Below are 132395 nucleotides of genomic sequence, written 5' to 3'. Positions count from 1 at the left end.
TTTGTTCTCCCCATTTGAAGGGAGTCCTGCCCTTTACAAACCCTTGTGCCCTTGCCCTCTGCCTAACTAATGCTACGTCTCGACATCTGCCTGACAAGAAAGGGATTTGTGTTTGTGCCTGGATCTCCTTCTTCCATTTTGAGAAAACAAACTGACAGACTGATGCACGAGGCCCACCCGGCGGTCACCTGTGCGTCCCCAGGTCCTCCCTGGTCCTTAACAAGAAAAGTCACATGGCCTGAGCAGGTGCCCCACCCATGAGGAGAAACCCTCATCCATCACCCGTACATCTTGGGGTACCCTGGACACTGCTGTTCCTTCTACTGGCCACGTCGTCCAAGGGTTGCCTCCTCTGAAATCTCTCATTTGTGTCCCAGCCCTTTCGCTTGTCTCTTCCCTCTTTGTTCATAGGCCTCTGCGGGGGAGCACGGGCCGCTTTTGTTCTTATTTCCCCAAATATACTCTGCACAGGCCCTGGGGGCTCAGAGGCTTTCACTGAACTTTAGAGGCAACAGAAACTTAGAGAATCCGACCCAACACAGAGGTCTCTGCTGACCGTCCTGCAAGCTATTGGCCTGCTCCTGATTGTAGGAAATCTGTAGATTTTAATTGGGATTTCCTCTTCGACAAGGATTTGTGGGTCACTGGTTTCCTTGGAGGATGGCCCCGGAAAGCAGTGGTTAGCGAGTGGGTAGTGAGAAGGGAGGACCGCTGAAGGAAGGAGATTGACTGGGGTGATTATTGTGCTTGGTGACGGGGGCTCAGGGAGGCTGACTGTGCTCCGAGAGCATGGGGGACACATTCTGCGTAGTCCTTCCAGGGGTGAGGACGTGGGGCGTCTTTCCACCGATTCTGTCCTTCCATGAGTGAAGCCTGGCTCCAGCAGCTTTGGCAGCCAACCCTGTAGCCCCACTGAACATGCTCTGGAGGCAGGGCTCAAGGTCAGGTGCAGAGTGCCTGGTAGAGGAGGGTACCCTGGGGGGCCAGCAGCATCCTTCTGTGTAGGGACCGGGGCAGATCACAGCTGGCCTGGGCCGTACTTCCCTCTTCTCTGTGGCTCTCCTTCGACCTCTCTTCTGGCCTGTCCCTCTTTCTCTACTCAGAACTCTCCCTTCATCAGACCCCTGCATTATTTGGCATTAGTTGGCTCCAACAGAATTCTTTTCATTTTCTTAGAGAGTCATTGGACTTTCCACCTACGACTGGACTCCTGGCTTATAGATGGCTTTTGTTACGTGCAGTCTCACCAAATATTTACTACACCTGCCTGAAAAACAACTTGATTACAATTTATAAATAAGTTAAAAATCCATTATGGCAAATGTCCAGTTTTCCCTATTGGTTTAGGGTGTGAGGGTGCACCATGAGCCCCAAGGCTGCCTCAGGCATTTTCTCAGGGGTAGAACATCAGCTACTGGTCATTTAAATTAGTGGGCATTTAATTTTTTATTTTATTTTATTATATATTTATTTTGACAGAGAGAGAGCACAAGCAGGAGTGATGGGCAGAAAGAGATGTGGGGTCCCAGCTGAGCAGCCCCAATATGGGGCTCATGACCTGAGCTGAAGGTAGACATTTAACCTACTGAGCCACCCAGGCACCTCTCGTGTGCATCTTAAATATTATTTTCCACTTTATTTACTGAAAATATGATCCATGAACATAGAGAAGCCTGCTAAGTTTCTAGGTGAGACTGAAAGACACAGAAAAGCCTTATCAGAAGAATTTATAAGGAGGAATTTGTTCAGTTGGATGCTCACTGATGCTTTGGGGATGAGCAAGGGCAAGAGCCTGAATAATTTTATACCACACATTAAAAATAGATTTTAGGACATACAGAAAAATAGTTGCCTTTGCCTTATCAGGAGGTGGGCAGACGTATCACAGAAAAACAAAAATGAAAACAAAACTGGATTCTCAACATGGTCTCCTGTTAGCAGGAGCTTTATAACTGTAAACAAAGGAATACCAAACAGATGGCCATTCTATTCTATTCTATTCTATTTCATTTCATTTTTGTTTTACACATCACTCTTTATTTTGATAGCATCACTGGAAGTTCCCACTAACAAAAGTAGTTGCCCATATTATATGTCAGGCACGGATTTAAGTCCCTTATACATAGTTTTCTCACCTAATCCTTGTAATGATCCTAAGAGATTAGAATGATTAGTCCCCTGAAAACAGCGAGGGAACCAGAAAAGCTCAGGGGGTTAATGAGATGCACGATGGAGGGTGGGAAGGACATTGATGCGAGAATCCGAGAATCCATTTCTTCCCCAGGAGTCCACTCACAGTTCACGCCTTTCCTTCTGGCTCTAGAACTGTCTGGACACAGACAAACTGATGTGAATCGTTGCATTCATCCCCCTCAGCCTCACTGAGGAGCCCCGGGGCAGCAGGGGCTCTTTGTCCTCCAGCATGAATCTGGTTGGGTACGTGGGGAATCTACTCATCATCCCAGCCGTCCTCTTGGACCCTCCCCTCCACAGCCTCATGTACTTCTTCCTTGGCAACACGTCTCTTCTTGATATTTTTTTTTTACCCCCACCACCATCCCCAAGATGCTGGGGACCACCCTGGACAGGCACACCAACAGATGCCCATTCTATGTACCAAGCTTCCTGCCATGGTGCTTCCTATGAACTTCCAAGGTCTGCATGGTCCGGAAAAGAGGATGTTAATGTTCCTTAGGGTTAGGTATGGGTAACTATCTGCCTCATGGAGTTGCTTTTGTGGATCTTCCCTCACCTCCTCCCCCTAGTGAAAGTGTCAACACCCTCCTCATCTCCCTCTTGTTGCCACCAAGCCTCACTCAGAAGTCTTCGATCATTAAACAACAATTTTTAAACACACCACTGCTCCTTTTCTTTGGTAAGTGCCATTTGAATTAGTTTTATATCTTAAACAAGGTCGTCCACTCTTCACTTACATTAGAATAAACATTTGGGTGGGGGAAAGAATGGAAACCTAATTTACATTTTGTATTGTATCATATTGCATTCTGCTTGCAAAAACTCATTCTTGAGTTCAGTGAGTGTTAGATAATTAGATAATTGATATTTTAAATGCATTATACACTCAGAATACTTGTTGAATCGTTCCATATGTGCTCAAACTGTTTTTACGAATATTTGAGAAATTGAGCCGAGCAGTGAGACAGAGGAGGGAAGGCAGCCAATAAAGGGATGCATTGTCAAGTCACAGACCTCTGTGGGTGACTTGAACCCATAGAGACACTATGAAGGATGTCAAAGACATACCAGAGAGTTATCTTACTCAAAGAGCAAGGGAGCTGGGGTATTGATACACTAACTTCTACGGATATTCAGGATATTAAGGTCTGCAACTGGGAAGTGTTAATTACCTAGTATTTTTGATCTGCTGTCATGTTGTTAGAATAACCTTCAGCAGTTTTTGAAAAAGCCTGGGCAAACAAAGCTGATACTGACCATCTCGAAGTTGTCCCAGAGTGTGCAGTAGAGCCCGGATGATATCAACAGGAACTTGGCAGTGTCTGCTTCACACTTCAGTATGAGTGGGGGTTCTCACGCTCTCACATCTGTACACTGGTTTTCCTGCTTTGCTTTTGCTTCTTGGCTTCACGTTCTCCACTTTTTGGTTTATTTCCTCTATTTCTTAGAGAACATCCTCAATGGGCTGCCTAGGAAATGATTATCTAGAAAGCAAAACATGAGCTTCTGTATATTTGAAACTGTCTTTTAGAAATTTTCTTGAGTATAGTTTTCTCTGTAATTTTCTCATCTTTATTTTTTTCTTCCTCTTTATGGATATTCTACTGATCACATGTTGGACCTCGTTGTCAATCCTATAACTTTCTTGTATTTTTGTTTGTTTGTTTCCTATGCCATCATCTCTGTTTTGACCCTCCTGCATGTTCTTTGGGAATATTTCCTTGCTTTTGTATTTTAATTGTCTTATACATTTTACAAAATCTTCACAGCATTTTTTTATAAAAAGTGTTCTGTTCTTAATGGATATAGTGACTATTCACATACAGAATATTAATAATAGTTTCTTTGGAATTTCTAGTCTCTGGAAACATCTGTTGTTGATGATTCTAGGCTACATGTTTATTTGTTTTTGTTTTTATTTTTGTTTTAGGATTTTATTTATTTATTTGACAGAAAGAGAGAGACAACACAAGCAGAAGGAGTGGCAAGAAGAGGGAGAGGGAAAAGCCCAACACAGGGCTCCTGGGACGCTGGGATCATGACCTGAGCTAAAGACACATGTTTAACACACTGAGCCACCCAGGTGTCCTTTATACGTTCATTCTTAAGGACAAGACCCACAGAAGCTAATCTAAGTTATATGTATTTGGGGAGACTAATCAGTAAGCTATTTTTTCTTTTGGGGAGCTACAGAGGGGCTGCTAATTGTTTCCGGGTATCCATTTTCAGGATTTACCTCCTTTAAGTAATAGAACTGCACTCACCCCTTTAAATATCAGCAGGGCACATGTGGAGCAACTGCCTAATGGGTGCAACCTCCTACTCAACTTTCTTGAAAAGGAAGCTGCTTACCTTCACTTCCTCTTTCACACTGAAATGCTGACAGGGTGCTGGCCAGCCAGTTTCCACTGTGGTGATGAGGGCAACGCCCCGGGGGATGTTAGAGGAGCAAAGAGGGAAGGGACCCTATCCCTGGATGACCTCATTGGGCAGAGCAGATAACCAACCCGAATATGCCTCTACTTCAGAATTGTAGCATAAGAGAGATATAAACTTCTGCCTCTGTTTTAGCAATCTACTGATAGCCCTACACATTCAGAGGATTTCCCAAATAGCAGTGTTTGTCGGTGTCTTCTCTATTGCTGTTCAGTTTCTTCTGAAGAAGATTCTCCAGTTTCCTGCCTGCTTCTTTACTAACTCGAATGCTTACCATGCAAAATGAGACTACTGCCTCTCTTCTTCTCCCTAAACCCCTCGGCCTTTTCCTAATGCAACATTCACCCTGTCAGCATTGATAACCTTTACTTTCCTTCTTGAAATGATTTCTCCCATCCCTAGAAAGTTGGGGAGAGGGCAGTTGGTAGATCAGAGATTTCAGATGAAAATTTATGTATAAAAAAGAGAATAGGGGCACCTGGGTGGCTCAGTGGGTTAAGCCTCTGCCTTCAGCTCAGGTCACGATCCCAGGGTCCTGGGATCAAGCCCCACATCAGGCTCTCTGCTCAGCAGGGAGCCTGCTTCCTCGTCTCTCTCTGCCTGCCTCTCTGCCTGCTTGTGATTTCTCTCTCTCTGTGTCAAATAAATAAATCAAATTTTTAAAAAAGAGAGAGAAAGAATATATATGAATGGTAACTATGGATTAAGCTGCCATTTTCTTTTCTTTTCTAAGATTTATTTACTTATTTTAGAGAGACAAGAGAGAGTGTGCATATGACAGGGAGGGGATACAGAGAGGGAGAAAGAATCTCAAGCAGATTCCATGCTGAGTTAGCAGCTTGACCCTGGGGCTGGATTTCAGGATGCTGAGATCCACGATATCAGACCCGATGAAATCAATAGTCAGATGCTTAATGACTGAGCCACACAGGTGCCCTAAGCTGCTGTTTTCTAATGACGGATGCAAATGGTCAGAAAAGGAACACTGTTTTCCAAAAATCTCTGATTTACAAATAGTCCTGTAAAGAGCTCTTAATCCTGTACTTGCATCATTTTAACAGATCAGCAACTGATGCCAATATTTTTAGGCTTAAAAATAAGATTATCTTCCATTATGAATATTTACACTTAAATGATGCAAATTTATATAACTGAAAATTTTTCTTGCTTAAGAGTTTTCTTAAGGAGTTTTTTTTCCCTTTATGTTTAGCTCAGGAACCAGGAGAAACGCAATAATTAAAATTTAGAATATAGCAGTTTATAGTAGATATGCATCATTTAAACTTGCTAAAATACAAATAAAAATTAAGACCAAGAGAGGTAGAAGTTAATTTTCTAAAATTTAATTTATATAGTAATTTATTTTTTATTTTCAGTCAAACTAAAATGGATCAAATATTTACATTGGTAAAACCAAATCTTAGTTCTACAGAAGCTTTTTTTCTGTTATGAAAATAGACTGTGGAATACATAGAGAAATAAATAAATACTGTCTCTTTTAAACTAGTAGTTCCCAAATTGGCTAGTTTTACATTTATACCTATGATACATTTTGAGTTAATTTTTGCACATGGTAAAGGGTGAGAGTTGTCAGTTTTTCTTTCTTTCTTTTCTTTTTGTTGAAAAGACTGTCTTTTTTCCACTTAATTACCTTGGCACCTCTGTCTAAAATGAACTGTATGTGTGTTAGTGTATTTCTGGACTTTATTTTTTCCATGGATCCGTAAGTCCATTCCTATGCCAATACCACAATGTGTTGATCATGTAGTTTCATAACAAGTCAGGAAATCAGGAAGTATGAGTCTTAATTTTATTCTGCAAAGTTTGTTTTGGCTATTTTAGGGCCTTGGATTATTCATATTCCTCTTAGGAATAGTTCATCAGTTTCTACAAAACATCTGCCGGGATTTGGATTGGAATGCTTTGAATCTCTAGGTCAATTTGAGGAGAACAGATATCTTAATAATATTGAGTCTTTCAATTCAATTCATGAACACAATACATCACTCCATTTAATCAGGCTTTCTCTGCTTTCTTTCATGAATGCTTCAGAGTTTCCAGCTACCAGGTACCATATAGAGTTGTGTCATTTTAAAAACTTTTCATTTTGAAATAATTATGGATTCACAGAAAATCACAAGGTCCAATGTGCCGTTGACCTAGTTTCTCCTGATGGTTATATCTTAGAGAACTAGAATGATATTGATAATAGCCGGACATTGACATTAGCTCAATGTGTGTGGAAACTCTACACTATTTACATATTCTTTTTATTCTTTCATCATAAGGATTCTCCTTGAACCACCCCTCTATATTTATATTCACACTCTTCTCCTGGCCCACCATTCCCATGAGGATAACCACTAATTTCTTCTCCATTACTATCATTTTGTCACTTTGACAAAGTTTTACAGAATGGAAATTATACAGTATGTGATCTTTTGAAAACGGTTTTTGTCACCTAGCAAATTGCCCTTGAGATAGTAGTACTTTCTACATTTTGATTTCCAAGTTTTTATTGCTATTGCTAGTATATAGAAATACAACTGAGTTTTGTTTGTTTGTTTGTTTTTGTTTGTTTGTTTGAATTTTTTATTTTTTATAAACATATATTTTTATCCCCAGGGGTACAGGTCTGTGAATCGCCAGGTTTACACACTTCACAGCACTCACCAAAGAACATACCCTCCCCAATCTCCATAACCCCACTCCCCTTCTCCCAACCCCCCTCCCCCCAGCAACCCTCAGTTTGTTTTGTGAGATTAAGAGTCACTTATGGTATGTCTCCCTCCCAATCCCATCTTGTTTCATTGATTCTTCTCCTACCCACTTAAGCCCCCATGTTGCATCACCACTTCCTCATATCAGGGAGATCATATGATAGTTGTCTTTCTCCTACTGACTTATTTCACTAAGCATGATACACTCTAGTTCCATCTACGTTGTCACAAATGGCAAGATTTCATTTCTTTTGATGGCTGCATAGTATTCCATTGTGTATATATACCACATCTTCTTGATCCATTCATCTGTTGATGGACATCTAGGTTCTTTCCATAGTTTGGCTATTGTAGACATTGCTGCTATAAACATTCGGGTGCATGTGCCCCTTCAGATCACTACGTTTGTATCTTTAGGGTAAATACCCAGTAGTGCAATTGCTGGGTCATAGGGCAGTTCTATTTTCAACATTTTGAGGAACCTCCATGCTGTTTTCCAGAATGGCTGCACCAGCTTGCATTCCCACCAACAGTGTAGGAGGGTTCCCCTTTCTCCGCATCCTCGCCAGCATCTGTCATTTCCTGACTTGTTGATTTTAGCACAACTGAGTTTTATATATTGGCCATCTGTTGTGACCTTATGAAATTCTTTCATAGGTACGAGAAGGTTTTCTATACATTCTATGGCATTTACCAAATAAACAATCATGTCTGAAAATAAACACAATTTTGTTTCTGCCTTTCCAAACTGAGTGCCCTTTATTTATCTGTCTTACCTTACTGCACTAGCTAGGACCTCCAATACATTGCTGAATACGAATGATGAGGGTAGATATCCTTGCTTTGATTCCTAATCTTAAGGGAAAATCATGCAGTGTTTCAGTATTAATATCATTTGTAGATCTTTTTACATGGGTTTTCTTACATTGATAGTTCTTATTTCAAAGGTCAGAGAACTAATGTAAAGGTCCTACAAACTGCCACAAACTGTGTACACTTGAGAGCCACAGAAATGACTGCTTTGTGGGTCCATGAACTCAATGAATCATGGTGAGATAAACATGAACTAGGGATCATTTTATTGCCTGACTCCTGTAGCTCCTATTTTAACTGGGGTCGTGGTGGTTCATTTTGTTCCCAGGCATCACAGACAGCTCAGATCCAACACATCTCTAGAGGTCCTAGTGCACATTCACTAAAGCAAATCACCGAAGTTTCCTTTGGTAAAGGATTGAAGAAATGTTAGTGTATATACTTGCTATCGTGTTACATGGTCCTTCTGCAAAGGAATCTGTCTTTATGTTTGAGAATGGGTGAGAAAATTGCCAAGTTAAAAAAAAGCATAATTGGGCAAAATATCATGACTTTCATTGGAGCAGCTTATCTCAGTCTTTGGATCACTCGTTCTTGAACTTTTTTGATTACGTATCATGCAATGCCTATGTTGGCCAATCCTTACCCTCAGGAACACCATATTCTATTAACCTCTTCAGAGATTTCTATAGGTCAGGAAGTTCTCTCCCCTGGCTGCCTTCCAATCTTGCAACCGTATATGCCTCACCATTAAAGAGGCACTCATTTTGAGGGTTTGTACCTGCACAACCCTGAGAATGAGCATCTTCCTTGATTTTGCATCCCAGGCATATTCTTACATAACTCAGTCATGGCCCTCAACTACTTTTTATCCAGTCCACTTCTGGAGGTAGAGTGCTGTTACTTAGCCTTGCTATCCTGGGGTTCTCTAATCCCCACTCCTATTAGACAGTCACATTTGATAATATCTACTGCCAAAAATGCAACCTACAGTTAGCTAGCCAGAATAGAGTTTCTCTATAATCTTGGTCCTTGTTGCTGGGACGTTCCTTATTGTCCTGGTAAATGGTCATCCTCAGGGTTCTCATGAAGAAAATAGCAGGTAGGTCTTCTGGTTTTAATAAAATAAATAATTCTTTTATTTTTATTTGAGAGAGAGAGAGAGCACGAGCAGAAGAGAGAGCCAAGGGAGAAGTAGACTGCCCACAGAGCAGGGAGCCCAGTGCAGGGCTGGATCCCAGAACCTTGGGATTATGACTTGAGCCAAAAGCAGACACTTAACCAACTGAGCTACCTAGGTGCCCCTAAAATAGATCATTCTAACATGTCTAGCTCTCTGAGTCTTTAATCATTTCCTATTTAGTCTGCCTTAGCAGTTCTGGCATCTTTATACCATTTTGGACCATCATTTTCCCCGAGCTTCCAAAAGCATCCCAGAAGCACACGAGAGCTGATTCCCAGGGCACTTGAGTTGTTATCTTGTGTCATGGAACAGTGTCCCAAGCCTGACAAACTCTCCCTTGTCCAGCTTTATGGTCCCCTCCAAGGCATACTCTCCCAGCAGCTCCTACATGCTAAGTCTTGCAGATCCTGCATATGATTCCTCTCCTCTCTTAGTAGGTCCAGCATGTCCTTAGCCAGTTCATACTGAGGTTTGATTTCAGCTCTTGGCCTGGAGGTGAGATGGGGCAGATCTTGAGGAAAGCAGTTATGACCTTAGAAGATACCCAGTGTATCTGATTCCTCTGCTGGTCTTCAAGCAGCGGGGGCACTATCTTATAACAAGGGAAACTGGGCCAATTCTATAAGCTCTTTGGGTTTAGGTAAATCTGGAGTTTGAAGTTCTGTAGTGCATCTACCTGCATATCCTAACGCCAAGTCTAAGGGTGTCCCTCCCTCCATTAGGGTCCTAACTTTAAGTAGAGACTTGCCAAGGCTAAGAATTTATTTTTTTCTGAAGTTTTACTATTGTTTTATGATTAAATCCTGACCCTGGTCCTTAGCACAGTCTCCAAGCTAGCTGACATAAGAGTTTCTTTAAATACTAATGGGGGCAGAGAGGGGCTCCTGGACTTCACAGTTGGATTTGAATTGTGATGGAGTGCCTTGAACTTTTACTTTCAGCTAAGAGGTTGCTGAGCTTGCATCAATAGTCCTCAGCCACCCAATTTCACAGTCCTATTTCCACGCAACGCTCAAATGTTAGAGGTATTTCACTGGCCAATGTGTTTTTCTCCATCTATGCTTCATGGCAGCTTACCAGGTGAAAATGTTCATAGTTGCAATGCTACAATAAGCCAGGGCTACTGATACTTCACCCCTCTCCAGTGAGGGAGTCTTGATTGTCAGTTGGCTAGTGGGTGATCCAATTCTAGAATCCCGTTCTTAGAGCTTGCTTCCTAGATCCACTTGTGGTATAAACTGTCTTCAGTCAATGTCTCTAGAAGGGATTCAGATGCATATGAACTTTTGATAGTGTGATTTTGGGGGTGGGGCGGGGAAGGAACTATAAGGGAATGAAACAACAAGACGGAAAAGAACTGAGCAAAAACTGACTGTCAGGTTAAGTGTAACCTTCATCGGATCCACAGTGGGCTCTAGGGCATCAACTGTATCACAGAGTTGTCCAGATTTGAATCAAGGAATCAGGGCTTTGGTATCCCAAGCTCAGCCAGGCATTGGTTGCTCCTGAGGGAGCAGGGTATAACTTTCTATATCAGGAGTCAGGCGGCTCCTATCATCACAGTACATGCTTTGGAGGTCATGGGTCTAAGCCATTAGTTGCAGCTCCATCAGCATCTGGAGGGTGGGTGTACCATTGGGTAAAAGCCAAGAATGTTGATATACTCCCATATGGCTGAATCAGTGTCCTGACAGGAAATCATTACTGGCCCCCCAAAATACAAATTATTTTGGTTTAAAGAAAAAGCTTGGATTTTAATTATCAGTCTTGGGTCAACATTTGGCTTAGCCACTAATTATCTGCAGAGTTTGGGGGACAATTTGCTTAATTTATCTGAACCTGTTTCCTCATCTATGCAACAAGGTAGGCAAGAGCCATGTCACAGGAGTTTTTCAGAACTCATTATAATAATTTTTGTAAAGTTCTGTTACAGACCTTATAGATTAAAGGCAAGTTAACAAAACATATGATTAATCATTTAAATTACACAAATCTCTTTATTGTAGTTCCTCTTTTTATTTTTATTTTTTATTTATTTTTTTCAAAGATTTTATTTATTTGACAGAGATCACAAGTAGACAGAGAGGCAGGCAGGACGGGGTGGGGGGAAGCAGGCTCCCTGCTGAGCAGAGAGCCAGATGCAGGGCTCGATCCCAGGACCCTGAGATCATGACCCGAGCTGAAGGCGGAGGCTTAACCCACTGAGCCATCCAGGTGTCCCTGTGGTTCCTCTTTGTAAAGGAAGCAACTATTCAGTGAATTTACTTGCTTTCTTTTGTTGAATTTTAATTGTGCTTACCTTAATATTCCAAAGAATTTTGTTCAGCTATATTTGGTAACTCTTATTTCTGAGAGAGAAGCATTTTGGCTATTATTGGTATGTAGCAATCATTCCAGTTCAGCTGAGTAGTGAAGATCACTTGAGGACAATTTTCAGAATTTGCTCCTTTGCTTAGACAACCATCTTTGTCTCTTCAAGGAATAGATATTCCCAGTTGGTGGGCAAGATATAGAATTCAGGTTGATAGTTTCATCCATCCCACTTAACTCTTTAAGTTGAAGTTCCCAACGTTTAAGTTCCTAAATTTAGGAAGTAATCTGGATGAATAACCAGGCAATCCCAGATGGTTATGGGACACTTAGTCTAGAGGTTACCAGTCTAAGAAGAATAACAAATGTGCCTTCCATCCAGCTGTGTTTACTGCTTAGAAGCAAAATGCTAGGTTCTCCAGGGTCCAGAATCATTCAGCTATTCTGAGAGTCATAATAAATCTTCCTTTCTCCTTAATTAATCATCTTCAACCACTTAACTTTCAATGTGTCCTTTTCTGTATTGCAAACTCAGGCTAGAATAGCTTCTACACTAAAACAGTCAGTTTTACGGAGTGAATCATTTGATGTTTTATGTACATTAAAAACCCCAGGAATTAGGGAAAAGACGTTTCCCTTGAAGTAGTATAATAATTGTAATTGTAATTATAATTGTAATTGTGTGGACTGCATTCTTGAGATTTTCCACACCTAGAGACTCATACTGCTCTGTTCTGCCTAGCCTATGTGCTATCTAGAAAGAAATTTAATTTTCAAGCTTAAAAAAAAATCCATTCTTCTATGGGCAAGTTACACCTACTTCTCATCACAGAAACCACTTCTCAAACAGGCACCCTTTGGCAGACATTCTATTTTCTCTCATGCTATGGGTTCAAATTCCTGCAGAACCCACCACACACACTGAGCGTCATGGGCTGCACTCCCCTGTGCTTTTTTGCTCTTGTTTACTCAGAGGAATCATGGATGTATCCAGAAAGGAACTCACCACGTGTCCCATCTGAACAGCAAGGGAGTTTTAGGATAACAACAATAACTACACACAGAATCCCAGAGGGCTCTCCTAACAACCTCCAGACTCTTCTCTCCAAGAATGGGGCCTTAGCAGCTGACCCTTGTTAGAGCTGTGCTCAGCACCTGGTCTTCTTGTCACTCCCCCTGTCCCTCCCCTTTAGTGACACACAACTGAGACTTTGCCAAGGCTGGTTACCCTGGCTCAGGCACCATTTCAATTGTTACTGAGAATTCTTTTCTTCAGATTAATTCAAGGGTCTGAGAACACTGAGCCCCAGTATGGCACCTCTGAGACCCATGGCCTCCAAGTTGCAGAGCAGTTTCCCAGCACTGTACGTCTTTGGAGTCTTGACCCTACTGCTGTGCCCTTCTGGCTTGTGTGGTGAGTACAGTAGTTATAGGGAAAGGAGGGTAGTTTCTCTAAGATATGCAGGACAAATACCCAATTAAGAATTAACTGAATATAATCAAATAGTGGTAATTCATAATCTTTTTGAGAGAGTATAGTGAACTATGTATTAATAAAAATGAAGAATTTTAGAATAAAAAGGAAATAGTTTTAATTCAGGTAGAAGCTATTATTATATATAGAATAAAAATGTGTTGATATGCAAAATTCCTCATGAGGCGGCTTTAGCAAAAAATAATCATGAATTTTCAAATTAGTTTCTTATATTTCAATGCTCCAAGATGCATAGAACAAATTTACTTTCCAAATAGGTTAATTATACCATCCATAACCTTAGTTATTTATTGATTAGGAATAATTTCCATCTGAAAAGCAAAACTATTTTCTGTTGTCAGATGGAGCTAGAGAGGATAATACTAAGTCAAGTAAGTCAGTCAGAGAGAGACAAGTGTCATATGATTTCACTCATATGTGGAATTTAAGAAGCAAAACAATGAAAGAAAGAAAAAAGAGACAAACCAAGAAAGAGATTCTTCACTATAGAGAACAAACTGATGGTTACAGGAGGGTAGGTGGGCAGCGAGACGGGTGAAGTAGGTGATGGGGATTAAGGAGTGGCCTTCTGGTGATGAGACCAGGTTTTGTATGGACATATTGAAACTACTATTGCAATGTATGTTAACTATACTGGGATTAAAAACTAATGAGAAATAAAAATTCTAAAATACATTTTCTGTTATCAAATACTGAGTAAATTCTCTGAGGTAAAATTATAGAGTACTTTATGAATTGTAAACCATTATATAAATGTAAGACATTGTTATTGAAACAGAGGGAAATTTTTGTCAGAATGAGAAACAAAAGTATCTGAGAAAAGTTACCAGAACCACCTGAAGGCCTGCCGCTGTGGAAATTTATTTGTTGTTCTGTTATTTAAATGGAAATGTCCTTTGACCAAAGTTATATTGTGTTCTTTTCTTAGCTGACATTATTTTTTATCTGAGAGAATTAATTTTCATACCTAAAAATATTTATTAACATATTCTCTGAAACAGCTATCATGGCATAAAAGTTGAGGATTTGAGATAGTTTAGAGGGGAAAACCCCAACCCTAAAATAATAACTGACTGCTCCTAGGTGAGCTGGCCTGTTGATTTAAAAACGTGGAAGCCATGCTTTCTTCAACACTGAGAGTGGTCAGGGGAAAGCATGGGTTAATTAAGGAAGCAATGTTTAGAAAAAGATTTTTCTCATCAGATGCATGAATGTTAATTTATTATTGAGTGGCAGGATAAAGGACTTCATGCTCAGGAGACTTTTCTCAACTTCATCTCTGAGTTCCCCTCTCACACAATCTGGGGTGATAGAGGAAGACCTAATCAAATTTGTCATGTCTTTCAATTATTTCTTTATGATCCTATTTCCCTTCTCCTTTTTCCTTCTCTTCCTTCATCTCTTCCCATTGTCCATGGCCCCAACCCTCTGAAATGATACTTAATGTCTGTGTGCTCTGATCTGAAGGTCCTTTCCCTCACCATAAGGGCTTCTGATGCCAGACTTTTCTCATGGCCCCAGTATTGCTCGGCCTCACCTATCTTACCAACCACTCAACTTCCACCCATCCTTTGAGATCTGTTTTCATCTTACTCCTGGAGACCTTCCCTCCATCCTTCCAACACCTTCTCCTATAGAACTAATTTCCTGACTTAATCTGGCACTAGAGTGGACTGATACAGAGTTGTAGTACAACTATGTATGTGGCTGATGTGGGAAACCAAGGCAGAAGAAAAATCATTAAGTTTCCTTACTATCTACAGACCACTGACAAGTCCTTAAGATAGGCAGAGTGAGACTTCTCTAGGGACTCAGCTGCCTTGATGTTGACACTTTGCCATGGGGAAAAGGTAATCCTAGACTGACACCCCCCCACGCCCTGATCCTGTAAGCCTACTTTAACATATAAAAATTCTTTTGGACACTTCCTTAATCTCCAAACCTCCCAAGATACATGTTGGCACTCATCCCCTAAGCATATGGGCCACCGATATACATATGAAGAGTCTCATAACTAAGGTTTTATTAGACAGTAATAAATGACATTTCCCAACAATAGCCACCCCCCTCAAGGTCCTGGGAACCCTGCTTCCATATTCCTTAGAGTCTTATATTATTCCTAACCCCTTCCAACTTGGAAGTATAAAATTAGTCACTCCTCATGACCCCAATGCAGCTCTTTCTGCCCATTGGTTCTGTCCCCATGCTTGCATAAAACCACTTTTTTGCACCAAATACACCACAAAAACTCTTCCTTGGCCATTGACTTTAAACCCTAACGTCTCTCCTACACTAGGGCTACATCTTATCTTTTTAAGTACCTTGCAATTATGCCTCCTTGATATTGCCTGAGAAGCATAGTATAGAACTCTGCTGTGTGTTTGGTCATAAAAATTAAGAGCTTTTTTTTTTTTTTTTTGTATTTCTGTGGAGGGGCCTAATCTGCAGTTTAAGAAATGCTATATGGAAGCTGTTGACTCATGCACAGGTGAATTCCTTTTCCTTGATACTAAAGCAGAACTTATTTTGGGATTATTGTTCTTATGCCTTCTGGATCCTTCAGAGTTAAAGCTTTGGGAGAAGCAGAGATAAGGGAAATAGTGCTTGACCTGAGCTGATTCTTTGCATCAAGAGTGTTTCAAGCTTGCTTTCTCTCTTGTGTTTTGTTGTTGTTGGTTGTTGCTGTTTTTTGATGGGTCCTTCCTCATCACTGAGAAACTAATTGCAATTCCCTGGTCTGCTAGATCCTAGGATCCATCTCTGATTCTGGATGATCTCTTTCTCTTTCCTATCTCCTAAAGACCTAGGGACTCCTAGGGATTTATTTTCACTGAAGCTTTCTTCCAGCCTCAGGAGGTCCTTTTGCACAGGTCTGAAGAGAAACCACCAGGCCTGTCTTTTTCATGCATCCCGTTTCCAACTCACTGGAAGTACTCACTCATCCTTTGTTCCAGATAATGTCAGGAGTACGGGCCAATCTCAAAGCAGCAGACCTATGTCCTTCACCCTCAGCAACAGAGCCACTAGACAGCCCCTGTTTGCATTTTGGATTTCCCAGGCAGGAGCTCGATATTAGGCCACTGTGTCTAATATCCCTGCAAAGTGAAAAGGGATATATTGGCCTTTCTCAGTGAGCTCCTTAGAGCCCCTCTGTCAGTCTGAAGGAGAAATGCATCCACATATTTGCCTCACCTGGGACTAATTTGAATTTAAAAGTTAGATTCCTAACCTTTTAGTGCCTTTGATTTGGGCGAAAGAGATAGGAGTTTTCTAAGGGATTCTGAGCTGCCTACTTCATCAATTCTGGGATGTTACTTGACTGTGCAAGAATACTGTTCTTCAACCAAAACTTCCATTGTATGGCCTTCAGATATCTATTGATGCCTCTATAAAGTAAGCATCCAATGATCACTACAGACTGCAGAAAATAGCAGGATTCCAGAAAGTACCAGTTGATTTTGATACACACGTGAGCTTAATCCCTGAGGTTGATTCATGTTACTGACACCTCCTAGCTGTGACCTTATGTGCAACATCTGACCCCTCTAAGGTTGTTTCCTTTTCTTTAGCATGGGAGTGATAATCGTACTGCCTCGAAGAGTTATTGTGAGGATTAATTGATTTAACATATCTAAAACGATTAACAAACACAGTGCCTAGCAAGTAGCTAAGTTCTTAGTAAACCATTCCTATTGATTTTGTTAAGGAATTGAAATATACCTCTGCAGTGTAATTTAATTACTTCATTCAACAAAATAAGAAGAGTCCCTCACTCTGAATTGTTAATTAAATTAGACCCTAGCTCATTGTCCCCACCCTTCTCTTTTACCATTCAAGATTGCAGAATATTTCCGAGCATTGCCCATGGATCCCATAAAGACGTGAGTTCATTTTTCTCCTATACTACTGTCGTGAAATATGAATGTGATGAAGGATATGTTCTGGTTGGAGAGTCTAAAATCACCTGCAGGAACTCCCACTGGTCGCTTCCAGCCCCTCAATGTAAAGGTAATTTCAACCTCACTGATGACCTTGATTGGAAATGTAGAGCCTCTGTGATGGTTCTGACTCTAGTCTCTTTCCAGCCAGGAGAAACACTTAAAAAAATTTTGTTGTACTATTTATTCATTTCGTGTAGTTAACGCATGCATATGGTATACTATTTTCAAAGTTTGAACCATTACCTAGCTTCTCAGTCTTGAAAGTAACCGTTGTTACCAGCGTGTATGTTTTCAGAGGTAATCTAGAGGACCACTTTTTGCTTTTTTTTTTTTAATAAAAGTTTTAATTCAAATGTAACATACTGCAAAACAGTGTACAAATCTTAAGGGTGAAGGTCAACAATTATCACAATGTGAACCTCCCCTTGAAGCATCTCATGTCTTCCCACAGTTACTCCCGACTCTCCTCCCCAAAGAAGGTCATTCTACCAACACCATGTGTAGGAGCGCTGAAAATACTGGCTCCATCTTTGGCCCTCCATCTTGTTCATGTATGCTTGATGACCTCTTTTGTGGTTATGTGCTCCAGACCCACAGGAGAGTAACATACGTACCTCAGAAACGCCCACCAAGGCAGGTCGGTGTAGGGGAAGGTTCGCTTTGGCCTCGCATGAATCTGAGATAAAATAGTCCTCCCTCTTTCTGAGGTAGAGATGGCACCACAAGATCTAAATAAAGGTCAGCTGTCAATTAGGTGCACGTGAGCCCCTAGATATCCCTGCAGTGTCCTGAAATACAGTGTCCCCTCGCTCTAAAAAATCTGTGGACTGAAATCCAGACTTTTTGGAGAAGAGCTGTACAGGGCCTGGGTCCTTGTCGGCCTGACTCTCCCCCTTCCCCCCATCAGTAAGTTACTCTGAAGAAAACTCTGTAAACTGCATGGTGTGGCCCTGCTTTTGTTTTTTGGTCTCAAAATGCCTTTTCAGTTTTGGGGGGGGGGGTACCTTATTGTCCCTCTTCTACCTTCCAATACCATGGATAAGTTTTGCCCACTTTTTAACTTTGTATCAAGGAAGTCATGCTTGCTCTCTGTGCCTGGCTTCTTTCTTCTTCTATGTCCTTGCACATTTTGATAGTTCCTTCATTTTCATGGTTTTATAATATTCTTCTGGATAAATAGACCACATTTTATGTATTTCATAAGAGTTCACGTTTTTCGTGTTTCAGGCTATTATGAATAATGCTTTTATGAACACTTGTGTGTAGGTCTCTTGCTAATCATGTGCGAGCATTTGTGTTAGGAATAAGCTCAGGAGTAGAACTGTACTGCAGACTGTACACATTGTCATCTTTCGTAGATGATGCCAAATTTTGTTCAAAAGTGGTCATAACAGGGGCGCCTGAGTGGCTCAGTGGGTTAAAGCCTCTGCCTTTGGCTCATGTCATGATCCTAGAGTCCTGGGATCGAACCCCGCATCGTGCTCTCTGCTCAGCAGGGAGCCTGCTTCCTCCTCTCTCTCTGCCTGCCTCTCTGCCTACTTGTGATCTCTGAGTGTAAATAAATAAATAAAATCTTAAAAAAAAAAGTGGTCATAACAACGAATTCTGTTTTTACAAGTAGAATATGAGTGTTCTAGTTTTATTTATTTTTTAAGATTTTACTTATTTATTTCACAGAGAGAGATCACAAGTCAGGCAGAGAGAGAGGGGGAAGCAGGATCCCCACTGAGCTGAGAGCCCAATGTGGGGCTCAGTTCCAGGACCCTGAGATCATGACCTGAGCTGAAGGCAGAGGCTTTAATCCACTGAACCATCCAGGCAACCCAAGTGTTCTAGTTTTGACAAACATAAGTTCTAAATTCCAATTTATTTCAAATTACTAATATTGTCCTTGATGTTGGAAACTGTTTTGTCTTGTTTCAGAAATATTTGCCTACTGCAAGGCAGTATTCTATGCAACAACAAACATGTTCTCCTATGTTTCTTATAGAGCTTTATTGTTTTACCTTTTACAATGATATTGCCAACCCACTTGAAATTCCTTTGTATGTATGGTAGAAAGTAGGGGTCAATGTTTGGTTTTCCCCAGTGGACAATCAACTAATTGTGTACCACTTACTAAATGGGCTGTAGTTCCCACTGCTTCCTTTGGCACAATTGGAGTGCCCATGTATGTATGGTTCTGTTTCTACACAAAGATAGCAATCTTTGAGACTGTCAGCGAGGGTTTAGCAACATTTTAGTAAGCACCTGCTTCATTTTAAATGACTGCAGTTATGGATAAATTCCAAATCTCCTTGAGGTATCTGACATCTCCATTAGAGCCACATGCATACCATTCATCTTCTCATGATGAAGTAGCCCTAATAAAAGATTTCTGGTTGACCACCAAGATTAGGTGTGCCTTTTTATAATCATAGTTGCTATCAACTCAAGAGGTTAATTTCCCATCATTAACTCCACTTAACACAGGAAGATGTTAAGGGTATGTGAATAAAAATTATATACTTAGGATCATAGAAAGAGTGAGGTTTTGAAATATAGCAGTTTTAAAAACTTGGATTCTAGGACTACAATCCTTAGGTTAATATTATAATCATGTCACCTAAAAGTTATGCATCCTAAGACAAGTCACATAAACCATCTGTACCTCATATTTCTCTCTAGCCAAATGGAGATAATTATAGCGTTTTATGGAGTGCTGGGGTGGCTCAGTTGCTTAAGCATTCAACTCTTAGTTTCAGTAGGTCATGATCTCAGGGTCATGATATCAAGCCTTGTCTCAGGGTCCATGATCAGTGCAGAGTCTGCTTGAAATTCTCTCTCCCTCCCCCCTGACCTTTCCCCTGCTTGTGCTCTTTCTCTAAAATAAATAAATAGATAGATAAATAAATAAATAAAATCTCTGGAAAAATAATAGTGTTTTCTCTTGAGAATAGTATGAAAAATAACATTACTGTTATTAATGTTATCGTTATGATCATACAATCAATGGAGGTAGAGAACAGCTCTCAGCATGCAGATATAATCTATTATCAGTGTTTCTCATCCCCTCAGGATTCTTCACTTTTGTAAGATTTTATTCTGAGAATCACAGCATGATCAAAACTGCGTTTCCATTACAGCTCTGTGTCAGAAACCAGAGATCAAAAATGGAGATCTGTCTGTGGATAAGGACCAGTATGTTGAGCCTGAGAGTGTTACTGTCCAATGTGATGATGGTTATGGTGTGATTGGCTCTCAAAAAATCACCTGCTCAGAGAACGGCATCTGGTTCCCAGTGGTGCCCAAGTGTAAGTGGGTAAGTGCCACACATTTCATGATGTCCCGTCATGTTCTAAAAATTGTAGCTGGTATCAGAGCCCTGTCAATGAACATTGATGAAATCAGACTTGTATCAGGACCCATGCACGAGTTGTTTAAATCACGTTGGAAATTGGCCTCAAAGCACTTGGTGAGCTCTTTTATTATTTTGTTAAGATTTTATTTATTTATTTGACAGAGAGATCACAAACAGGCAGAGAGGCAGGCAGAGAGAGGAGGAAGCAGGCTCCCTGTTGAACAGAGGGCCCGATACGGAGCTCGATCCCAGGACCCCGAGATCATGACCTGAGCTGAAGGCAGAGGCTTTAACCCACTGAGCCACCCAAGCTCCCCACACTTAGTGAGCTCTTTAAAGCGAGTTCTAATTCACTCATTTTATACTAAGATGAACCAAGCCTCTAGAGAGGAGGGCTCCCTAGATCTAGGTGACCTGGCCCCTGGCCCTGTGTTTTCTACCATATGCACTATGCTTTTGCACAGCCGTCAGAACTGTTCCTTCGCATAAGAACCCCCTGGGTGTCTTCTGCAGCCTTCCTCCTTCCCTGTTTCCATGTGATCCGCTGCAGGTGAGGAGTGCTGGTGTTGCACTGGGCACGCTGCTGACACAGAGTATCTTTGGGTTTCCTCCACCAGTCCTGAGGATGGGCAGGATCCTCTAATTTTCCTGTCATAGCTGAGGCATCCTGAAGACACCCTATACTTTCACAGCTGGAGAGGTCTCTACCTCTATCCTTTTATGTCTTGTAGGAATTCCAGATGGGCTGTGAGCAAGTGTTAGCTGGCAGTAAATTCTTCCAGTGTCTCCCTTACCCAGACGATGTGAAAAAGGCCCTGGAGATCTATAAGTTGTCTCTGGAGATTGGACAACTGAGCAAGAGTGAAGAGAACACCATTTCGAAACCAGCACATCTACCCTCCCCACCTCTGCAAAAATAGAGAATTCGGTACATTTCTCTCATTAACAACTCTACTAATCCTTTCTTGAGTACTGTTTATTGGAAAAAAAAAATACCCGTGTTAGGAGAATCTGTTGATACCCTTAGTGCCACCGATACTGTGGAGCTGTTGATTTGTACCTTTGCTCTGCCTGTGCTTCTGCTGCCCTGGCCTTGGTGCGATGACAGAAATAAACAATGACAAAAATCCAGTGTCTTAGGAAGCCTGCTTCCCTTCCTCTCTCTCTGCCTGCCTCTCTGCCTACTTGTGATCTCTGTCTATCAAATAAATAAATGAAATCTTTAAAAACAAAAATCCAGTGTCTTTGTCTTCACTTTGATGCCTGTATAATGAAAAACTAGGGCCTTATACCAGTCACGTCCTAATGTTTCTTTAATTAACTTCTTTTTCTATTTTACTGTATCACAAGGTGAATGTAGTTCTCGCAAATGTATACTTGTGCCTTGTTTAAGGTGTCTTTACCCCACATCTTCACGTCCTACCTGTCTTTCACTGCCATGGCCAAATATCACATCTTCCTCCAAGTCTCTTGCTTGCTTGTTTTTTTTTTTTTTTCTTTTTAAAATGTTTTATTTATTTATTTGACAGAAAGAAAGAGACAGTGAGAGAAAGAACACAAGCAGGAGGAGTAGGAGAGGGAGAAGCAGGCCTCCCACTGAGCAGAGAGCCTGATGTGGGGCTTGATCCCAGGACCCTGGAATCAAGACCTGAGCCAGAGGCAGACACTTAACTGACTGAGCCACCTAGGCACCCCTCCTGCTTTCTTTCTCTATTTGATCACCAGTATTTCTCTGGAACAACTTCTTGCTTCCTTACATTTGGTTTTGCCCGATATCCCTTCCACCCAATATTAACTACATCAAAAGTCTTTGAAAGCCTAATCTTTGTGTCACCCAACCCTTAAGTATGGCCAAGGCCTCTAATTCTTTTCTTCATATTTCAATTAAAATGACTTTAGTGTCTCTCTTAGACCAGATTCTCCAGAAGCAGACCCTGAGGAAAGGGTTCATGTGCAAGTAATTTATTAAAGAAGTGTTCTGGGGCACCTGGGTGTCTCAGTGGGTTAAGCCTCTGCCTTCAGCTCAGGTCACGATCTCAGGGTCCTGGGATCAAGCCCCACATCGGGCTCCCCGCTCAGTGGAGAGCCTGCTTTCCCCCCTCTCTCTGCCTGCCTCTCTGCCTACTTGTGATCCCTCTCTCTGTCAAATAAATAAATATTAAAACAACAACAACAAAATAATAAAAAGAAGTGTTCTAAAGAGAAACAGGAAAAGGAGTGTGGTGAGAGGGCAGGACAGGGAAGGAGCCCAGGACTGTGATGGGGCCAAGTCCTACAGGAAGTGGCTTAGCCTTGTCCCCAAAGGGAACTTTGGACTCTGAATTTGCTTACATTTTGTCCCAATTCCAGGTAAAGGAACTGGGTGAAAAGCTACCCAGGGGGAGGGACACACAAGTTCCTAGGGCATCCAGCTCTCTCGGGGGGGCCAAACTGTCTAGCAGCCTGAGAAGACTAGACCAACAGAAGGGAAGGTAGGATTATGAGAAACCAGAACCATGGAAACTGGCGGAGGAACACACAAAAATGGTAGAAGGGACTGAGGGGCTGGGTGGGGCTCCTCAGGGCTTATCCCTCATGTGTCCCTCTTATAGCTCTGGATAGTCTTGGAAAACTTGTCTTTCTGACAGTCACCTCTTCTTCTAAACCTTCACCTCCTCTGAAGTCTCATTTCTGTTCATGCTGACTTACACTGGCCTCTGCTTCTCCACTACATCCTGATCTATAATAAAGAAAATGGCCACTTCTCTTTGATTTCTTTAAAACAGTCATCATATGAGAAAGCTTCACAGCTGACTTATACTAAAGCTTTGGAGTTAACAGAGGGGTGATATGACTGGGTACACACGACAGGAATTCCACAGTGAATGTTCCAGAACTGTGATCTTAAAAGACCATTGCCTTGGGGTGCCTGGTTGACTCAGTGGGTTAAAGCCTCTGCCTTCAGCTCAGGTCATGATCCCAGGGTCCTGGGATTGAGCCCCACATGGGGCTCTCTGCTCAGCAGGAAGCCTGCCTCCCCCCCAATCCCTCTGCCTACTTGTGATCTCTCCCTCTGTCAAATAAATAAAAATAAAAATCTTAAAAAAAAAAACAAAACAAAAACAAAAACAAAAAAAGACCATTGCTTTTCCCTGGCACCAGGAATATCTTCTGGCTGACTTTCTTTGCATGACCTTGTCAGTCTCCAGGCTTTTCTGGTCTACCATTTTCCCTTCTCAAATCTTTCCTTGTCAGACTTCATCTGCTGTTGCTCCTGCTGCCCCAGAAACTCATTTCCCCTCACTTTATTAGAGAAGGCATTTTAACTCATCATCTTTCCCTCGTCTCGGGAATTTTATATCCAAAAATTCACGAATGTACTCAAAAAGCCAAACACCATCCATTACAGATCTAGACACCAAGCCATAGAGAAGATTCAGGAGACTCTCTGCAACATGAGTCTTTCCATATTTCCTGCTCTGCAGTTTCTGGAGGGCGGTGTGGAGACACTTTTGCACTGATGTGAATTATGCCACAATTTTTTATTTGTTAATTCCAGTTAATTACACATAATTATAATTATAGAAGTGATATATATGTATATATGAACAAGAATTCAAGACTTACAAAGGTATATATAAAAAAAGAAAATGAAATTCTTCTCTCCTTCTGCCTAAGTCCTATTGTTTTGAGTTTTTCTACTGGCTAGCTTAATCATTCTGAAGAGGAAGCACACACTACATCATTTGACTTCTTCTCTCTAAAGAATGTATTTTGATTTCCTGCTACACAATGACCAATCTCGCTCTTTTTCCCCACCTCTCTCTCCATCGGTCAGTCTCATGTAATTTTATTTTCTCTTATTGATGACTTATGTTTATGGCTTTATTTTTTTTATCTTTATGGCTTTAAATAACTTACTTAAATCTCTACTATTTATGCAACTCTAATTTTTAGTAATTTGATACTTTCCTAAAGTAATACAAGCAAATAATTTAAAAGAGTCAAATCATCCAAAAAGACTTGTAATGAAAACTCCAATAGTTTGACACACTCAATCCATCCCTTGGCCTTATGCTTCCAAAATAACCACTTTCAACTCTCTAAGGTCTTTCTTAGGATATTTATCTACAGATTTCCAAATGGTATTTTCACCCTTCTTATGTTTATTTATTATTTTTCAACATTATGTATCAACTTACTATCCAGAAAAAAATAGAGTTTGTGTCCTTTCCAGTACCATCTTTCCTCAGTGTCGTTGGTTCCCACTCTTGATTAAATGAACCTTCAGTGTTTACCTCTTTATGACTGAGCAAGTCGCAATCATTGCTAACAGTGATTACTAACACAGGAAGCCAAGTAACGACTTCTGAATCTATTTCCTTATAAGCGAAGGCTTTAATTTTTATGGCTTGAATATTTTATCTTGCTTTTAGCTTAGTTTCCTGCTCCTGTTGCTGACGCTTGCTACATGCCCCAGTAGATCTGGCAATATATTTCTGAATATGCTGAGACATGTCAGATACGATTTCAGTTCCACTCCTCCCTGTGCCGCTCCCCTCCTGGAGATTTCCTTTCCAGGCCCTCTAGTTAGTGGTTCTGAAATGAATTGTTGTTTACTTTTAAAATCTGAAGTCTTCCCTTGGCTGCGCTTTTCATTAATTTGGCTCCAAGTCTTCACGTATTTTATCTTATTTCTTCATCTTTTTTAGTGCTAAGAAAAGGTGCCTGGGAAGTAACATCTTTACATGTGTTAAAATATCTTTTTTTTTTTAATTTTTTTTTCTACCCTCACAGTTAATTGATAGATTACTTTTATGTAGAAGTCAGGGTTCTTTCAGAATTCTGAAGGTGTTTCTCCACGGTCCCTCGCCTTCCGGTGCTGTTATGCAACAGTCCATGACACTTCCATCCTTAATGCAGTGTTATTGACGCTCTTCCCACCCCCTCACTGGTTTTAGTGCCTTCTCTTTCTCTCGTGGTTTTACTGTAGGGTGCTTTTTATGCATTCACATAGGTGCCTTCTGGGATTTTTTTGATCTGGAAACACATGTGCTTCAGAATTTAGAAATTTTTTCCATTATTTTTTGGTTTCATTTTGTCTTGCCTTCTTTGTTTTCTTCCTTCCACCTCCTGCCCCTGGAACTCGCGTCAGTAAAATACTATTTTCACCTTTCCTACTTTACCTCCAGTATCTTTTTCTTTGTGTTCTACTTTCTGGGAGATTTTCTTGACTTGGTATCTTAAGACCTTTATTGATGTTGAAAATCTATTATTTCATTTTAATTTCCAATAGGCTGTAGTTGTCTCTACATGTTACTTTTTTTTTTTTTTAAGATTTTATTTACTTATCAGAGAGAGAGAGAGAGAGGGAGAGAGAGCAAGCACAGGCAGACAGAATGGCAGGCAGAGGCAGAGGGAGAAGCAGGCTCCCCGCTGAGCAAGAAGCCCGATGTGGGACTCGATCCCAGGACGCTGGGATCATGACCTGAGCCGAAGGCAGCTGCTTAACCAACTGAGCCACCCAGGCGTCCCTCTACACGTTATTTTTAAATGGTATCCTGTTCTTTCCTTACGGATACAAGACCATTTTTTCTGTCTCTGAAAGTATTACATATAGGGTAGAATTTTTTTATATTCTCTGCTTTCTGCCCCCAAGAAGGAATGGGACCCTAACATATTGGCTAGTGTTTCTGTATGGACGAGCAAGGTTTTTCTAATGGTGAATTTCTTTGTAGCAAGATGGGCAATAAGTTTTAACTATTTGTATGTTTGTTTTATTTTTAAATGAGACACGTCTTTTCTTTGGGGATGCTTAGTGTCTCCTGAAATTTCTGTGATCCCCTCTGGATTGATCTATCAAACTCTCTCTTTTCTCTTGAGTTTCTTTCTTTCTTTCTTTTTCTAAGATTTTATTTATCTGAGAGAGAGAGAGGGCGTGAGCAGAGGGGAGGCGTAGAGGGAGAGCGAGAAGGAGACCCCCTGCTGAGCAGGGAGCCCAATGTGGGACTTGATCCTAGGACCCTGGGATCATGACCTGAGGTAAAGGCAGACTCTTAATCGACAGAGTCTCCCAGGTGCCCTTGAGTTTCCACTACTTATGTATATCATGTAAAATAAATAAATGAGTGCTTCTAAGTTTGTATCCAATTGGATACAACTTCTATCTACATACTATTATTTTTATACTGCTCATTTATAGCTCATTGATTTTTTTAAACATCTTTGACCACTACCTACTGAAGACAGAACTAACTTTTGCCATATACACTTACTATTTCATTGTGGGCTTTGTTCACAGTAAGTGTCCAATAATCATTTCATACAAGGATGTTTGAAGTTCCATGATCTAAGACCTAGTACGAAAGATCAGTTCTAAAAATTTTCTGCTGAATGTAATTCCTTCTATGGGACCAAAAACAAGTGGTCTGTTTCTTTACTGGGTTTAATAGGGAAATCCAGAGCCATGAAAAGGCCAAGAATAGTTAAGATAAACAAAACAAACAAAACAAAGCTGGAAGACTAATACTGGTAGATTTCAAGACTGGTTATAAAACTAGATTAAGACAGTGTGGTGTTGGTACAAATAGAATCAAGTGAATTATGCAGTTGAATAAAAAAAATCAAAAAGTAAATATATCAAGGCGAATATAAATTATATATATTATTTAATATAATATTAAATTGTGACAAACTTGACCCTTCAGTGTGCTGAGAAAGGACTCTTTTCAACACAAATTTTCTAGGTCAGTTGGAAAGCTATATGGAAAAATTGTATCTTTTTTTTTTTTTTTTGAGAAGGAGCACGCTTTATTGGAGACAGAGCACTTCATGGGACCAACAGGTGAAGGCAGCCTGAAGGGCATCCTACATGCTCAAAAAAGTACACAAGGAGGTTCTGCTAGTAAGAAAGATCAACTGGAACATGGGTTCCTCTGGGCAACTTCCTCAACCTCATCCCTTCAAGGGGTCAGAACAACCCCGACCACTTCCTTGAAGGCAGCTGTGGTCTGCTAGAGAGGACAAAAAAAAGAAATATGAACCTCCTGTACCAACTCGGGTTGGTACTATATCCCTATAGTTTCAAGTTGGACTATATCCCTCAGGGGTGCCTTCCTGTTTTTTATAAAGAACATTTTCTTTAGATTTCTTGAAGTCTTCATTTGTTACTTTCATTCTGCGTTCTCTCAAGGCCATCAGACCAGCTTCTGTACAGATTGCCTTGATATCAGCATCCAAGAGGTCATCTTTAGCCATGATCAAGTCATCCAGGGTCACATCATTGGCCAGCGTCATCCTGCTTGTGTGAATTTGAAAGATGCGCTTCTTAGTCTTCTCTTCGGGCAGGGGGAACTCAATCTTCCTATCGATGCGACCTGGTCTGATAAGAGCTGGATCCAAAGTCTCTATTCGGTTTGTGGCCATGATAACTTTCTCGTCACCCCTCGAATCAAATCCATCCAACTGGTTCAGCAGCTCCAGCATTGTTCGCTGAATTTCTCTCTCACAACCAGAATTTGAGTCATACCTTTTTGTTCCAATGGCATCAATTTCATCAATAAACATGATGGATGGTGCGTGTTCTTCCGCAACTCGAAACAATTCCCGAATGAGTTTGGGCCCGTCACCTAGGTACTTCTGAATAAGTTACAAGCCAAACACTCTCAATAAAGTGGCTGAGGTTTGGTTTGCTACTGTTTTGGCTAATAAGGTTTTACCTGTGCCAGGTGGACCATAGAGAATGACCCCCTTCGGGGGCTTTATACCCATCTCTTCATAATACTCAGGATGAGTGAGAGGAAGCTCCACAGATTCCTTAATTTCCTGGATTTGGTTGTCCAACCCCCCAATATCAACATTGGTTTCCTGGGGCACCTTTTCTACCTTCATCACTGTGACCAAGGGATCTGTGTCGTCCATAAACACCCCTATGATGGGATGTACCTTCTGGTTGAGCAGGACGGAGCAGCCCGGTTCCAGCAGATCCTTGTCTACAAAGGAAAGAATGCTGAGGTATTGCTCAGAGCTCACAGATGTAGACACGATGGTGTGATTGTCATCAATGATCTCTTCCAAGGTTCCTACTGACATTGGGTTTCCTCTCAGGTCATCCATCTTAGACCTTTCCCCCTCTTGCTTTTCTTCTAAAGGCTTCATTTGTTCCTGACTCTAATGAATTCTTCCTCCATGAGAAGATAGTCTTTAATTCTCTCTAACTTCAATAATTTTAACTGGCCCTGAGTATGGGGTGTCACCAGTGGCAGCTTGCTGGCAGCATCTGGTCCCTTTGTTTTCTTCTTCTTTTTCCCCACCCGAGTTGGTACAGGAGGTTCATATTTCTTTTTCTTGTCCTTGTCATCCTTCTTGCCACCTCCAGGGCCATGACCACCGCTCTGACTCTGACCCATCTTGCTTCGGCCGCTCAAACCACCCTGGAAAAATTATATCTTGATCCTTATCTTACTGCTACCCAAAAGAAATCCAAAGTGCATTATAGATCTACATGTGAAAGGTAACATATAGAAGATGTGATCTTAAGTAGGCAAATACTTCTTATATACAGAAGTATAAAAAGCATTATGAAAAAAGTTATAAATTATCCAATATTAAAATAAGCATGTCTGTTAATTTAAAGACATCATTAAGGTTCTCTAAAGAAGACATAAAAATGGCAAAAAAAAAAAAACACATGAAAAGCTACTCAGCATCATTAGTCATTAGGGAAACACAAATCAAAACCACAATGACACCCCACTTCCCACCCTCTAGGATGACTTTCATACTTTGTTGGGAAGAATGGAAAATACTGTAGCTGATAGGAAAAAGGTTTGGCAGTTCCTCAAAAAAAATTAGAGTTAGTATATTCCCTTCTAACTGCAAACCCAAGAGAATTGAAAGCATATCTTCATACGAACATAAACACACCAACGTTCATAACAGCATTATTCATAATAATCAAAAAGTGGAAACAACTCATGATGAGTGGATAAAGAAAATGTGATCTATCCATGCACAGGAGTACTATTCAGCCATAAAAAGGAATGAAGTATCAACATCAGCTACAACACAGATGAACCTTGAAAACGTGGTGCTAAGTCAAAGGGGCCAGACACAAAGGTGACGATTCAATTTCTCTGAAATGTCCAAAACAGGTAAATCTACAGAAACAGAAGGGAGATTAGCTGTTACCAGGGACTGGGGGGAGAGAATGAAGAGGAACTACTAAGGGACCTGGGGTTTCTTCTTGGGGTGAAGAAAATGTTCTGGAATTAAATAGTCTTGATGGTCGCACAACCATATGAATTATACACTTTAAAATAGTGAATTTATGAAATGTTAATTTTATCTCAAAGAAAAAAACACAAAACAATGAATTGGGCTAAATTGTGTCCCCCATCCCCCCTGAGGGGGGATGTATATTCAGGCCTGAGTTACTCTAATACCTCAGAATGAAACTGTATGCAGAGAAAAGGTCTTTGAATAGGTGATTAAGACTGAGTATGGGGTATTAAGACCAAGCATATGGTGTCCTCATTAGAAGAGGAGATTTGGACCCATATACACAGAGCTTGGACATGTTTGCATGCAGACAGAGGACTATATTCTGGAACAGAATTCTCCCTCCTAGCTCTCATAAAAAACCAAACCTGCCCTCTATAATACCCACAACCTGGTACCCCAACCTCCCACCCCTCCGCCCCTTGAAACCCCTCAGATTATTATAGAGGGCACGGATTGCATGGAACACTGGGTGTGGTGCAAAAATAATGAATACTGTAATGCTGAAAATAAATAAAAAATAAAGTTAAAAAATAAAAAAAAGAAAGAAACTAAACCTGCTAACACTTTGATCTCAGACTTCTAGCCTTCAGAACTGTGAGAAAATAAGTCTCTGTTGTATAAGACACCCAATGTGTGACAGTCTGTTAGGGCAATACTAGCACATTGGTATAAATACCAAAAAGCAAGCCACAGAATGGCAAGTGGTATTTGTACCCATGTCCAACCAAGGGCTTACATCCAAAATATATAAAGAATTCTTACAAATCAATAAGAAAAATATACTAGAATGGAACCCACTAGAGGAATGGAAAAAAGATCTAAGCAGCCTCCACAACAAAGGATATTCTACTGGCCCATAGATATATAAAAAGATGATCAATTTCATTAATGATCAGGGAAATTACAATTGAAACAATAGTGTATGGTTGGGCTACCACTTGGATTATCTTGAGGCCATTAGCCCAAGTGAAATAAGTCAGACAGAGAAACACAAATACTGTATAATCTCTCTTATATGTGGAATCTAATATATATATAAGCTCATAGATGCAGAGAACAGTTTGATGATTGACAGAGGTAAAGGGTGGGCGTGAGAAATAGGTAAACTGGTTTTTTAAAAGTTTTAAACAACTTGAGTAAATTTTAAAAAATAAAAGTCCTTTAATATGAAAGCATGAACATCATAAACTGATGAAATATTTTCCCATAAATATGCATGTAATCAGCAAAAGAACAGTATTTCAATGTACTACAAGGCATAAGAATTCCAGAAAACAAATTAACTGTCTAGAAATGCATTTGCTTATTTGACTATGAACTTTAAGCGTAATATAACTTTGCAGAAGTAAAGAAGCTGCAGCCGAATTTTGTTTCTTGGTTTGGATGATTTAAGTGGTTGTTGATTTCCCTAAGATTTAAAGTTGGTAAGGAAACACACACACATACACACACACACACACACACACACACATCCTCCTCTCAAATACACTAGGGATCAGGCTTTTTCATAAGAACTTTCAAGTATAGATAAAGTGGTTGTGTACAGAGAAACAATAAAAGAGCAACTATATAAAACAAAACAACCCCCCCCCCCCCAAATAAGCCACAGAGCAATTTTAGGATATCCCTAGAAGAACTGCTAAAATGAGAAAACACCAAGTGTTAGCAGAAACATATGGTGACCCCAAATCTGGAAAAAGCTGTTGGTGAAAGTGCAAATTTGTCCAACTGCCTTGGAAAATTCTTTGGTTGCACTTATTAACATTGAACGTGAGCCCATTCTGTGATCTAGCATTCCACCCTTACCCACTGCCCTTCAGATGGGCATGCATCTGTTCAACAACACACAAGTGTTACAGTGTTTGTAGCAGCCCTATCTGTAACAGCTCAAAACTAACCACCAAAATGCTCACCTGCAGAAGAGGGGCTGAGTCAACTGTGGGACATCACATGATGAAATATACAACAATGGAATGAAAGGTTATATGGATGGATTTCAAAACATAAAATGTTTACGGAAAGATGCCAGACAGAGAATAGCACCTGCTGCTTTATTGAACTTATGTAATGTACAAAAGCAGGCAAAAGTAATCCATGGTGTTTGAAGTCAGAATAGAAATACCTCTGAGGAAGGGGACTTGAGGAGGGCCATGAAGATTCTGATAATGTTTTGGTGTTTCTTCACTGGGGTAGTGATACGTGGGTGTGACTCAGTGTATGAAAAGTTAACTAGCTCTATAAGATATTGCACTTTTTTTGCATGGAAAATATATTTCAATAGAAATTAAAGACTGAGAAGAGAGTGGATTTTCCCTACCCTAGTGATCTGGGAAGTAATGGCAGATTTTCCTATTTACTTAGAATATTCTTAATAGTGCATTCTGATACTGGAGAAATTGCCATTTTCCTCACAATGGAGTTCGTATTTTCAAAGTTTATTGGCTGCCATTCTTTGCCACTTTACAGCTACACCTGATATCCAAGGTTACTATGCCACCAGTTTTGTGGGAACCCCAAGTCTCAATATCCAGGAGTTTCATCTGTGCTGTTTTGGCTCCCCCTATTGGCTCATTGATTTTCACTAGTCCCGCGAACAATAGCCAGCATTTAGGTTTTGTTGTTAGTATTCTCCAGATTATTCCACCAGACCAGATTCTTAGGAGCTAAGTGTATAGTTTTTATGCCCTACTGGTAAGTTCTACCTCCCTTTAGACACCTCAAGACCTTAGGAATCTCAAACAATGGATGGTAAAATAATCTGGGTGCACAGTATTATACCACTTCATTGTCTCAACTTTTTTTTTTCATGGAGATTTTGACCTACTAGAGGTGACAACTCTGAATCACCCCTACTGTTACCACTGATCTACTCAGTGAGAGCATTTACAGTATTGTTAAGAGGAAGTCTAGATTGATAGGAAGGTCAAATGCTTAATCAAATCACGCGGTTATAGAAAAGATACAGAAATACAGAAGGAAGGCATCAAGATCAAGACATAGGGGAGAGAGGTCAGTTACATTTTCCAAGTCAGGCAGAGGTCAAGTTTCCAGACTTCAAAATCATCACGGTGAGTGTACTGTTGAGATCATTTCATCTGAGTAGGATCTCATGAGAATTTCTGAGGATGAGGAACATTCTAGAAATGTTCCTTTCTGAGCACAGCCTTATAACATTGGAACAGTTCTCCCCACCATGGCTGCTTTTATTATTTTTTAAAATATTCTATTTATTTATTTGTCAGAGAGCAAGAGTGAGAAAGTGAGTGATCATAAGCAGGGGGAGCAGCAGGCAGAGGGAGAAGCAGGCTCCTGGCTGAGCAGGGAGTCCAATCCAAGACTCGATCCCAGGACCCTGGGATCATGACCTGTGCTGAAGGCAGACACTTAACTGACTGAGCCACCCAGGCGTCCCTTCCCGACTTGATTTTAAGTTGAGGCATCTCTTCTCTCTCCAGTTTGGGATTGTTACACATTGTAGGTGGAAAGTCCCTGACTGAAGAAGGGTGGTGTGTTCCGTTGCTTTTCTTTTCTTTTTAAAATTATTATTATTTTTTTATTTTTAAATTTTTTAATAAACATATAATGTGTTTTTATCCCCAGAGGTACAGGTCTGTGACTCGCCAGGCTTACACATTTCACAGCACTCATCACAGCACATACCCTCCCCAATGTCCGTGGCTGCTTTTGATAAATGCTGAACCTGTTCATCTGGGCCAGGTGCGTCTCATCAGTATACAACCCGACTGCAGGTATAAAGACGGAGACAGCCTCCTTGACTAACAGAGCCCTGCCTAGAATATTCCTGGATGGGAACAAAGGTTACTTACTGAGACCTCTTGAAATCAAAGGAAGAGGCCATTAGGGCCTATCCTGATATTCTCTGCCGCCAAGTCATTATATTTCTCTTGTACAGTACCATTCTCTCCATGGCTAAAGATCACTGGTTGCTTGACTTCTTCTCTTATTCTAGCCCTCTACATCTCACCAGCCATGTGATTTGGTTCCTTCTTCCTTTGAACTGTTTTATGAGAAAATGGAAAAAAAAAAACTTACGTTAGGATTATGGGAATTTTTCTATAATATGGATTTATTGATTATTTGTTATTTGCTTATTTGACTCAGGTTTCATAGTTTCTTTATATATCAAGTAGTTTGGGATTGTATCCTGGACATTGGGAATGGATTCACTTACATCGCCCTAAAAGGAAGGGGTTTGTTTGTTTGTTTAAGCAAACAATGAACTTACTTGGATCCACACAGAAAATTCTGTATTAAACAGCAGCTCAAATCTGAGTTCTGTTCTTTTTCCTCAGCAGGGTTGTTTTCCGTCTGTCTTGCTAATGAGCAATTCAGAAAGCAGTGGACATTTGGGCAGAGTTCCTGAACAGTAGGGTCGCCACTCCACCCAGCCCTCCTCCCGCCCACCGCGTCTTTAATTTCCAGATGTCCCTTCATTCTGCAGAGGCTGTTGTTGTCCCAAACTCTGTTTCTGTTTCTTCAGGACAAAAAGACTGCCAGTCTTCCATTAAATTTTAGCTGTCCCCCACCACACCAAATAGACTCTTCTCTCAGGTTGGCAGCCATAACAAATGGGAAGCACACTCTGCTTTGGTCCACTCTCTGGTCCCTTCAGGTAGGCTCCCCCCTCACCTTCTATCTTTTCTAGAATTTGTAATAGTTATCTGTGAGAAGATAAAGCCACAGAAACCCACACTGCTATATTCTCCACACTCTTACACACACACACAATCTTTTTAAAAAATTATTTATTTATTTATTTATTTGACAGAGATCACAAGTAGGCAGAGAGGCATGCAGAGAGAGAGGAGGAAGCAGGCTCCTTGCTGAGCAGAGAGCCCGAAGCAGGGCTTGATCCCAGGACCCTGAGATCATGACCTGAGCCGAAGGCAGAGGCTTTAACCCACTGAACGACCCAGGCGCCCCCACACACATAGTCTTTTAAGCTTGCAAGACATGTTGTGTTCTCTTCAGGTAAAATTTTCCCCTAAATATTTGTATGGTTTGCTCCCGTATTAATTTAAGTCTTTGCTCAGATGGCAGTTATTCAGAGAAGTCTTCTTTGACCATGGTATTTCATATAGGCCTCCCATCCCACCTCACACATGACTGTCTACCACTTTCCATTATTTTCTTAGTATTTCTTTTTCTGACTTTACGGTACGTGTTAATTTATATTTTTGTTTAGATTTATCTTTCCCACTAGCCTATAAGCTCTTTGAGTACAGAAGTTTTTTGTCTGCTTGGGATCATGTTGCATCTTCAGCACCTAGAATTCTTGGCTCATAGTAGGAGCTCCATAAATACTCATTAAATTGGTAGCCCATGCTAGACAATTAAAAATAAATCTACACATATATATGTTCAACTGATTTTTGACAAATATAAAAGCAGATCAATGGAGAAAATTAGCTTTTTTGGACAAATAATGGTACAGCAACTGGATACTTAGGGGCAAAAACTAAACTTTGCTCTAAACATCACACCTCATATAAAAATTAACTCAAAATGAATCTTGGACTGAAATGTAAAACGTAAAAGAAAAGAAAAACTTTTAGAATAAAGCTCAGAAGAAATATTATGGAATCTAAAACTTAAATGGAAATTATAAAACTATAACAAATACTATTTTTAATTGTTTTTTATAAGATTTAATTTATTTATTTATTTATTTATTTGAGAGAGAAAGAATGAGCAGTGGGGAAGGACAGAGGGGTGAAAGAGAAAGAGAGAAGCAGACTCCCTGCTGAGCAGGGAGCCTGACACAAAGCTGGATCCCTGGGCTCAATCCCAGGGATTGATACCAGGGCCTGGAGATCATGACTTGAGCCGAAAGCAGAAGTTTAGCCAACTGAGCCACCCAAGCACCCCAAAACTATAACACTTTTAGAAAAAAAAACATAGTAGACGATCTTAGGATATATGGCTGAGGAAAGAGTTTTTAGACTTGACACCAAAAACACAATTCACAAATGGAAAAATTGATCAGTTGGACCCCATTAAAATGAAAACCTTTCTATCTGCAAAATACCATGTGAAAGGAGTAAAAGATAAGCTACAGTCTAGGAGAAAATATTCTCAAACCATATATCTGACTAAAGACTAATATGTAGAAAAGATAGAGAACTCTCAAAACTCAACAGTAAAAAAAAAAACAAAACAAATAATCCGATTAGAAAATGGGCAAAAATCATGAATGGACATCTCATTGAAGAGAATATATAAGTGGCAAATAAGCACATGAAAAGATGTCTCACATTATTAACCATCAAAGACATGCAAATGAAGACCCCAAGACACCACTACACACCTATCAGAATGGCTAAAATTAAAAATGGTGATGAAAGACCCTCGATCCGCACCCAAGAAGCAGACACCAAGCCTCCACTGGATGCAAGTTGCAAGAGGTTTATTGGTTACACAGGCGCCTGCGGACGCATCAGCCTTTGTGGGCTGAGCGTCCCGGGCTAAGTTGGGGAGCAGATTATATAGGGCAAGGTTGGGATGGCGGGAAGCGAGCTTACAGAAGCAGATGCTTGGTTACAGGGATCTGATTGGTTAACTTAAATCAAGCATTGTCAGGCACTGGGTTTAAGGCAAGGACACAACGGTTTGTTCTGGTGGGCCTTGGCTCAGCACTCTGGAAAGTCCCATGTACACTCTATTCCTCATTTGTCTTTTCTTTTGACAGACCAGGTGATCACAGACAATAGACATCCTGGTATGTGTTGCCATCCAGCTATGGGAACAATCAAGCCTTCAGCAAGGGGATAGGGGGTGCTGTGGGGACATCAGGTTACTTAAACAAGCCTTTAGCAAGGGGAGAGGGGGTCTTTCAGTGACAAGATCAAACGCTGGCAAGGATGTAGAGAAACTGGGTGATTTGCACATCTTGCTAGTAATGTAAAATGGTTCAGCCACTCTTGAAACAGTCCAACAGTCTCTTAAAAACATAAACATACAACTACCACATGACCCACCAATTGCATTTCTTTTATTTATCCCAGAGAAAAGAAGACTTATGTTCACTCCAAAACCTGTATATGAATGTTCTTATTATCTTTATTCCTATGAAACAGTCCAGATGTCCTTTAGTAGGTGAATGCTTAAACACACTGTGGTACATCCATACTGTGGAATACTACTCAGCAGTTAAAAGGAACAGATGATTGACCCATAAAATAACTTGAACCTAATCCCAAAAGATTATGTACTACATCCCTCTATTTCTGTACACATTTGAAATGACAAAATTTTAGAGAAGAAAACCAGGTTCATGGTTGCCCAGGGTTAGGGCTGGGGAGATGGCCAGGAGGCAAGTGGATGTGGTCATAAAAAGGCAACATGATGGACCTTTGTGGTCATGGAACCGTTCTGTCTCTTGACTGTGATGGTGGATACACAAACCTACACACGTGATAAAGCTGCACAGAAGAGAACACACTCCCACACTGAGTGTAAGACTTTGAACAGGATCCGTAGATTGTATCAGTGTCAACCTTGGTTCACTCAATAGCTCTTGATTAAGTCCTTTTGTGGTTTGGAGGAGGGAGAAAGTGTTTCTGTGTTCTGGATCTTAACTGCATTTTCTTATGTTCCTTATCTCTACCTTGTCTCTAAACAGTTACCTATTTTTTTTTTACCATAATTTATGTTATTTTAGAAGTACTAGGTTGTAGTGGAAAGCATGGATCCAGTTCAGATTCTGACTCAGCCACTTATTGTTTGTAAATTTTTTGTTCCTTAACCCTTTTTGAGAAAAGGATTTAAAAAATCCCAGGATTGAGGTACCTGGATGGCTCAGTCAGTTAATCATCTGACTCATAATCTCAGCTCAGGTGTTGCTCTGGGGGTGGTAGGTTCAAGCCTCACATTGGGGACATTGGGCGTGGGGCCTACTTAAAAAACAAACCCAGGATTGTTGTAAGATTAAATGAAAGCATTTATGGAAGATGCTTAGTACATAGTAGGTGCTTAACAGATAGAAGGAATAATTTAAAATAGTGTTCTGGTGCATATTTTTATTTGCTTGCTTTTTTCTTTTTTAAAGATTTTATTTATTTATTTGACAGGGATCACAAGTAGGCAGAGAGGCAGGCAGAGAGAGAGGAGGAAGCAGGCTCCCTGCTGAGCAGAGAGCCCCATGTGGGGCTCAATCCCAGGACCCTTCAACCCTGGGACCCTGGGCCCTGGGACCCTGGGACCCTGGGACCATGACCTGAGACAAAGACAGAGGCTTTAACCCACTGAGCCACCCAGGCGGCCCTGCTTGCTTTTTTCTAACTAATGTTTAGGATTGTCTTGGATTCTTTTGCTAATGAATCACCCTCTGGTGCTTCCCCCACTCTCTCTCTGCCTGCCTCTCTGCCTACTTGTGATCTCTGTCTGTCAAATAAATAAATAAAATCTTTAAAACAACAACAACTCATTGTCTTCTTTGAATACAGATGAGCCTATCTTCAAATCTTACTTCCCATGAAACATAAGGATTGTGCATGTAAACACTTGACATTTGCTGTTTTAGCCAGAGACGTGACACAAGACTGGGGGTATCCAGTCTCATGGAACTTTGCTCTTTTAATTCACCACTCCCAACCCCTTCAATGTCTGGGACTTGCTTTCTCAATACTTCAGACACCATGGTTCTTTTTTCTAACAGACAAGAAGGGCACCAGAGTATGATTCATTAGGTGTCTTAGGAAACTCAGGAATAACAAAAATGAATGTCCCACTCAAATATTGTCTGAGGAATTTTCTTCAGGCCCATCTGTATCTCTGATCCTTTTCTGACTTCTCTTTCCCCACTAGGCTTTTGAACTTGTATCAAAGATTTAACTTTCTCTAACATTTTTTGTTTTGTCTGTTTTTTAAAAAAATTTCATTCCGCTGTTGCCAGACCACTCTCCTCACCAAAGTGCCAACTTTTCCTAATAGGTAATGCTTCTCAGGAACAGCTTTCTCGCACACTCGTTTTCAGACTCCACTGGGCTCAGCACTCAGCTTTAGACTGCTCAAGTTCTGCTTTGAAGGTGGCTGAGGTTGCCCACTCTGAACCAAAGTGCTCTTTTACCGTCCACTGTTTGTTACACAGAAGTCAATTATTTACATTTCTAGATAGCAATTTCCCATTCATACCATGAAAAGAAAAGTTAGGGTCACCCTTTTAAATACTCTCATGTCGAGTTACACAAATCTGCTTGCACCTGGCATCCAACCACTGGCGCTGGAAGAGAGGTTTGGTTCCTGGAGCCCTAATTCCAGCCTCTTCTGCTCAGCTTCTCCCTAATCTAGAGCTCAGTCTTGGTTTGGACTTTTCCCTTGGGCTTTGCTGACCATGGCACAGCTCAACTCCAGTCTGGCACGTGTGGCTGCGAGTCAACTCTCCCAGAAATTTCCAGGTGAAATCTGAGACCTTTGAGCTTCTGCTGGTGCAGGGTCAGCAGGAACCATGAGGCCGCTCCCACGGAGCCACTCCCCAGCTCTGAGTCTCCTCAGGGTTCTGCAGGTGCTTGCCTGGGGAGTAAGGCTGTTAGGTGCTTAGGGCCCAAGGCAAACAAGAGAGAAGTGTTCAATCCGTGAAGAGAAAGTAGTTAGACCAATTCATTGCAAATGTATTCCTTACTGGGAATTCTAAAATTGTGATCAGACTGCGGTATGTCAGACTTTTTTTAATGTTGATGAATTTGTGAAAATTACTAACAAAACTGCAAAAAATAAAACCTCATTTACAAAATGTCTGATAGTTTACATAAGACTTTTACACACCTAACTCATGAATTTAGACTTTAGTGAATTTTCTAATGATTAGTGATAACTATAAGTTCACTTAGGCTTTATAGATGCTAAAAATATTATCAGCAATTAGAAACAAAGATATCTGGGATAAAAAATTTTTTTAAATAAAGGAACTTTAAAAATTTGTGAACTTATATTTGTAAAGGTGAAGTTACTTGCAATTTATTCTTATCTGTTTATAGGAGGAGAGCCCTAGGAATGTATACCAAAAAACTGTTTTCTTTGTTCATGGTAACAGCATATGCTTAAAATTATTAAAACCTTTAGAAACTATTTTGGAATTCAATCTTTCCATTAATAAAGTGGAAATTAATAAACAATATATTATACCATGGATAAAAAAATTTCATTGTTAATAAGAATTAACATTAATAAAACAAGTTATATCTCCCATAAAAAAGTTAATTTATTAATTAAGTTAAATTAATCAACATTAAAAATATTCATACCCATAGGACTCCATGAGGAAATATGGTGACTGGAATATTTCATTAAGTTTTATACAAATGATTATCTACACATTAAAGGTGATTTTTTAAAAGTTAGGCAATAACAACTACTTCCCTCCCCCCTAAAACATACAAAGCTCCATGTACTCATCATTTGACTTAAAAAATTATCAGCTTGTCAGCCTGGGTGGCTCAGTTGGTTGAGTGACTGATTCTTGACTTCACCTCAGGTCATGATCTTGGGGTCATGAGATAGAGCCCCTCCTCAGGCTCCTTGCTGAGTGTGGAGCCTGCTTGTGATTCTCTCTCTCCACCTTCCTCTGTCCCCCACAAAAGTATCAAATCATGGTCAATCTTCTTTTATCCATACCTACACCCACTTCGCCCATTCTAAGTTTATTCATTCATTTATTTATTTGTTTCTTTTTAACTTATTTATTTGACAGAGATCACAAGTAGGCAGAGAGAGAGGGAGAGAGGTGGGGGAAGCGGGCTTTCCGCTGAGCAGAGAGCCCGATGCAGGGCTCAGTCCCACAACCTGAGATCATGACCTGAGCTGAAGGCAGAGGCTTAATCCACAGAGCCACCCAGGTGCCCCCATTGTAAGTTATTTAAAAGGAAATCTTAGACACTGTAGTTCCGTTCTAAGTATTTTAATAAGTATCTCTAAAAGATAAGCATTTGTCTTTAAAAACATAACCACAAACCATTATCATACCTAAAGTTAAATAAAAATTCTATGAGATCAAATATCTATCATCAAATTTTTCTGATGGTCGCATAAAAATTTTTGTAACAGTTTATGTGTTCATATTAGAATCCAAATAGTGTCTGTACATGGCAATTGGTGGACACATCTCTTAAGTCCTTTTGAACTTATAAATCCCTCCCTTTCTTTATGTGATTTTTTGTGAGTTAATTTTTAACCTGAATTTAAAAATATTTATTCAAGAGATTCCCATACCAGCACTTATAACATTAAAATACAAGATATTAAATATGAGGGAAGATGAGCCTATTGATTTCTATGGGCCTGAAGAAATTAAAGTGCAACTGTCCTTTTTTAGACTTTTTGAAATGCCTTAATACCCTGGTGACATTGAGGCAGCTTTTTCTAAAAAGGGTATGGAGGCATCTTTCTTTTGAAAATTTCTTTTACAGCAAAAGATGAAAATTATCAAGAGAGGTTTGAAATGTAGGCAAAAGAGTCAATGTGAGATTGTGAATCTCTTCATGTTTATGGCTGAGAATTGAATCTGGAGATTTTTGACCAGGTTTAATAGGTAGTCAAATTCTCTTTCTTCTTTTTGCACGTGTGTGTGTGTGTGTGTGTGTTGTGATGTATTTATTCTATTAATCTTTCAAGTCTATTGTTTCTTATTCCATGCTGACTAAGTCAATGAAGGAAAGCCATACACCACTGGCCAGTAAGTCTTGTGAATTATTCCATTATCTTTTGAATAAATTCTTTTCTTTTCATTCCCTAAGAAATTCCTCCATTGTTTAGGGAATTATGTCTTTTACTCAGTGTGTTGTTCAAAACCTGCTGTACTCTGATCTCAACTTACCTCACTTCTGCCCCATATGGCTCTCTAGTCAAGTCCATCTTTTAATTCACCATGAATATTTCCATACATTTCATTCCTTCCCCCTCTTACTAATAATACTAAATCTCCCCTAATATAAAATGCCTTCCACCAATGCAGCTACCTATCCAATTCCAATTCCTGATACCAGGAGGCATTTTCCTGACCTATTTAACTCTTGAAATTCTTTCTCTCTTCCTGTATTACGTTTTGTCTGCTCTCTTTTGACATTTGTCAGACTCTGCCTGGTATTTTGACTAAACTATTCATGTGTTATGCTTTAGGATCCCAACAAGATGCAAGCATGGGCCTTAATATGTTCCATGAAGTTTATTGCAACAAGCTGTGTCCATTGTGTTAATAGAAATTTATTTTGTATGAAGCTCAGAAAATGCCATATTTCTGCTCTAGACTTCCTGTATAGGTAGTAATATTACCTTCACACAACTGCGTATTGGGGAACTACTCTTTTCAGAGAAACAGGTAAAGAGCCTGTGGCATGGGGAGGTATGAAATGTGCTCTTTGCTTTCAAAATGCAAAAATTTTAATAAAAATCTGTCCATTTATCTATCCATAGATAGATATATGGACATAGATGTCCATAGATGTATCCATAGACATAGATACATAAACACACACATACATCATAATATAATTGCCAAATCAGTGGAACAAAGAACAGAATCTGGTTAAGAGTGCAGATATGGAGGCAAATAGACCTCAATGGTACTCCATTCATGGAGTGACCTTGGGTGACTTATTTACTTAACTCTTTTTATTTATACTTTATTTATTCTGTTAATCTACAGAGTAAATCTACAATCTCATCTACAAAGGAGGATAATAATCATACTTAATAAGGTTGTTCTGAGGATTAAATGGAATATCGTAAGTGCTTAACACAGTGCTACCTACATAGATAAACAATCCTGTTTTTACTAACAAGCGATACGTAGTTCAGAGAAACCAAAGATTGTTGTGTGCCGAAAGCAGTCAAGGAGTTTACAGATGTGATATTGTGATTTATAAGAAAAACATGTATTTTGGTCATTTGGATGACCACTGTCCCTGACTCACAACTCAGCAAACCCTGGGAGTTACCCTAAGTGAGAATATCAAAGGCGTTGTTTGTTAAGTAATGATTTTTGTAAAGTACCTAGGGATAGTTGCCAGGGGAACCAGTCTTGTGATGAGAGGGTTGGAACTTTCTCAGGCCCACCCTCCTGACCTCCGGGGAAGGGAGAGGGGCTAGAGATGGAATCAATCTCAATGACCAATGATTTAATCAATCGTGCCTACACAATGGATCTGCCATAAAAACCCAACATGACAGAGTTCAGAGAGCTTCTGTGTTGGCAAACATATAGAGACGTGAAGAGTGGCATTCCTGGAGAGAGCATGGAAGCTTCTCCCCTTCCCACAGGCCTTGTCCATCTGGCTGTTCCTGAGTTATTTCTTTTTATAATTAACTGGTGATAAAGGAAGTGAAATATTTCTTTCAGTTCTGTGAGCTTCTCTAGCAAATTAATTAACCTGAGGAGGGGGTTTTGTGGACTGATTTATACCAGTCGGTCAGAAGAACAGGTGAGCCCCTGGGCTTGAGACTGGTGTCTATAAAGCTGGGGGCAGATGCAGTCTGGTAGGACGGAACCCTTCGCTTGTGGCTTCTGACACTATCTGTGGCCAGGCACCGGCTGCTGTCTGGAGGATTGCCTGCTGGAGGTATGGAGAATGGGCCCTCACCCCACCCCCTGCTGCTCCACATGCATGTTGAAATTGGGTCCAAGAACACCAAAAAGAACAGGGAAGGTGAGAATTAAATGAGTTGATGGGGAAAAGGATCAGGGAAATGGTAGGGAGAAAGGATTGCAGAAGTAAAGTTACAGAAGTAGGAACCCAGAGCGTGAGGGCAGAAGGCTGAGCATGCATTTTCAATGAGCAAAACCACGAAAAAGTTTTCCAAAAACCCCAGGATTGCTAAATGGTTTCAATATCTTATTTACATAAAATATACAATTATGAAAGCTTTCTCAATTCCAATACGACATCTTCCCTAAAACCTCTTTCTTTAAAAGTATCTGTGTTGGGGCGCCTGGGTGGCTCAGTGGGTTAAAGCCTCTGCCTTCGGCTCAGGTCATGATCCCAGGGTCCTGGGATTGAGCCCCGCATCGGGCTCTCTGCTCGGCAGGGAGCCTGCTTCCCCCCATCTCTCTGCCTGCCTCTCTGCCTACTTGTGATCTCTGTCAAATAAATAAATAAAATCTTAAAAAAAAAAAAGTATCTGTATTTACCAATGCACTAAAATATACTATTAAGGGCTCTAACAATGGTTTATGAAATTTTATACAATGTCTTTTCATATGAAGTAGTTCTGATTTCACCTCTCAAGCAATTAAGAAAAAAATTTCCCCTAAGATTCTTTTCTATAAAAGATTCCAAACCAGAGAGTATTGGTGGCGGTGATGGGGAGGAAGGGATGGATGTGGGGATTCTGGATGGACAATCCTTACCGGGACTCACAGAACAATATCTCCTTGTCACAGATGTTTCTTGAGTAACTCCAGTTTCAGAAAAAAAGGACTCCTCAGATGCTGACCCTAAGCCTGATGATCTCTCTGTCCCCAACAAGCTGTTCTCTCAGCTGAGACAGCATATTTGCCAAGAGCACGGGGCGAAAGGGCACCGTCTCTCCTCCTGCCTAGTCCACCTCTGTTTTCACTGTTTGTAAAATGGGGATAATGATAATTCTTGCCTCAAGGGTTGTTTGGGGGGATTAAATGAGTTAGCATTTGTTAAATGCTTAAAACGTACACACGATAGTAAACATGCACACATTTTGTTGAAGACTTAAATTTTTTCAAAAAATTTGCTTTGTACAAGGTGAGGAGTCCATCCCCTTTTCCCAGATCCCCATCCATGCATACATATACCCACTTAATTCACAACCTCATGGTAATATGACGCACCTCCCTGCTCTGTGAACGATTCCAAGTTCTCCGATGGGCAATAACATGGATTAGGAAGGATAAAAGTCTTCCAATAAATCCCCTTACTTCTGTGCTATTCTTTAATAAGTCAAAAAACAAACAACTCTCTTCCTCTGTCTCTCTAATCATCCAGGTTGCCGCACCACCCAGAATTCAACAAGGTCACTGTAAAGATAATAGTAGGTCACGATCACTCACTACCATGAGGGAGTACCGGTACAAGGGAGGATGCGTGTGCTCTGGTCCGATTGGCTACAACATCCTCTACATTTTCACAGTGGTCATCACAGGCACCTTGATGAAAAGATCCACACCCCGTGCACCGCGCCCCCCACCCCACGTGCTTGAGCCTGAGCTGGTCGATCGCCATTTAAGTCTAGATATCTAAGGAATAGCATCCTCAGCTTCTGTTGCATTCCAGAGCCTTTCATGAGAGAGCTGGCCTGTGGGGTCGACCTCCCTCTTCTCAAGCAGCTGCTATGGCAGCATATGGAAGATGTTCCTAAGCAGGTTATTTAGGTCATTTTACTCACAATGATTCCGAGAGCTGAGTCACTGTCATTGTTTTCGTTTTACACAGGGGAAAATCGAAGCGAGAAGATATGTCCTGTAGTGCCAAGGAGCTCAGAATCTGGAATTAATTAGCAATCCTACGTTCACACTCTGGCTCTGCCACTTAAAAGTTGCTGTGTGGTTTGGGACAAAGCATTTACGTTTCCTGTTTCTCAGTTTCCTAGTATTTACAATGGAATAACCCAGGGCCTTGCCTTCCTCATGGAGTCCCTGAAGGCTTTCACGAAATCATGCATGTAATGTGCAAAGAGCACCGTGCTCAGTAAATACCAGGCAGCCCTAGTGTTGGTAGAGGTGGTATTGTTTGGGGGAAGGAGTGGTGGATCAGTAGGGCAGGAAAAATAAAGTAGAAGCCAGCAATAGTTCTTACCCCTTTTATTATAATATCATCAGTATTAAAAAATGTGTTTTCTCTGAGATACTCAAGATGCTAAGAAAATGTGTTTTGATTAGATCTCTGTGCCTAAAGCCAGAAACATCAAATGGAAGTCTGTCTGTGGAGAAGGATCAGAAACTGTCACGATCCAGTGTGACCCTGGCTGTAGGATGGTTGACTGGCTCCCAGAGTGTCTTTTGCTCATGAGAACAAAACTTGGAGGCTGAGAGGGTGCCTTATACTCATTCAATGAATTTTATGTCCTATGACACATTGAGATAAATTACAGGAAAATAGGATGGTTCAGAAAATAGGAATAGTAATAATATGTCTTAAAGGACTATCTCTATTGTTGGGGTTAGTTGATAAGATGTTTACTGGCTCTTTCCATCATCATTATGATGAGTCTGTATTGGCCCCAAAGTTTATTGCACAGATCTTATCACAGGTCAGCCTGGGTCAGTGGACGGGAAAGTCTACTGACCAGATATCCTGGCCCTTAGTGTTTTTTCTGATTCTCCGTTTCTCCGATGTGCTTTTGTTCCATTTCTGGTTGGTCAAATGACATGCCGGTGGTTGTTTCAGCTATTTTCGAAGGGTTCTCTCACCCTCTCTGCTTGAGCTGATTCTGATTATTACCTAAGAACAGATACGACTTCAGCTCTTAGGGAAATATTTTACCAGGATCCAAAGTACTTTTCTGGAATTCCCTGCCCATAAATTCATTCTGAGATCATTTTTCATCTTCAGTCTTCCTCCTATCACAAGACTTGCTGAGGAAGCACAACCTTTTACAAGATGGAGAAATTTTGAGAAATCACTCTTTTGATTTTCCTTTTCAAGAAGCTTCTAAAGATGGTGAGATAGTCCTGAAAGGCAAAAACAAAAACAAAAACACCCCTATATATATGGCTATTTATAGTATATAAATATATATTTGTATGCTGGCTATTACAGGCTATATGTGCGTGTGTGTATGTGTATAAGCTATATTTATATTTATGTACTGGCTATTACTGGCTAACCAGTAAATAAATAACCAGACACTGTAAATATATATATATATATATATTATATTTATTTATATATTTTTATATTTATATATAAATTTATTTATATTTATTATAAATTTATTTATATTTAAATTTATTTAAATATATTTATTTATATTTTTATATATATTTTTATATATATAATATATTATATATTTACAGTGTCTGAATATTTATTTATTTCTATCTCAAGTCCTCAGCACTCAAGGTGGTCCTGGACTTACCTAAACTATCTATGGAGATTGTAAACCTGGAGCAAGAGAGAGAAAGTTATTTAAATCATACTATGCCTCTTTCCCCAAGAAGATGGAGAAAAGATTTGCTTTCATCTATGGCTCTAGAAAGAAAACCTTAGTTTATCAACTCTGTTGAAACATCATTGTTTATTGTAATATATAACTTTGGTAAAACTTGCTAATACACATAGGGATTGTGGAACTATGGATATTTTATACCACTCACTTAGATTTTTTTACTTTTTGGGATAATAAAATTACCTATAAAAATTAGTTTTTTCGGGCGCCTGGGTGGCTCAGTGGGTTAAGCCGCTGCCTTCAGCTCAGGTCATGATCTCAGGGTCCTGGGATCGAGCCCCACGTCAGGCTCTCTGCTCAGCGGGGAGCCTGCTTCCTCCTCTCTCTCTCTGCCTGCTTCTCTGCCTACTTGTGATCTCTGTCTGTCAAATAAATAAATAAAATCTTTAAAAAAAATTAGTTTTTTCTAATTCTCCTTTTTTTTTTTTTGCCTTAATTTTCATTTAGATAGCTATGTCATATAACGTAAGTGCCCTGCACAAGTCCACTCCCTAAAGTGAGTTGTTTTCTTTTTCATTTTATGATATCCCAATGGTTGTGAAGGGCAATGAGTTATATAGTAGTGTTCATGAAATTGTTTTTCTCTTTCTGGACACCAGGTACATTCCTTAGTTCATAAGACATTGTGATCTTAAAACAGTCTGTGCTCATTGTAAACATCCCTCTGTCTTTTCTTATCTCTTGGTTGCCATTTCCCATTTCCCACTCTCCACCTTCTAGGAACTCACTTTCATTTCATTTCATTTCATTTTAATTTAAATAGATGTCTTTAACTATGCATGCAGGTTTGGGATATGAATAAGTTCTTCAGGTTCTTCGCTTCTGAGTGCTGCAGAATATTCCATACCATGTATCTCCTACATTTGCCTTTCATTTCCTTTTTGGTGAACACATGGTTGCCTCCAACTCCCCTTTACCCCATACAACTCTGTAGTGAATATTTTTGTACACGTCTCTGATACCAGTTGAGACTTTCTCTTGGATATATGCTCAGCAAAGGAGTTGCAGGTCAGTGTACTTCACTGTGCGGGAGAGTGCCTTTCTGTCCACACTCACACAACATACAGAGTGTTGACTTTACTAATTTTCATAATAGTGATTTTCTTATCCTTTTATTAACTGCAGGATCTGTAGTGATGCTCATTCTTGATATAGATAATTCATAGCTTCTCTCTCTCTTTTTTCTTTCTGACCCGTCCGGCTGTAGGTTTATCAGTTTCACTGATCTCAAAAAACCAGCTTTTTGTTTCATTGCTTTATTCTTCTCTTTACCTTTTCATTGGTTTCTTCTTTGATCTTTATTTCTTCTGCTTATTTTGGGTTTAATTGTGTCTTCTAATTTCTTTTTTTTTTTTTTTAAGATTTTATCTTTAAGCAATCTCTGTGCCCAACATGAGGCTTGAACTTACAATGCCAAGATCAAGAGTTGCATGGTCTCTAAACTGAGGCAGCCAGAGACCCCATAATTGGGTCTTCTGATTCTAGTTTCTTAAGGTGGAAACTGAAATCATTGATGTAGATCTTTCTTCTTCTTCTTCTTCTGGAGAGAAACAGAGATGCGGGGACAGAGGGGGAGAGAGAATCTTAAGCAGAGTCCACACTCAGCACAGAGCCCAACATGGATCTTGATTTCATGACCCTGAGATCGTGACCTAAGCCAAAATTGAGAGTGGCACTTAACTGACTGAGCCACCCAGGTGCCCCTCTTCTTTTCTTTTTTCTTTTTTTTTTTTAAGATTTTATTTATTAATTTGACAGAGAGAAATCACAAGTAGACAGAGAGGCAGCCAGAGAGAGAGAGAGAGGGAAGCAGGCTCCCTGCTGAGCAGAGAGCCCGATGTGGGACTCGATCCCAGGACCCTGAGATCATGACCTGAGCCGAAGGCAGCGGTTTAACCCACTGATCCACTCAGGCGCCCCACCCCCTCTTCTTTTCTAATATAAGCAGTTAGTACTACACATTTCTCTATGAGGACCCCAGTACTGGCATTCCACAAATTTCAATACGTTGTGCTACAATTTGATTTAGTACAAAATACTTCCTAATTTCCTTTTCAAGCTCTTCTTTGATCCTTGGGTTATTTAGAAGTGTGTTATTTAATTTCCAAGTATTGGAAGGCCTTTTCCAAGTATACTTTTGTTGTGAATGTCTAACTTAATTCCAGTGTGAACCTGCTTCGTGTGATCTGAATGCTTTCAAAATGTATACATGTTTTGTAGCTCAGAATGTGGTATCTTGCTGAATGTTCCATGTACACTTGAAAAATACGTGTGTGTTTTGTTGCTATTGAGAGGCCATTTCCTATATATGTCAGTTAGGTCAAGTTGGCTGCTAGTATTGTTTCAGTCTTCTCTGGCCTTCTTAATTTTCTATCTACTTGTTCTATCAATTATTGATGGAGAGATACTAAAATTCCCAACTATAATTGTGGATTCATCTATTTCTCCATGCAGCTTTTGGTTTTTACTTCATGGACTCTGAAGCTCTATTATTAGGGGCATCAATGTTTAGAATTTGTATGGTTTCTTGATGAATTGACCCCCTATTATTCTGTAGTAATCTTTATCTTTGATAATGTTTTGTTCTCAAATCTAATTTGTCTGATATTAATATAAGCACTTCCCCCTTATTTTTCCTAGGTTGAATTCTAAAACAAATTCTGAGAACCAAAGTGAGCCACTTTGTATAATTTTTCAGCAGTTGCATTAAGAAAAGTGAAAATAAACAAGTGAAATTAATTTTAATAATATATTTTTTAACCCAAGATTTGAAAAATATTTTCATTTTGACATGTAATCAATATAAAAATTATTAGTGTGTTATTTAACATTCTTTTCTTCCTATCTTCAAAATTCAGTGTATTTTTTTTTTATTTTTAACATATCTAAATTTGAACTAGCCACATTTCGAGTATTCAATAGCCACATATGGCTAATGGCTGCTGTATTATATAATGCAATTCTAGGCTTTCTGCAATGTAAATGTTAACAAATATTAAAATATGTGTTAGTGTTTTCATATGTCTAGAGGTACACTTGACTTTTTTAAGTGCACCTTGGAATCTGGAAGACATAAAGGAGAAATGTGCAGAGAACATCATGCCAGGTAGAAGAGAGGAGGATATTTATCTACAAGTAGGATATGAAATATTACAGGAATGCCAGTACTCTAAGTGAAGAGGTAATAGAAATGAAAATTACTCACTGCTCTAATTCCTCCAAGCTCTTAAAAATGCACATAGTAATGATGAGTTACCAAAACTTTAAATATCAAATTCCTGATTCAGAATGTTGATAACTGTGAGTGACAGACTCTTACCCCAAGTCATACAGAACAGCTGTCTAGTGCTACGGACACCAGAGCAGATTTGTGGAAGTAGATATGAGGCAGGAGTGACTTAGGCCTCTGAAGGCTCGTCGTGGGAGTGGAATGAGTATATTGAGTGGGTTCACCATCTCGGATCAGGAAACTCTTCAGAGTAAGGCTGAGGCCTGAGTTGGAGGCCACCTTCTTACTGCAGATGGCAAACAACAACAACAGCAATGGCCATGGATGCTTTCTGTGCCTGTATTTACCTCCTTAATAATCCCTCCCATTAGAGGAAGGGTCTTTTTCATCCCTTGAGGGTTTGGGCTGCCTTTGATTCGATTTGGCCAATGGGACAAAAATAGCAAATAGGATGCAAGCATTCTCGCAAGTCATTGTGCATTAGGACTTGCCCTTCTGCTGCTCTGAGAACCCCACATTCTAAAAATTGTCTCTATCCACTGCTACTTCCCTTCAAAACGTTGTTACCTCAACAAATTTCTTACATTTCTCTTTCTCAGAGAAATTGAGAAAAGACAAAATATAATAGTTATTTTGAGGCTTCTTCTTCTCTCCCTCATTGCCCTTTCCCTGGACAATAGTTCTGCCAGGGGCACCGAACAGAACGTCTTAAAAACCCTTCATTTCCTACTCCTACACTTGGCCTGCTTTGTCACAACCACGGGGAAATCCACACTCGCCTGAGGAGCTCTTGTCATGCTCAGTACAGAGAGAAGCTTCTTGGTATCAGAGGTTCTGGAGCAGCACTTGGAGCACAGACGTTCCATCACACTTCCTTTCCATCCCCACCCACATCCCGAGGGCAGGTTTACCTCCCTGTGACTGGGAAGAATGTGTTGGGTGAGTTCCTCTTCAAGGTCTGTCAGTTTTGCCTGAGTCGTCTCCCACAAAGGCCACCCCAACCACCACCTCAACAAAACAATGAAAAGAAAATTATTTCATGGGTCAAAAGCCCCAATCAGTTACTTGTAAGCTGAATGTGTCCCATATTTAATGAGCCCCACGAGATGCCTGGGCTTCACACTTGATAACTGCCAAGTTGAGAACTGCAATCCTTTCTGTGCTTTTGCTTAACAAACTGCTAGCAAATGGCAAGGATATTTTGATGGGCCTTTGTGGAAAAGCAATCCTAAAATTTAGTTCCCTGAAACAACTCTTTATAAATAAGGATTCTTCTGGGTAGTCTTTCTGGTACGGCTCCGGCTCCACCAGTCTTGGTTAAACTAGCTCATGTGTCTGTGGTCAGTCGGTGACTTAGCAGGGGCTGCACTCACTAGTCTGGCAATTGGCAAGCTATCAGCTGAGTAAAGAAGGAGCACCTGTTTTTCTTCTCTGCAGGTTATCAATAGAGGACTGTTCTCAAATATGATGTGCTTATAAGCAGTGGAACTTATTCACTTATTCACCAATACTCATACAGTGCCTACTATGGGCTGTTCTAGTCACTGAAGATAGCATCATGAATATTAAAAAAAAATAAAATTTACTGCAGATATTAACAATAATGAGGTGTATTTATATGTACTGATGTGAAAAGAGATCTAAAATATGTAAAGAAAAAAAGCGTGTTGCAGAACAGCATGTGATATAATTCCATTCGTGTAAGAAATTCTTGTATTTATTTATCTATTTATTTATTCTAGAGAGAGAGAGTATGTGTGTGCACACATGTGCATACATGGGAGTTGATGGGGGGCAGAGGGAGACAATCTTCAAGCTGACTCCACTGGTCACAGAACCCAACATGGGCTTGATCCCAGGACCCATGAGATCATGACCTGAACCAAAACCAAGGATTGGATGCTCAACCAACTGAGCCACCCAAGCGTGCCCTGTGTAAGAAATTCTTATGAACCTATGTACATTGGTACATACATACACAATTTCCCAGTGATTATCTCTGGGATTTGTATTTAGGGGATGTCTAGGAAGAGAAAGTATTTATTTGGCATTTTATACTCATGTAATATGAGTGTGTTTTTATATCTAATAACTGTAATTTTATATATTTATAGAAAACACTAGTGTAATTTTAAAGACTAACAAAAATTGTATCTGGCTGCTAAAGAGAGCAAAGACAGAGGGCAGTAGCTGGAGTGGTACCTCAGGGTAAGGGGTAGGTTGGTTGCAGTAGATGGGGGGCGGGGGTAGCATAGAGGATATTGGCACGGGAGAGCCACCCTGGTTTCCTGATAAAGCCATAGTGGGTATGATTCCAAACTTAGCTGTGGGAAATGACCTCTGATGGAAGGATGGGCATCTCCACTTTACAGGGGAAAAGGAAAGAACAGGTATGGAGGCTGTTTGGTTGTATATCAGGTGTCTGTTCTGGCTTCTGTTTTCCCAGTTAAGTAGGAGGTAAGAACATATCCTCAGAGAGAGGGAAGAAGTAAAGAGGCCTGCATTTCAAGAAAGGAAAAGAAAGGTTGCAAATGTCACAGAAAGTCTTAAGAGCAACCAAGTCTAGGATGGCCATTGGAAAGGGTGCTGAGTGAGGAGAATGTCACTGGAGATATGGAGCTCAAGGAAATGAGAGGCCAGGCCTTAGCTGGAGTCATTTCCTGACCCTACACCTCCCTGTTAGGAAGCCAGGCCAGCAGAGCAGGGGAAGGGATAGAGTGATGATGGAGAAGTTGGAGTATATTTGAGAAAGCATAATTCAGGTATTCCTGAGTCCCTTGGGCGTAGGACTATTTATTGCCATCCAGATCCCCATGTGGTCTCTAATAATGACATCCCTGGCCCTCTGGAGATCAGGACTCTCTGCCTTCGCTTCTGCCTCCTGGGTCCTAAAATTCCATCACTGGCCTGGTTGATGAGTGCACCAGATCCTCCAAAGGGGGTGGAGGGACACTCAGATATTTTGCTGTAAATCTATGTTTCCTTTATCATGCCATTTACTAGGTTTTGTTTGTGGCCACATTCTATTCCCTGCCCCCACCCACCCACCCAAAATATGGTCCCAAGAGAGGATCAAGGCTACTGACTCCAAGAGGTAGCAACCCTTGAGGGCTAATTAGGCGAGGTTCTGCTAGAGATGTTTTCCCTCTCACGAGTCCTGTCTCTACAGTCTCCCAACCCTCCCAGGGTGGCCCCTATTCCAAATTTCAGAGTTTATAGGGGAGGGAAATCTAAAGTCATTGTAAAGGTTCTCATGCAATTTCTATCGTTTATGAGTAATACGGATTCTTGGAATGATTGGAAGAGATGGTATTTTTTTTTAAGATTTTATTTTTATTTATTTATTTAACAGACAGAGATCACAAGTAGGCAGAGAGGCAGGCAGAGAGAGAGAGGAGGAAGCAGGCTCCCTGCAGAGGAGAGAGCCTGATGCAGGGCTCGATCCCAGGACCCTCAGATCATGACCCGAGCCACAGGCAGAGGCTTTAACCCACTGAGCCACCCAGGCGCCCTGAAGAGATGGTACTTTCAGCATCCTGACGAAAGGGGAAAGTGCAAGAAATTAGTAGGAACCTAACATTCTGCTCCCAGATGTCACAGGTGGTTCTGAACAGCCCTTGGGCACATGACTGCTTACCTAGAACCTGTTAATTGATAAACCAAGCATTCAGGTTGCACTTCCAAAATGCCTAGCCGGGCGAAGTGGATCTCTGGTGATGTGCCTACAACTGACATCCTTCAATTTCATCACTACCAGTGACAATGCACATGGACCAAGAATGCTTGTACCTACCCTGCCCATGCATCTCAGAAAAATGATCACATTCGATCACCGATAGAGCAACCCCCCTCCAGCCCCATAATGCCATTTTCATAGTACAGAGACCAGAGATGCACCTAGTAGCCTCTGTATTTGACAATTTGCAATTCAGCTTTGTCCTGTGGAGGCCACATATCTTTATGCGTCTTACACCGGTGATTTCTGGCATCCTTCAAGGCCATATCTAATCACATCTAATCTGAGTCACAGTGATGGTAATGTATAAAAAGAATGTCATTGAAATGTATAGTCCCTACTGAACCTTCTCTTTTAAATATGGAGAGCAGGTATTCTAAATGCAACTCAGTGAAAAGTCTCCTTATGTGCTTTATACCAGGATTCCATCAGTCAGTTGAAGGATATATACTACACATGAATTATTACAAATATCCCTTATATGTATTACTGTGACAAATCACTGTTAAACCTATTGAGTGTATGTACAAAAAATATTTAAATATTTAAATAAATAGGGAAATCATTTGAGCATTCATATTAAATATTGACAGTGCATTATGAGGACAACTTGAGGGAAACCGTAACTCTTCAGCCAACAAACATCTAATAAATAATTGCACAAGGCAAAACAAGAGTTTACATCAAAGTGATACTATTCATGGAATTGCTTGATACGGTAGCACTCGTCATGTTAAACAAAATGATCTTGCATAGCTCTGTTGAGTTATTTTATTTCCTTTAGGCCACTATGTTTTTACACAAGTCCTTTAGGAACTCACCAAACCAGAACAGAAAGGAGAACATCAATGCTGCCACTTTGAATGTGACAAAAAGAGAAAAAAACTTCTAAATCATATGTGATATTCATGATGAAGTGTCATCAACCATAATGTGATAAATTATTATAAGACATACAAAAAAAGGAAGAAATGGTTAAGAAAAAATGTCATAGTTCCCAAGTATCTTGCTCTTCTAACATCCATGGAAAGGGAAGATCTGGGAAGTTCACAAAGAACCAATACAGTAACCATGGGAACAGCCTAGCGGCTGACAATGCTGAGAAATTCTTGATAAATTCTTGTTCCTGAATGAGAATAGAAACATTAAAAGTTCAACTATTAAATTTTCATAAACATTTGCAATAATTGTTCAATTCTCTTGGTTTATCCAAGATATCTAATTTTTCTCCCTCCAGCATCCAAATGTATTCCACAATCCTCATAATAAGCTTTGACCTCCATTTTAGTCAACCATTGTACTCTGATACTTGGCCTTTTGGCATCAGGACAAAATGGATATTTGATGCACCCTTGGAGATGCACTCTCCGGAGTGGTACGCTTCTAATCTTAAAGTCAAACTTCAAGCTTTCCCAGACCTGGCTCATTCCGCTTCCAGGGGCCACCTTACCATTTTGCATGACTTCATTTCCCAAGGCTCAACATTTATATGACGATCCCTTTCAAAAGCTCTCCTCAGGGCTCTGCACACCTGTGTTCCCTGAATAGGGTCAGACACAGTATATAAATTAGTGCTGGCATAATTCCTTGCAGTTACTAAGAAAGCAGACAATGATAACTGGGTTATGGATTTGCCAGCACAGTGGTTCTTTTCTACTGTGGGGTGGGAACCTTCAGCACCCCCCCCCACCCTGACCTCGGGGGAGAAGAGTGCAGTTAGAGACTGAGTTCAATTACCAGTGGTCAATGATCTAATCAATTGTGCCTCTGTAACGAAGCTGCCATAAAAACCAAACAGACAAACAAAGCACTGGTTTGAAGAGCATCCTAGGTGGTGAACATGGGGAGAAGCAGGGAGACTGGTGCCCGAGAAGTCACCGCCCCTCCTCACCCCGTCCTATGTACCTTCCATTTGGCTGTTTCTGACTTACATCCTTTGAAAATAAATGGGTAATCTCATAAGCAAAATGTTTTCCTGAGTTCTACACGCCAATCTAACAATTAATGGAACCCGAAGAGCTTGTGCTAGGAACTTCCAATTTATACCCCTCCATCAGAAAGGTGACAAGGTGGACTGGTGATTGGCATCTAAGTGGGGGTGGGGAGCAGTCTGGTAGGACTGACCCCTTGATGTGTGGGAGCTAAACAATCACCAGGTGGATAGCGTCAGGACTGAACTGGATCGTCCGGTGTCCAGCTGGTGTCGCAGAATGGCTTGGTGTATGGAAACACCACACATCGGGTGTCAGAAGTGAGTGATATCAGGGTGCGTGGGTGGCTCAGTGGGTTAAGCCTCTGCCTTTGGCTCAGGTCATGATCTCAGGGTCCTGGAATCGAGTGGGGCTCTCTGCTCAGCAGGGAGCCTGCTTTCCTTTTTTTTTTTTAAAGTGAATGGTGTCATGGTGAAATATTGAGAATAGAGGAGACACAGGAGGACTGTGCTTTTCTTTAGTAGAAAAAAAATGCATATTAGTTTCATCCCTGTGCACATATGCTGACGTCCTTTAGAAAAAATATGGACTCACCAGCCCTTGCTGGTTGTGTTGTGTCTCTGTGGAGCTACTCTGAGATGGGAAAGCAGGCTGCTGAAAGCCGTGACTCCAGCCATCAGAAAGAACCATCTGGCGGACAAGCCCTTGTATTTGGCAGTCAGCATTCTGAAACCACACACAGCATGACACTGTTGCCCGGAAGAAGTAATTCAGTTTATTATCTAAATTTAAACGCCCTAAATATACTTCCAAAGTAGTTTCCTGGGTTGGAAAATTACCACCACAACAGATACAAATAAAACCTAAAGAGAGAATATAAACAATGTCCTGGAAGGAAACACTTTTTAGAACATAAATACCCGAAATAAAGTCTCTTAAACCATATTTGATGTCTTCAAGAGTTTTCAAACAGTATTCAATGACTGTATCTGTAAAAGGGACTGCTAGCCTTTGTGAGCAAGACTGATGATAATTTTTAAAAGAAAGATAATTCCAAATAAATTGTTATGTTACTTGCCGTGTAATGTTAAGAAAGCAGACTCTGGAATCCACTGGTCATTCAAATTCTTGTCCTCCATCTCCCTGCTATATGTGTTAACCTCTTTGTGTCTCCATTTCCTTATTTGTAGAACAGGAATTTTAAAATATTATTTATTTCATAGAGCTTTGGCTACTTATGAAACAAATATTTGTAGAACACCTACTATGTACTTCTATAATCAGATAGAATTTTTTTTAAAAGTCTGATGCCTTGTGGAATTTATATTCTGCTAAGAAAAGACAGAAAAGGAGCAGTAGGCATAATAAACAGGTAAATAGAAGGCGAACGTTGCTGTGGAAAAGATGAAGTGTAGTAGGTTAGGGTGATTAGAAATAGCAGAAGTGGGTGAGGGTAGGACTGATGGAAGATGATAAAAGTAGAATTAAATACCTTGAGGAACAAATGAAATAATGGCGATAATGTAGTTATCATAGTATGGGATATATTGCAAACTGTATCAGCTGTGATGACAAGAATGCTGACGACGGTATCATGAATCCTGCTTTATAAGTTTTAACATACTGTAACATACATTTTTTATGACTAAAGGTCATCTTCTTTTCACTTGACCAAATAAGTAGCGAACCATAGTTTCAATCACATCAGCTGAAGGTGAGCCAATTACTAAAATACCCACATGCCACAGTCTGGTCCAGGATGTTCAGAGAACTCATGGCTCTGAGAAAGTTCTGGCTCTTCCCCTGGTCAGATCACATATAGTTGAAAAGCAGTGACCCAGCTGTCCATCCCCAGATATACTCGGTTCTTGCTGCGGTTATACTGGCATTTTCATGGCATGACGCACACGGTAGAAAATACTTATGCCTCCTAAAAAGTGAAAAGCAGGTTTCCTGGGTGTGTCTGTGGACATGTAGGGGAGGGGTTTGTCAATGACCCTGAAGATGGTGGGCTGAGGCAGGCACCTTGTATGTTTCTGTGGGTGGGCAGCAGTTTGGCATGGCTAGAACGAGAGCCATGGAAATTTGGGGGTGGGACATGTCAGAAAGTACAGTTAGAACGATGCCGTAATAGATTTCCAAGCATGGGAGCGGTTTGGAATTTACCCAATAGACTATAGAGAATCACGAAGCAATCCAAAAGTGGGAAATAATATAACCAGATATGCTATTTAGAAGGGTTATTCCAGCTCCTGGTGAGAAGAGGGATTCCTTGAGACCAAAAAATGGGAGAGCAAATGTCATCAGAAGAGTCATATGGACTGTGTTTACCCTCTGGAAGTAATTAAATCAAGGGTTGGAAAAACTTTTAGTGAAAATGGATTGATGGGCTTAAAGGCACAGCAGAATAGAAATTTCTCTTCTCGGGATGCCTGGGTGGCTCAGTTGGTTGGACGACTGCCTTCGGCTCAGGTCATGATCCCGGAGTCCCGGGATTGAGTCCCGCATCGGGCTCCCAGCTCCATGGGAAGTCTGCTTCTCCCTCTGACCTTCTCCTCGCTCATGCTCTCTCTCACTGTCTCTCTCTCAAATAAATAAATAAAATCTTAAAAAAAAAAAAAAAGAAATTTCTCTTCTATCACGAAATAAGTAGGAGTAGGCAATAGGGATTTCACAAGAGGAGGCAGCTGGGCATGAAGTACTATCAAGACAACTTGGTTTCTGTTGAGATAGGAGGGAAAAAAGAAACCTGTTCAACAGGCCAGTGTGGGGGTGGAGGCCTCGCTGAGAAGTCAGAGGGGGAACCGCAAGGATGGGGTCACTTGGATTATTTTGAAGGGAAAGCAGAGCTGATGGTTTGGTTTGTTTTCATTTTGTTTTATTTTGTTTGTTTTAGGCTGTAGGAGTAAATAACAGAGACGAAGGAAACAGAAGGCTTGAGTAGAGGCTGGGAACAAAATGCGGCACTAGGGTCCAAAAGAAGAAAAAGAGCAAATCCTATTGGTTAAAGGGGCTTGAGGCGGTTGGCAGGAAGATTTTAAGTTGATGGATTTATTCATCATTTATTGTATAGCTCATTTATTCAGAATTTATTCCAAGTAATCACTCCTGAATTTAATTAGATATTTATGAGTTGAGCAACAAATGTCTTCTAGAGCTATTTCCTTCTCCAACCAATAGAAAACAGTTTGTTATTGTCTGAATTCATGTTTATGAACTTGGTAGGATTAATAGGTCAGAAGCCCATATCCTGCTTTTCTCAGGCTTCAGAGGACAGAAGTGAGAAGCGGAGCTTTGTATTTCAACTCATTATCATTGTTTTTTAAAGAGCAGGAAGTTATGGGGTGTCTGGCTGGCTCAGTCAGTGGAAGGTGTGACTCTTGATCTCAGGATTGGGAGTTCAAGCCCCACATTGGGTGTAGAGATTACTTAAAAATAAAAACTTAAAAAAACACGTTAAAAAAAATAAAGAGGAGGAAGTTGTTGCCATAATTCAATAGGTTCCTTTTCCTACTCATTAGCTTTCAGACATTTGTCAGGCAGTTAGAATGGCTGAACTTAGAGTGACAAGCATACACCCTCAGTATGACCAAATATCTATTCTTCCATTTGGGGAATTTGTGTGTGTGTGTGGAGGGGGGGACCATGGGGAGTTTCTTCTACTCTTCTATGTTCTTCTAATTGTCTAACTGATCTAATAATCAAATTGACATGAGTCCTGATCATGGAGAGAGGCTAGGAAGACAGAGAGAAAGAGAGAGAGCAGCACACAGGGGCTCATCCAAGGTAAACATTTTCGACTAAGAAAACAAGAGGAGCTGATTATTGTGAGTATTTAGAACCAGCAGAGCTTGAAGACTGGAGTGTTAGAGGTCAGTGACTTGGCCAGTGTTGGCCCAGCAGTCACCACAGTTCTCCTGTGCAGAAAGAGGCCAGAGGCCCGGGAGTGGAGTGTGCAATCCGAGAATCCCCCAATATGGACTGGGAGACGTGGTTCTCCCTTCTTGGGGCGCATCTGGAACAATGAACATCCCCTGAGCACTCAGGGGACAAAAGAGCTGGCAGGTGCCCTTGCTCTGCCCCACTCCTTAGCACAGGGGCAGAGACAACTGCTGAGGGAGGTTAACCCGGACATCAGCTGTTTGTTGCACTGTACTATAAACTTTAAGCTCCTGCACATTGGTGCAACTGCTTTGGGACAAACCAGCACAAGCCCCAGTGAGGTGAGGATCCCCTCTTACCGCCCCCGCCCCCCGCCCCGACAAAGGATGAGCAAGGATCCACACCATGCCAGGTCCCTAAGTTTGGAAAATTCGCCCGGCCTGCCTGGGATAAAATGCAGGTGCACCGTGCTGCCGAGCAGGCAGGTGAAGGCAGATGGCACGGGCAGGGTGAAGGCAGGAATACGGGGTACACGAAGGAAGTTTGCCCCTTCCTCCAGGAAGGCTTCCCCAGACAGGGGATGGGGTGGCGCAATCTCCCCTCTCTGGGGATAACGGAGAGGGCTGGTGTCATTTTTCTCCCCTACCCATGGGCACAGGCTGACCTCAGTGAGCAGCACAATGCCAAAAGTGGAGGCCAGAGCCGCTTACACCAAGCCCCACCCCTCCGCACTCTGCAGGGGCTTCTTTCCTAGAGCAAGTGTGTCTGAGAGCAGCAGGCCCCTCCCCCAGCACACCAGACCATGTTTTTCCTGTCAGAACATAGGAGAAGGCTCTGTTGCGACTGGTGGGGAAGGGTAGTGGGAAGCCCGGGCGGCTCAGTGGAAATTTCTCTCCCTCTCTTGATCTGGACCACCATGAGGGCACAATGTCTAGGAGGAAACTGAGGATGCTCAAATGACTTCCCCCACCGGAAGTTGAGACGGACTTTGGAAGTCTGTTGATTTTCCGTTCTTTTCTCTCTTTTTCTTTTTTTGTTTTAATTACTATATTAGAAAAGCTTTTGTGAAAGTTCCAATCTGTCTTAGCTGTGCTAAGGTGAAAACAAAGAAATGAGTCTGTGACTGCGCTTGGGCCAAAATTAAAGGGCACCGAATTCAAATACACGTCAACGTCAGGTGGTAGAAACAACCAAAATGTGAGAGCAGGTTGGCTGGGAGAAGAGCCACCAGCTCGCAGTTGGGCCCGTTTTGAAGATTCTCATAGAAAATAAAAGCCTGGAAGAGATTTCTTTCCTTTTGCTAATAGATTTGGCTGTTCCTTTCTGGGCAAACCCAGACCTCTAAAGTGAAAATATCTTCACTGTCTCAGGAAAGAATCATCACTGACCTTTAGTTGTTTTTACTCCAGGATACCGGATCACCAAACAGCTGGGTGAGATGAACTCTCCTTTTAAAAATAAAATAACATTAAGTGATTTGTGCAGTGATATCTGACAATTTATTTCTGCCAGAGATGTTTATTACAGTTACAACCAGCCTCATTAATACTCGTTGTGAGTAGTTTCTTACTCTTAAATTAAAAACAACAACAACAACAACAACAACACATATTTCTTTAATCTGGAGTGGACTAATGCTTGAATTTCTATCATTATTTGTGTTAATGATCGCTGTTTCGCTGCATCTTTTTTAAAACATTTTTTTTTCTCACAAGGGAGATGTTAGCAAGTTCTGTATGTTTGTAACAGATTTTTTTTTAAGATTTTATTTATTTTATTTGACAGACAGAGATTACAAGTGGGCAGAGAGGCAGGCAGAGAGAGAGGGGGAGGAAGCAGGCTCCCTGCTGAGCAGAGAGCCCGATGCGGGGCTTGATCCCAGGACCCTGGGATTATGACCTGAGCCGAAAGCAGAGGCTTTAACCCACTGAGCCACCTAGGCGCCCCTGTAACAGATTTTTTAAAAAAGATTTTTTTAATTTATTTATTTGAGAGAAAGACAGAGCAGGAGTGGAGAGAGGAACAGGATCAGAGGGAGAAGCAGACTCCCTGCTGAACAGGAAGCCCAGCACCGGGCTGGATCCCAAGACTCTGGGATCATGACCGGAGTTGAAGGCAGATGCTTAACCAACTGAGCCACCCAGGTGACCTGTAACAGATTTTTTTTTTTTTTAAGACAGGAACAATAGTAGAGAACAGAACAATTCGTGACTGAGAAAGCCGTTGGTTTGGAGGCAGGATATGGAACAGTGGGTAGGGGGCACGCATAGGACCAACCTTACCTACATCCGGGCTGCTTAGAGTTGGTGATAGCTGTTTCTTTTCAGTTTCTCAACGGCAATGGGCCTTAGGATCACAATTCAAATGACACAGGAAGAGCATCACTTAACAAGGCTGGCCATTCCCCACATCAATCATAATTTAGGTGACTTCCCCATATTATCTGTTTTACTTTGCTGTCAATGACAGTGTCATTGGGAAATGTGACCTGTCCCCTCCCTTCCTCTGGAGGTTGTTGCCAGGGAGAAGAGTGAGACCTGCAAGGGCAAACTGAGGGTCTCACGTTGAGATGATCACTGGGTGGCTCTTCCCAGGTGATGCCTGTCTGATTTTGCTGCAGTCAGGAGGACTGTGGAGATGAACAGCAGAACCACAAAAGCAGTTTACCAGTCGGACTCTAGAGTGTCAAGTGTTGAGGGCATCAGGTTAGGGTGATGGGACTGATGGCAGAGAAGGGAGGAAGAATCATTCATTACTTAAGCAAGTATCTCACAAGCGCTTGATACAGGCTTATTGAAGCAGGTGTTGCTAGGAAATAAAAGCAAAAGTAAAACAAGGCACCCTCCCTCTAACAACCCAAAAATCCATGTGGGGACACAAAATGTCCGGAGCAAAATAAGTGAGTGGAAGGTCAGAGCTGTTTTCATGAGACCTCAGGGCCACGTACAGGAATTCGGGGCCAGGAGCGGGCGTTGTAGCTGAAAGGCATGTAGAGGAGGTGGGATTTTGGTCTCGAACTTTACACTTAACAGTTGTCTCTTTCCATTGAGCATGCCTGAAAATTTCAAATAATGTAATTTTTCAACACACTTGGGAGTCCGGTTAAGGACGTGACAGGATATTCCTCTGGGTCCACGGGACTGGTGGGAACAGGATTAACCATAGCAGACAGGATTAGCTTACATTTACAGAGTTCTGCTGATACTCCAACCTCAGAATAAAAACAGCTTTTTCCAGAACAAAGCAAAAACCCGTCTTTGCAACTCTGGGAACATATTCATGGACTGCTGGAGCTTTCCAGCCCTGCTTCATGCAGCTCTGCCTGGAGCTCAGCCAAAGGCTGAGCAGTGTCTCACTCCGTAGCTGGGGATTCAGAGCAGACGTTTCTCTCCATTCTTCACGGGAGCCTGTCCCCATGGGAAGCTGTCACAGACACAAGCCCGCCCAAACCATGCTCTTCGGCCGCCGGAAAGAAAGAAACAGAAAAGAAACATTCCAACTGTGTGAGATTTCAACATGTCATTAGCACAGGGAATGGGAATTCTAAGGATGTTGAGCACAGAAGGAACCTGAAAACACGGAATGATGACTTGTCCCACTGGGGATGCCTGAGAATTCTCTCTTACTCCTAGAGCATGATTTCAGTGGTGTCTTAGTTCTTCTCTATGCAGGAGTCTTCTATCGTCCTCTTTTGTTTCTCTCTCAGCTCTAATTAAAAACAAACAGGGAATGCAAGCTGGTGCAGCCACTCTGGAAAACAGCATGGAGGTTCCTCAAAATGTTGAAAATAGAACTGCCCTATGACGCAGCAATTGCACTACTGGGTATTTACCCTAAAGATACGAATGTAGTGATCCAAAGGGGCACGTGCACCCGAATGTTTATAGCAGCAATGTCCACAATAGCCAAACTATGGAAAGAACCCAGATGTCCATCAACAGATGAATGGATCAAGAAGATGTGGTATATATACACAATGGAATACTATGCAGCCATCAAAAGAAATGAAATCTTGCCATTTGCGACAACATGGATGGAACTAGAGCGTATCATGCTTAGCGAAATAAGTCAAGCAGAGAAAGACAACTATCATATGATCTCCCTGATATGAGGAAGTAGAGATGCAACATGGGGAGTTAAGGGGGTAGGAGAAGAATCAATGAAACAAGATGGGATTGGGAGGGAGACAAACCATAAGCGACTCTTAATCTCACAAAACAAACTGAGGGTTGCTGGGGGGAGGGGGGTTGGGAGAAGGGGGTGGGATTATGGACATTGGGGAGGGTATGTGCTTTGGTGAGTGCTGTGAAGTGTGTAAACCTGGTGATTCACAGACCTGTACCCCTGGGGATAAAAATATATGTTTATAAAAAATAAAATATTAAAAAATTAAATAAACAAACAAACAAACAAACAAACAGACAAGCAAAAAACAGAGAGAGGTTTGGGGTATCCAAAAGAGGGTCATATACATCCTGCCTGGTACACTCCGTGAGCACTTTCCCGGAAGCAATGGGGAGCTCTCGTCCTTCCTGCTCACCTTCCCCAGCATCTCATATTTTCCCTGGAAGATTATTGGCAAAGCCCCATAGGCACGAGTGAGTCCAGAATGCACTAGGTTTAGCATTCAACGAGCCACTGTGAGACCCCTGGTTTCAAAGGGTGTGGCTGTTTCTGCCTAGAATCTGGCCTCCCCAGATTTCTGCCCTTTAAACATCGTGGTAAGAGATTTCTCCGGACACACAGTGAGATGGTTCCACTGCAGGAAAGTGTTAACTGCATCGGTACAATAGAAGAATGTGGCCGTTGGTCAGTAGTTTCTTTGTGGCTCAGAGTCAATAGCGACCAGATTCTCAGCTTTCTTTGGCTCTAAGACTGCTGATTCCAGAGAATAGCTTCGTAAAGCATTTCTAACAGACACCATATGGGTGTGTGTGTGTCTTTCTTTAAGTTCCCTCCTACAGAGAGCTAGTTTTTCCTTACTCACCCTCTTCTGGATACTGCTGTATCTGTTTAAAGAACTATAAATAAAAAACCAAATCCTCCCCATAAATTAGCCATAAAAGTCAGAAATTTTTTTCTTTTTTCTTTTTTTTTCTTGGGAAAGATGTTTTTTTCCCAGAGACTTTTGTCTCATTTACAAATGACAAAGGACTTTCTCAGCATAATTGTCTTTGGGTAGGCTGGTCACAGTCAGGGATGCCAGAGACAAAGATATTATTTCTGCTCTGAAATATTTTGTATTTTTTCCATTTTTTAACAAATTTAATTCTGGTGTATTAGTTTCAGGGGCACAACGTAAGGATGCAACAATTTTATACATTATTCAGCGCTCAGCATGGCAAGTGTACTTTTAGCTTCCTTCACCTATTTCACTCACCTTGCTGGGCTATTGTAAATAATGCTGCTTAGACAGAAGGATCCATATATCTTTTCGAATTCATGTTTTAGTATTCTTTCACAAATACCCAATTGTGGAATTACTGGATCATAATGTAGCTCTATTTTTAATTTTTTGAGGAAACGTAATACTGTTTTCCATAAACATTTTGTGGAATTTCCACAAACATGCTACATTCCCACCAACAGTGCACGAGGGTTTCTTTTTCCCCCACATTCTCACCAACCCTTGTTTCTTGTGTTGTTGATTTTAGCCATTCTGACAGGTGTGAGATGATCTCTCATCATCATTCTGATTTGCATTTCTCTGATATGAGTGATGTTGACCATCTTTTCCGGTGTCTGTTGGCCATCTATGTAGTCCTTGGAGAAAGGACTACTGTATATGTCTTCTACTACTGTATATGTCTTCTCTCCATTTTAAATTGGATTATTTATTTTGTTGGTGTCAGTTTGTGTAAGTTCTTTACGTAGTTTGGATACTAACCCTTTATCAGATATGTCATTTACAAGTATCTTCTCCCATTCCGTAGGTTGTCTTTTAGTTTCGTTGATCGTTTCCTCTGTTGTGCACAAGCTTTTTATTTTGATGTAGTCCCAATGGTTCCTTTTTGCTTTTGTTTCCCTTTCCTCAGGAGACAGATCTACAAAAATGTCGCTCCGGCTGATGCTGGAGAAATTACCACCTGTGCTCTCGTCAAGGATATTTCTGGTTTCAGGTCTCACATTTAGGTCTTTCCTCCATTTTGGGTTAATCTTTGTATATGGTGTTGGAAAGCAGTCCCTTTTCATTCTTACGTGTGTGTAGCTGTCCAATTTTCTCAACACCGTTTGTTGAAGAGATTTTCTTTTTCCCATTGCATATTCTTACTTCCTTTGTCAAAGTTTAATTGACCATATAATCATGGGTTTAAGTCTGTATTTAGACCCTGCATCAGCTATGCTTAAATTCATAAGAAAATGAATGTTTTACTGTCTTTAGGGCCTGCAGTTTCTTTCCTGCTTTAAACTAATTAATGCTTCCAGATTTTGTAACAAAATTCATTTGCAAAGCAGAGACTCAGTTGTGGAATGGGGGAGAGGTTGCGAAGTCATTTGGCCATCACCTGCTGTTTGTATAAATTACATCTCTCTCCTTGATTAGGACTAGATGTATTTGCACAATTAGTGATGATTTCATCATCACATTATACCATTCTGTAGTCCTAGATCAATGAGTCATTTAACAGTGTTCCTTCTGTCCAGATGACACCCCCTCCCAAGAAAAAATAAGTTCGCTGCCAACTTTCCTGTCTTTCCAGGAATATTTGGGGACGGAGGGAATTTGATAAACTACAGAAGTTTATAGGCCTTGATTTATCCAAAGACTTTTTAGAAGACATTAGTTAGTACTGGAATTATATTTTCCAGTTGTCTATATTAGAGGTCATTAGATAAATGCATAATGCTGTGACTCAGGGGATGCTCAAGTGTGTATCACCATTTGCAACTGACATTTGGGCTCCAGGCCCTCTGGACACTCACACAGACACAGTACATTTGAGTTGATGGCAGGAGTTAGAATCCACATATAGGCTTAATGTTAACTGAAGACAAAAAAAAAAAAAAAACGCTTCTCTCCCCCTCAGGCTGCTGCTGAGCAACCTTGGAGCATCCCAGGGGCAGAAGCAGCCAGCTGGGTTAGGCACGCCATTTGGCACATAAACCATGGGGACTCTATAGAGCAGCAGAGCCTATAATTCCCAAAGTGAGAGTCCAAGAGGGAAAGGGGAAATAAATAGATCTCACCCGAAGTAAATTCTAACCAGTCACAACTCCCTTTGGAAGAAATCAGCTCAAAATGTCCCCAGGAGTTACTGAAGTTAAAATAGTCCAGCGATAACCCTGTAAAGATAGGCAGACGCCAAGGGAAGGCAAAATTTGGGTGAAACGCTCTTAACCTGGCCAAGGTCGTTGCCCAAATATGCAATTATCTGGGTGGGGGGGGGTAGTTTTGCAGCTGTGGTCTATGTGTAAATGGGGGATTTACAGTTCAGTTTTTAAAAAAATTGTTCCCAGCGGTGGCCATCTCCTGAGCCAGAATGAGGGTTACCAAGCAACAAGAGAAACAAAGGCAAGTTTCAAGAAGTTCATTAATCCTCACAGCTGCAGGGCTTTGGTTCACTGTTCTCCACCCTAGTGGAAGAGACATTTCCAGACAGAACTGATCCCTCTTCTCTCCATCTCCGCACCCACCACACCCTCATCTCCCACAGCACTCTGTTTACATTGTTTATTTTAGCACAGAATACAATTTGCCTTGATGCCATCCCTTTTAAAGTGGTCTATGGGTTTTCCAATTAGATCACCGGCCCCTTTAAGGCAGGGTGCATGTCCTTTTTTGTTTTACTGACTTGGGGCCCCAAACAGTATCTTCCTATACACATAAGAGTTTACAATATATTGAATGTTATGTATTAATTATTTTTGCCTATAATGTTCCAACCTTCCTTTAAGGCCTATCTCAATGGCTCCCTCTTGGAAGAACCCTCCTCTTATCTCCAGTGTGTTCTCATTTCTCTCTGAGTTGGTCCAGAATTCCTTTACCTCTTCAGTGAAGCTTATTTTGCCTTGTAATATAGTCATTCCAGTTTGGCCTTAACTGTTCTTCTTTGGGATAGAAGCAATGTCTTCCTTGGCCCAGTATCCTTGGATATGAACACTTGCGCAGACTTGCTCATTGACTTACTCATTCCTTCCTTCCATGAATATAACTGAGGAGCAACTGTACGGATTCTGTTCTAGGGCTGGAAGGATAAAGTGCATATAACAGACATGTCTCTCAGAGCTTAGTCTCAAGCGGAATTTTGACATGTAAAGAGAAAATTAAAGCTCAGTGCTTTGTTGCGATACAGAGACGATGAGATTACTTGACCCGATTCAGGGGACCAAAGGAGACTTACTGAGAGAGCGACATGCATGGTGAGATTAAGGTATGAAGGAAACATATATGCAGAGAACAGGAAGTGAGAGAGAGAGACAGGGATATTTAAGACATGGAGAAGGAAGTTTAAAAGTTCAAATTGGCTCAGATAGAGAATGTGTAAAATTTACATCATACGTTTCTCTGTAGAAAACGGAAACCGACAGGAGCAAGGCATAAAAAGGAGAAAGCTCGGTTCATATAGATGACTGAGCTAGCAAGAAATTCCGACTCCCAGATCAGTTCTCTCTCCTTTAAATATTTATATTTCTGCATTTGTTTCGAGACCAAGGCTCTTTTCCATCAGCACCCTCATGGAAATCTGTTGATGCAGAAAATAAATATATGTAAGCATTTGATGAAGCTGATGGTGCTTTAAGCCATTCTACCTTCTGGTTAAAAAGTGTTCGCTCTAATGATTCACCCTTAAAGTACAAGAATAGCTTGCAACAAGTAAGTTGGCAAGTAAGTACTTAGAAGTAAGAAAGTGAATACGTGGGAAACATTTTTACAGTCTGTGAGCACATCGACCTGAATGTGACCTGGCAAAGTTGGTTTCAGGAAACCAACATCTATAGGGTTTTTGTTCTGTGGATCTACAAAGTTTCAACAGGGAAAGAGGAAATGGAACTATAAATAGACAAGACCATTTAATTTATCATCCCAACTGGGATGATAAACACCTTCAGAGTCAAATGGAGAACACGAAACAACTATGTGTCAAGAAAATAGGGGCAAACTGGGACCACCCACATATACTAGGACATATAATCATTCTATCTATAAATAAAAAATTCCCAGATTTAGAAATCTTCATGAGCATGGTTTCTTTCTCCTTGCCTTTAGTCTAGACCACACTTTACATAGACACTCTGAAAATAGTTGATGTGTAAAGAATGTTCTTTTCTTAACTATATCCTAGAAAACAGGAGAATCACACTCCCTTCCCTCATCCATGGTAAATTGGGTCTTTCATCTCTAATTACAAAATCTCTCAAAATTGCCCGACTGCATCATCAATGTTCATGAGTTTGAAACAATAAGCAGTATATATATCGATCTCTTCCCAATTCCTGCCAATGGCTGGTCTTTGACTCCAATTCCTATCTCACAGAGCCCCCAAAACCCTTGTAATTTCCCGAGCAATGGGAACATCTGACACAGGGCTCCTCAACCCCTTGGAATTTCCCAGGTGATAGGAGTGTCTTGTGTTCTAATGAGGCAACTCTTGGTTGACTTTTGAATGGAGGCTGGTAACCAGAAAGACCAATCCATGATTAGAAGCTTGAAACTTTATCCCCACCCCACCCCTCATTCTCCAGAGAAGGGAGGGGGCTAAAAATTAAGTTACTAGTAGATCATGCCTACATGATGTAGCTTCCATAAAAATGCCCCAAGTATGGGGTTTGGGGAGCTTCCAGATTGGTGATTACATCCGCATGCAGGGAGAGTGGTGTACCCCAGCCCCACAGGACAGAAGTTCCTGTGCTTAGGAACCTAACAAACCTTGCCTTATGTATCTCTTCATCTGGCTTTTCATTTGTATCCTTTAAAATATCTTCTGTAATAAATCGGCAATCATAAGTAAATTGTTTTCTTGGGTTCTGTAGATCCCCCCTAGTAAATTACCAAACTTGAGGAGAAGGTTATAAGAACCTCAGATTTGTAGCCAAGTCAGATAGAAGATATGAGTAACCAGGGGAACCATTACTTACAATGGGTGTCTAAAGTGGGGGGCAGTCTGGTATGATTGCCCTTCACCTGTGGAGACTGTATTAACTCCATACAGCGTCAGAATAGCTTGGTGTGGAAAACATACACATCTAGCGTCAGAAGTGTTGTATGAGTAGAGGAAAACAGAATTTTTACCAAACAGTGAGCCTCCAGAACTACCTAACACTCTAGATCAGCATTGCCCGATAGAATTTTCTGCAATAATGGAATGTTTTCTATGTACACTTTCCAATAGAGTAGCCACTAACCACACGGACTATCGAGGAGTTGAAATATGGCTAGTATGATGGAGGAACTTCGTTTTAAATTTTAATTATCATTAATTGAAAAGTGAATTCAAACAACTAATGTGGCTAGCAGCTACCATATTACGTAATGCTTCTCTAGACTACTGGGAGTAAAAAGGATGACATGTGTATCGTAATAAGATAAAAACAAAACATTTTTCATTTTCTTGTCCGGTGTTCACACTACACCACCCAGGATCTTAAGAGGCCAAACTCTTAGCCTTTACTTTTGTCCGAGAATCAATTTCATCTCTACTAAATATAAGAAAAGAAAAAGAACTTAAAATATATAGATATCAAGAGTATTTGTGGAACTGAGAACTTATTTGTAGATCCATTGTAATTGAAACACTGTGGAAAGAGTTTATACTCCTGGAAAAGACGGTGAACATGGACAAGAACTTCCTCACCCCATCCTATACCATGTATTAAAGAAATGCAAAATTTCTCAAGAAAGCCGGATTTCTACCAGAGCTTTCTATAACAGTATCTTAAGGCTCCAAAGCCCTCCTTCTGGCATTTTGTTCTTCATAAAAGAGGACAAGTTTTAAAGCAATTGATATACGTAAGATTTCCCAATCTCATCAAATGTATTCCTCTCTTCTATCCTCTTAAGCTCTTTGAATCTCTTCAGTGGCTCTTACTAATTTCTGTTTTGTGTTGACTGCATAACTAATACAACTGCAAAGTGAACAAAGTGTAACTAAAACACTGCAAAGTGAATGCGGTGGAAGGCAGGTTCATCATGTTACCTCTCCCACTTGCGTAAGCACTTGAGGGCAAGCATTAGGTATTGTTCTTCATGCATAGTAAGTTTGTTACGAAATATTTGTTAGTTCATTTAGAATTTTTTTCTTTGTAGATAACTCACATTTTGTAAAAACTAAGTTTCTGGAATGAAATGGGATAAGGTAAGTTCTTGACTTTGACAGCAAGCCTACTGTCAGAGAGTCATAGGAACTCATGAGTCCCAATTGCAGAGCCTCTAGATCAGTAATGTGGATATCATAATTGAATATAAATTTTAGAGGGTGGTAAACTGATGTGTTTCTCATTTTATTGTATTTTATTTTATTTTATTTTATTTTTTGAGAGAGAGAGAGCATATGAGCTGGGGGGTTGGGGATGGGCAGAGGGAGAGACAATCCCAAGCACACTGCATGCTCAGTACCGAGCCCAACACAGGCCTTGATCTCATGACTCTGATATCATGATCCAGCCAAAATCAAGAGTTGGTCACTTAACTGACTGAGCTACCCAGGTGCCCTAGGACTGATGTTTTTCTCTTAAAATAATAAGCTGGTATCGGTCTTTTTTAAAGCAATATGGAAATTTCTACCAAAAGCCTTTGATATAATAATTTTGTATTTGAGACTCATTCTCTTTTTTTCTTATTTATCTTACATCAGGAATTTAGCATCTCTTTAAAAATTGAAGTATAATTAACATACAGTAATTATATTAGTTGCAGGTGTACAGTGTAATGATTCAACAATTCTATTCATTATTCAGTGTTCATCATGATAAATGTGCTCTTGGTTTCCTTTGCCTATTTCACCCATCTCCCTCTTCCGCTCTGGCAATTGCGAGTTTGTTCACTGTATTTTAAGAGTCAGCTTTTTTGTTTGTATCTTTTTTTTATTTGTTTACTTGTTTTGTTTCTTAAACAGATTCATTCTCAATGAAATAATTTTTAAATCACTTTACTGAAGTATGATTGATATACCAAAGCTATACATACCTAATATATGCCACTTGTTCAATTTGGAGATAAGTATACATCCATGAAATTATCACCCAATCTATGCCATAAACACCTCCATCATTACTAAACATCTCCTCCCATCTTTTTTGCTTACTATTAGTTTGCGTGTGTAATCAGATCACCCGCCATAAGATCCACCTCCTTACCAAATGTTCAACCATGCAACACAGTATTATTATTTACTATGCTGTGTAGTAGCTCTCTAAGACTCGTTCATCTTGCATCACTAAAACGTTGCTCCCTTTGATTACTACCTCCCTGTTTTCCTCTCCTCCCAGGCCTGGGCAATCACCATTCTACTCTCTATTTCTATGAGTTTATTTTTAGACCCCTCAAAAAAGTGCATTATTTGTCTTCTGCATTGGCTTATCTCACTTATAATGTCCTCAAGTTTCATCCTTATTGTTGCAAATGGCAGGATTTCCTTATTTTTTTAAGATCGAATAATATTCTATTGTATGTATATACTTCTTTATCCATTCATCTATCAAAGTAACCTTTAGGTTGCTTCCATGTCTTGGGTGTTGTGAAATATGCTGCAATGAACATGGAGACCAGATTGCTTCAAAATTATGATTTTTTTTTTTACAGATTTTATTTATTTGACAGAAATCAGAAGTAGGCAGAGAGGCAGGCAGAGAGAGAGGAGGAAGCAGGCACCCTGCTGAGCAGAGAGCCCAATGTGGAGCTTGATCCCAGGACCCTGGGATCATGACCTGAGCTGAAGGCAGAGGCTTAACCCATGAGCCACCCAGACGCCCCCAAGATTATAATTTCATTTCCTTTGTGTATAAACTCAGAAGCAGAATTGCTGGATCTTTTGGTAGCTATATTTTAAAACTTTTTTTTTTTTACAAGATTTTAAAAATCTATTTATTTGATGAGGGGGAAGGAGAGCAAAGAGGGAGAAACAGACTCCCCACTAAGCAGAGAGCCTGATGTGGGGCTTAATCCCAGGACCCTGAGATCATGACCTGAGCTGAAGGCAGAGGCCCAACCCACTGAACCACCCAGGCGCCCCCAGTAGATATATTTTTAATACTTGGGGAACTTCCATACTGTTTTCCAAGGTGACCATACAAATTTACATTCCCAGCAGAGCACAATGTCTCCCTTTTCTCACCACCCTCACCAACATATGTTATCTTTTGTTTTGTTGAGAATAGTCATTCTAACAGGGACAGGGTGATGTCTCATTGTGGTTTTGATTTGCATTTCTCTGACCACTACTAATGTGGACCATCTTTTCATATACATGTTGGCCATTTGTATGTCTTCTTTAGAGGGATTTCCATTTGGGTCCTTTGTTCATTTTAAAATTTGATTTATTTGTCTTTTTTGCTATTGAGTTATAGGAGTTCTTAATATATTTTGGGTATGAATCCTTTATCAGATTACAGTATACAAATATGTCCTTCCATTTCATATCTGGCCTTTTCATTCTGTTGTTTCCTTTACTTTGCAGAAGGGTTTAGTTTGATGTAATCCCACTTGTCTATTTTTGCTTGTCTTGCCTTTGCTTTTGGTGGCATAAACAGAAAAATCATTGCCAAGGCCAATGTCAAGAGGTTTTTCCCTGTGTTTTCTTCCAGTAGTTTTATGGTTTTAGGACTTATGTAATTAAGTCTTTAGTCCATTTTGAGTTGATTTTTGTGTATGGTATAAGGGTCCATCAATGAAATAATTTAAATACTGAGAAAATGTTTATATAGGATGCTCATTTCTGCCTTATTTGTAATGGTGAAAAAATCGCCTAAGCATTCAACAATAGGAAAGTGACTAATAAATTACCAACCAGTTACAGATGTGCCATTGTAAAACTATTTTAGAAGTTGTCATGGCACTGGAATGGTCACAATATAATATTAAGTAAAAATAATATAAGAAAAAAAGGGGGGGGAATTCACCAAGATACTGAGTAATCACTTCTTATGGGTTCACTTAGATGTTTACCCCCTTTAATTCTATATATTTTACTTAATGTCAATGATATTAAATATGTAGGAATGTGTAATATGTGATTTGACATTAAGTATTTCCTCTTTTTTAGAGATAATTCTGACTAACAGAGACTTAGGATAAGAAACTTACAGAAAGCCAAGTACTCAAAAATCATATGTTTTATTTGTTTGTTTCTTTTTTGCGGAGAGAGGAAGGTAGATAGCTTGCTGGGTTTTAATCCAGCATCTTGATTTTGAAAAGTAGGCTTAAATGCTTAATATTTTTGTGGTCAGATAAGTGAGAAATGGTCAGTAATGAGTTCCAAACTGAATAGTGACAAAAATATTAACACAAAAATGTATCTCAATTTTAATACAAACTGATTTTTTAAAAATGGGCTTTGTATGGGTGCCTGGGTGACTCAGTCGGTTAGTGTCTGATTCTTGATTTTGGCTCATGTCATGATCTCATGGTTGTGGGATCAAGCCCTGCATCAGGCTCTGCACTGTGCATGAAGCTTGCCTGATTCTCTCTCTCCCTCTCCCTCTGTCCTTCCCTTCCCCCCACCTCCCCTGCTCACAAGCTTTTCCTCTCTTAAAAAAAAAAAAAAAAGGTTTTGTAAAATAATAAATAAAAGAACAGCCCTCTTAGGAAAAACCAGTATAAACAATGGGACTATATGGTGGGTATATTTTTATCATAATGTAAAGCCTCGTCTTCCAGTGTAAGTCTTGCACCTTCATTACTCCCTGTGAAGAGTCTTGGGCTGCTTTCTGACCAGCAGATTTTTTTTTTTTTAAACGGTCAGTATTTGTGTAGGACATAGACTAAAAGAAAAAACAATGGCAAATGGGAGAGGAAAGTTTGGGGAAGTCCAGATGTAAGATTGTAGGTGATGTGGTAGATCTAGCAATCTCTTTGGGACCCTGAATGCCCATCAGTTGAAAGTTCACTGCAGAAGCTTTGCAGCGAATAGGCAATTAATACGTAGTAAATGAATTAAAAATGGGGGGGGAGTGTGGGTAACTGTGTTTCAACTGTTCCCCTGAATTTACCTAGATGTCTACCAAGCCACTGTGAACACCCACAAAATCAGCCTGAGATGTAAGATTTTATGTCTGAATCTCAATAGGGATCTCAGAGATTCTCAGGAATATCAACAGAGGATCATCAGTGAGAGGTATGAAGGACAGAGTTGTGAATAAGTGGACAAATGTCTGAGGATAAACAGAAGGGAATGGGGATCACCAGAAGGTAGCCACTGGAAAGTAATGCCCCGGTGTAAAAGCATCCTGCACCTGGGAATAAGCGATAGCTCGGAGACCAGTGGCAGCATGATGGGAAGGGACTGGTAACAGTGCTCAAAGAAAACACAGGGGCTTAAGGGGCAAATGTTGGGACCTGGTGGCTGCAGGCATGGACCTGAGCCCATGGACCCAGGGCCAGCTGCTTCTGGGGCCCTGGCGGGCCTAGACCTGGATTGCTGGTGGTTTGGGTGGCATGGGGTGCAGGGTGCAGGGACAAGTGGGGGCCAGGGTCCACCACTGAGAGGATCACTGGAGGCACACACCACCTGTGGGAGGCTGCTGTTTTCAGTGGTACTTAGAGAGGGGGAGACTGTGTGTTCCAGGGGATTCAGAGAGGAGCAGACTGTGGCTTCTCTCCTCTGAGGTGGAGGTCTGGGGTCTGGGTGCAGATATTTTCCTTTGCTCGACCCTCCTAAAAGGTGCAAAAAGCTGCCAGAGAATGAAAGCCCAGAAAACCAGTTTCCAAGAAGCCCAGCCCCTTGATAGGGGGAAGGGCAAATCCTCTAAAGCAGGATTGACTAGAAAACAATGTGGTATACCCCTCCCCCAGAAGACAAGCTGAAAGAAAAAGAGGACAACAACCCCAGGTCCCCATAAAACTATAAAACACCAACATCAGGGGAAAATAGTATATTAAGCTCCTGGTGTTGTCTGACAGCCCGTGATGCAGCCTGTGATACAACTTCTCTCTCTCTCTCTCTCTCTTTAAATTCTTTCTCATGTTTCTTCTATTTTTTTTAACCTACTTATCATTTCAACTACATGTTTAATACAACATATTCCATAGTTACTTTTTAACTTGAACTTTTTTTCATACATATGCTTTTTTCTTTTTCTTTATAGATAGATAGATAGATAGATAGATATAAGCTCCAATGTAGACCTTTTTTCCATACATATATACCAGTTTTAATTTCCCTGTATCTCTGGGAAGTAATGTTCTCTAACAAAGAGAACAAAATACAGGAAGACTTGAAATACCATTCTTCTCCCACATCAAGGGATTATAGCCACTTTCCCATCACCCTCTCTTTCATTTTCTTTTTTTGGGGGGGGGGCTGTGGGCATTTTTGTTTGTTTATATTTGCTTTTGTACTTTAAAAGTCTTATTCTTGGGTTTCATTTTGTCTGTTTTTTGTTTTGTTTTTTGTGTTTTTTTTTTGGTGGTGGTGGTTTCCAGTTATCTGAACTTTCCCAGTGTGCCTTGCCTGGATTGTGGTTGGTATTTTGGGCTGTATATCCCCTCAACCACAACTCAACAGAATGATTAGGAGGAGGAACTTCCAACAAAGAAAAGACCCCAAAACAATGGTCTATTCCACAGACCTAATGGATATGGCTATAAGAAAGATGTTAGAAAGACACTTCAGGATAACAGTTTTGAAAATAATAGCTAGGCCAGAGAAAACTGTTAATGGCTGCATAGATTATCTAAGGGCAGAAATGAGAGCTGGTCTGGCAGAACATAAAAATGCTGTCGGTGAGATCTAATCTAATCTAGATACTCTAACAGTTAGGGTAAATGAGGCAGAAGAATGAACTAGTGATCTAGAAGACAAACTGATAGGAAAGAAGGAACAGGAGGAGGCCTGGAACAAACAGCTTAAAATCCATGAAAACAGACTTAGAGAAATAAAAGAAACCATGAAATGTTCCAATGTCAGAATTATTGAGATCTCTGAGGTGGTGGATAGAGAGAGGGGTTAGAAGATATATTTGAGCAAGTCAGAGCCAAGAACTCCCCCAATCTGGGGAATAAAACAAGCATTCATGTCCTAGAGGCAGAGAGGACCCCTCTCAAGATCAAGGAGAACAAACCAACATCCCAGCAGGTAATAGTAAAACCTGCAAATCTTAGAACCAAGGAAAACATCTTAAGGGTAGTTAGGGGGAAGAGATTCCTTACGTACAGGGGAGGAACATGAGAATAATGTCAGACCTGTCCACAGAGACCTGGCAAGCCAGAAAGGGCTGGCGAGACATATTCAGAGTACTAAATGAGAATAACATGCAGCCAAGAATTCTTTATCTGGCAAGGCTGTCATTCAGAATGGATGGAGAAATAAGGAGCTTCCAGAACTGGCAGAAATCAAAAGCATATGTGACCACTAAGCCAGCCTGCAAGAAATATTAAAGTGGGCTTTAAAAAAGAAGAAAGACCCCAAGAGTGATATAGAACAGAAATATATGGAGACAATCTATAGAAACAAGGACTTCACAGACAACATGATGACAATAAAATCATATCTTTCAATAATCACTCTCAGTGTGAATGGCATAAGTTCCCCATGAAATGGCACAGGGTTGCAGATTGGATAAAAAGACAGGACCCATCTATACGCTGCCTACAAGAGACTCATTTTGAACCTAAAGATACATACAGACTGAAAGTAAAGTGATGGAGACCCATCTTTCATGCCAAAGGACCTCCAAAGAAAGCTGGGGTAGCAATTTTCATATAAGACAAATAACATTTTAATCTAAAGACTGTAGATTGTTAAAGACTGTTAGAGATACAGAAGGATACTATATCATTCTTAATGGGTATATCCAACAAAAGGATTTAACAATTGTAAAAATCTATGCCCCCAACATGGGAGCAGCCAACTATAAGCCATCTGTTAACCAAAATAAAGAGACATATTGATAATAACACAGTAATAGAAGGAGACCTCAACACTCCGCTCTTAGCAATAGACAAATCATCTAAGTAGGAAATCAACAAAAAACAAGAACTTTGAATAATACACTGGACCATATGGACCTCATAGATATATACAGAACATTCCACCCTAAAACAACAGAATACTCATTCTTCTTGAGTGCACATGGAACATTCTCCAAAATAGATCACATACTGGGTCACAAATCAAGTCTCAACCAATACCAAAAGATTGAGATTATTCCCTGCATATTCTCAGAACACAATAATCTGAAACTGGAACTCAATCACAAGAAAAAGTTTAGAAGAAATTCAAACACTTGGAAGCCAAAGACCATTCTGCTCAAGAATGTTTAGGTCAACCATGAAATCAAAGAAGACTTAAACAATTCATGGAAACCAATGAGAACAAAGACACATTGGTCCAAAATCTATAGGATTTGGCAAATGCAGTCCTAAGGGGGAAAATACATAGCCATCCAAGCTTTACTCAAAAAAAATAGAAAAATCCTGAATACACAAACTATCTTTACATCTTAAGGATCTGGAAAATCAACAACACAAGAAGGGAAATAATTAAGGGAATAATTAAGATAAGAGCAGAGATCAATGAATTAGAAACCAGAAATACAGTAGGAAACATCAATGAAACTAGAAGTTGGTTCTTTGAAAAAATAAGATCGATAAACCACTGGATAGACTTATCCAAAAGAAAAGAAAAAGATGCAAACTAATAAAATCATGAAGGAATGGGGAGAGATCACGACTAACACCAAGGAAATAAATAAAATATCGGAAATTATTATCAACATTATTCCAATAAATTAAGCAACCTAGAAGAAATTAATGCATTCCTAGAAATCTAGAAACCACCAAGATTGAAACAGGAAGAAATTGACAACTCGAATAGACCAATAACCCCTAAAGAGATTGAAGCAGTGATCAAAAACTTCCCCAAAACTAAAAGTCCAGGATCTAATGGATTCCCTGGGGAATTCTACCAAATATTCAAAGAAGAAATAATACCAATTCTTCTGAAGCTGTTTCAAAAAGTAGAAACAGAAGGAAAACTTACAGACTCATTTTATGAGGCCAGGATTACCTTCCTCATCAAAAAGGAGAATTTTAGACCACTAAGCGGGCCAAAATTTTCAAGATCTTAGCTAATGATACATTAAAAGGATTATTCACTATGACCAGGTGGGATTTATCCCTGAGATGCAAGGGTGGATCAACATTTGCAAATCAAAATGTGAAAGAACACATAAATAAGAGGAGCAAGAACCACCTGGTCCTCTCATCTGACACAGAAGAAGTATTTGACAAAATACAGCATCCTTTCCTGACTAAAACTCTTTAGAGTATAGGGATAGAAGGAGCATCTCACAATTTCATAAAATCCACCTATGAAAAACCCACAGCAAATATCATTCTCAATGGGGAGAAGCTGAGAGCTGAGAGAAATTGAGATTAAGACCATGACAAAGGACACTCACTCTCGCCACTATTGTTCAACATAGTACTAGAAGTCCTAGCAAAGAAATAAAAAGTACTCAAATTGACAAAGAAGAAGTCAAACTCTTTCTCTTCACAAATGACACAATACGTTATGTGGAAAACTCAAAAGACTCCACCCACAAATAATTAGAACTTATACAGCAATTCAGCAACGTGGCAAGATACAAAATCAATGCACAGAAATAAGTTGCTTTCGTATACACTAACAATGTAGCTGTAGAAAGAGAAATTAGAGAATCAATTCCATTTACAATAGCACCAAAAAACATAAGATAGCTTGGAATAAACCTAACTATAGAGGCAAAGGATCTATACTTAAGGAACTACAGAACACTCATGAAAGAAATTGAAGAAGACACAAAAAGAAGGAAAGACATTCCATGCTCATGGATTGGAAGAATAAACATTGTTAAAATGTCTATGCTGCCCAGAGCAATCTATACTTTCAATATCATTCTGATCAAAATACCATTGGCGTTTTCAAAGTGGTAGAACAAACAATCCTAAAATGTGTATGGAACCAGAAAAGGCCCTGAATTCCTGAGGAAATATTGAAAAAGAAAAAACAAAGTGGGGGGCACCATGTTACTTGATTTCAAGTTATATTACAAAGATGTGATCACCAGGACAGCATGGTACTGGCACAAAAACAGACACATAGACCAATGGAACAGAATGGAAAGTCCAGATATCTACTCCCAACTCTATGGTCAAATAATCTTCAACAAAGCAGGAAAATATAGCCAATGGAAAAAAGACAGTCTTTTCAATAAGTGGTGCTGGGAAAATTGGACAGCTATATACAGAAGAATGAAACTCAACCATTCTCTTACACCATACACACAAAGATAAACTCAAAATGGATGGAAGATATCAATGTGGGACAGGAATCCATCAAAATCCTAGAGGAGAACATAGGCAGTAACCTTTTGGATAACAGCCACAGCACCTTCTTTCAAGACACATCTCCAAAGGCAAAGGAAACAAAAGCAAAAATGAACTTTTGGGACTGCATCAAGATAAAAAGCTTCTGCACAACAAAGGAAACAATTAACAAAACAAAGAGGCAACCCACAGAATGGGAGAAGATATTTGCAAATGACACTACAGACAAAGGGCTGATATCCAAGATCTATAAAGAACTCCTCAAACTCAACACCCAAAAAACAAATAATCAAGTCAAAAAATGGGCAGAAGACATGAACAGATAATTCTCCAGAGAAGACATACAAATGGCTAACAGATACATGAAGAAATGTTCATCATCAGCAGCCATCAAGAAAACCAAATCAAAACCACATTGAGATACCACCTTATACCCGTTAGAATGGCAAAAATTGACAAGGCAGGAAACAACAAATGATGGAGAGGTTGTGGAGAAAGGGGAACCCTCCTACACTGTTAGTGGGAATGCAAGTTGGTGCAGCCACTTTGGAAAACAGTGTGGAGAGTCCTCAAAAAATTAAAAATAGAGCTACCCTATGACTCAGCAATTGCACTACTGGGTATTTACCCCAAAGATATAGATGTAGTGGAAAGAAGGGCCATCTGCACCTCAATGTTCATTGCAGCAATGTCCACAATAGCCAAACTGTGGAAAGAGCTGTTATACTCTTCAACAGATTAATAGATAAAGATGTGGTCCATATATACAATTGAAAATTACTCAGCCATCAGGAAGGATGAATAATTAACTTTTGCATCAACATGGATGGGACTGGAGGAGATTATGCTAAATGAAATAAGTCAAGCAGAGAAAGTCAATTATCATATGGTTTCACTTATTTGTGGAACATAAGGAATAGCCTGGAGGACATTAGGAGAAGGAATGGAAAACTGAAGGGGAGTTGAATTATGAGAGACAATGGGCTCTAAGAAGCTGAGGGTTTTAAAGGGGATGGGAGTGGGGGGATGGGTGGGCCTGGTGGTGGGTATTAAGGAGGGCATGTATGGCACAGAGCACTGAGTGTTGTTCACAAACAATGAATCATGGAACACCACATCAAAAATTAATGATGTACTGGGTGGTGACTAACATAACATAGTAAAAAAAAACAAAACATATTTTTTCACATGTGAGTTCATATTTCACCTATTTGGGCCACTAGTTCTTTAGAGTTTTCTTCTGGTGAAATTTGTCTTTTTCTAACAAGGTGTAATTTAAAGAGTAGGGGCTAAAAAAGAGTTAAAAATTGTAGAAAAATCTGAGAAAGGTATAAACACAGTCTTTTCCTGGAGGATTTGCCATTTAAAACTGCAGCTGTTTTTAATGCTAGGTATCCTTGGTGGCCAGTGCCTCATGAAAGCATAGAAGCTGCAGAGAACAGGGTTCAAGTGCTCCCTGAGGGCATGGCTTGTAGCTTTCCACTCATTATGGAATCCAGCCTTGAGAACCGGTGCCCCTACTGAGCCCATTGCATTGTCCCACCAGAGAGAGAGAAGAGGTAAGAAGATTTGAAGAATCTGAAATGGAAGACATTTGGACAGTGATTAAATTTAAGGGATATAAAAATTTTTAAGTCATCCTTCATTTGGGTATGCAAAAAAGGAGCCAGAGAACATATATTGTAGGCTGGTAGCTAGGCTGAACGAAGGGATAGAAGATAAGGTTGAATGAAATTTCTTGTTCAGTATCCTTGGGGGTATGAGATGGATGAATAGTTTTCCAGTTCTCTGACTTTTGGTTTCAATAATATCAAAGGATCTTTTTTTTTTTTTCTTTACTTCCTCCCCTGATTTTTCCTACCTTTATCTCCTTGGTCCTGAGGGAGATTGAAGGGTTGTCATAATTATGCCTAACATTTCAAAATCATATTTAATTTAATCAAGCCAATTTGCATGGACAGACATAAAGGCTTAGAGCCAGAGAGATTGAATCTGGTCCCTCCTCCACTACTTCCTAATTGTGTGTTCTTGGGCAGCCACTTAACCTCTCTGGTTCTTAGTCTCCTTGCATGGAAAAGGAAGATCAATGCTACCCACTTCTAAGGATTTGTTGTGTGTAGTAGCCCAGAGCCTGGTGCATTGTAACTACATAGTAGATTTCCGTTGTTAGTATATGCTCAACAAATCTGTTTCAGGCTCTCTATTTAATATATAACTCCTCACCTTCAGAATCAAGGTAAGATCAAAGATAGACAAATGTAGTATAAGGAATAAGACGAGGCCATTAGAAAAAGGAAGGAAGGAGAGAAGGGAAGGAGGCAGGGAGGGTGGGAGCATGGGCATCACAGTAACTAATACAGGAGTCCAGGGAAGAAAGAGATCACAGGGATGAGTCACTCTCATACCGAGCTCATCCGACCCTCACCACAATTCTGTGATGGAGGTATGAGAATGATGAAAGCATTTGACAGGGTGGAAAAACCAAGTGCAGAAAGGTCCCAGCGCCACTTCCACCGCTAGAAAATAAAGTCATGTATTAAGAAAATTCTGAAGTTTCTTTCTAGGCTGTAATTCCATTATTCTTTGACTTTCCCAAAGTAAGCCTACTTGTTACTCTGAGACTTGATACTAGAACTCACATTTCTTGATTCTCAGCCCAAGACTTTGTGCCGAAGCCAGAAGTGCTTGGGAACTAGGAGAATCTTGCTTTAGAGGAAAATGAAAATTTCAGCTGTGCAGAAATATCCCCCTTTCTTTTCTCCTGGCACCATTTTCACACAGGCTTAAAAATTGTCAGGATCATGGCCCTAACAATGTGTCTCCAAATGTGCTCATGCCTCAGGGATGAATTCCAACTTCAGATGTCAAAGTCCTCTCACTGTGTTGTAACTACACCCAGTTCTTACATGCTTCTGGGGTTTGCTCAGTTCTCTGTCAGACTTCTCCACTCAGGCTTCCCTCCATGCCAGGAGAAACAAATCTTTTTACCTCTTGGTCTTATTTCCTTTCTTTTTAGTTGTTTATTCTATCAAAAAAAGTCAATCTTGCTTTCCAGAATAAATATTTAAAATTGAAGCTCTACTCTTCTCTCAAAAGACAAAAGAGGCAACCCAACAGAAGACTCTGTCACACACTTTGAAGGGTCACAGAAGAGACCAGGCATTTATACTTGTGGGTGCGTCAGTGCAAATGTGACTATACACTCTGCCTGTGGTGTACTTTATGGTTGGCTTCTTTAGACTCCAATTTGATCTGCAGTCCAAAGTGGCCTCCGCTCCCCAAAGACCTTAGGGCCTTATTTTGTTCCAAGAGACAATGCCATAGCAATGTCATGTTTGCCTGGTTACAAAGACTTCCACAGAGGCCAGCATATTCCTGGCAAGGTTTAGCAGGCACTGAATTTGAAATAACTATTAGATCTCTGTAATTTGGTTTCGACTGCTTTTATTCAATGGATCCGTTAATAAGGATGCATGTAGTAAATCCTTATTATGTGGAGAAGGGGAAATATACTTGACAAACTTTTTTAAGTTGAGAAGTTACATTTGTATTGAAGGTAAAAATATTACTTTTGGGTGTGCTTAGTCATGTTTAAAAAACCATTACTTTTACTTATTCGATGATGTGTTCTTACTGCCCTCAACCAGCACCTAAAATAGACAAATGCTACACCATGTGTGATCCGCATACACGCTAAGAGCAACAGGACATAGGTGTCATAGCAGATACGATGCAGTGCAAAAACTAGAGGCCTTAGACATGCATTTGGCATCTTCTAACTAAAATCTTTACATCCTGACCAAGCCATCAATATCCCTCTATATAAAGTGGTGGTAATAATAGCATCTTCAAAGTATTATTGAGAAGGCGTACGTGAAGATTACTTGTAATTAAGGCATGGATGTGCCTAAAAGTACCTGGCACATAATAAATGCTCAGAAAGGATTGTTAAATCTGAACTAACTGAATTTCAAAGAACATACTAAAGGATGGGCACAATGAAAAGAAATGAGAAAGAATGTAGTTTAGTAATGGGCGGAGAGATCTCAGAGATAACATAGGCAAGTAAAAGAAGAAAAGAAAAGGTCCAGCAGGACAGGAGGAAAAAGTGGGTCCACATGATAGGCTGTGGATATGGTAAAGATATCTTTGGATCTTTGTGCTTGGTGCAGCTATTTTCTGACAAATTAATAAAATGATATTTATAAAAGCATAGAGAGGCTAGCAATTAATACACTTAAATGAATCTTAATATTTCTGAATTCATGGTAGCTTTTTAAATCATTTTTTTTAAATCAAAAGATTCTTTAAAAAAAAGATTCTAAAAAGTAAAACCACAATGATACAAGGATCTAGATTCTGACATTCAAAAAGAGTTGCAGTCCTGGGTTGGAAACAATTTGTTCAGGCTGAAACTGAGGGACTGTAAAACCTCATATAAGATCTCACACTCTGGCCCAAGAAACTCCTTGATTCAAGGTATGCCATTGTATGTGTTCTCCGATAGATCCAACAGCAAGCACACTTTCATGATCCAGGCGGTGAGTGTCAGCTCATAGACGCTTTCTCTGGGTGGAGTTGGGAGAGAGGAGAGGCAGGGGCAATGCAGTGAAGCTGCCTCCAGGGCCTCCAGAGACGAGTCTTGGCTCTTCTAAAACACTGGCAAAGTGAACTGTGGAGAGTGTGCTTGTTGGGGGAGGCTGATGCCAGTTTTACAGCTGCTAATTAGAAGGGGAAATCCTCTACTGAAAGTGAGGGTGCCGCCTGTTGGGGAGAAGGATAGCTGTTTGAGAAAAGTGCTAAAAGTAGAAAATAGACGAGGTTGAGGACTACAGGGAGCTGATGAAGAAACACAGCACTGGTGCTTCAGTTCGGATGGCTTGATGTGCGCTGCGTGTCTTATTTTCTCCAGCAGATCATCTGAAGAGGTAGATACAGGCAACAAGGCGGTCCGTGGAGCTTTGGTACTTGGCCAGGCAGGTCCAATGAAAGAACGACAGGGTACCAAAGTTAAGGGTGTTGGAAAGTAAAATGGAGAAGTCATGGGCCAGAGACTATCCAACAGGAAAGGAAAGAATGAAGACGGACAGAAGCCGAGGGGGCGGCGTAGAAAGCAGAGGGATCAGTGAGTTGGAGGTCTCAGTGAGGACAAAAACTGTAGATTGAGAGAGATTGATTCAACGTTACGTTCAGAGTCTGATGTCTGAAAAAATGTTTTTTGCAGCCGGAGCAATTCGGGGTGGTGACAAGTCCCAGGGTGTTTCTATGGGAAGGGGTGGCTGCAATAGAAGTCGTTGGAAAGGAATATGTCAAGGAAATAAATGCCCAGAATGGCAAATATGGATATGATATCATCCAGAAAAATGGGTGGATGTTGGATGGAGAAGAAGCCTGTGAGTATGCCAGTCTTCAACAGATCAAGGGCTGTGGTGAAGAGAAGTCTGCCGCTGACATTGAGCAGAAAGCCGGGGACAGCGTTGCTAAATGGAACAATCTCTGTCGGGGAGAATGTGGTTGGAAGAGAAATTATCTGAAACTAACATGCATAACAAACATGTTATTTACTATAGAAACCAGGGACTTGGTGAGGTTGGGTTGATACTGTTAACTTTTTCTTTAAGAAGAAAAATTTAAATCAAAAATGATTTCGTATCTTGTAAATGGCATATATTTTGTTCCCTTGCTTGCATATTTTCTTGAGGTCATGTTTCCTGCCTGTTGAGTTCACACTAGTTTGAGATTCTCCCTCGTTCTGCTCTGTGCTGGATAGACCAGTTTACTTGTTTGTGCAGCCCTGGAATATATTACGACACATATATAATGTACTACACCCAGGTCCTGTGACTCACAATTCCTAGGAAAGACTGAGACATTAAGCATTAATTTATGGCTCAATAATCTGATATGGTATGATTATAAGCCTATGAGCTGATGGCTCTTATGTACACAAGCCCTGGAACAAAGTTCTAAAGAAAGGAGAGAGAATTGAAGCAAATCTCTGTCCTTGACAGATTCACCCATTTGTAAGTTTACTGAGTATATCTTATACATCACGCATGGCTAGATAAAGTTAGTTGCTAGGGACATAAAGGTAACTAACTTCCGATCTTTCTCCTTAAGAGGCCATGGTCTCTTAGAAATAATTACAGATCTTTGTTAAGGGCGGTGATAGGATATCGTACAAAGTATTATATGTCTCCATGGGAGGGCCGTGGGAAATTTCCTGAACCTGACAACAGTTAGCCTGCATCCTGAAGTAAGAACATGTTAGGCGAGGGCCTCGTAGTTGAGATGGAAGAGAACACAGCACACGGCAAAGAACCAGGAGGTTACCTGGGCTTTAGCATCGTGTGTGTGTAGGGAAGAAGCGGCTTGTATCAAGGTGAAGGTATGGAGGGAGTTCATCCTGAAGGGCCTTGAATGCCATGCTAAGGAGTTTGGATTCTAATCTATAGAAAGTCAAGGCTACGTAGGATTTTACGTTGTTTTATTCAGACGGCAACGCTGATAACATGGATTGAGAAGAGCAGGGATGAGGGTTGGGAGAACTCCAGGCCAGAAGATCAGTTAAGAAATGATTCCAAAAGGGGGGAACAAAACCCCACACTTGTGGGGTAAAGGAAAAGGGAGAGAGGAGACTAGAAGACATTTAGAAGGTAGAACTCTTGGGATTTGTTGGTGGAAATGTACACGGAAAATATGAAAGAAAAGTATAGGAATTCCACGGTGACCGCAGGAGTCTGGCCCATGTTTACTTGGTGTTGGGTGGGGGCCATTCATTATCATGAGAAACACTGGAGGAGGCACAATTTTGGTTGCAAGATTAAGAAGACGGTGTGAGAATTGCTGGTTAGGGAGGGAGATGCAAATAATACTTTCACAGGATAGATTTGAGATGATTCTGAAAATTCCCAGCAGTGGTCTCTATTAAGTAGGGGTTCTGTGAGTCTGAAACTCAGAAGTGAGTCCCAGGAAAGCAGGGACAGAGGCCTCGTAAGAAGATCCTGAACAGAACTCAGGAGCACAGAAATGCTTAGCCTGAGAGACCCGAGATGAACTTGACAGCATCCATGAAACAGACACAAATGAAACTATATTTTCTCTGTCATTTCCTTCTTGCTACTTAGAAAATCAGTCTTTGTTGAAAAGAAAGAAAGAAAAAGAGAAAGTATTTTCCCTTATCAACAGGAGTAGGATGGAAGTGGGGTGTTGCTGCAGAATCAGATAAGACACCTTCCGCAGCTGATGATAGACACTGGGAGTGGTGGAGAGAAAGTATCAACCAGAGGAAACAGCCAGGAGCCACTCCAGGCGGTTTCCCTGTTGCCCAATTTTCTGACAAGGCCGAAAAGATTATAAACATGGTGTTTCATGGGAAATTTCCAGATTCAAAAAACCCTGTGTGTTGAGCACCTACTATGCACCAGGCACTATTCTAGGATCTGCAGACTTTGCAGTGAGTAGAGGAGACAAAAATCCCTTTTTGTTTGTGAATGTTTGGATGAAGTTTACAGTTCAAGAAAGGGGACAAGGAAATGAGGAAAATATATAGTCTGTTAGTTGGGGAAGTAAGCATGAAAGACGCAGAAAGCAGGAGTGCAGGATCCATGATGTTGGAGTGGACAGCAATATTAAATAGGGTAGCAGAGAAAAGCCTTCCTGAGAAAGAAAGGTCTGAGTAAAAGGCTTAGGGAAGTGAAGGAGCCAGCCACTTGGATAATTACTTTCATATTCACATGAAAAAGAACAACAAATGTCTCTGAGGTTGGCAAAGCCCAGTGAATTCAAAGAAGCCAGGGCAGCAGATGCAGTGAGACCTCCAGGAAGAGTCTGGAAAGATAGAGTGGAGAAGTAAAGGAAGACATGATGCTCCTGGGTCTTTATTGGCCACAGTGAGGGTCTGGGCCATTTTCCTGGGTGAGATGAGGAACCACTGGTCCACTGGAGCTGAGGAGGGGCTCTGTGCTCGCCATGTTGAAAGCACATTTCTATAGAGTCAGGGAAGGAGTGAGGCGACCCAAGACCACGCTACTGTAGTAACGCTAGCTAGAAATGACAAGACCGGTAGGGGAACACTGAGTGAGATTTGTGATGTGTTTGGAGGTGGAGACAACAGAATCTGCTACTAGAAAGATCCAACTGAGAGAAAAAGCTAAGAATGCAGGTGAGAGGGGGAGACAATTGCTGGAAGAATGTCCCAGAGCGGGAGAGGTAGGTTGGGATCCGGGACCCGAGGGGAGGCAAGAGTGCACACGAAGCGTTGGGTCCAGCCTACAGGCCGCCAGTCTGCCACGTCTCTCTATTTTATCTGCTCCTCCTGAAAATACAGTAGATATTATGGATCCTTCACAGCAGAAAAGACTTCCTCTGGAAATACTATCCATATTCAGATTTTCTTCAATCCAAACATGGCCGAACTGATGTTGCCACCCACAGTCGGTGGGACTTTGAGGGACTCCTGCCCTGGAAATGGTCAGTTGGCTTTTGGCTCGAAGAAATAAGGATGAAATTGACTTCAGATTGCATCATCCCCACTAGAACTCACATTTCTTTTAAACATTCCGGTCTTGGTCCATGAGGAATAGACAGCTATTCTATGGAGCTACTAGATAACAACTACTGGCACTTCTCGAAGAACTTGATTTGTTTATTAAGTACATGCTGTTATCATCCCAGAAAAATTCTTAATTTGGAATTCCCTTTTGGAAGCTCAAACTCATCACATATTTGGAATGGTGGAAATTTCTACAGAGGTATAAACTTTTGTGCTCTGTGCCCAGAGAGAGCACCTGTGATCCCCGGGGACCCTTCTGGATTGGCTGCTTTAGAGAAAGAAGGCCCCCCATGGAGCCCTATTTACGCACAGGAAATATTCCCATCAAAGGGCCAGCCAGCCCAGTTCCTGGCACAAAGTGGGGGTACAAGGAATGGTTGCTAAATTAATGCATAAAAACGAGTCCTGTCTACTCCCTGAAGTACTGTTAGATTCATTAGACCCTGGACTTTGAATTAGCATTTTTTGTGTGATTGTACTGAGAAACAGGGCCAGACCGCCAAGACTTTCTTTCTTTTTACTTAATTAAAGTTTTTATTTTGATTCCAGTTAATTCACATACAGAACTATATTAGTTTCAGGTGCGCAATGTAGCAATCTGACACTTCCGTATGCCACCCTGTGCCCATTGTGGTTTTCTTTTATAACTCATGAGTTAGTGGGCTTTTCAGAGGACAAATATTGATGCAACTTGTTGAATTTTACTTATTTTTATTACTTTTATTTTTTAATTTAAAATCAAGTAATTAACATAGTGTATTATTAGCTTTAGAGGTAGAGTTTCGTGATTCATCAGTTGCATAGAAAACCCAGTGCTCATCACATCACATGCCCTCCTTGATGCCCATCCCCCACTGACCCCATCCCCCTACCCACCTCCCCTCCAGCAACCCTCTGTTTGTTTCCTAGAGTTTAGAGTCTCTTATGGTTTGTCTCCCTCTCTGGTTTGCATTTTAGGTAATACTGGGGATAAGAACAGCCGACTTCCCAAGCCATTTAAAAGAGAAGAACTGATTTACAGCTAACCTTACTAGACAGATGTGTTTTTTTTCCCCTAGGAACAAAAATTTTGGGGGGCGACTGGGTGGCTCAGTGGGTTCAGGTCTCTGGCTTCGGTTCAGGTCCTGAGGGTCCTGGGATCGAGCCCCGCATCAGCAGGGAGCCTGCTTCCCTTACTCTCTCTGCCTTCCTCTCTGCTTGCTTGTGATCTCTGTCTGTCAAATAAATAAATAAAATCTTCAAAAAAAAATTTCGATTTATACTTCTGTTCTGCATTTTAAATTGACATCCAGTTTTTTTTTCAAAGTTCCTAGCCAGATGCTAAATAAATATTGGCTGATAAATTGGTCTCTGTTCTTTAGGTGGTAATAGCATCACATGAGATGGTTAAGCTGTGACTCTATCATCTATCTATCTATCTATCTATCTATCCATGTATTGACAGGGACTTCTGGTTTAAAATGGTGAAAAATAAATATTCATGTTTATTTCTACTTTTTCCCCAAATTCCACTAAAATGACAGTAATTTTTCAAAGGCTTAGGAACACGAGAGAATGACAATGGGTAAGGAGATACAGGAAGGTGTTTGAATGGTTACTGATTTAGCAGGGAGGAGAAGCCTAACTGCCTATATAGGGAGAAGCCTGTCTTTCATGCTGAAGAACTTCAGAAAAGCTGATAAGTTGGAGGCACCAAGAACCTCTGAGGATGGTGGGGAGGCTTTGGACTGAAAATGGCAGAACAGGTTGAAAAGCTATGTAAAGCAGTTGGACCTCAAGGACCCTTCTGAAACACAGTGCATCCAGGTGACTACCCTGTAGGAGATAGAGGTGTTAAATGAAAAAAAATCAGATCAGAGTAATTCTCAACTCTAGGATACCAAGGAGAAAGATTTTCAAACTAGAAATTATGGAACAAGATATTATTAAAATGCAGCTAAATTGTAAGCAATTTAGATAGCATGATCTGCTTTTTTAAAAATAAGTTCACATTACTAGATTCAAACAATTTATACCCCAGAATAATCAAATACTTCACAATTGTTATCTTGAGTCAGCTGATAGGAATTCTTTTCTTTTCTTTTCTTTTCTTTTTTAAAGATTTTATTTATTTATTTGACAGGCAGAGATCACAAGTAGGCAGAGAGAGAGGAGGAAGCAGGCTCCCCGCCGAGCAGAGACCCTCCCAATGTGGGGCTCAATCCCAGGACCCTGAGATCATGACCTGAGCCGAAGGCAGAGGCTTTAACCCACTGAGCCACCCAGGTGCCCCTAGGATTTCTTTTAAAATGAAAATAAAGATTTCTAGAATGAATAGTAATATATGCTCAATATGGGAAATAGAAAAAAAGAAGAAAAAGAAAACATTTCATAATCTGTTACAAATTTACTTGTATACATAACTCTGAATAATTATATAGCATTCAATAATGTGAGCATGTGTCCTAAAGGTATTTAACCAAGCATAATGTTATTTTTTAAAAAAGGTTTATTTATTTAGTAAGGGGGGAGGAGGGACAGAGGGAGAGAAAGTCAAATAGATTCCATCCGTGCTGAACGTGGACCCGATCGACCCTGGGGCTCGATCCCAGAACCCTGAGATCATACCCTGAACCAAAATCAAGAATTGGAGGCTTAATCATCTGAGCCACCCAACTGCTCCCCTAAATATAATGGCATTTAAGCACATTCTAAATTTTCTTTTTACATAGTGTTATCTATCTGCTTAAGATCTTTTTTCTATATTATGAATTACCTCCTTAGGCTTGTTTCGTAGATAAAAATCTCTGTGAAGGGGCGCCTGGGTGGCTCAGTGGGTTAAAGCCTCTGCTTTCGGCTCAGGTCATGATCCCAGGGTCCTGGGATCGAGCCCCGCATCGGGCTCTCTGCTCCGCGAGAAGCCTGCTTCCTCCTCTCTCTGCCTGCCTCTCTGCTTACCTGTGATTTCTCTCTGTCAAATAAATAAATAAAATCTTTTAAAAAAAAATCTCTGTGAAAAACAATGGACAATGAAAAAAAATGACCAGGTTAAACATAACTTCTATTTACATGGGGATGCAACAGTTAAATAGCAAAACTTTAGTGAGGCAACAAAATGACCGTTTTTTAACCACACTACTGCACCTGAAGGAGGACTGATAATGACTCTGGGGAAATTAACCAGAGCATAGAAAACATCTCAGGAAGCAAACTAGGGCTGGTAATTAACATCAAAAGCACACTATAGTTATACCTATATTTGTGTGTTTTTATGTTGCATTTAAACTTATTTATATGTATCTACATTTAAGTTCACTAGGAGTGTGCACATAGTACATTCTGAAGTATGCAATTATTTTTAATTCATCACATTGCTGTTTGAAAATTCTGAATTAATAGAAATGGTAGACATCATTAAGAAGAGATATCTAAGCCAGTTAGTAGCCCTGGCAACAGCAGTGAAAATTCTGGTGGCAAGTGAACCCTGGTGCCTACAGGGGTCAGCTTTTCATTTTCTAGTGTGTTGTGAAGTGTGAGGGCCTGATGCACAAAGCACCAAATCTGAGGTCAGATGATTTGGGTTCAAGTTTTGCCCTGATCATTACCAGATGTATGACTTTGGACTAGTTACAATGCTTGAAATTTGCTGGGAGATGGTCCTAACAACTACCTCACAGACTGCATCTGCGGATTAACTGGGATGTCAATGAAAAATTCCCCAGGGGCCATTAAGTGTCTCATACATATCTTAATTGTTGCTGTCATCACTTCCGTCCTCCACATTATCCAGGCACACGATTTAGTGTGATTCAGGGAGCAAGGGAGAGGTCATTTGCAAAAGAGCCAGAAACTTTCCTCACTTGCTCTGAAAACATCACCAGCCCCTCAGATGGAGTGGACAAAGCAGACTGGGGTGGAAACCATACGGATAATGGAATCTCCTTGGTTCTCGTTTGGTGCAAAGTCATCCTGGAAGGTTCCATGGTTGTCCTGGTAATGGTGGGCCCTCTGATCTGATCCTGTGCTTCTCAGAATATAGTAAACAACCAGGGTTATACCATCCAAATCAAAAGGTTGATCTAACATGCTTAAAAATTTTTTTTTTGTCCTATCAATTTCCTTGTATATATGTAATAATTCAGTTTTTTGGGAGTCAGCAAAACCAACTAATCTTGTTCCATATAGACTAAGACTATTTCATAAGCAAGGTTAACATTACTTAAAACTGATTTACTGAATTAGGGGGCAAAAAGAAGAAAAGTATGTTGGATTGTGCTGTCCTTGGCATAATAACTTACTTGGTGCTTTCTGGCTAAAGCCCACAAATTCCAGAACCAAAGTCTTGGAATTCATTTTGTGTTTTTGTTGTTGTTGTTTGTTTGTTTGTTTAAGATTTTATTTATTTATTTGACAGAGAGAAGAGAGAGAGATCACAAGTAGGCAGAGAGGCAGGCGGGGGGGGGGGAGCAGACTCCCCAATCAGCAGAGAGCCCAATGTGGGCCTCGATCCCAGGACCCTGAGATCATGACCCGAGGTGAAGGCAGAGGCTTAACCCACTGAGCCACCCAGGCGCCCCTATTTTGTGTGTGTTTTTTTTTTAAATCAACTTTTTTGAGGTGTAATTTACATAAATGGAATTACAGACTGGAATTACAAATTACAAATGGAAACATTATTTTTTTTTTACTTGAATATGGTCGGCATACAATGTAACATTACTTTTAGGGGTGCAATGTAGTGATTCAACAAGTTTATACATTATGTTTTGTTCACCACAAGTGTAGCTACCAACTGTCACCATATAGCACTATTACAATATCACTGACTATATTTCTTATTAATTTATTCCCATGACTCACTCCTTCCACAACTAGAAGCCTGTATCTCCCACTCTCCTTCACCCATTTTGCCCGTCCTCCCACCCCCACCCCTCTGGCAACCATCAGTTTGTTCTCTGTATTTATCATTCTGATTCTGCTTTTTGTTTATGCTTTTTTTTAGATTCCACATATAAGTGAAATCATATGGTATTCGTATTTCTCAGTCTGACTTCATTTAACATTATATGCTCTAGGTCCATCTACGTTGTCACAAGTGGCAGAATCTCATCCTTTTTTGTGGCTGCATACTATTCCATTGTACATAGGTACCACATCTTCTTTATCCATTCTCATATGGATAGACATTTATTCAGTTTGATGAGTGTTGATAAATGTTTAGAAATATAATATAACCCAACCCCAACCAATATATAGAAAGAATATTTTCGTTGCGCCCCCAAAGTTTCCTCTCACCCTTTTGTAGTCAGTCCTCCTACCCTTTTATACTCCTTACTCCAAACAGTCACTAATTTGATTTCTGCCACTGTTCATTAGTCTTGTATGTTCTAGAAGATCACATAAATGGAATCATATGGTATATATTCTCATGTGTCTAGCATCTCTTGCTCAGGAAGTTTTGAGATCTGTCCAAATTTTGTAGATCCCTAATATGTTTCTTTTCAATGCTGAGTCATTGTACAGAAGTTCCAGAGTATGGAAGTACAACAACTGGTTTATCTTTCCAGCTGTTGATGGACAAGTGAATTGTTTTCACTTGTGGCTATTATGAATAAAATTGCTATAAACATTTATGTGCAAGTCTTTTGGAGGCATGTTCTTACTCCCTGGGTCAACACTCAGAAATGTAACCATTGGGTCATAAGGTATCTGTTTCACTTTATAAGAAGTCCCCAAAGTATCTTCCAAAATGGTTGTATCATTTTATATTCTCATCAGCAAGGAATGGGAGTCATTTCAGTTGTTCTGTATCCTTCCCAATACCTAGATTTTTTTCAGTCTTTTAAAATTTTCATTATTCTAGTGGGTATTTAGTAGTAACTCACTGTGCTTTTGATTTGCATTTCCCTGATGAATGACCATGTTGAACTTTTTTCTTTCCTTGTGCTTATTTGAGCCATTCCAATATCTTCTTCTGTAAAATGTCTTCAAGCAACAGATGTGCAGGCACCGAGGGGAAGGTGGATAATGGTACCATTCTTTGAGGTAAAGCAGGTTTGAATTAGAGAGGCAGGTGATGAATATGAAAATGAGCTCACTTCCATATATTTCCTATATAAACTCAGAATCACTGTATATAGGCTCCTTACTCCCAGGAGATTCTTTCTTTTCTACATATTAAAATTCTGATCTGGTAGGGAAAGCTTACCTAACTATGAAGTAAGAAAGAAAAATGGCCAGAGGTTGAAATAATGTCTTTAGGGATGATGTTAATATTTTATTGAATGAGTCCATAAATCCTAAAGTCATAAAGACAGATTAATAACTATAATTTACCATTTATTCAGTGCCTACACTGTGCATGGTATTACACTAGAAAGTAAAAGATAGAAAGATAAATTAGACATTATACTTGCCCTCAATAAGTTCAAATCTCCCTGGGTTATAGACTTGAACCTCAATTAGCCTATACATGTCAGAATAAACCAAGAAAGTACCAGCAAGGAGAATCTGAGTGCTCTGAAACACGAGTAGTGACGTACAGGAGGGAGAAATGAGTATCACAGAATTCTCAGAGGTGGACGTGGTCTTTTCCTCCTCTTGAGGAAAAGAGTACCATTTCCAAGACTAATTGCAATTATTGTTTGCTCGAAGTGAACGGTCTTCTTTATCGCAACCTGTTTGACTTTGTATCAGAAAGAACAATTTAGGGGCACCTGGGTGGCTCAGTGGGTTGAAGCCTCTGCCTTCGGCTCAGGTCATGATCCTGGGGTCCTGGGATTGAGCCCCGCATCGGGCTCTCTGCTCAGTAGGGAGCCTGCTTCTTCCTCTCTCTCTGCCTGCCTCTCTGCCTACTTGTATGTCAAATAAATAAATAAAATCTTAAAAAAAAAAGGAAAGAAAGAAAGAACAATTTATCCCAGGGAAGTGCTCATCATTTGGGCAAATGACTTTCATTTGACAACTGACAGAAAAGTGGTAGGAAAATATTTACCCACTAATGAATACTCCTGAGACACATCAAGGACACATTTAGCCTTAATTATGCACCGACAACTATAAGGGGACACACGTGGTGGGAGGAACATAATTTCAGAGCTACTTAGACCTGGGTTCGAATCTTGGCTTAGCTGTCTACATCCTTTGGTCTAGTCATTTTCCCTCTGAACCACTGTTTCTTCAAGTCAAAGTGGATGTGATAATAGATTCCTCACGGCATTGAGGTAATGGGTAAGCAGGGAGGTTAGGTCTCAAACTAGGAGCTCATAGTACATGATCCTTAAATGCAAATTTCTTTCTTCTCTCCTTATCCTTGCACGATTCTCATGAGTGTAGGTAGTTCTGCTTCTTAATTTGAAAGATCATAAATCAAGGCAAACAGAATGCAGATGGACTACAGTGGAGGGAGGGAAAGTGGACAATGCGTAAACAAATCTGAACCTTTGCAAATGACCTTATTATCTTTGCCAAAGAACAAATTCTACTGGGTGGGGAGAGCATCAGGAGAATGAATGATCTCATCACTATCAGCATCTCATCACAACCAGCATCTGCATATTTTCTACTTCTCTTATAGATTTTTCAGATTCTGTGCCATGACATGTCCCTTTTTCTAGATTAGATGAGAAGCGGGGGCAGGTTCTGGTCTATGAAGTGTTCATTCGCGTCAGTCATTGCCATCAATTATTGCTAATATTTGTTGAGTATTTACTGTATGCCAAGCCACACACCAAAAGCTTACATATGTTATCTCATTTATCCTTCACAGAAACTCGAGGACGTAGGTAATTCTATCACACCTGTTTTATGAATGAGGAATGTGTGGTACAGAGTGGTTTGAAAACCAGACCACACAGAAAGTCAGTAATGCCCGACTAATGCAGATGAAGTCAGTTTGACTCCCAAAGCCACCCACTCTGTCCCTGTGCTGTGTTGTCACCCATCGCGCACACACACACACACAGTCACATTTACACACATACATACACCACACACACACAAATACACATACATATAGCATTCACACACATTCACATTCACACACATACATACACCGCACACACACAAATACACATACATATGGTACACACACTCACATTTACACATACATACACAGCACACACACAAATACACATACATATTATAAACACACACACTCCACACACTCACATTTACACACATACACCACACACACAAATACACATACATATGGTACACACACACACACTCCACACACTCACATTTACACATACATACACCACACACACACACAAATACACATACATATAGCGCATGCATGCGCGCGCACACACACACACACACACACACCCCACATAATTTTTTCTGGCTCCTGCCACCACTTCCTCTACTTCAGCAAAATTTCATTGCAACCTCAGAAAATTAGGGCTTGGCAAAGAAGCATTACCTTACGTGAGTCAGGCATTACACTTCCGTTGGTCAACGGGAAGCCCAGGGCAGGGCAGATGAAAATGTCACATATTAGGCCACTTTACTGGGGACTGCTGAACGTTGACCTAGTGAGAAAAAACAAACGCGATATGGGCTGTAGTGGGCGGATAACCTTTTTAGCGAAGTCCTGGAGAATGACCTTCCTTCAGGAGAAATAGGGGTCTGCTACTTTTTTTTTTAAATACACAATTTACATATAGAATTTACATATAGGAATAATTACTGAGCTACCAAAAAGGATGAACACCCTCTGTTTGCATCCACATGGATGGAACTGGAGGGGATTATGCTGAGTGAAGTAAGTCAAGCAGAGAAAGACAATTACCATATGGTTTCACTCATTGGTGGGACTTATGGAGGGGGGAGGAGGACTACGGGGGGGGGGGGGGGGGGGGGGGGGGGGGGGGGGGGGGGGGGGGGGGAGGGAAGGGAGGCTGAAGGCAGAGAAATCAGAGAGGGAGACGATCCATGAGAGACTCTGGACTCCGGGAACCAAACTGAGGGTTTCAGAGGGGAATGGGCAGGGGGATAAGGTAACAGGGTGCTAGGTATTACGGAGGGCACGTGTTGTGATGAGCACTGGGTGTCGTATGCAATAAATGAATCATTGAACACCACATCAAAAATGAATGATGTACTATGTGGTAGCAACCTGAACATAATAAAAAATTTTAAATATTAATTAATTAATTAAAAGTACGCCACTTACTCTGCAGAGTGCAGCTGCCCTCATTTGCAGCTGCATGGCAAAATACCTCAATAGAAAGTTTTTTGTTTTTCCTCGGCCATGTTAAAATTAGTTGGGAATCGTTTCGAGGCCGAGTTCGGAATGCGAATATGAAAACAGATGGATCTCTTGGACGGGAGGACTGACCGACACATGGAGTACTTTGGGTAGTGTAGAGGAAGGGACTGGGTCTGACACTGTAAGCAGGGGAGGCTTCCCGGATGAGACACTGCCTGAGCAATGTAACAGAGGGTCTAAGAACCTAAGCCAAGCTCCACCCCCACCAGCCTTAGGGTCTGGGACCAGTTACTTAACTTCCCTGAACACCAATTGCCTCACATGCAACTAGAGTGATCATATTTGGCTCACGGTTTTGTATCTCTGGGCTTTCAGGAAATTGCACTATCCTCTTCCTTTTCCCCTCCCCTCTCCTTCCGCTTTTGTTGTCTCTACTCCAATGTGGGGGTTGCCTATTTGTGAGTTTCAGTTCACACTCTCTCCCTTGGTCCCCTTGCCCACAGCCCTGTCTCATCCAGGATCTGCCTCAGTCTCCCTGTTTGCCAGTCTTGTGCTGTACACCGATCTGCACACGGACCCCTGCCAAGGGAGTTGACATTGAGCCACTGTGCAGCCAAATTGGTTATTTCTTCCCTGAATTCCCTCTTGACTCAGGAATGGGTGGTTCTTCTAAAAAGGGCCCCTCATCTCACAGACACCAAACCTCTGAGTCATCCTTAACGCTCCTTCCCCCCTCTTTTTCCTTATCTAATCACTCAGCAAATTCTGTGGGTTCTTCCTTCAAAACACTTTTGATCAGGACAGACAGGAACACTTACGTGGTTATAGTAATTATGTCAGGGGTTTGGTAGCGTAACAAGACTGTTTCTTTACATAGATTTATTCATTTGAAAACTAAAACTAAAGACATTTCCGTTCTCCACACTTAATAGCCTGAACAATCGCACAGTTAGGGAAGTTGGGTCTTTCCTGACTCAGTCACTCCCACGGCACCATCTTGCGCGTGACTTCCCAGCTAACCTTGGACCTCCCTGCTTAACATCGTCTACAGTCCCTCTGTGCTTCCGGGGTGCAGAAAAGGATGAAGCCTCGTGTTTAAAGCTCTTACATCTCTTGGCAGAATGTCTCTCAGCCTCTTCAATCCCTTCTTCCACTGCTCTAGTGAGCTCTCCGACGTTCTTCCTTAAGCCTTTAACTATTCTTGGCATCAACTAATCTTTTCCTGACTGCAAGTACGTGCTCATTCTTATCACCTTTCATATTTTCTCCCTTTGCACTGATGTTCATTCATCACATTTAGCTGAATCCCTGGGCCCTTATCCTCCTCCACACCAATAACCATGGTCTTTTTGACTCCCCACCCCGCCCTACATTGGAGATGGCATTCTCACCTCATTGATCACCTAAAGCCTCCCTAGTAGATTATAGATGCTTGGACACAAGTATTGGCACATTCTTAACATGCCTCTGAATGCAGTGTGCTTCCCAGTTCATGAAAAGTCTCTGATTTAGTCGTTGTATGGTTCCTGGGACAGGGTGAGAGCCATGTTCCTTTACTTCTGCCAAAGTCATACACTTATCTGCTATCTTAAAAAATATTTTTGACCTAATTACATAAACTTATTGTGTTGGAATTGGAAGGCTCTATAGAGGCTCTTTCAGTCCCATATTCTTGCTTAGTCAATGTAAGAATGAGGCTTTAAGGGGTAGAGTAACTCAATGAGAATACACAGCTCGCTTTTGGAAGATCAAGTATGGAAGACTTGGGTCAACTGCTGACACCAGAAGCAGCTGCGTTCCCAAAGCAGCCCCCAAAGTACTGAATTCAGTGTCCTCTACATAAAAGAAACCTTCGCCAAGTGGGTCCAATGAAAAGAACTTAGTGGTGTAGAGATAGAGAAGTCCAGATTTTGAAATGACGAACTTGGTGTAGATTCGGGCTTGGGTCACTTATTAGCTGCATGGATTTTGGAAAATTACTTAGCTTTTCAGTTTTTTTCCTCATCTGTAATATGTGAGCAATTATCTCCACTTGGTGAAATGGTGTTGGTGACATGGTGTCATGTGTATGAAATGAGTAGAACACCACACATTGAAGCCATTATTTAAAATAATTCTCAGTAAGTTACAGGCTTGCATATTTCTTTTTTCTTAATGCATAGAATTTTGTCACAGATCTTTTTTCTAAATTGAGTAAATGGTAGTGGATTTCTTTCTTTCCCTTTACGCCTAGAATGTTGAAATTTTTTGGGGAGGGGGTGGTCATAGTATGACTAAAGAGTCCCACCCAGTTATTCTCGGAAAAGTTCCTTTTTTTAAAAAAAGTAATACCAAGAACAAAATATTTGAGAAGGTGAATGTATAGAGCACTTAGTGTAGCTAAACTGGGTGCTAGAGATCTTTTTTTAAAAACACTATCCAGAGCTCATTGTTTTCCTGAATAAAAAGGTATTACTTAAAATCACTTAATAAACAGAGAGCTCTAATGGGCCTTGATGTTAAGTCTTCCAACAGCTCCATAACTGGCCTTGACCTTCAGCTCTTTTCCATAATGCTACTTTGCCTTTCACACCAATTCTCTGAGCTCAAGCAGGAATAAAGATTGCCAGCCTATCATGGTGGAACAGAAAGGAATGGTGGATAAAGTCATGGGAGAATAAACAAAGATCTGGTATCAATTCTAAAACACTGCTGGGCCCTGATATACTTTGTGTTTTTTATATCACATATGGAAGTAAAAGCAAAGTGTTTTAAAATCAAATAAGAGGATCATGCTAGATAATTTTATTTTTTATTTTTTTAAAGATTTTATTTATTTATTTGAGAGAGAGTGAGAGAGAGAGCACAAGAGGGAGAGGGAGAAGCACACTCCCCGCTGAGCAGGGAGCCTGATGCAGGAGCCCAGGACCCTGAGATCCTGACCTGAGCTGAAGGCAGATGCTTAACTGACTGAGCCATGCAGGCGGCCCAAGACTATATCATTTTAAAAGTCCCTCAACTTCTAAATTCTAGGATGTCTTAATACTGATAGGTTTCCATGAAAACCTATAAGAGTTCCTTCCCTGGAATCCCTATACAATTGGTTCCAGCACTCAGTAATACAAGGTTTATTCATTTTTCTATAGTAAACATGAGCCAGAGAAACAGAGAAAACTGTTATTTTCCTTCTTATAAAGCTCTTACTAACCGAAAAAGAGTGATCAAAAACATTTAGGAAAGAATATCAAGACTAGATGCCACAAATACCCCACATCTGACCCATGGACCAAGATGCATTTCCAAGTCAAGGATTTCATTGAACCAGGGAAGGTATTGCAGGGGATAGGAAACTGAGGATAGACTCTGCTAACCAGACTCAGGTGAATTACTAAAGGGAAATGTTCTTGGGGTTACTCTCCATGAAGAGGAGTAACTGGCCCTTCCATAAATGTCCTTTCATGTTTCTGACAGGGACAGAGCCAGACCGGGGTGGGTGGGAGGGAAGACCTTTACTCTGACCAGCCTTATATAGATTTGTGCTGCCCAATGTAATCACCTGGAATTCTTTAAATAATCCTACTGCCCCCTTCCCATCCCCAGAGATTCTTTTTTTTTTTTTTTTAAGATTTTATTTATTTCACAGAGAGAGATCACAAGTAGGCAGAGAGACAGGCAGAGAGAGGAGGAAGCAGTCTCCCCGCTGAGCAGAGAGCCCAATGTAGGGCTCGATCCCAGGACCCTGGGATCATGACCTGAGCCGAAGGCAGAGGCTTTAACCCACTGAGCCACCCAGGCGCCCCTCCGCAGAGATTCTAATCTAACTCGTCTGAGGTGTAGCTTGAGCCTCTGGATTTTTTTTTTTTTTTTAAAAGCTCCCCCGTGTAACTCTAATGTGTGGCTAGTCTTGCAAACCACTGGAATATACTTAACAAACTTTTCTCTTTTCTCTTAAAACCACCACCCTATCATTTAGTTTTCTGGCGCTTGGTTTTTGTTTTGGCATTTTTCTCTCCTCCCATCGTCTGACCAGAATAGTCCCAAAGCGGAATGCATGAGCTGTCCCCCCTGAATAAGGAGTACCCTGGCGAGGCAAGTGATTCCCACCCAAAACATAGCATGAACAATGGTCACTCCCTGCTGTATTGCTTGACCTGTTTTCTTAGGCCATTTCCCACTTGCTGTTTTCAGATTACCGAGTGTGCTAGGAGACAACGCTGTTGTTTCCTATTTTTTCCTATCCCTTCTTGGCATCTGACAGACCTCCAGTTGAAGGCACTGGGTCCCTGGGTGGGCGCACTCTATGTTTCCAGGGGCTACTTGGGAACCCACCGCACTCTCTGCTCAGGCACTTTCTGCTCAGCCCGGCAGCACTCGGGAGCGCTGAATTACCTCTCAACCTAATGCAGATTTCCGGGCAGCAAAGCCCTTCCCACTTGAGCCACGCCCCTCTCCTCGGTTCCCCCCCAGCGTTCTGTTTACTTGGAAAGCAGATATTTACACGTCCAGATGGGAGCTCTTCGCAGGCCCCGCCCTAGCAAAGAGAAAAAGAGAGTCCAGGCGACCCGCGGGGGAGCCCCACTCCCGGCCCATTATCCGCGGTCCCCAGTCCAGGGTCTCTAGGGGAGGCGACCGCGAGAGCCCCCCTCCCCGGCGCTCGCGCGGCGCGGCATCAGGTGCCGGCACACTCTCCTCCGCGGGTCTCCTCGCCCCACCCTTTGTGATTCACAGCCCCAGCCCCGCCCAGGCGCTAATTTAACCCGCCCGGCGGTCCAGCTAGGCGCTGCTGCTACTTACGGCTGCTTGCTGGAGCGAGCTTCCACTTAACTCCGGTCCCGGTCCCCGCGCGCCATGTGCCTCCTCGGCGGGCTCAGCGCCCCGCCGCCGCTGCTGCTGCTGCCGCTGCTGCTGCTGCTGCTGCTGTGTCCGCCTACGGCGCAGGGTGAGTGGGGGCTGGGGGGGCTCAGCCCCGCTGGGGGACCCTGAGGCTGGGTGGGAGGGGCGGGATCCGTCTCGGTGACAACCGAGAAGTCTGGGGACCTGGGGAGGTGAGGTATGTGGGCATGGGTAAATTGTTCCCGTAATCCTCCACCCGTATGGCTCAGAGCGCCTACTGGCACGATCCCTTGGGGACAGGGACGGGATCTCCGCTGCTAACCTGCAGTTTGGGGTCTTGCTGAGCTGGACCCCAGCTGGCGTGACTTCGGGAGTGGGGGGAGACCGTTGAGGAAGCGCGGGCTGAGTTGGCGGAGCAGGCATACCTGGGGAAGCCAAAGGGCTGGGCTCGAAGAGTGAATTCTCAGTCCCCCAACATCTCTTTAGCAGTGGGAGGCCACAGCTGACCTCTGTCGCCTCTTAAACGGAGTCCACTTGTGGGCTGCTGGGGACGCGGCATGTTAACCCGTATTCTCTTCCAGGTGTGACGTTCCCCGGGGGCGTCTGTCTGTATTGTGCGCTTAGTAACAGGATCAATTCTAAACCGCTTTTTTTTTTTTTTAATATTGAAAGAAAAGGGTCGATTCCTTATTTTAATACTGAATTAATTGACAAGACAGGCAGCCTAGCAAGTCTTCGGTATGTCGGTTCAGCCACTGGATGGAAATGTTACCTGTGCCTCAGAAGCCTTTGGCTGCTTCCCTCACTCCTCTTGCAAAAAGAATGTTGCTCTGAACTGAAAAGTGTCATTTCCTTCAGTTCTGCTTTTCTTTTCTTTTATTTCCCTCCCTAGGTGACTGCAGCTTTCCCCCAGAGGTACCTAATGCCATACAAAGTGTGGGTGACCGCCAGAGTTTTCCTGAGGAAACCACAGTAACATACAAATGTAAAGAAGGCTTTGTAAAGGTTCCTGGCAAGGCAGACTCCGTGGTCTGTCTCAACAATAAATGGTCAGAGGTGGCAGAATTTTGTAACCGTAAGCTCTTCATTTTTGTATATATACATTACGGGAATGGAATGTATCTGCTTAGCTTACTTTTATCCCTCTTCAGCATGAGTGGTAATTGATAGTTTTCAAGCATTATGAAATCCCAGGGTATGTATACCTGGCATTTCCCGCTGCAGCTAATTGACATTCCTCCCAGAATAGATCCTGCTTCTTCATTAACAGGTTTGGGCTTTCTGAACTAATAGAGAAAATAACTCCTGAACTCCTGAACTAATAGAGAAGATAAACAATAGGTACAATTTAGGAAGTACATTATATATGAATATGTTTGGCAATCACCCCATGACACATAGTTTTCTGTGTTCTTAAGTTTCATTTTTTAAAGTAGGACTCATCAAGCACAACTCTGTGGTAGCCTTTTAAAAAGCTCCCAGTATTTCCCTTGAAATCTATCACTAGATTCATAGTCCTATGGTAGCTTTGACAGAAACGAGTAAAGGTAAGGACCTAGCTTTGGACCATCTGGAGTCCTAGAATGTATGGGAATTCTAGAAACTGCCTCAAGTATTTTATGAAACCAGGTGTGACATCAGCTTGAACCTTTGGGTTTTATGTGTGCAGGACAGAAGGCAGTGGTTGAAGTACTTAAGCCTTTGCACATGTATTATGTTTTAGAGTTTACAATGCTTCTGCATAGCTGACTCCATTGACGTCTCCATGGGTAGACAACCCCATGTCTGGAGTAGGGACCCTTATTTCCATTCTTCAGTCAGGAAGTAGTCTGGGGAGACAGACCCCCAGAAATTAAGTAACTTCTTGAAATCAGCAGTTCTTACTCAGGAGAGCCAGGGTACCAACTTCAGTCTTTGGGTTATAAATCCAATGCCCCGTCCCCTCTACCATGTCTCTACACATTAACATTTGCCCAGATGTTACCATTTATAAGTACTTCTTTGTACACCACTGGCTCACCTGATTCATGGACTTCTGGGTTATTGTGAGAATGAAATGAGTTTATGTGTATAAAACATGGAGAAGTATCCAATAAATATTAGCTATCATTGTTAGTTATTGTTGTTGTTCAGACATTAGCCCCAGGGGGTCTGAAGGAAACACTGTTCTGCTCTCAGCCCTGTCCTCCTTTGGGCAGGCAGGGGTCACGGGCAGAATTGTGCCAGGCAACTATAATGGGTTATATTTCCTGAACTGCGGGCGTGGTGATATCTAGGTGCCAAATTAACTACTTAGGAAATAGAAGTATATATGTGAGTATGCTTGATGCGCTGTAAGTGTCATAGTGATATTAATACAGTTAAATATCAAATGTGTATGAAGAAGTACAGAAAAGGGGGTGACATAAGGTCCAGATAATTCTGGATCATTAAACCTAGATGGTCAAAGAAGGTGGTTTTAGTTACATTGTTGCTTTTGTTAATACTTTTAGGTAGCTGTGACGTTCCAACCAGGCTACAATTTGCATCTCTCAAAAAGTCTTTCACCAAACAGAATTATTTCCCAGTGGGTTCCATTGTGGAATATGAATGCCGACCTGGCTACCAAAGGGACCATCTTCTCTCAGGAAAACTAACTTGCCTTCCGAATTTTACATGGTCCAAACCCGATGAATTTTGTAAAAGTGAGTATAATTTTTACAGAGTATTCGTAATTGTAGGGTTATTTGGGGGAAAAAATATTTCTTCCTTCATTCATGCTGAAGTCTTTGTGTCCATATTATTACTTTGAGTATGATTTTGAAAAGAACCATCCAAGTAATTTTATAATTTTGTCTTAAATTAGGCCAACTAAATACTTGTGAGATGGGAGTATTCATTTACTCACAGATTTCCCATTTAATTAGTTTAAGGTTACCTAATATGTAATAAGTGTATATTCGAAATCTGGTGTGTTATTTGAAACTTACAAAATGAAGGCAGGATTTTAGAAGTTTAAGGATAAGAAATGTTGGTAGTTCAGATGATGGATCTGCTTAGAAGTACCTGATAATTTAATGAAAAAAAAAATCAATTTGAGCTCTCTTCTAGGAAAATCATGTCCTAATCCTGGAGATTTAAGACATGGTCATGTCAGCATTCCAACTGACATATTGTATGCTGCAGTTATCCACTTCTCCTGTAACGAGGGGTAAGTTTTGGCATACTACATCTTTATACTCTATATTTAACAAATGCAAAAACCAATTAGGACTTAAGGTGGAAGTTTTTAGATTCGTGGTCAGTGTTTACAAGCTCGTCAACCAGCTCCTGTGCTCAAAGATCTTTCATCATGAGGCCGTCATGGTTAAGTTTAATAAAATGGAGGCAAGAAAGGACAATTTCCTATAACACCAAATTCTCTCTACTGTTAGATTTTTAGTACATATATGATCAGTTATAAAATTGAAATGTAAGTAGTAAAGGAAAAATCTTGTAATAGGTTGGCACTTGCAGAAATTAAATCCTTCAAATGTTCAAATGAAACCAATCCTTACTTTACCTAAATAATGAATTTGCATATTTTTTTTTCTGTATGCAAACTGCCTGTTACAAAATATTATGTGTTAAAAACATTTACTCCTAGTGTAAAAATGTCATGCTGACCTGAGGTCTTCTCTGAGTTCTCTATGTAGGGAAAGGAACTCACTCTTTGGGTCTCCTTAGTGTCTGAGAGACAGCTGGAAACTTTTAATGTTCATTTTCTCTTTAATATCTGCAAATTGAATTATGTTATTTTACTTTGTGTGTATGTGGGTGTTCTTGCTCTTTATAAAATTAAAAATATCAATATCATGTGTCTCCTGTACAAAACAGAGATAGGATTAATATCAAATCTGGGGAGTACCTGGAGCCCCTAAAATATAAGTATATTCTATTATTCTGTGAAGCCTCTGTTGATCTTTAGAATTCAGAAATATAAAATATTCAAGCATCTATATCACTTTAAATGTTTCAGAACACTTTCCTGTTTTCTCACGAGGACCCCACCCAGATAAAAAACTTTTTGTGTCTTACACTTTTTTACCTTTTGGATATCACCTTTTCTAATTTAATTTTTTCTTTTCCTTTAAATGGCCATGTGAATTTTGATCAGCTGTTGTTTTGTCTCCCTCTACTGGTGTAGTAAATATTTTAAGATGACATTTTGGAGAATTTAAGGGAAGCCAAATGTGTGGATGGGACCTAACTTTTTTCCTCCCCTCATTGGTTTAGGTATAGATTAGTCGGTGCAGCTTCTAGTTACTGTTCCATTGTAAAGAACGATGTTGGATGGAGTGATCCATTGCCTGAATGCCAAGGTAAGACTGAAAAAACCCCTAAACCTCTCTAGTTAGTTGGACCTCAAACTCATCATTTTTCTAGGATTCAGTATTGCCTCTTTTACAATTATGAACTGAGCTAATTGCCTATAAATGTTTTGAAATGGGATTGATTTTTTTCATGATTAGAGAAATAAGTTATACAATAAAGAAGAAATATGATTTCTGCCCTTAGGAATCTTATTTTCTGAGGGAGATAGGGTATAGAAATAGTATCATAAATGCATGTATCCAGGGGTGCCTGGGTGGCTCAGTTGGTTAATCGACTGCCTTTGGCTTGGGTCATGATCCTGGAGTCCCAGGATCAAGTCCTGCATCAGACTTCCAGCTCAGCAGGAGGTCTGCTTCTCCCTCTGACCCTCTCCTCTCTCATGCTCTCTCTTTCTCTCTCACTCTCTCTCTCTCAAATAAATAAAATCTCTAAAAAAAATAAAAATAAATAAATATTTTTTAAAAAGTGCATATATCCAGTCAAATTTATATCCACTAAAGACATATGTCTCCTGAAAATTGAGAAGAGTAAAATATGTGCAACATATTTTTTTTTCTCTTAAGAAAAAATGCAACGCTTAAAAATGTAGGCTTTATTATTTCTCCCAACTTTACTAAAATTATCACTAAGTTCGGTTCGGGTGGCTCAGTGGGTTGAAGCCTCTGCCTTCAGCTCAGGTCATGATCCCAGGGTCCTGGGATCAAGCCCCACATGGGGCTCTCTGCTCAGCAGGGAGCCTGCTTCTCTCTCTCTCTCTCTCTGCCTGCCTCTCTGCCTACTTGTGATCTCTCTCTCTCTCTGTCAAATAAATAAATAAAATCTTAAAAAAAAATTATCACTAAGTTCAAGTTTTTGTTGTTATTAGGAGCAGAAAACTAGACTAGGCTTAATGGAATTGACAGGTGAGTCTTGATTGACACACTGTGGTACACACTGTGGTGGGGAAGGTATGGGGTCAGCTGATAGGGAGACATACAAAAGGAAGTCTGGCCAACAAGGAGCTTGCAGGGGTGAGCTGGCCACACCCAGGGACACCCTTGGCACACCATCTTGAGCTCTACCCTCCTATGTCTGCTACTCCCCTTTTTCCCATTACTAGTACTTCAAAATTTTCAGCATTACTACCCACCACCCACCTTTACCATTTCCACCGTCTAGTAAGGGATGTTGTAAGTGATACTAAAGTGCGTTTGGACAGCAAATTTACTCGAATATGTATCTGCTCTGGTACTGTGATAAGCCTCTAATGCATGTACCTACACAGCTTGGCCCACACGCTCCAAGACATGTACCCTGAGACCTTTCCCCCCATCTGTGTCTCTGAACTTTGGACTATAGGTGTACATATCAGAAGTATAGACTGTTCTCAACAATTGGGACCATGTGACATAGATACTAAAATTGGAATGATAGAAGATTAGCATGGCCCTTCAAGGATAACATACAAATTTATAGTGTTCCATATTAAAAGAAAAAGAAAAAAAGAGGGAATTCCAAGGGCCACTTCCTAGAGCATGATTTACAGTGGGGTAGGGGAGCAGCTCTCAGGGACCATACCTTCAGCCCTGCAGATACCCCACTGGTGGGGAGAAGCATAGTCAGAAGAGGGCCACAGCCTCTTAAAGTGTGGGAGCTGGTGCAGAAGTCCCGCTTGCCTGAGTTCAAGGTGACACTGAATGCAGTGGCCCCCATTCTTGGACTCCGTTGATGTTTGATCCACATTCTCCCCAAAGTGATCCATCTGAAACATGGATCCTAAAGCTTGTACATGTCTGCTCATCACTTACAAAGTCCAGACTCCTTAGTAAAGCGTACAATGGTCACCATGGTATGCCCAGTTCATGCTCACGTCTTGCCCTCATACTTTAGTCTCTATCCACACAAACCTCCCTATTTTTCCCTCTGCTACTGCCCCTGCTTGGAATGCCCTTCAGCCCCTTCTTTGCTTAGCTTGGGGTTTCCTCTGATAGACCTTCTAGAAGCTTTCTGGGACATCCCTGCTGGTTAACTGTTCTCGCTTTCCACACCATGGTGCACACTTCTGTGATAAGCCTCGCCACTTTGCATTAAAATGAAAATCTTTGAATCTTTTTCGTGACTGTATTTTATTTCATCTTAAAGATTTTAATTATTTATTTGACAGAACACAAGAAGGGGGAGCAGGAGAGGGAGAAGCAGGCTCTCCGCTAATCAGGGAGCCCAGGGGAGGGCTTGATCCCAGCACCCTGAGCCGAAGGCAGATGCTTAACTGACTGACCCACCCAGGTGCCCCTGTCGCTATATTTTAAGACCTACAACTGAATATTTTATTTAGTTTTGCAACTGCGTTTATAGAACAGTGCCTGGTATGTGTTAGGTGCTCAGAAAGTCTCTGGATGGTACTTATGGCGATGTGCAGTCATGCACCTTAGCCCCGTGTGAAGCAGATGGGCCTGCTCTGGTTCCTGGCTTTGATTGGGGCCAGGGGTCTAAAAGTAACTTACAGGTTTGCTAATATTCTCTGGTTACCTAAGGCCACTTGATGCAACATAGTTGACATACACACGTGATCCCACTGCTTCCCTGGCTCTAGACAAGGTGAGCCACTGCACTTTTTTTATCAGAGCTACTGCCAGGGAGGGGCCGCTTTTTATAATATGACCAGAATAACTCTGCTTGTATCTGTTTTCCAAATGCAGCTGCTCAGTACATTTACTTGAACTAAAAGGCAGTGTGTCAACATATGTTTAAAAAAATTTTTACCCTAAGAGTCAAAGTTTAATATTGACACATCGAAACGATCTATTCCTGCTTCCAAAGTTTGCCACTTGATTTCCAGGCTCCTTTCATCTGGCATTCTTTCCCCTGGAATGCAGAGCTATGCCCTGTTCTCCGCTGTCTTAGCAGAAGGGTATATCTTAGTATTAAGCTCAAGTTCCATTTCCTCCTAAAATGCCCTGCTTTTACCTCTGAACTCCGGCAGTATTTGCTTTCCCCGGCACAACTGTGATACGTAATGTGTGAGGACTTTATTGTAATTCTTGCTTCACGTATATGTTCTAAATCTTACTTCTATACGTTGGTCTCAAAGTTAGCGTTCGTGTTTTACACCATTTGTATCCAAAGCTCCAAATACTCTACTCATGACTTAACAGGCATTTCTAAACTCCCTGGTTGATAATGCTGAACTTAGAAAAAACGGTCGATTTTTACTTTTTTAAAATAAGTTATTTAACATGCTTTAATCTTACTTATTAAAGTAAGTAATTGGCAGTTTTATTAATGTTAATTATTTTGGAATTTTTTTAAAGAAATTTTTTGTCCGGAACCACCAAAAATTAGCAATGGAGTCATTCTAGATCAACAGAACACTTATGTGTATCAACAGGCTGTAAAATATGAATGTATAAAAGGCTTCACCCTGATCGGAGAGAACTCTATTAATTGTACTGTTAAGGGTGACCAAGGAGAATGGAGTGGCCCGCCGCCTGAATGCAAAGGTAATGAGTTTGCAGTGTTGTATTTTTGTTTTCTTATTACCAGTGGGTCTTTATTTGGACTACAGAGATTCTGTGAACTCCCTGAGAAATGAATGGAGAATGTGGTATATATGCCTATTTGTATCTTTGTAGGGGAGCACAGTTTTTCATCAGATTCTCAGAGGGGTCTATGACTTTCCAAGAAGGAGGAAGCACTGATACTGGAGAATATGTGGTAACATATGAATAAAATAAATACCCATGGTACATAACACGCACACAAACATGCATGTGACATGTCTCATGTTTTTAGTGAGTTCGCTTACATTTGCTGTTTCTTAACCGTATCACTTTCAATAAGTTAATACAAAAGGCATATAAAATGGTTGATTTTATTTGGTTAGGAGGGAATCTTAGACTAAACCGAGGGATCTTGCTAGTGATCCTATTGGCGGGATTTGTTTGAGCAACATGACATTTAAGTGCCAGTGTGACTCGAGCGCCTTTTGTAATTATACTTGGAATTATGGTAGCATGAATTTTTAAATATCAGTGCTTGTTAAAAACAGTTGCTTGTCACAAATAGTATATGTCAACAGTACAGTAATGTTCAAACCATGCAGACGGGTATAAGAAATCTCTCTGTCCTTAGTCCTTCTCTTCGAAGTAACCATTGTTCACAAATGTTTCCATTTGGTTCTGGAAAATAAACATACACGTATTTATTTTTTCAGTTGTAGCAGTTGTATGGATATATCATTTATTTAACCTATTGAGGGAAATTTAGTTTTTGATTACAGGTTGTTGTTGTTTTTAATTATTATTACAAAAGATACTGCAAAAAATACTGGGCATCTGAAATTGCACAGGTGTGCAAGTATATTTCATAAAATAAATTCCTTGTAGCATAGTTACTAGAGCAAATGTATGAGCATTAAACTTTTTTTTTTTAAAGATTTTATTTATTTCAAGACGGAGATCACAAGTAGTCAGAGAGGCAGGCAGAGAGAGAGGGGGAAGCAGGCTCCCTGCTGAGCAGAGAGTCCCACGTGGAACTCGATCCCAGAACCCTGGGATCATGACCTGAGCTGAAGGCAGAGGCTTTAACCCACTGAGCCACCCAGGCGCCCCTGTGCATTAAACTTTTGACGGATGTCACCAACATTGTTTCCAAAGAAACCGTAGCAGTTTACTCTCCCAGCAATAGTGGATCACTGTGCTGGCTCTCTGCTCCCCTAATGATAATGCTTATTATGATGTGGAGATGTGACAACTGCAAGGGGAAAATTTCATTATATTATTTGACTTAATTTAATTATGGGAGAAGTTTGATATGGGTTCACTTCTTAATCTGGCTATGTGACACACTCATATTTATTTCCCCCTATTTTATTAAATTAACTGTTATTCGGAGTTTACAAGTCTAGGGTGGTGCCCCAGTAGACCATGGTAGGCCAATATTTTCTTTACAAATAACCACAAAATCTGGATAGATTTTTTTTTTTAAGTCCCATTTTGAAAGGCAGGAGATACAAGGGTGGGCACAACCAGGACTGAAGGAACTAGAATTCCTGGGGGAGTGGACAGGGAAGGCAAGCCCCTCTGAAGTGCACCTGGGCCTAGGATCCATCGTGACCCACAGGAAGACCACTGCCAGGAAAGAGAGAACCTGGCAAAGTGGTTGTGGTGGACTAGAAAAATACACTGAAAATTGAGTGCAGAGCGAGTTTTTCCCCAAGGACCATTTGCTGATTTCTGGGGCTGCAGGGGAGGCTGAGGACTTTGACCCAAACCTTCCAAAGTACAAAATGAAATCTCTCAGACCCGTATGGTATTTGGGCAACAAATATAATAGGAAGAAGCTTGGATCAAACACACAGTCTTGTGCCCCTTAACACAGTTGTGCCCATTTTGAAGTTGGGTGGGGAAGGAGACTAGATTGCTGGGCTGGGGACCCCTGAAGGACAGACCTGGATCTCCCACAGTTTCTCAGAGCTGAGGAAATAAAGATTCCTGGGCTGTTGATGAAAAGCCCAGAGGGACAAGTCCCAAGGAGCAGAGGCAAGAGTAGAAGTAGACTGAGTCTTACTACGTCTTACTAAGGCTGAGCTCAGTCCCTCATGGGCTGAGGGTGTGATCACCTCCAACCAGTCTGCTTATCAGAAAAGGAGACCTCTCTTGGAAGATCATACCATCTGAATGTTTTATATACAAAATCTGTAATACAGTAAAAGAATTACTAGACATGGAGCGAAGCAAGAAATTATAACCAAATCAAGGGAAAATAAATCCAGACAACTGAGTTAGCAGATGACTTTACAACAGCACTTAATATGTTTAAGGTTTTCAAGGAAGAGAGAAATAAAGAATTTCAGCAAAGAACTGGAACCTATAAAAGTAGAGTCAAGGAGACGTTCTGCAAAGAAAAATGAAAAATCTGAAATGAAGATTACGATAGGTTTAACAGTGATTTGGACCCAGTATTAGGAACAGGAAGGAAAATTCATTAATAATGCCCAGAAACACAAAGAGAGGGGGGAATGTAAAGTACAGACAAAAGTTAGGAGGTATTTGAGACATGTGAAACTGTTCTAACATGGGTTAGCTAAGAGGAGAGGCAGATAGAAAAAGAGAGAAAGAGGAGCAGAAATATTCAAAGAGATGACAGAATGCTCGAAAAATGATGAAATACATCGATACATTCCAAAGGTTCTCAGGACTCTAAGCAGAATAAAACCAGTTCCCAGCATTTTGTGGCAAAAATTTTAGCAACGCAAAACAATGATAAAAGCACCAAGAGACAAAGTTCAAAGGAGCAACACAAAAACTGACCACAGGCATCTCGACAAAAATTATAGAAGCCAAAGACCAATGAGAAGAAAGCCTTCAAGTTAAGGATAAGAAAATGAGTGCTCACCTCAGATTCTTTAGCCAATGGGTATATATCCTTTAAAATTGCCAAATGAAAATGTTCTCACACAACAACTGAGAGAACTTACCCCAGCAGACCAGACCTGCACAGAACAACAAAATAAAGGCATTCCTTCAAGTAGAATGAAAATAATCTCAAGTAAAACATGAAAATGCAAGACAAAATGAACATTAGAACAGGTACATGAATAGGGACTGTACAAAATGATAAATGCATTATCCACTGGGGTTTGGTATGTTGAATGCAAGTGTGTAATAACAACAGAGCCAAAGGCAATAAAAGGTAAATTGAATTTAAAAGTTACAAGGTTCTGGCAATACCCAAAAGTTGTAGAATGTTAATTTGCATAATTGGTTTATAGTCTGATATATACTGTAATCTCTAGGGTCACCATGAAAATAATAGTGAAAGAAACTATGAATCATAACCCAACAAAGGCTTCCTCCTGATCCTTTCTCTCTCTATCTGTTTGTCTTCCAGATCACTAATTCTATCTTCTCAAAATCTAATCCAATCTAATCATAACCCAACAAAGGAATGATAAATGAGCACTTTATCCAAAAGGAAACGAGAGGAAGAGAAACATAAAATAGATGGGTGGAAGAGCAAACTTAGAGTGAGATATTTGCTATAAACCCAACTGTATCAGTAATTACCCAGAGTGTAATTTAAGTCAGATTGTCAGACTGAATTAAAAAAAGAAAACCTGGGGCGCCTGGGTGGCTCAGTGCGTTAAGCCTCTGCCTTTAGCTCAGGTCATGATCTCAGGGTCCTGGGATCGAGCCCCTCATTGGGCTTTCTGCTCAGCAGGAGCCTGTCTCCCCCACTCTCTCTGCCTGCCTCTCTGCCTACTTGTGATCTCTCTCTCTCGCTCTCAAATAAATAAATAAATAATTTTAAAAAGGAACTTAAAAAAAAAACACCTATTTGCTGTTTATAAGAGACAAAACTTAATGAGAAGAACACTGAATGGTCCAAAGAAAGGATGGAAAAATATACTTTGCAATTACCAAAAAAGGAAAAAGCAGGTGCAGTTCCATTAATATCAAAGAATACTTTTAAGATACAATGGTTCATAATGATAAAGGGGGTCCATTCAGCAGGAATCTATCACAATCTGTGATCTATGAGCACTGTGGAAAAAAAGCTTCAATCCACAGAAAACAGGCAGAAAGAAAAATAGATAAATCCATGATTATAGTTTGAGAATTCTACATACCTATTTCAAGAGGTGTTAGAATAAGCAACCAAAGATCAATAAGAATATAGAAGCAACAGTTAAACTTTTTTTTTTTTTAATTGACATATTAAGGGCATTGAACCCTATAAGGACAGGTGGAGAAAGTTTTTTTTTCAAGGGTGCTGGAACATTGCCCATAGGCTGGGCTCTGTATCACAGTGCAGTTCAGAAGGCTGAAATAATTTGGAGCATGCTGATGGCAGATGTGAGTCAACAAGACACAAAATAACAAAAGGACAACAAGGAAAGCAATTTCCAGGAAACTTACCCTATATTAGCACATAGGTCTGGATCAAAAGCCAGAACTAGCCTGGTGGAACAAAGAGTAAGTTTTATATATGAGTACCTTAGAGGAAAGGGCCATATAAAATCTTACCCTAAAATACCATCTACTATTTTCTGAGTTTCTCAGTCATGTGGTACTGGCTGGGTATTTTCTGTGAGTTGTCCCATCCCCCCCCCCCCGCCTCCGAGGTTGATACAAGGAAGCGGAAATAAATGATACATGGTGTCTGAGGGCACAGGGCAGGATGTGTGTGCTGGTGGTGCAGGCACTTGCACACCGGAATGGTCAAGTGTGTTCCTTCAGGGATAGGCACTGTGTGAAATAACTTACCTGAATTATTTCTCTCATTCCTTACAATAATGTTCTCAAATCTGCTTTGTTTTTGTTTTTATTTTTTCAAATCTGCTTTGTTTTTATTCTTGTTCAGTTGAAGAAATGGCATCTTAGCGGGATTAGGAAAATGGACAGTGGTCTCCAGTGTGTGGGGAAGCTGGCAAGAGGAGGTGTGGAAGCAGCCCAAAGTCCGACAGGCACTGAAGGAAGACTTAAAATTGTACTAAATTGTTAGCGTTGCAATTCTCAGGATAGGATTTATTTTTTTTATTATTTTTATTTTTTAACATTCTTTTTTTTAGTAGGGTTTTTTTTTTTTTTTTTAAGGTTTTACTCATTTATTTGACAGACAGAGATCATAAGTAGGCAGAGAGGCAGATGGGGGACAGGGTGGGAAGTAGGCTCCCCGGTGAGCAGAGAGCCCCATGCCGGGCTTGATCCCAGAACCCTGGGGTCATGACCCAAGCCCATGGCAGAGGCCACCCAGGCACCCCTCAGAATAGGATTTAATCAAGGTTGCACTTCAGATAATTGTGACCTGATCTGCAGTCCAAAGAGAGACCGATCTAATTTGTGTAATGTTGGTAACTAGCATAAGAGAAAAAAAAAAAAAAGGTTTTTTTTTTTTTTTTTTTTTTTTTTTTTTCAGACTGAATGTATTACTTCAAAAAAGGACTAAAACAGAGCAAGTTTCCCAGGGTCACTAACATGTCCTGAAAACATTGGGAAAAGGAACTATGTTGTGACTACCTCTGTCTGTCCAGTGGTTCTTTCTGGTTCTTTGGTCTTGGCATGAGAAAGGAAAACATTTTCTGAGAGAAAATATCTTAATTTGGGGTGTGTTACAGAATGAGATCACCACCAACTCTGACTTTGGTTTCTTTTATTTACACAGAAAACAGTTTAAGAACCTCAGTACTACTTTGTTATAAACCCTCTTCAGTTGACTAAAGGTCAATTTATATCAAAGCAAAGGCAATGCAGTGTTTCAGTTCCTTGGGAAAATCAGAATTAGACTTGATTTCCTAAAAGTCGTATTCATATTTAGGTGTTTGCGGGGGAGAAAGAGAGGATTCATAGAGGAAGCAATTTGTTTTGTCTTAACTTGACAGCATTATTTAGCTAATATTTTTTAACTTTTTTCTTCCTTATAAGGTTCTCAGATTTCTACAGTCATATTAGCAACAGAGACACCCACCACAGTAAGTGCATCAGCTACAAAGCCCACATCAACTCCTCAGAAACCCACGACTGCAAATGTTACAGGTACCAAAGTCACATCAGCTCCACAGAAACCCACCACAGGGAATGTTCCAGGTACCGAAGCTACATCAACTCCTCAGAAACCCACTACAGCGGATGTTTCAGGTATCAAACTCCCATCAGCTCCTCAGAAACCCACCACCATAAATGCTCCAGCTACAAAGTCCCCATCAACTCTTCAGAAATCCAACACAGTAAATGTTCCAGCTACAGAAGTCCCATCAACTCAGAAACCTGACACAATAAGTTCTTCAGCTACAGAAGCCCTACCAACTCCTCAGAAACCCAGCACAGTACATGTTTCAGCTACAAAGACCCCACTAACTTCTCAGAAACCCAACACAATAAATTCTTCAGCTACAGAAGCCCCATCAGCTCCTCAGAAACCCAACACAATAAATGTTTCAGCTACAAAGACCCCATCAACTTCTCAGAAACCCAACATAGTAAATGTTTCAGCTACAAAGGCCCCCTCAACTCCTCAGAAACCTGACACAATAAATTCTTCAGCTGCAGAAGCTCTACCAATTCCTCAGAAACCCAACACAGTAAATGTTTCAGCTACAAAGGCCCCATCAACTCCTCAGAAACCTGACACAATAAATTCTTCGGCTTCAGAATCCCTACCAACTCCTCAGAAACCCAACACAATAAATTCTTCACCTGCAGAAGCCCTACCAACTCCTCAGAAACCCGTCACAGTAAATGCATCAGCTACAAAGGCCCCATCAACTCCTCAGAAACCCAACACAGTACATGTTTCAGCTACAAAGGTCCCATCAACTCCTCAGAAACCTGACACAATAAATTCTTCAGCTGCAGAAACCCTACCAACTCCTCAGAATCCCAACACAGTATATGTTTCAGCTACAAAGACCCCCTCAACTCCTCAGAAACCCACCACAGCAAAAGATTCAGCCACAGCCAAAAAATCCCCCATATCAAATGCTCTATCTACAGAGACCCCGCCAGCATCCCAGAATCCCATCATGGCAAATGCGTCTGCTACACAGGCCATGCCAGCAACCCATAGATCCTCCACAGCAAAAGCCTCATTTACACAGAGTCTTCCAGCAACACGAAAGTCCACTGCTATACATGCCCCAGTGACTAAGGGTCTCCATACAACAAAAAGATTGACCTCTGCTTGTATTACAGCAAAACAGAGTTCAGCTACTCCCAGGACAACCAGTGCACCTCATGGAAGAGGGACCCTCTCTTCAGGTTAGTTGGCACTGCTCAGGTTTTCCTGAGTAGGGATCTAAGGAGCCATGGTGGGAAGAGTTTTTCATACTAATGCTCTTGACTATCTTCAGAGGCAGATGGGGAGTGTGCTAGGGTGAAACATTTTGCAATAATATAGAAAAAGATTTTGGCTCCATGAAAACAATGCTAAATTAAGCTTGGCAAAGAAATTTTTTTAAATATGAGTTTTAGGGAGTCCTTGATATCTTCCAGACCCTTCAGAGAACCAAATATGTACCATCCTTATGGCCATTTTCTGGTTCTGGTTTATTGATAGAGACCCATCTCTTAAGCATGCTGAAAGATTTCTCCGGATTCTCTAGAGCTGCCAATTTGGTAAAGCATCTAACAGTGTCTTCTAAGTGTAACTGAAAAGACAGAATTCTTTGAAATAGTCTATATTTACACAAGGGTCTTTAAATGTCAATTTTTATCAAAGTGGAGTAAAATCCATTGTAGACTTCAAAAATGGGTGTTGAGTGAATGAATGAAACCCTTCTTACTAGCTAGTGCTGCTTTGGGCTACCAAGGATGTCCCCCTGTCTATTAACTTACCTAATGCATAGCCAGAATCTTTATAGACACTCTTATTCTCTATTAGAGATACCTATTTTTTTTCCAGTTTCTTGGAAAATCTCAACAGGACTATGAGCCAGGAGATAATTTTTTTTTTTAAATTGTTTGAACTTTTTCATTAAAATCCACACACACACACACACACACACACACACCCTGCATGAAACACCCATGTATGGCTCAATAACTTTTCTAAAGCAAGTATTTGTGGAACCACTACCAACTTTAAGAAATAAAATATTAGCAGCCCTCACGTTTGCCCCCTCACTTTCCAGATGCTCCGCCGATGATCCTGAACTCCATCTGACTTAACCCCTCTCACTTAGCCAGTGTCCTGCACGGCCTCAGTGCTCCCCTCATTGCAAATATGCAAACCCCATTCCATATCATTCTCCCTCTTCTGCCTTTGACCCATTTCTGCCTGTCTTAGTTTGCCCGCCAGTGCCTTCAAATCGTTGTTAGGATTGCTTTTCCATATTTTGTCCATATTTCATAACTGCTTTGATGGAATATGTTTTACCATCATCACCCAGACAGTTTTTTTTAAGAGCTTGAAACATCACAGATACCCTTGTTGATCTTTCCTTTGTGTATTTCATGATTCCCTTAGGTAAAAAGCCAAATACATTGCATATACACAAAATCTTTACCCATTCCTGCCCCTTTTGGTCATTCTTCGATGGCGTCACATAATCGTGGGTATTTTTTTAAATAGTTCAACACATTGTGACCATATTTTCATAATGATTTCATATATTTCACAGTTATTATCTTGAAGCCTTTTTTGCCCTTACCTGGCTTTTTAAAAGAATTTAAACATTACAGCTATTGTGTGCTGGGCCACTTCCATTTCTCTCCTAGCTCATTACTTTTAAACCGGTAGGAGGTTACTGACTTCTTCGATTTTCATGACCTCTTTGGGCCTAAAAGTTTTAGGTTGAATACACCTGATTTTTCATAGAAGACGGCAACAAGAAAAATGTCTCACCTTATATAAATTTGTTAGAGCACCAACTTTGTTGAAATAGTTCCTTCTTGGAAAAAAAAATTTAAGACAATTTAACAAACTTAAACAAACTTGAAAAAAAAAAAGATCTAAACTAAACATGAGTCAATAATTGTCATGAAAATACAACTACTATTTGGGTCAGATTTCTCTCTTTTATGCAATTAATTTATTCTTCAAATATCATAGACCATTTTTTACTCACATTGTAAAAGAAAGTAGTCACTGCCACTTGCGGGGTCTGCACCATAGTCATATGTTCTGTGCCCCTCTCCTCGCATCCTTGCGGCAGCCTTGCAACATAAGCCTTTTTAGCTTCATTTCGTAGATGATGAATTAGAAACTTAGAGATTAATTTGTGTGATTCATATAGTGCGCAGTTAATAGGGAGAATGTTGGGAGTTAAACACACCTACTTGCTGATTCCAGATCCTGTGCTTTCTTCTGACGCGTAAAGTCACCTGTTCTCAGTGGTACTTTGAGTACATCTGTTTGCCACTTAGGAGAGCAGTGTTTTGCTGTGCCACTTTCACAGTCCTTGAAAGGTGTAAAAGTTAAGATGCTATAGTAATTTGAGTAATTACTCAGAATTAATCAGAAGTCTGCTGAGAGAGGCTTCAGTTTCTTTTTTTTTTTAATTTAATTTTTTTCAGTGTTCCAAAATTCATTGTTTATGCACCACACCTAGTGCTCCATGCAGTATGTGCTCTCTTATACCCACCACCAGGCTCACCCAACCCCCCACTCCCCTCCCTTCCAAAACCCTCAGTTCGTTTCTCAGAGTCCACAGTCTCTTATGCTTCATCTTCCCCTCTGATTTCCCCCAATTCACTTTTCCTTTCCTTCTCCTAATGTCCTCCATGTTATTCCTTATGTTCCACAAGTAAGTGAAACTATATGGTAACTGACTCTCTCTGCTTGACTTATTTCACTCAGCATAATCTCCCCCAGTCCCATCCATGGTGATACAAAAGTTGGGTATTCATCCTTTCTGATGGAGGCCTAATACTCCATCTTATATATGGACCACATCTTCTTTATCCATTCGTCTGTTGAAGGGCATCTTGGCCCTTTCCACAGTTTGGTGACTGTGGCCATTGCTGCTACGAACATTGGGATACAGATGGCCCTTCTGTTCACTACATCTTTATCTTTGGGGTAAATAGTTTCTTGGTCATAAGATTAGATCTCAGTTATTTACTATGTAAGCTTTCAAACTTATTTCTTGCCATCAAGTCATATAACTGAATATGGTGTTTGTTGTAGTAGTCACTAAATCTTTATCGTGTTTCATGGTTATGGGGTTCACTGTGGAATAGATACAGGCATTGTATCTATTAGGGTGTATGTTGCTTGATTAAGTTAATGTATAACTGTTTTCTTAAATTTATTTATAATTATTTCTTTTTGTTATGAAAATCTGTGTTACTTTTGAACTTTCTAGTACATTCTGCGGATACATATGTTAAATTGCTGTGGCTTTATGTATTTTTCTTTATTTTTGTAATTCATTTTTTTTTTCTTCAGATGCTGCCATCATTGCAGTTGGTAAGTTTGGTTCTTCGGCAGTTAAAAAAAATTGTCATCACTGTGGGATGTACAATCCTTATTCCTGGAGGAGAATATTGTCTTTTTACTGCCTTAGGAATACTATTAAGATGAAATGTTTAAGGTCAGGGAGAAGACGGGTAAATGCATTTTATCGACGTGTTTGGTGGACCCCGTTAGGTACTCGGTACGTTCCTAAGTCTTCCCAACCGTGTTCTTGTTCCAAGGTAATTTTAGGGCAACTTCACATCATTTGGCCAGTCAATCAAGTATCCCTGAACGCCTATTGTCTCAATGCATTATCATTCTAGGGGCCAAAAACAACAATAAGGAAGCTATTATCAATACAGTTTTTAAGCCTGCAGTATTTTACAAGTACTCACAAACTACTCCTTGGTTGTTTCTAGACGTGTGTTCCAGATAAACCAGAATGCTACCTTTGATTACATCCTGTTCCTTTTCCCTTCCCTGTCAGTGATTTAAAGCAAAGATAGCTTTAAAATTATTCTGTTGCTATAGACTTAAGGACATTTCTATGTTGCAATTTCTTCTTTGTTCCAGTCCTTTTTTGTTGTTCATAAATATATTATTTGATGTTAAACATTTTACCAAGAAGATTAATAACTCCTAAAGAAGATGGCAAAAGAAATGTTTAAGAAGCAATACAGCTAAGTTGGCATATTAAAAAGGAATGCCCAGTAGAAAATATGCACATTAAAAAGTGAATATTTTAAAATTATGTCCTTATAAGCTGAGGTCTCCTATCTATGCATGCATGAGTGAAACAAGGGACTGAAGCTGAAAAGGTGTTTTTTAATTATTATTATTATTTATAGTTCTTTTATAGTTCTTTTATATTTTGAATGAACCTCTCCTTAGCTAAAATAGTTATCTTGAAACATTGGAACAGTTGGATTCACTTTGTTTGTTTGATATTTTCAATAGAAATAAATGCATTCTAAATGAAAACTTCATGATTTCATCATTTAATGTTAACAGAGATGAGTTTAGAGGATGGGCTTTTTCTCTGCTCAGTGGCATCTAATGAAGGTTCAAGGTGCTTATTTTCTCAGAGTATGTACTATGTGATTCCCCAGAAACTTTTCCTTAGGGTTAGTTGTTATTCCAACTTGTGCTCAGAAATAAAGAGGAGCTCTTTCCCTCTTAAATCAGACATATGGCAGTTTTTTTTTCTTTGGGAACATTTACTTGTATAGTATAAACCTAAAAATTATCCTTATTTCTTCAATTCTGTGCATTCGGTGCTTTCTCATTTTGTTTTTATTTTATCGATTTTTTAAAAAATTTGGTTGTGGTTAATACACAATGTTACGTTAGTTTCAGGTGTACAACACAGTGATTGGATAAACAATGTGCCCACCCCAAAAGTAGCTGCCACCTCTCCCTATACAATGCTATTATGTCATTGACTAAGTTCCTTACACTGTGCCTTTTATTCCCGCCACTTTTCTTATTTTAAAGCTAAGCAAACTCTACTGACGAGGAAATTGCTTTCCTGGATTACACTGCAATGTTAGTGAGCAATATAGATGATACTAGAACTTTGGAAGTGTTTGAATATTTTCCCATTTAATTCTGCTACAAAAGAGAGACTGAATAATCTCAGAACTTCCTTATTTGCTATGTAAATGAAGACTTTATTTTGAGGTCTAAAGCTATTCTTCTGCTGGCTCCATATCTATGCTTCTCAAAAATCTTTTTTTCATTATTGCCCTCTCCCCCTCAGAGAAATTTTTGGACTTTTATTTTCCCCAGTCACCCCCCCACCCCCATGAAATTTTACTACCACAGATATACTGTAAATCTATTTATATTCTGTATATCTATACTTTATACATAAAAAAGTAAGATTTTTTTTTCACCCTTTTAGGATAATAACACCCCCATTGAGAATACATGCTCTATGTAGTTGTATTTTATTTTTGCTTTTGTTTTCTGTTTTTGTTTTTTATGCCAACATTGTCAAGATGACAGGATTGTGTTCTGGTGTCAGTCAGATCTTTGGTTTGAATCCTGTTGGTTCTTTTTTCTTTCTTAAATTAGTAATTTTTCAACCCAAGTGATTGAACTTAATCTTTCCGAGTCCCAGTTTTCTCATTTATGATCCCTATTTAAAGTCTTTGAAGCTTAATGAGATAATAGATACGAAAACTCCAGCACAGTGCTAACCATTGAATAAATATTAGCTTAAAGCAGTCGTGCAGTGCTGTCACTGGTATTTTCCTAGAATGGGTTTCTGATAGTTTTATCATTCCCTCTGGCCACACCAAAGAGTAAGAATTGTCCTTTATTAAGGTAAGAGTTGCATTTTTGCTGTGTAGCAAGTACTCTACTGAAATTTTTGTATTTTTATTTTACTTCTCAAAACATCTTATAGTGTGTGTGGGTATCTATATACCCACACACATATCTATATCTGTGTCCCATTTTTAGTTTTTTCAATTTTTAAAATTTTTTTAAAGATTTTATTTGTCAGAGAGAGCACACACAAGGTTGGGGAGCAGCCAGCAGAGGGAGAAGCAGGCTTCCCACTGAGCAGATAGCCTGACTATGGACTCCATCCAATGACCCTGGGATTACGAACTGAGCAAAAGGCTGATGCTTAACTGACGGAGCCACCCAGGCGCCCCTCTATATCCCATTTTTTTATCTGAAAAATCTTATTTTTGCAAGATTTGTACCTTGCCCAAGATCACACATCTGTTAGGTGCTTCAACAGAAGTAGATGACTCATTTCTCCAGCACCAGGTACTTGAAAGGATAGAAAGATTCTTGTCCTATGCGGAAATCTGCACAACTTAAGTTTTTACCCCCCGCCCCACCATTGCTGAAGTCCTATATCATGATATTCATAAATCTCTTATGGGGATTAATAGGTCAGTTGAAGGAATATTTAAGAAAAAATTAGGGACTGCTCAGTGGCGTATCTAAAATGTTCTTTCTGTATCCTTCAAATATCACATGCTGATTAACTTTGGCTTTATACATCCATCCACCTGCATCTGGCATATGGTGCAGACCAGCTTAAGTGGAGGTGTACTTTCAAGAATCTAGAATCATCAGTTGTAATTTGAAATGCATCAGATGCTATGATACCAGGTCATCACCGTTTCTTACTACCTGTCTCTCTGTAGGATGAACTTAAATTCCACTGTAAAGTGACTTCAATTATCTGTAAGTTATTCAAAGTTAAGAAATCAGACAACATAATCATCCTGTTTTTCATTAGGCTGGCAAGAGAAGCATAAGATACAGAGGCAAAGAAAATACAATGATAATAACAAAACCCTTCAAGGGTCCTATGAATGTTGCCAAGAAAGTGGTGTTTAATTCTGAATTGTAAATCTGACAATGTAAGGCTTACTGAAGCACATTCTTTTTCCTTCTATAAAAGTCTCTTTCTGGTGTGACTTCACCAGTGCGTAGACCTCAGTTCCTTTGTTTTGTTAAATAGTATTATAAGGAAGAACAACCTATTAACGGTGTCTTTAATTTTGTATGTGAACAGCATTTCTACTTTATTAGGTATGTAAGTGATACCTTTTGAATTGACTGGACAAACCCACATTTCTTCAAAAATAGAATCCTTAAATTAATACCAGATCTTATATGTGGAATTCTGACTCAGTTTCTTCAGGAATGGAGATGATACTGCATATATTAATGTAATACCCATCTAATATAAATCATATTCGAATAACCTCAGGTATTTTTCTTAAGCATACTATGAATTAAAATTCTGACCAGAACCTGGGATTAGAAATCAGTTTTTGTCTGTTGATAAACTATTCAATGTATCCTTTTTTGATCTCAGTTTTTTCATCTGCAAAAAGAAGATAATTTGACGCAATTTAATAAATATTTTCTAAACACATCCTACTATTTGCCAGGCACTGTGCTAGTTATTGGAGTAATGAGATACAAGGTGACAAACTGCTTTACCGTGTCTTAAATACTATAAATATAATGAGAAATATTGCTAAAATAATCCTTTTATTTAGAGAAACCCATTTTCTAAAATCACATAATTTTCCTACCTGAAAGCTCATTAGTTAACAAGAACATTGATATCATAGCCATAATTTCATTGTGTCATTTATTCTAAGTTGTAGGTCTCAAATTGGCACCAATATACACTTGGGTTCATTTTCCATAGGTACCAAGAGAATTTTGAGATCATAACTATTGCCTCTATACTTTAAAGTCTTCTTTATTTATAATTTGGGAAGTAATACTCCTCTTAGTTTACTGAGGAACCATTTATGTAAAATCCAGTTTTTCATATTTCTGTATTTTGATCTAGTTTCCTGTGAAAACATCGGTCTCGGCACACATTCTTCTAGAATTACATGTATGTGCTTGTCGGTGTTTTAAGAATAGGATTTTGGTTCTACCATCTGTATATTCTGGATCACTTTAAAATTTTCTATCTTCATTTATCATTCAACTTGAAAATGGGATGGTTTTACAACCATTGAAAATGGTGGAGTTAATGGAAGTGCTAAAGGGAAAAGAAACCCCAAATTTTTGAGGAGCTATGATTTATTTTATGAATGAAGTCTTCCGAAATAATGATATGGTGCTAGGGGATCCACTAAAGAAATTGATTGGGTAAAATACTGTAAAAACTTACCTGTCATAGAAATAGGTGTTTTGTTGAATCATGTATCCATATGACAGTGCAATTGTGTGACTTGAGCGTTTTGCTGGTTTGGAACCAATTTGTGATTTGGTCATATTAGTTTCAGTTGCTTTCCTAGTGTCCTCTCTAATTTCTTTTGCCATGCAGATCAAAAGACTAGAGCTCAAGGACATTGCAGGGTGGCGTGGGGGAAAAAGGGAGACCTAGAATGGTATGGAGAAAGGGCACACAGGTGGTTTGGAGAAGAAAGATTGTGTGTAGAAATCAAACTATAAAAATTACTGTTGACCAACTTATTTGACCATTATTTTTCTGTCATGAAACTCAAAATAGTGCATTTAATCTCCAAAGGAATTATTAGCGTTCTTAAATGAAGTTGTATCTACAACAGGCTAAACACTGAATAGCATATCCTGTAAGCGACATAAATGTGTTTTAGCCTCCATGCACAGGTGATATTACCTTTCCTGGGATGGGCTAATGCCTACAGCTCTTACCTTAACTAGGAACAAAGTAAATGGCCTTCCCATTCACCACATAGATAACCCTTCCCTGTCTGAGACTCCGTTTTCTCATCTACTCAATGTGAGTGAACTCCAAGACACTGTCTAGTGCTAAAATTACGGAACACAGTCATCGTGTTTGACCAACCAATGATCAAAGCATTTACAATGGAGCATGGTGGGGATGAAACACTTTGGAACCCTCTCCAGGAGGTTAAACACATCCTATTTGAGCATGGTGATAGTTTAAATATTTTATTTCTTTTTTCTTTGAATGAAAGCAGGATAAGTAGCATGCAATTTTTGCTGTCAAACTTGTGACGTAAGAAAGCCACATACAAAATGTAACTTGTGTCTCCTGTTTTTCTTTAACTTGACGCATAACCGGTGTGTTTGTCATTGTGACACTGCATTATGTCTATACCTGCTCGTGTTTCTATTAACTGTGTTACCACATTTTTTCCTCCTCAAGGACTTGCTGGTACTGTAGCTGGTACCCTAATTCTAGTCAAAATTTTCTGGCACCGTGGAAAATCAGGGTGAGCAGAAATTCTGATAATTAAAAAAAAAAAAACACAACTCTTCTTAGCTTCTTCTCCAGTAAAACTTGACACTATATCAGAAGGTAACCTCTTTGATTAATTGTTTTTTGGTTTTTTTTTTTTTTTTTTACATGCTCTCTCTTTATTCCTTTTCTCGGTCATTACAGCCTTGGGTGAACAGACGTTGTGTCTTTTTCTCTTTAATTTTTCAGTAGACTCAAGGACATTAACATGTCAAAGGAAAGTGATTTGAAAAGCCCCATTCTCACTTCACAATCTATTAGCCAACTCACCTTTTTTCCCTACTCAGTATAATTGCTGATGGTATCTGTGTGTTACACAGAAGCAAAAACCTAGGGAAAAATCAGTCTCTATCAGATTCAGGAGGTTGCCTGTGATCAGGCCTTTTTCTGAGTTATATTTATGAAAACATGCCAAAACAGCTAAAAACAGCCCCTTGGTTCAGAGGGTGCGTCCAGGAGCCTGACTGCTTGCTATGAATCCTCCCAGGGGTTGAAGTTTACACATGGTAAGCCCTCAGATGGTTGAACAGCAGCACATAGAGAAGAAATCAGTATTACTTGAAACATCTGATCTGCATTGAATGTGCATGTGTTAAGTATAATGTCATAATGGGCTCTGACCTATGCTGTAGACAGAGGATTATTTAAATTGACCCTCCTCTGTTTTATAGATTTTACTGTTCAGAAAATTTACCATGGAGTTTATATAAACTAGAATTATTTCTAAACTGTCCTAATGCCTATTTTTTTCCCCATTAATTAAAAGCAACTCTAATGCTATCACTAAATGGCCTGGTTTAATTTTGGGGGTGATGTGAGCTATCTACTTTTTACCCTCTGTAACTCTTATTTCTCCTTAAATTAACAATATTATTGAAGCCTATTATAAGCTAAAATGTGTAAATGTTCGTTAAATCACTAAATGGTTCCGTCTTTTACTAAAATAATGTGAGCACTGGGTCCTGGGCTTTGTGGGCTTTTAAGTCGATACTTGTTTACTGCCAATTGAGTGTTCTAGAAGCTTAATAGCAGATGTAGTAAACTAGAACTTCAGATTTTTCAGGGACTTTTTAAGAATGTAGTTTAGAGTCCACCAAAAATGAACAGAATTTGAAGTCCTATAAAGTGGGTTAAGTTGGTACAGATGCCTGAGCAAAACTACTGTGGAAAAAACCAAGGATTTCCTTACTCCTTTTAAAAATGGAGGGTTCCCATACGTTTAATTAAAAGGGATGTGATTGTAAGGAAATGCTGATACTGCTTTTCAGCTGAAATGGAAATTATATAATTCAACTAGTGTTTTCCTTCTCTACTGTTCAGCTCTTACACATTCACGAAAAACAGCAAACCAAGCAAAGTTACGTTTCATAATTTAAGTGTGACTGGTGATGCCTCAGAAGTTAAGACCTGGTAAATCATAAAAGGTATATGGTTTTATGAAGTCGTACTTCTCTGTCTTGCAAAATGTCCATCAGTATCTTGTCAGACTGGTTTTTCTTCGTTGAGCGACTGACTGACACTTTAGGTCTGTCATTAGCATGATGTCATCCATGCTCCACTCACCATCTCATCTTGTATTTCGCATCAGTTTACTGAAATGATTGGATACTAGTGATGCCACAAATATTTGGGGGGGGGGGACTGAGAAGTGGATACTTTAGGGCTTACAAATAGGAATGCCTTCTTTATGAGTGTTTGCATCATGAGATGATTGACTTGTACTGTTTCTCCTTTTTGCTTGGTGGGTTTTAAGAGTTTCCAGTGTGTAGGAATTAAGATTTGTTTTATGGTATCTTTTGTAAGTCATGCTTATAGATCTTTTATCTCCTTTATGTTATACAAAATTATGACACAACAGTAACTTAATGTAAACGAATCTATGAAACGTTCTAGGTGTCTTCCTCAAAGTGTCTTTTGGTGAAACTTTTCTCTAATGCATGTGTCAGGGGTTTTCATTGACTCTTAATCTGGAAGTACCTTAAGTGATTCTAACTTGGCTACTTAATTTCAAGAAACTAAAAAACTCATGTGACATATTTTAGTTGGTGTTGCTATAGCTAAACTGGCTGAGGTTGGATAACTTACTAACTTTGCATGTGTTTTGCATGCCCTATTATGGATTAATTTTCATTGTCTATCACATCATAACCAAAAGATTAATGTGTATCATCAGTCAATAAAATTATTTTGATGTTAACTCTCTTTTTTAACTTTCAGGACACACATGTATAATACTGACAGTCTTGTTTATGATGCTAGTAACCATTGGCTAGCTGATTTAGCCAAAGAAGAATTAAGAAGAAAATGCACACCAGTATGCAGAGTATTTCTAGTTTCTTAGACCTTTCTGGAGGAGCGGACAAAATAAATGTAATAGTGCTCTTCGTTTCGCATGTTATCATTGTCCTTAAGGTGCATAGGAAAACCAACGAAGCAAGGAGAAGAGAATCTGCCCTGGGACACTCCCTAAACTCTCGAAAATAGAAGAACTTGCAAGATTTAGGGTGATTACTTTCCTCAAAGTTTAGGAAACTGTAGAGGTTTGTTTGTACTTAGAACATGAGCATGAAGTAAAGGAAATGCGTCATTTTTTTCCCACTAGATATGTAGTGTTATTTTTGTTTACAAAGAAAATTAGAAACTAAAAACAGTAATTGGATATTGGAAAGAAACAAAAAACCTAGCCTCTTCTGAGCAAAACTGCTGAAGAGAGATGAACTGTATTATAAAATAACTCTTGATTGTAAGGCATTTTCTTCTTTTCTCATTCCATTAAAATTAGTCTGAATGGGTTAGCAAATATTTTAAAGGGAAAACGTGCTTATGATGTGAGAATGTTGATTTTCTTGGGTTCGTTGGTGGCAAAGGAGGAATACAGAATGAAGGAATAACTCTTTCTTTGTCCCACAAGTACAGGTATCCAATCAGGACTTAGCCTCTCACTTGTAAGTTAGATGGATTGGCTATAATTTTGTTTAAGGACAATTTTTTTTTTCTCTTGGAGAAGAAACCCTATGGAAGGGTGAAAGGTGTCTCCACTAACTTAATATCTCTAAAAGTATCCAGCGATATTATATTAACATAAGAAAAGAGTCTATATTTCTGAAGTGAGATATTCATAGCCAAATTGTAAATCTTATTCTTTTGTAATACTGAGATTAATTTATTTATATTTATTTATGTCAGTGAATGCATTGGTTTTACATGTATAGCAAGACAAGTTCAAGAAGATATGTAAAGAAAAATTTATTTTCCCTAAATAGAAATAAATAATTGATCACATTTTTTGTCTCATGTAGTATTTGAAATTTATTTTCTTGGATATAAATAATTTATTTCTAAATTATAGATTGTTCTCCTGCCTCCTGTAAGTATTTTAGAATGCTGTCCATTGCTTCTCCTGGGGTGAAACATTTTCATTTACTTTGAAATTATACCATATTGTACTTTGTCAAGCACGTCATAGTCTCATAGTAGAGCTGTGTCCCTTATTACTGATTTACCTAAGGATAATCATATTAATTTCTAAATTATTATACATTCTTACCATCTTACCAGTTATATTTAAGTGTTGGAATAGACTAGAATACACAGATAACTAAACTTAACAATAATTTTTTTCTCACATTGCTTCATCTGTTTTGCTGTTGAAGTATTTTAAATTCAATATACATCATAGTATTTTGCTATAAATAATTCAATATGTATTTCTAATAATAAGGACGAATTTTCAACCTAACTACGATTGTCACAACTAATCAGATTAACAAGAATTTCCTCATAGTTTCTAATATTCGGAAATTCTTTTATCTCTTTTGAAAGTTCTGTGTATTGCCACACATGCAACAACTAATTAATTAGTTAAATGAGAAAGCCTCCTCTGCCTACGCTGTGACAGTCTGGGTGCTTCCTAGGGTGGTAGCAAGGATAGCATCAATTCAGTCATTCAGAAAAATAGCTAAGAGCCTACCATGAACAGGTCACCATGTGCTAGGTGTGAGCTTGTCAAAGTCACTACGATACAGTGGCTGCCTTCAATTTGCTTATATTCTATCACAGAGAAACCAAAACTAACACTTACTGAGAGAAAGTGTAGAATTACAAAAGCGTTGTAGTAATCACCTGTGCAGAATACAGAGCGTGCCTGAGCTATCTTTGCTACATGGGTGAGTGGTGGGTGGTGGGAGGGGGGCATTCAAAATAGGATGTGAATTATGGTAGAAGAAATAAGAGATTTTGCCAAGCAGGAAGAGAGCCTGCAAACAATGCAGCAGGCTCAAAGTAGGAAGGTCTCAGGGAGAAGACTTGAGTTTATTGTAGAAGTAAAAATCATTAAGTTCCAAATATATATTCTGCCTTGATTAAAGTTAGAATCAATGAACACAGGTTTATAATATCAAGAAATTTAGACATTGGGAAATATTGAACTTGAGCAATACAATACATTGAGTTAGCCTGTGTATCTTATTATTTAGATAAAGGTAAAGCTAAAAAAAAAATATGTAACAGTTATTTTGAAGAAAATGGTATAAACAGTAGGTATATTGTGGGTAATGGCATTTTCTTTTAGGATTTATAACTACTTTGTGTCCTGTTGTCATGAACTTGAATCATTTTATTTTTTCCCAAGGTAAGCTCTCCTTTGAGATTATGCTTTGATTGCAAAGATTTTGTTGCCTTTACTTTTGAGACTGATGCTGGTTTGTTGCAGGAAATTGTACTTGCTTACCACAGAAATTTGCCTTTTATTATAGTTAACCTACTATCACGATCAGATTTCGTGGAACACTTGAACATTAGTAGTTTTTGTCTTACCACACCCTAGCTTTTTTTTTTTTTTTTTTTTTTTTAAATTTGGTTAATGCCAGAGTGGAGTGGAAATGCCTTGTTTTCTATTCAAACAACTTGAATGTTCCCTCCACCCCTTTGCCTAAATTAAAAACAACCTCTTCCGTAAAGTCAAAGCTTCCTTTGCAAACCTACCCCAGTGGTGGCTGGTTCATTTTCATACACCATGTGCCTCCGTGTTGAGAAATGGTGGTATTCTTTTCCTTAATTCCCATGGCCTCTACTTCTGTCCCTCTCAAGTTCCCCATATATTCTTTAGAAAGAGTAACTATTCTTTCACTTTAGCAGGGCAATTTACTAAAATGTTTTTTTCCCTATAGTTTCTCTCTCTCAATTCCAAGCAGGTAGCCAAATTTTGGTCTTCCTTGCTACATGGGAACATCATGACCTGTGGAAGCAGAACCAGTTAAAGACAACTCTCTTTCTTGCCATTCTTCTCTGAAATCCTGTACTCTCCACATGGACTAATGAAGTGGTGGTGAGGTAGGTAGAAGAGAATCAGGAAGAGAGAAGATTCCTATGAACAACAAAGAAGACCTGTGTTGCTCAAAGTCTCTGATCCAAGCATCCTGACAGTTTCTAGGGTGGGGGAGGTAAGGACTCAGAGGTGAGTGATGGGATGTATAATGTTATATTTTGAAGCTGGGACTAACAGGATTTATTAAAGGATCAGGTGTGCAGTTAAAAAGGGGAAGAGTAATTGAGGAGGACCCCAAGGTTTTCGCTTAAGCAACAGAAAGGAAACAGTCTCTCTTTCCTAACCTTACTTCCCTTGGGAAAGACTTTTGTAACAGAAAGATCAATAGTTTGATTTACCCATGGTAATTTCGAGATGCCTTTTAGACATCAAAGTGAAGATGTTGTAAGCATGTCAAAAATACAAATCGGAAGCTCTGAAGAGGGGTCTAGGCTTGAGATCTATATTGGGGAGT

General features: G+C 40.2%; 3 protein-coding genes and 1 long non-coding RNA gene across 7 annotated transcripts; 2 read left to right on the top strand and 2 right to left on the bottom strand.

The window, feature by feature from the left end:
- The first annotated feature begins 12987 nt into the window (after positions 1-12987).
- On the top strand, positions 12988-21354 carry LOC132025988 (apolipoprotein R-like). The gene is made up of 4 exons (XM_059413945.1): positions 12988-13072; positions 16991-17161; positions 20220-20395; positions 21166-21354. The coding sequence occupies exons 1-4, from the start codon at positions 12988-12990 to the stop codon at positions 21352-21354; spliced, it is 621 nt and encodes a 206-aa protein (XP_059269928.1).
- Positions 21355-27496: 6142 nt separating this feature from the next.
- LOC132025987 (26S proteasome regulatory subunit 4-like) lies at positions 27497-28839 on the bottom strand. Its single transcript, XM_059413943.1, is given in 2 exon segments — positions 27497-28581; positions 28584-28839. Coding segments are annotated over 2 exon segments (1323 nt in total). The 5' UTR covers positions 28822-28839.
- Positions 28840-54826: 25987 nt separating this feature from the next.
- LOC132025565 (uncharacterized) lies at positions 54827-102693 on the bottom strand. The gene is made up of 5 exons (XR_009406645.1): positions 102606-102693; positions 97044-97152; positions 61013-61072; positions 55262-55351; positions 54827-54937 (listed from the first exon to the last, which is right to left on the bottom strand). It is a non-coding gene; the product is annotated as an uncharacterized LOC132025565 (long non-coding RNA).
- Positions 102351-129897, top strand: CD55 (CD55 molecule (Cromer blood group)). 4 transcript variants are annotated; one of them, XM_059413007.1, is made up of 12 exons: positions 102351-102750; positions 103537-103719; positions 105137-105328; positions 105735-105834; positions 106899-106984; positions 110288-110476; positions 116402-116614; positions 117668-117733; positions 120864-120884; positions 126523-126589; positions 127936-128039; positions 128833-129002. In XM_059413007.1, exons 1-11 carry the CDS (start codon positions 102660-102662, stop codon positions 128027-128029), a joined length of 1302 nt encoding a protein of 433 aa, XP_059268990.1. In that variant the 5' UTR covers positions 102351-102659; the 3' UTR covers positions 128030-128039; positions 128833-129002. The 4 variants fall into 4 exon arrangements, with proteins under 4 accessions (XP_059268990.1, XP_059268991.1, XP_059268992.1 ...); XM_059413008.1 differs by lacking the exon at positions 126523-126589; XM_059413009.1 differs by lacking the exons at positions 126523-126589; positions 127936-128039 and having other exon boundaries at positions 128833-129897.
- Positions 129898-132395: the final 2498 nt, after the last annotated feature.

Source organism: Mustela nigripes, chromosome 10, assembly GCF_022355385.1.
Source record: "Mustela nigripes isolate SB6536 chromosome 10, MUSNIG.SB6536, whole genome shotgun sequence".
Lineage (NCBI taxonomy): Eukaryota > Metazoa > Chordata > Mammalia > Carnivora > Mustelidae > Mustela > Mustela nigripes.
This window is presented reverse-complemented; position numbering and strand designations above follow the sequence as displayed.

Excerpts from the sequence above, each read along its gene's own strand:
- LOC132025988 (XM_059413945.1), top strand. The coding sequence starts at position 12,988 with ATGGCCTCCAAGTTGCAGAGCAGTTTCCCAGCACTGTACGTCTTTGGA. Across the intron at positions 13,073-16,990 it reads GTGCCCTTCTGGCTTGTGTG|ATTGCAGAATATTTCCGAGC; the intron begins GTGAGTACAGTA and ends TTACCATTCAAG. Across the intron at positions 17,162-20,219 it reads TCCAGCCCCTCAATGTAAAG|CTCTGTGTCAGAAACCAGAG; the intron begins GTAATTTCAACC and ends TTTCCATTACAG.
- CD55 (XM_059413007.1), top strand. The coding sequence starts at position 102,660 with ATGTGCCTCCTCGGCGGGCTCAGCGCCCCGCCGCCGCTGCTGCTGCTG. Across the intron at positions 120,885-126,522 it reads TGCTGCCATCATTGCAGTTG|GACTTGCTGGTACTGTAGCT; the intron begins GTAAGTTTGGTT and ends TTCCTCCTCAAG. Across the intron at positions 126,590-127,935 it reads TGGCACCGTGGAAAATCAGG|CTCTTACACATTCACGAAAA; the intron begins GTGAGCAGAAAT and ends TCTACTGTTCAG.